Source organism: Artemia franciscana, chromosome 3 (assembly GCF_032884065.1).
Source record: "Artemia franciscana chromosome 3, ASM3288406v1, whole genome shotgun sequence".
Lineage (NCBI taxonomy): Eukaryota > Metazoa > Arthropoda > Branchiopoda > Anostraca > Artemiidae > Artemia > Artemia franciscana.
This window is the reverse complement of record NC_088865.1, coordinates 51,861,724-51,967,015: the sequence shown is the minus strand read 5'-3', so window position 1 is coordinate 51,967,015 and position 105,292 is coordinate 51,861,724. Positions and strand designations below refer to the sequence as shown.

Below are 105,292 nucleotides of genomic sequence, written 5' to 3'. Positions count from 1 at the left end.
AAATCAATGTAGAAACTATCTTACATCCCTTGTGCATACTATGTTGAACGTCATAGGTTGTCGTCAATCTTTCAGGACAGGATCATGAGTGCTATTTTGGGTGACTTACCAGATGAAGAAATTAGCTTTCACTTACTAAATCTTTTTTGCTCTTCCTTCAGTCAGAGCATGCAATTAAACTAAAGGAGAAAGCAGTATTACTTTTTATCTCGATAACTATAAAATCCCTATAAAAAACTACATAAATTGAATAAAATTCCCTATAAAAATAAAATATAAAAATAAACTATAAAAATAAACAAAAAAATAATACATAAATAAAAGTAAACTATAAAATCCTATAAAAATAAACTATATAATACTAAAAACTACATAAAACTATATAATATATAAAACTATATCTATATATATAAAAATAAGTTGTCTGTGTGTGGATCTGTGGATGTATCAGGTGACGTCATGTTTGTCCGCATATGACGTCTGAATTATTTCACACTAATACAAAAGAAGAAAAAAACTAAAAAAGGTAAAAACTACAAAAAAAACTAAAAAGAAAAAAACACTAAAAAAGCTAAAAAACTAAAAAAAAACTAAAAAAAGGTAAAAATCTAATAACTAAAAAAAAACTGAAAAAAATAAAAAAAGGCAAAAACTACAAAAAAATAAAAACTAATAAAAAAACTAAAAAAGCTAAAAAACTAAAAAAACTAAAAAAAAATTAAAAAAAGGTAAAAAACTAAAAAAAAACTAAAAACTAAAAAAGAAAAAACTAAAAAAAAGGAAAAAACTGAAAAATAAAAGAGAAAAAGAAAACTAAAAAAATATGAATAAATATATATAAAAATAAGTTGTTTGTGGGTTATGTCTGTCTGTCTGTCTGTCGAGTGACGTCGTGTTTGTCCGCATATGACGTCTGAATTATTAAAAAACTAAAAAAAACTAAAAAAAAGGTAAAAAACTAAAAAAAACTAAAAACTAAAAAAGAAAAAAACTAAAAAAAAGGAAAAAACTGAAAAATAAAAGAGAAAAAGAAAACTAAAAAAATATGAATAAATATATATAAAAATAAGTTGTTTGTGGGTTATGTCTGTCTGTCTGTCTGTCGAGTGACGTCGTGTTTGTCCGCATGTGACGTCTGAATTATTTCATACTAATACAAAAGAAGAAAAAAACTAAAAAAGGTAAAAACTACAAAAAAACTAAAAAGAAAAAAAAACTAAAAAAGCTAAAAAACTAAAAAAAACTAAAAAAAGGTAAAAATCTAATAACTAAAAAAAAACTGAAAAAAAAAAGGCAAAAACTACAAAAAAAATAAAAACTAATAAAAAAACTAAAAAAGCTAAAAAACTAAAAAAACTAAAAAAAAAAACTAAAAAAAGGTAAAAAACTAAAAAAACTAAAAACTAAAAAAGAAAAAAACTAAAAAAAAGGAAGAAACTGAAAAATAAAAGAGAAAAAGAAAACTAAAAAAATATGAATAAATATATATAAAAATAAGTTGTTTGTGGGTTATGTCTGTCTGTCTGTCTGTCGAGTGACGTCGTGTTTGTCCGCATATGACGTCTGAATTATTTCACACTAATACAAAAGAAGAAAAAAAACTAAAAAAGGTAAAAACTACAAAAAAAAACTAAAAAGAAAAAAAACTAAAAAAGCTAAAAAACTAAAAAAAACTAAAAAAAAGGTAAAAAACTAAAAACTAAAAAAAACTGAAAAAACTAAAAAAAAGGCAAAAACTAAAAAAAAAACTAAAAACTAATAAAAAAACTAAAAAAGCTAAAAAACTAAAAAAACTAAAAAAACTAAAAAAAGGTAAAAAACAAAAAAAAAACTAAAAACTAAAAAAGAAAAAACTAAAAAAAGGAAAAAACTGAAAAATAAGAGAAAAAGAAAACTAAAAAAATATTAATAAATATAAAAAATATAAATATAAATATAATATAAAATAGCAATCAACAAAGCACCGAGACACAAATGACAACCGGGACACAGGGAGTATAAATGACGACCAGGACATAAGTAAAAAAAAAAAAAAATAAAAAAACTAAAAAAATGGTAAAAACTACAAAAAAACTAAAAACTAATAAAAAAACTAAAAAATCTAAAAATCTAAATAAACTAAAAAAGAAAAAAAAGAAAAAAGGAAAAAAATAAAGGAGAAAAACAAAACTAAAAAACGAATGTATATACAGACCGGGACACCGGGATACAAATGACGACCGGGACACAGGGAATATAAATGACGACCGGGACACAGGGACACAACTACAATGGGGACGCCGGGGGGCACAGGGGGATATAAATGACGACCGGGACACCGGGACACAAGGAATATAAATGACGCCCGGGACACTCAAAGAGAAATCACAGACTGGAACACCGGGACACAAATGACGACCGGGACACAGGGAATATAAATGACGACCGGGACACAGGGACATAACTACAAAGGGGACGCCGGGGTGCACAGGGGGATATATAAATGACGATGGCGACTCAGGGAATGGTCGATTAGCAATCACCATCAACAAAGCTCAAGGGCAATCATTAGAATCATGAGGTATAGATCTGAATACGGATTGTTTTCCCATGGACCATTATATGTTGCATGTTCAAGAGTCGGTAAACCTGAAAATCTATTCATATGCACAGACAATGGGACAGCAAAGAATGTTGTATATTCGCAAGTTTTACGTAGTTAAAAACATATATATATATATATATATATATATATATATATATATATATATATATATATATATATATATATATATATATATATATATATATCTATATTCACAGGTGGGACATAGGGACACAACTACAATGGCGCGTAACTAATATGGCGCGTAACGACTTACGCGCGCGGGGGGGCTTGGGGGGGCGCGAAGCGCCCCCACCAACTAGGTGTTGGGGTGGCGCGAAGCGCCACCCCAACAGCTAGTAAATATATAAAACTATATAAAACTATATAAACTATATAAAACTATATAATACTAAATCCTATAAAAATAAACTATAAAATCCTATAAAAATAAACTATAAAATCCCCTATAAAAAAAACTACATAAATTGAATAAAATTGAAAAACACAAAAGAAACAGCGCTGAAATAAAATGCAACTGCACATAGAAATACCATAGTCATATACCAGATACCATAGTAGAGATACCATAGAGATACCATTGTCAGTGAATCAATCAGTTTATTCATTAAATAAAAAAAACAAGTTTTTTTAAATGAAAGTAAGGAGCGACATTAAAACTTAAAACGAACAGAATTTACTCCGTATATGAAAGGGGCTTTTCCTCCTCGACACCCGCGCTCCTTACGCTAAAGTTTTTTATTGTTTTAAAAAGTAGAGTTGCGAGAAAGAATCAAACTTTAGCGCAAGGAGCGGGGTGTCGAGGAGGAAAAGCCCCTTTCATATACGGAATAATTTCTGTTCGTTTTAAGTTTTAATGTCGCTCCTTACTTTCATTTAAAAAAACTTGTTTTTTTTTATTTAATTTCTGAAAGTTTTTTAATTAATGCATGTCTGATTTTGGCTCTCCGTACATAAATTATATAAAATGAAATTTGCATATTAATTATTTTTTTGGCTAAATGGCTTTCTCTTAGTTTTGATCAGACGATTTTGAGAAATAAGGGTTGGGGAAGGAGGTCTTGTTGCCCTCCAATTTTTCGGTTACTTAAAAAGGCACCTAGATCTTTTATTCTTAACGAACGTTTTTATTAGTAAAAAAAAAATACGTAACTTAAGAATTAACTTGCGTAACAAACTTTTATATTCTTATATTTTTGATTATATATATGAGGGGGCTGGTCCCCTCGTTAATACCTCGCTCTTCACACTAAATCTTGTTTTATCCCAATTGTTTAAGAATGACCCCTGAATCAGAAAGGCCGTAGAATAAATAGTTGAAATTATTAAAAAAAATTTTAGCATAAAGAGTGAAGTGTTTATCTCCTCCTGAATACCTCGCTCTTTATGCTAAAGTATTTTTAGAACCCCTCATATGCGTAATAATCTCTGTTCCTTTTTAAGTTTTAATGCTTCTCCTTACTTTCGATTGAAAAAACTTTTTCATGTTTATATTTTCATTGTTTTTTTTTATAGTAATGCTAGAAAGTCCTGCGCCCTCTTCATTGAATTTCTCTTCCCCCATGAAATATTCCTCCAAGGAAAGATCCTCCCATACAGCCCCCTCCCCTGAACCCCACACCCCAACCAAAAAAATCCCCCTGATAACGTCGGTACACTTCCCAGTAACCATTACTGTATGTAAACATTGGTCAAAGTTTGTAACTTGCAGCCCCTCCCCCAGGGACTCTGGGGGGTAAGTCATCCCCAAAGACATAGTTATTATGGTTTTCGACTATGAAGAACAAAATGGCTATCTCAAAATTTTGATCCGTTGACTTTGGGAAAAAAATGAGCGTGGGAGGGGGCCTAGGTGCCCTCCAATTTTTTTGGTCACTTAAAAAGGGCACTAGAACTTTTCATTTCCGTAAGAATGAGCCCTCTTGCAACATTCTAGGACTACTTGGTCGATACGATGACCCCTGGGAAAAAAAAAAAAAAAAAACAAATAAACGCGCACCCGTGATTTGTCTTCTGGCAAAAAATACGAAATTCCACATTTTTGTAGATTGGACCTTGAAATTTTTTCTATAGGGTTCTCTGATACGCTGAATGCGATGTTGTAATTTTCGTTAAGATCCTATGACTTTTAGGGGGTGTTACCCCCTATTTTCCAAAATAGGGCAAATTTTCTCAGGCTCGTAACTTTTGATGACAAAGACTAAATTTGATGAAACTTATATATTTGATTTCAGCATAAAAATCCGATTCTTTTGATATATCTTTTAGCATCGAAATTCCGTTTTTTAGAGTTTCGTTTACTATTGAGCCGGGTCGCTCCTTACTACAGTTCGTTACCACGAACTGTTTGATACTAAAATATTTTCTTTTAAGCGGTATTAAGCGGTTATTTGGCCCAAGAAACTTAGGGAATAGGTATAAATAATATTGTAAAATACTGATACTGTAAGATGGTTTAAAAAAAAAAGAAATTATAAATAGACAAAAGCATAAAAAACAGAGAAGACCTGCTCATACACTGGACCATGAAAAAATACCTTATAAAATAAATACTTATAAGGGTTTAAAGAGAAAGAATATTCTTGAAGATAGTTTTATAAGCAGAAGAGAGGGAGATTTAAATTGTCCCCTCCCCCTAATATTATGAAAAATACATTTTCCAGGAGTGTTTTTATTTAAAAAGTTAAAAACATTAGAAATTCCCACCCAACCCTAGATTTAAAAAATATATCTTAAGGGATCATCACAAAAGCATTCAACTATGTTTGGTGAAGCTGAACTTTCGCAAACAGGAGGAGAAGAGGGTGTACGTCTAGGAATAGTCATTTAAATTTCAAACTTCTATTATTTGTTTATTCTTTGAATTTATTCCTCTTAAGAACATTCGATATCTTAAAAATCATTTTGCGAGCTTAAACCTAGGCTGACCGTGTTAAAGACAAGATTTCATAGCAAATTTTTGCAACGACTTAAAGAGACTTATTAAGGGGGCTGGGAGGGGGATTATATGGGAGGGGTTCTTGTAAGCTTCCATTTAAAGATTTTGAATTATAATTATTATAATTGTACCGTTTTATGCTTCCAAGCCTTTCCACTTAAGAAGTGGCACCATAAGTGCCATTTTTGTGCTATGTGGCACTTAAGAATGGTAGAATTGATAAAATGTACGTATGAAATGGCTTTCAAATGAACCATTAAAAATCTCTCTAAGTAGTTCTGGTAGCCCACTGGCCCCAGCTTTTCCACTTAAAAAATGGTACCAAAAGGGTCATTTTTAGACAAAGGGTCAGTTAGTGAATTCTCCCACGGGACTAGTTACCATTGAAAAGGAGAATTTGTGGTGACTATGAAATGTGATTGAAAAACCAGTGAAATTGTGTCGGCGATGTTTTCAGTCAAAGCAAGTTGCACCGCAGGGAACTCTCAAAGCTGTCAAATTGATCAAATGAGATATCTTTTGAGCTGATTTTGTTGTTTCTCTAGCAGCTTTGCTAGAACATTTCTTGGGATTCCCCTATCCTAAACATGTTGGACAAACAGTTCATGGGGGGGGGGGTCAACGCCCTTCCCCTGAATGCGGCCTTGAAATCACCCAATCAATTCTGAACGGTTTGATCGCCTAGACTATAAAAAAAAAAATTTATAATGGGCGAAATAGGGTGATTTCTTAAGTATTGAATTCCCTTAGTGCCTTCAACAGCGGTTCTGGTCCTGTCTTGAGTATATACAAAGTAAGTTGTGGTCTGAAGAGCATTCGAGTACCGCCCCTTCTCCTGAAATCTTGCGAATTTTGTATTCCAAATAATTTCATCTTTTTTTGCCCACCCACTTCTTTTCCCCCTTAACATAAACTATTAATAATGACCCAATGATGTAAAAAAAAAGAAAAGAAAAAAACTGGAAGTTGCACTGGAACACCTCATAAAGAAATCAGTAAGACATTGAATCCGAATAGGAAATAAATTAAGACGAAAATTATTCTCTTTCCGTAAACTAGTTTGTGAAATGTGATTTAAATTATGCAACAAATAGCGTGTTTTCTTTAATCATCCACGTTTATTTGTAGTTTCGAAAGTTTGCTATTGCGAAAGGACTTCCATTACGAAATAATGCGACAGTATGCCAAAAAAATATAGCAGGAATAAATGATTAGTCACAGGAGAGTCAGTGTATATTATTAATTTGTTACTGTTTTGTTTCCCCCATTGTTTTTATGTTAGTGCCTCTTTGTGCTTCCTTGTCATACATAAGAGTACTGTCACCTACAAGTAGCCTACAGTGGACTTTTTTTAGTTCGAAAATACATTTTTACCAATTTATTATTTTCACAAGTCATGTAAAAGCCTAGTTTTTACTTTTGAATACATTTTTGTATTGTGCAGAAATTTTGGGAAAGAAAATCCCCCTGAAAACTGTGAGGGATTTATCAAGTTCACTTTGTTCCTTCGTGTAAATGGACTTTTTTTATTGAAAGATAAGAATATATTGAAAGTTAGTATCTTAAATATAAAGAATTACTAAATGGATATTATTTTAATTAAAAAATAAATAAATAAATAATGTGTTTACGTAAGGAAAAACATAAAATACAAACCATAGTCATAACATTGTACATCATAAATGCAGACAAACAGCACACGCAAAATTGAAAATATTGAGAGGATGCGTGCAAAATTTAGCCTACGCAAAACTCTACATGGAAAATTCGACGCGATAGAACTCGACCCCGGAAAGTTCAACTCAAGGCATTCAGCCTAGTGGAAATAAAATTGCTGCAACTCAACATAAGCAAAAGAGAACCTATGATGATTTCCACATAAGCGATGTTCATCAAAAACTCAATTGGTATAAAGTTCCAATCACGCGACAATCAATCCAAGGGAAATCCTACTCCCAAAAATTTCAACCGGCACAAAACTCAACCTCAGCAGTCTTCGGTTTAGATAAAATTTATTTGAAGAAAATCACTAAATCAACCAATAAATCACTAAAATCTAGTGTTTTTCTCTTACCGGATGGCAACTATGTCAGAGAGAGGTGTCCCATGACGAGTTGTCCTGTTTAACAAGCAACTGTGAAAACGGGAAATGTTGTAGCTGTAAAGTTTCAGTTATTTCCATTATTTTTTCCTTTCTTGGTTTCTAACGTCAAGTATAGCCAGTAGGGTCTCAGAACGTATCTACGTCTTTCACTTTTCACGAAAACTGGGAGAAGGGGAGGGATGCATTGGAGGGATGTATCCAAAAGTTAGAATTATTTTGAAAGATCGTGAACGATATTTGATTGAAATTACCTTTAGATCTTAATAGAAGAGGTATTTAGGTTGTGACCAAATTTTTAGAAGGACTTGAGCTAGAGTCACAAGAAATAGCTCTGCCCTACGATTAAAAGGAAGCATATCTGTATCCAAGAGGGAGTTAGGGAGTTTGAACCCCCAACCTGAAATCTTTGTCAGACTCGTAAAAACGTAACAAAACTGAATATAAACAAATTTTTATGGGTAAGTTTTTGTAATCCCCCCCCCAAAAAAAAATATCCTTTTGTAAAAATAAAGCAACAAATAGCCTTTCATTAAAGACGAATTTTTTCCCAGACAATGTTAAAATTAGATTTTACTTTGTAATGCTTAAAGTGTCTTCGAATTAACATTAAAAGTAACTATTTTCCGAGGGATTTTGGCGTTTTATTCCTACAGACCCTTAATGGAGGCAAATGAATCAAAATAATGAATAACTTTTAGTTCACATCAAAATTCAGCTTTCAAACTTATAAGGAAATAAATAGAAAATACGACTCTGAAGTTACCAAATCAAGGCTCTTATTTTCAGAACAGGATACGGAGCAGGATTTGCAGGCCTTCACCGATTTTCACACAAGTTCATAACACAAAATCTTTGTGGCTGCTTATTACAAGTTAATTTAAAAAATAAAGATTTTCTGGGGGAAGTAAAGAGCGAAGTTGAAACTTCAAACGAATAAAAATTATTACTTCACAGCCTATCTTATATATATCGAAAAAACTAGTGCAAATAAACCAACTGGCTGGATTTCTCTATGTTTGCAGGATTATAGAAAATTAACACTTTACTGAAAACACAAAAAAAATAGGAGCTTTGATACAGTAAAAGTAAACCATTTAAGGATACTTTTAACAGTATTAAAAATAAAGCATTTTAAGCTTGTTGCTTAATTTTTTTCGTTCAATTGGGCATCGCTTCTACACAATGAGCTCAGTCCAATGATTGACTGTCGTTTTGGATCTCAAAAGGACATTTTATTATTATTTTGTAGACAAGTCCCAAGTGAACCAATCTTGATAGTATTTGGACTACAAACTTGCTTTAGAACACGTTTCGCGGATGAAGGATGACAGAATGTCCAAGATTGTCATTTTTAGTCAAACATCTAGGTCTAAGCGGAAAGCAGGTCGTCCTCGTTTGGGGTGGGAAAATGGGAGAAAGAAAGGTTTAATGGAAATAGGAAATTCCTGGGAGGGTGTAAAGAGAGAGGCTTTAAACGGATTGGGATGGAGAAGGAGCGTTCGTAGCTGTGTTGGCCTGAGGCGGCTTGGTGCTGCGGTAAGTTGTTACAAGTACTAGTAGTTTTGTGTTTTCAGTAAAGCACTAGTTTTCTAAAATCCAGCAAACGTAGAGAAATATCACCAGTTAGTTTATTTGCACTAGTTTTTCGATATATATTAGATGAACTCCTTCGATACAAAGTGCCCTGGTCCAAAAGAAAGAAATAATAATACATTGCGCCCACATCGCTCTTTACTTAGGCAGCGCTATTCCATTGCCTATGATTTAATTGGATCATTTGCTAACGTAGCACTCCAGAAGACTGAAAAATTTTAAATATGAACTGACACCAATACTTACTTCGCTTTTTGAAGAATCGTCTATGAGAAAAGGAAAAACTATTTTTTCTGAATTCAGTTGTCACCAGTTCGATCATTCGCTGTCACCATTCTGAAAAAGAGATTTCGTAGCTAAGGTTAGGTCAACGCGATCGACCTAAAAAAGACCATGGGAACAAAAGAATTATATCATTATCGTATTTTATAATCAAATAGTTCGTGGTAACGAACTGTAGTAAGGAGCGACCCGGCTCAATACTAACCGAAACTCTAAGAAATTGAAATTTTTGATACCAATAGTTATATCAAAAGAATCGTATTTTTATGCTGATTTTAACTATTTAGGTTTCTTCAAGTTTAGTCTTACCCATCAAAAGTTATAAGCCTGAGAAAATTTGCCTTATTTTAGAAAATAGGGGGAAGCATTCCTTAAAAGTCACACAATCCTAACAAAAATCACACCATCAGATTCAGCGTATCAGAGAACCCTACTGTAGAAGTTTCAAGCTCCTATCTACAAAAATGTGCAATTTTGTAGTTTTAGCCAGATAACACGTCACGGATGCGTGTTTATTTGTTGTTTTTTTCCTAGGGGTGATCGTATCGACCCAGTGGTCCTGGAATATCACGAGAGGGCTCATTCTAACGGAAATTAAAAGTTTTATTGCCCTTTTTAAGTGACCAAAAAATTGAAGGGCACCTAGCCCCCCTTCCACGCTCATTTTTCTCCCAAAGTCACCGGATCAAAATTTTGATATAGCTATTTTGTTCAGCATAGTCGAAAAAACCTAATAATTATATCTTTTGGGACGACTTAATTTCCCACCGTCCTCGGGGGATGGGCCGCAAGTTACAAACTTTGACCATTGTTTACATAAGTAATGGTTATTAGGAAGTGTACAGACGTTTTCAAGGGGACTTTCTCGCGTTGAAGGGGGGAAGGGGTGGGTCACAGGAAGGGGGATACGCGGGAGTATCTTTCCATGGAGGAATATATCATGAGGGAAGAGACTTTCCATGAAGAGGGTGTAGGATTTTCTAACATTTCTTGAAAAAAAACATTGAGAAAATAAATTAATAAAAAAAATTCAACTGGAAGTAAGGAGAAGCATTGAAACTCAAAGCGAACAGAAATTATTGCGGATACAAAGGAGTCCGTCTCCCCCAGAATACCTTGCTCTTTACACTACAGTATTTTTAGTAATTTCAACTATTTATTCTACGGCCTTTGTGAGTCAGGACAAAATTCAAGCTTTAGTGTAAAGAGCGGAATATTGACGAAGGGGTGAATCCCCTCGTATATTTAATAAAAATATACAAATATAGAAGTTCGTTACGTAAGTTAATTCGTAAGTTACGTGTATCTATTACTGATAAAAACATTCGTAAAGAAAAATTCTAAGTTCTAATTGCCTTTTTAAGTAACCAAAAATTGGAGGGCAACTAGGTCTCCTCCCCCGTTCCTTTTTTTTATCAAGATCGTCCTATCAAAACTTTGAGAAAGCCATTTAGCCAACAAAAATAATACGCAAAGTTTGTAGTTTTTAATTTTTTACTAACAGGCATTAATTCAGAAACGTTCAGATACTAGATTAAAAAAACAAGTTTTTTAACTGCAAGTAAGGAGCAACATTAAAAATTAAAACGAACAGAAATAATTCCGTATATGAAAGGGGCTGTCCCCGCTCAACGCCTCTCTCTTTATGCTAAAGTTTTTTACTGTTTTAAAAGTAGAGTTGCGAGAAAGAGTCAAACTTTAGCGTAAAGAGCAGGGCATTGAGGAGGGGAAAACCGTTTTCATCTACGGAATAATTTCTGTTCGGTTTTAAGTTTTAATGTCGTTCCTTGCTTGCAATTAAAAAAAACTTATTTTATTTAATCTAAAAGTAAAAAGGCTCTCTTCGCCTTGTTCTCCAGCTATCTAGTTTCAAATGGATAAAAAACACATCAAGCAACAGATGATGCTGATGTACTGATCACTAAAGTGGCTACCCAACGTGCAACCGTTACTGAGAAAGTATTTGTTGTTGCTCAGGATCAAAGTATATAAACAATATACAGCAGAATCACGACTCAGTAATATTTGGCTACTATAGTCATGGCTCGTATAAAGGCTCCACCTATATATTCGTACGTCCTCGTCCATTAGAACGTTCATGGCATATCAAATGAGAGCGCTGGAAAACGCAATTTCGCAGAAACTTTTTAAAATTCCTTTGAAACCGTCTCAAGACTTCGAAACCTACTTATAATTTCTATAAACATCAAAAAACAGCATTGCACTACTAATTACATTTTGTATATATGTATTGGAATAAATTAATTTAAAATTAATTCTTTAAAGTTTAGTGTTACAAAGGTGTAGCCAAGTTTCGCGTTCAAGAGAAAGCGTGGTGAATTCAAATTTTGAATTCACCGCGCTACCATCAACATCAGCTGCTCCTTTACAACACAACCTCTGTGTATACCACCAAGACTTAGATTGAGAAATGATTTAAATTGGTGTCACTAAAGATGGGGTTTGGCTGACGATTCATTGCAACCTATACCATCCACTTTTCCACCAGCACCCCAGAGAATCTTCCACGTTATTTCTTGCAACTGTAAAGAGTGTTCTGACTAATGTGTGCAAACGAACAGGCCTGCTGCTTTCAGCAACGTGTGGTAAATGTTCGAGAATTTCGTGATTGAACTCGCCAAAGATGGATGTGGATGAATTTGAGATAGTAGAACAAGATGAATAATCAAAATGTTTTAAGTATTAATAACTGTTCTATTTTTTGCCCAAAAGTAATCATAAAAAAATAGAAAATAAGAAATATTTTGTATTTGAGTAATACCTATGCCTTAATGCCAAATCTTAAAGATTGATGTGCGTGTTGAATTAAATTTCTCACTTCAAGTGCCGAAATTCGAACAAAATTCAAGTTTTTTATTAGTAAATTTGAATTTTTTCAGTAATCGTTAGAGATAGAACAAAAGTTATTAATACTTGAAAGATACATTTTTTCTGTGTTTTCAACTTTTTTTAAAGGTTTTTGTATTTCCAAAAAGACTTATGATCAAAAAGTAAAAGATCGATCGCCATTTTCCAAGAGGGAAGCCGTAGCACAGCATGCACGAATGTTGATTTGTAATCTATTGTTACTGGGTGCTAGTACTATACATTTACAATGCTCCCCTTTTAGGGGATTATTTCCAGGTAAAGTGGTATATTTACCAGAACCGACTGGACTACTATAGTAATTGCAAGGATTTTATAATACATAGCTCTTACTTTACATGTAAGAATTGTTTTCTTTTTAGTGTTTTAATTTATTTTTAAATGTGTTCCAAATAAAACTTCCGGGAAGAATAAAAAGCAAAATTAGAATTTAAGCCATGCGTAAATATAGCTATTTAATATGTCAAACTTTCAACTAACAGATATTACTAGGGACTAATACATGACACATGAAAGGAACGAAAATGGTCAAACAGCAGTAGTTTTGTGCGGAAGTTTTTTGTAACATTTTGAATTTAAGATTTAGGATAGACAGGGAGGAGACTCCCAATCATAAGGCTTGAAAATCTGTATGAATTCTGGCATTCTGTTGAGTTTTTCGTAATCTTCATTTATTGTAAGAATCTTTTCATTTTTTTAATGTAGCTGTTAGTAAATTTAAATGAAAGACATGTGTAGGTCAGTTATAATCAGGGCTCTTGCCTGTTGTCTTAAAAGAAAAAATAGGACATATCAAAATAAAAGCAACTCAATTTTTTCTTAAATTGTCTCTTCAAGCCCCCTCTGCCCTGTCTTTATCTCCATTAAGATTTGAGCTGATCTTCAAGGGAAACAAAATCCAATTTCTTATGCCAAAATTTTTTATCAAATTTCATTGTTTTCGTTAAGATTCCTTTGCTCCAGTCTACATAGACCAAAAGCTTCAAGCAATCAGAAAATAAGAATTTTTGGCTCATTTGGGGAGTCAAAACTTGAAGGGGAGTGTAAACTTAATTTTTAGAAAATATTTTCTTCACTTATGTCCGTTTTGCTGAATCCACAGGTCGATTAAGTTGCAATTCAATTGGAGACAAAGCAAATTTTGGCCTACTTTCCAGCATCACGAATCAATATAGCCAAATTTATTCTTTTGTCTTCATAGAAATCCCTACATTCTTATTTTTATGTTTTGTAAGTTTCATGTCAATGACGAAAACAAAAATGAAAAAATCAGATATTCTTGCATCATATATTGACAAAACTTATTCGTCATCAATCAATAATTTAACATAATACGACAAGGCACCATTCTGAAGCTCCCATCCCCAACCCTCTACTTGCCCTGATAGCGTAACTGTTAGCAAACTGCTAATTTGTATTCAGTCATGTGAAATTAAATAGAATTGTGTCAATTGACAAACCTGGAATTACGTGGAAATCTGAAATTATTTTAGAATTTTGAGCTTTTTTTATCAACTTTATAGTTGACCAGTCATGCCATTAGGGATCTCCTTCGTAAGCGTTAGAAAACAACCAAATACATTAAGGCAGGACGGGCTCTCAAGGAATCTTCCTGTACCTCCCAGTATTTGGAGTTTGCCAGACTTTCTAAATTAGTGATTTCGGCGTTTTCTATTTTAAAAGATAGAAGAAAAATCTGGTGAATATTTTGATCTAATAAAATTTTTAAGCCGACAATGATTTTTTTTTTTTTATAATTCCAAAATAATTGTAAACCTGTTTCGGGTTTGGATTCTATATTGCTACACTTTACACTGTTGTTCTGGGGTATAAGAAATAGGGCAAAAAATATTCCATTCAACAATCAGAAACTTATTACTTTAATATATACTTGCTGTCTGCAGTCCCTTGAAATACTTTACAAATTTGTGTTCCTAAGTCAAAAATCCCCGGAAAAGACTAGGTGCAGCTGTAATCGGAGCACCTGAAAGTGCATAAATTAGACCAAGGGACTAACCACTCGGATTGTTCAGGAGCGATTCCTGGTTTATCTTGTGTAAGAGTTAACCCCCTCCCCCCAAAAAATTCCTCGAATAATAACTTCTCTAATTTTCTACTCGAATAATAGTTCTTTTGCAAATAAATCTTCCTATTTACTTGCCAAATTACGAAGAATAACAATGCAATAATCATAATTTTGAGTGAGAAACCCCTTAAGTTCTACCTTCTCATGTTTGTTTAGGAGAAGCGACGAACAAAACTGACAACTTTGTCTTTGACCGAGTTGCCGCCTCAGAAAAAAAATTGACTAGGGATTAAAATGCTTGGAATTCGTCTAGGCCTTAAAAACTTCAAAAATATGGCCAATAGAATGTTACCAGTTTAATTACTGGTTAGCTTATTGGCCAAAAATATGGCCAATAAGCTAACCAGTTTATAATAAGACTTTATTTTGGGTTTACTTTATTTTTCTTAGGTAGCACTTTCAAATTTGTACTATTTCGTCACAATTTGTAAACAAATAAATTAATCAAAAATGTCAAATTTTGTAAATCTTTTGCCGAGTTAAGTCAAATTTCATAGGAACAGATTCTAGTCAGTACTTAATGTTATCTGGACACGCGGGTCCAAGTCTTTCAAGCAACAAAAAGGAATTAATATTTAAGAAAATCTTATGCACAATCGTGAAATTTTGGAGAAAGAGTGCTGAGCTTGGAGGCCCCTTCCAACATTAATTCCTGTTAAAGGTTAAGAAGGCTTCGTAACTGGGTTTAAGGAAGGGACCAGATAATTCTACTTTCGGGCCGATCAATCTTTCTCTTCAGAAAATTTCTACCCAAAGCGGAAAACAATTTGGATAAAATCTTTGTCGTTTTTTAATACGAGCCGTATCAATATACGGCGCCGAAAAGTGAGAGACGACAGACTTTCCGCAATTGAATCCCACGTCATATAATTAATCTGAGTGAATGCTACCTGTTGGTATTTGGTTTTAAAGGGGCCTAGCAGGTAGCATTTTCCTAAATTAATTATCTGACATGTGTCGCAAGTATGTAGTCTCCAGTTCCTCCCTTTTTTGGCGCCTTGGAATAGTTCAGCTTCGAGAAAATAGTGTATTTGAGAGGACTCCAAAAACGAATTGCGCACAAGATATCAGCAGATTTGTTGCTGATCCCATTGTACCAGCTACATCGCGCGCTACGAGTTTTTTGTCGGTTAAAAAGAAAAATAGAGCCAATTTGATGGGGTTGTTAAGCCTTTCTTTCTTGACATTTGATTTTCGGTAAAAAATCATTTGTAAGTGTAAATTGAACCAAAGACACTTGTAACTTACTGTGCCAGAATTCTCAAGCTGGAAAATTTTGTTTTTGTGAAAATATACTAAACTATATTAGTTAAACTATATTAGATATTAGATATATTAGATACTTAAATATATTAGATACTTAGTTAGTTAGATAGTTAGATTAATTATTACTAAAGATATTTACTAAAGATAGTTAGATAGTAAAGATAAATATTTACTAAAGATAGTTAAATAGTTAGTTAGTTGATTAATTAGATAGATAGGTATATTAGATACTTAGTAAAACTATATTAAATACTAAAACTAAAACTATATTAATACTGAAACTAATACTAAAAAAATATGCTTTACTGCGATGTTTCAGAATGTGCTTAAAACCGATAATGATTTAGTCTCATTGTTTTGACAGTTTTTGAATAAATGGCGGGTCAAAATAATATACGCTAGTTTTTTATTATTTTGCTTTTCTATACTTCTAGCATTATATATTTTTTTTAACATGATTTATCTTGTGGAGCAGAAAATCATTCACGTCGGGCTATATTCAGCGTACAGGCTGGCCGTTCCTGCTCTATGCCCTTTTGTTGATGGTGCCAGAGTTCATGCAGCGATCAATGATTATGCCGATCCTATTCAAGCTTCTTTGTCCCTATAATTACGTCTCCAGAGGACATAAAATAATCTGATGCCTGGATGGTCAACTACAATATATTAAAGACTCATGAGCTGCTGAGTAAATCAGAGGTCTGAAGACATCTTCCTCAAGGACGAAGTTATCAAGAGAAAAGACAGATTTGTTTTTTAAAAAAATATTTTTTCCTCAGACCTCTTTTAATGCGTAAATATAATCTGGAGAGGGGAAGATAGCCCTTACTTTTGCCCGATGTGTGGAAATATGTATGAGAGTGTGGAGTCCATACAGATGAACTGTATGGAAAGTGTGAGTTTGATGAGAGCTGGCTGGTGAACGTAATGGGGGATGAATGTTTTGCAAGAATTAAAAACTTGGGACGTTTTTTCACGTTGGCAATGGAGTGAAGGAGTAGATTTTGCGAGTCGTGTTTCTCTTTGTGTTATTTCTATGTAATGAAAATTATTTAAATGTGAGCTTTCCTACTTGTTTTGTATTGTGATGGCCTTAGGGCTATTAGTGCATTAAAACTTACTTACTTACTTATACCATTTCAGATGATCCAAAATAGGTTCTCGATGGCGATTCGTTGCACCAAAGGAGTTCCTTTACATGCCCCAAGAGAGAGATTTGATGTGGCGTCAACGCCTGTTTTCTACTAGCATATCTACCACCCTCTCTCTGATGAGGTGTCTCAAGTTGTATTACATAAAAAAAAACCAGTTTTTTTAACTGAAAGTAAGGAGCGACATTAGAACTTAAAACGAACAGAAATTACTCCGTATATGAAATGGGTTGTCCCCTCCGCAATCCCTCGCTCTTTACGCTAAAGCTTTTAATTGTTTTAAAAAGCAGAATTGTGGCAAAGAGTCAAACTTGGAGAATCGAGCAAATATCTCCAATTCTCGGAACAACTCCATTGTATAATTCAAATTTTCTTATAAAATGCTCTACCATTTTTTCTTGTTCAAAATTAGCTTGTTCATTGAACACTCTGAGACTGGATAATCAATTCATTGTTTTTTTATAGTAATTTTAGAAAATCCTGTGCCCTTTTCATTGAATTTCTGTTCCCCCATGACGTATTTCTCTAAAGAAAGATCCTCCCACATAGCCCCCTCCCCTCAACCCCACCCCCAATACCAAAAAAAATCCCCTGAAAACGACTGTACACTTCCCAATAACCATTATTATATGTAAACACTGGTCGAAGTTTGTAACTTTCAGCCCCTCCCCCAGGGACTTTGGGGGAGTAAGTCATTCCCAAAGACATAGTTATTATGGTTTTTGACTATGCGGGACAAAATGGCTATCTCAAAATTTGATCTGTTGACTTTGGAGAAAAAATGAGCGTGGGAGGGGGCCTATGTGCCCTAAAATTTTTTTGGTAACTTAAAAAGGGCACTAGAACTCTTCATTTCCGTTAGAATGAGCCCTCTTGCGACATTCTAGGACCACTTGGTCGATACGATGACCCCTGGAAAAAAAACAAATAAACACGCACCCGTGATTCGTCTTCTGGCAAAAAATACGTAATTCCACATTTTTGTAGATAAGAGCTTGAAAATTTTGCAATAGGGTTCTCTGATACGCCGAATGCGATGGTGTGATTTTCGATACGATTCTGTGACTTTTAGGGGGTGTTTTCCCCTATTTTCTAAAATAAGGCAAATATTTCAGGCTCGTAACTTTTGATGACAAAGACTAAATTTGATGAAACTTATATATTTAAAATCAGCATGAAAATCTGATTCTTTTGATGTATTTTAGCATCAAAGTTCCGTTTTTTAGAGTTTCGTTTACTATTGAGCCGGGTCGCTCCTTACTACAGTTCGTTACCACGAACTGTTTGATATTGTACAGTCAGTTGCTAAGCCAGTGCGGCAAACCGGCAAAAACACGGGTCGGATTCCCTGCAATCAGACACTGAATAGCTTTGTAAGACGCTATACCTCCATTTGGAATGACCTCCCGAGGAAGGCTGTCCGTGAAAACCCGACTGTTGATTCTTTCAAAAGGCTAGTGATAAAACTTAGGCAGCCTAAATGGTTGATTAGAGGTATATCAGGTCCAATTTTTAAAGGTTCTAAGCAGGATAAATTGCTGTAAAAAACAAGCAGTTACATACAATGAAACAAAACATTATTATCAAATTTTTTTAGTAGAATAATGGAAGAAAGTACGTATATATCCAAGAGTAAGCGTAGGATGAGGTTCGAGATCGCTTCAGCTCTACAGAAGACAAAAATATTATACAGATTTTCAATTTGTTTCACTTAAAATCCTCAGTTATCACCCGTTTTTAGTTAAAACATAGTCTAAATAATTACAAACGAAACCACAGATGGTCGAAAATTTAAATTTAACATTCAAGTTTTGCCTTAAAATTCCAACTGCAGCCCAAAATCTCAGATCTTAATGAGAAAACTGAAAAAACCATAGAAATTTTCCAACAATTATCACGATAAAACTAGAACAATTACAAACTGGAAGAAAGTCACCCTAAAGAAACTATCGAAAAAGGTTTCCACAGAAAGATAAAGGGTTTCCGTTATAAGGAGAAACTCCAGTTGATTTTGGACATTTCAGGCCTAGTACTTTACATAGGGAAGGCCTTGGGTAAAATGTATAAGGAACTTGCAGCAGGAACATGCATTTTTCACCTCAGTTAGCATCTAAAACTCGGATGACAAGTGAAGTTGGATATAAGAGAGGCATTGAGAAAGATAAAATCAATCTTATGAGTTATGTTACACATCAAACGGTAAGCCAAATTTTTATATATGTTTTATATATATATGTATATATATATATATATATATATATATATATATATATATATATATATATATATATATATATATATATATATATATATATATATATTATATATATATATATATATATATATATATATATATATATATATATATATATATATATGTATGTATAATATTTTTGTTGTGTGATGTATTTTAGACTGGTGTAAACTCTTAGATCGTAGGGTGATGTAAAAGAAGAAGCAATTTTAGTTAAATAATTAAGATAATAAGAGATTATTGCGTAATATCGCCAATGCAACCATCTCGTTAAACCGGACGATCAGGGTTCTCATACCACTTTTCAAAAATGCTCCAGACGAGTGACCAATATGCATAAAATGAACAGATGACATAAAGGAAACTTTCACATGTGTTGACCAAAGAAAAGACCAACTCAGGATGGGTCAATTAATTTAAATGTCTGTGTTTACTCAGTTTCTGTCCTTCAGAATGCCTATGCAGCCACAATACTTAGTCTTAATGAAAGGGATTTTGCTGTAAATTATTAAATTGAATTTACAAATTGCTGGGAATTTACAATTCTTATTGTAATTTATAATTACAATAATTTACAATTTACAAATTATGTTTACAATTTACAATATAAATTTACAAAATAAATAGCTAAATAAATACAAAATACTTGAAATACTTAATATATTTATGCATACTTAATTTTAATGTTAATATTTAATTTTTTAATACTTAATAATAATATCTTAATAATTGTTTAATACTTAATATACTTAATATACTTATATATTAATAATTATTTTAATATACTTAAAATATACTGAAAATACTAAATAAATACAAAATACTTAAATTTACAAAAAATTACAAAATAGTTTTGAATTTACAATTTACAAATCCTGGGTTCACACAGAGTCAAATGAGGTCAACTACAAAATATTTTGCGCATCGCAAAACCCGAAAATTTGTAGTAAATGATTTAATAAGTATGAAAATTGCTGTGTATTTTACAACCCAGAGCGAAAGTTTGGTACAGCATGAATTACAAAACAGGTTTCTGGCCAACCGGTCGGATCGTTTGCAGTTTTGATTCCCCTCAGAATCGTCTTTATGCGGACTATTTCGTGACATTCTTTAATTACGGAAAAGTTCATTCTCATTACCCTGTAAAATGGTATGAGACCCTATGACCCTCATCAAAATTTCAAAATGTGTTTCTTAATTCTATTTTTCAAATAACTGGTTCATTTTTTTAGTTCTGAATTTGGAACTTCCGTTGGAATGAAATTTACCCCCCCCCCCACTAAAATAAAGTTCATTGGAAGATGTTGATTTTTGAGGTACTTCTCAAAGATTTAGGGGAGATCATAGATCTTCCCGGAGCTTCCCTCATTTACGTAAAAGTTCATTCTTAGAAAAGGTACGAAAGCCCATGACCCCCTCCCCTCAAAATTTCAAGATGTGTTTCATAGTTTCTTCTATTTTTCAAATAGCTGGTTCCTCTTTTTAGTTTTGAATTTGAAACTTCCATCGAAATGAGATTTGCCCCCCCCCCCACACTAAAATAAAGTGTTGTGTCATTTTTGATTGCAAAGAGGAGATCACAAATCTTCCTGGTTTAAGTTTTAAAGGTTCATTCACATTACCCTGAGAATAGGTATAAGACCCTATGACCCCCCTCAAAATTTCAAGATGTGTTTCATAGTTGCTTCTATTTTTCAAATAGCTGGTTCATTTTTTATTTTTTTGTTATGAATGTGAAATTTATTTTTTAAGGTTTAAAATAAAGCTGGAAACCTCATTAAGGAAACTAACCGTTCAAGAGTTATCCCGTTACTTGATCTTAAGTCACTGTATATTCTTTCATGTGAATGTTTTACTTTTTCTCAGCTTCATGGTGACCTCCCCCGTCCCCTAAGTGTTCTACCATCTTTCACCTCTGATCAGAATAATTATAATCTTCACAACACCAAAAATCATATTCAAGTTCCTTTTACTCCTTGTGTGAGCTCAGATTTTAATCCTTTAATAGCGAATCATATTGTATTGAATAAGTTGCCCGAATCAGCTCGAAGGTGCCACTCATTCGGTTTGGTAAAAAAAATTATTAAAAATGTGAAATTCACTTTTTAAGGTTTAAAATAAAGCTGGAAACCTCATTAAGGAAACCAACCGTTCAAGAGTTATCCCATTACTTGATCTCAAGTCACTGTATATTCTTTCGTGTGCATGTTTTACTTTTTTCTCGGCTTCATGATGACCTCTTCCATCCCCTATGTGTTCCGCCATCTTTCACCTCTGATCAGAATAGTTATATTCTTCACAACACCAACAATCATATTCAAGTTCCTTTTACTTCTTGTGTAAGGTCAGATTTTAATCCTTTAATTGCGAGTTATATTGTATGGAATAAGTTGCCCGAATCAGCTCGAAGGTGCCACTCATTCGGTTTGTTCAAAGAAAAAATCATTAATAATTCTTTGGCTTCTTAGAAGTTATTTTATCCATTTTTATATGTATATATATATACATATACATATATATATATATATATATATATATATATATATATATATATATATATATATATATATATATATATATATATATATGAATATGTATATATGTATATGTATATATATTTATTATTATTTCATTGAAGTTTATTTTATCTACTGATCTACTTAATTAATTTAGTCTGTTCAGTCTATTAGTCTATTTAGTTTTGTTTTCTATAGTTTTTATTTTATTAATTTTTTCTTTTCTTCTCCTTTTTGCTCTTCTCTCTGTGAGTAAGTGATTATTTTTTTTTCTTTTCTTTTCTGAGTAAGTGACTCGTTTATTTCCCCCCTTCTTTACAGGCCAAAGAGCCTTTTGAGGAAATAGCAAAATGTAATATTGTCTGCGTGTTTCGTGATGAATAAATCTTATCTTATACCCTATTCAGAAGTCTGGATAAGTTTTACTAACCGTTTTACTGAGTCCGACTTCCATTTAACTATGCCCCAAGGGGGTTACTCGATATACATATCTAAGAGACCAGGTGTGCCTATTTTGCGTAAATGTTCAATATTGAACTGTAAAGTTCAATACAGTTTGTAAAAGAGTAGGCGTGACGATTGTCATGACTTATTAAAAAAAAAAAAAAAAAACTCAAACATGCATAAAGTTTCATGCTATCCAGTTTTTGATTGAATCTAGTTCATAGACTATTCAAACTTATTTCAGCGGATTTCGCAGTTTGATGTATGATTATACTAAACGGTAAGTCAAGGCCTGATGCAAACAGCGGATATTGTGAATTTTTACGAATGTTTGGTGAAAAAGGCAGTAGCATAAATTTAGTCTGAAATCCTATCACAAGATGTCAAACAAAATAAGTTTTAAGTGTTTATCTGAACCGAGGAGTCTCCCAGTCTCCACCACCTGGTGTGTGTTTTGAACTACCACTAGTTCCATTACATGCGGTAGACTTCTGCCGCTCCCTACAGAAAATTTCCTTGAAAAATGTCTGTTAATTTCCCAATAACAAATACTATCTATAAGCAATGGACAAATTACAAAACTTAAAACTGAACTTAAATTCTACAATGGGGTTCTCTTGTTTTGTAGTTTGGGAGGGAGAGAAATACCTCAAAGTGCGCATTTTAAAGTCAAAGCATCCCATATCGGGGGGGGGGGGGGTATGTGGTGGTGGTGTGTGTGTGTTTACAAAAGAAGCTTTAAAAAACTCATCAAAAATGTGAAATTGGTATCTACTCCCTTATGATTTCTGGGTATATTTCGAGTCTACGCAGTTATTATGAAAGTAAAGGGTAAAATTAAACCCCAAAATGAGCGGAATTAATTCCGTATACGAGGGGGCTGCCTCATCCACATCTCCCCCTCATGTTCGCAGAAACTACGTAAGATGCTCAATAGATCAGAAATTGAGAGCTCTAGTCCTTTTCTTATAGGGGGGGGGGGGGGTACGCCGACCACCACTTCTGACATGACTTTTCGCACCACGCGTGGCATACTTTCATTCTACATGGTACATGCATGCGAATCTTGAAATTGCACAAAAACCGAAGGGTCACTCACTCTCAGAAATTATGTACACCATATGGTGCGTGCCAAGAGTGGGGGAACTCTGCCAAGTGTAGCGGAACTATGCGGCACACTTAGCGTTCTTAGACGAGCACCAAGTGATGAGAAGTCAGTGGGTAAGCTCTTAAGCCCCTCCCACTTTTAGTTGCCTTGGTAGTCTTAGAACTGGTTAAGGAAATTTCCACTAAATTTAGAGACTTCAAACTTTATTCTTTTTGCTGAGGATTAGGTAAATAACTAACAATGTGAACGGATTAATCTTATTAAAAAAAAATTGCATTTGAGAAACGCAAACTTGATGCGTAGCTTCTTGAAAAAAAAATGTATTTTCCCTTTCTTCATTTTTATTTGGATGCCAGGGAGTCTAAAAATATATTTTTTCGTCTTTTCTTAGAAAAAAATTATTTGTTTTGTTCTTTGACATTGATAGACATTCAAAGGAAAAAAAAAACACTTCCTCTTCAACCTGCTATGCAACAAAATTAAATTTCAGGCTATTTGGTCTTTGATTTATTCGAATTTTTTGACAATTAGAGATAATTTCTCAGGAAATTTTGCAGTTGGATGCATGATTGTGTCACGTACCAGATCAGAGAAAACTGCAAATACCGGAAATCGTAATTGGTTGCAATGGAAGATGAAATAAGGCACGCACACAAAAAATCTTTTATAAATCCTATCACTATAAGTTAAATAAAAATGTTAAGTAAAATCAGTTTGCAAGTATATGTCTTGACGAAAGGGTCACTCACTCGCCGCTCCCTAGTGTACCTACTAGAGCATCAAGCATGGATGTATAATAATTTTGCAATATTATGTCATTACAAATTAGGTATGTAAGCAGAGCCTTTTCTGGAGAGTGGGGAGAAATTTTGGAAACAATAAATATGTGCGGAAAATATAGGAAATTATAGAAGTAATCCTAAAAATTGTCGCATTTAGGGGAAATATCATGGGGTATGACCTAAAGAGCCCGTTATTCCCTCCGTCTTTACCTGTTCTGATGACAAATGCTAAGAATATAAATTGTTGTATCTTGTCAGTAATTACTCCAAAATTGTTATAATTTACAACCCTCTCTGTTCCATAATATCTTTCAGGTTCTTCAACCTAGGACCCAACGCCCTTTGTCTAAAAGTTTCGAAAGAGTTTGTACACATACAGTGGCTAAACAATTTTTGATATTCTAAATAATAGACAATTTTTGGTGGGTAAGGTTTGTATTAACGGAAAACTTCGACTATAGAGGTAAGTTTATTTCTTAGCTGCCTGAATAGTTCGTAAATACAAACCTTACCAGGGACGAATCTCCAGGATTTTTATTGGAGGGGGGGGGTCAAGAGGAGTTCATATCCGGAAGGTGAAGGGAAATGGGAAATATAATAATTTTTCTCCACGTTATTGGTGGGGATTGCTCCCCCCAAACGACGCCCCCGAACCCTACCTTTTTTAGCAGCCTGAAGCAGATTCAGGGTCGCAAGAGCCATATCTGTGCACCGGCGAAACAAAGATGGGTGACACGTACAAGGGAGACATTTCTCCTTCAATCACATTTTTGGACCTTGTATAATAGACAAAATCACTCCAACACTTTGACTGCAGATATCTTTTGCCTTAAATTTAACAGTTTTTTTTAACCGTTTGCTCCCTTCTCATGAAGAATGTTATGATGGTTTGCAGCCTCTGTGAATGAATTAAATAAAAGAAAAAAGTTTTTTAACTGACAGTAAGGAGCGAAACTAAAACTTAAAACGAACAGAAACTACTCCGTGTATGAAAGGGGCTGTTCCCTCCTCAACGTCCCGCTCTATACGCTAAAGTTTGACTCTTTCTCTCAATTCTACTTTATAAAACAGTAAATAACTTTAGCGTAAAGAGCGGGACATAGAGGAGGGAACAGCCCCTTTCATTCACGGAGTAATTTCTGTTCGTTTTAAGTTTTAATGTCGCTCCTTACTTTCAGTTAAAAAAATTGTTTTTTCATTCAATTTCTGAACGTTTTTGAATTAATGCATGTTTGATTTTGGCTCTCCGCGAGTGAATAGATAAAACGAAATATGCGTATTAATTTTTGCTAAATGGCTTTCTCTTCGTTTTGATCAGACGATTTTGAGAAAAAGTGTGGGGGAGGATGCCTAGTTGTCCTCTAATGTTTCGGTTACTTAAAAAGGCAACTAAAATTTTTAATTTTTAACGAACGTTTTTATTAGTAAAAAATATTCGTAAATTACAAATTAACTTACGTAACGAACTTCTATATTCGTAGATTTGTATTATGTATATGAGGGGATTTGCCCCCTCGTTAATACCTTGCTCTTTACACTAAATCTTTAATTTTGTCCCAATTCTTTAAGATTGACCCCTGAATCACAACGGCTATAAAATAAATAGTTAAAATTACTAAAAATACTTTAGCGTAAAGAGCGAGGTATTTAGGAAGAGATGAGTCCCCCCCCCATATACGTAATAGTCTATGTTCGTTTTAAGTTTTAATGCTGGTCCTTTCTTTCAGTTGAAAAAACTTTTTCATATTTATTTTTTCAATTTTTTTCTAGAAAATCCTGCGCCCCCTTCATGGAATTTCTCTTCTCTCATGACAAATTCCCCCCAGAGAAGATCCTCCTACGTAGCCCCCTCCCCTCGAACCCCCCTCCCAAACCAAAGAATCCCCCTGAAAAGGTCTGCACACTTCCAAATAACCATTACTATATGTAAACGCTGGTCAAAGTTTATAAATTGCAGCCCCTCCCCCGGGGACTGTGGGGGAGTAAGTCAGCCCCAAAGACATACCTATTATTTTTTCGACTATGCTGAACAAAATGGCTATCTCAAAATTTTGATCCGTTGACTTTGGGGAAAAAATGAGCGTGGGAGGGGGCCTAGGTGCCCTCCAATTTTTGGTCACTTAAAAGGGGCACTATAACTTTTCATTTCCCTTGGAATGAGCCCTCTTGCGACATTCTAGGACCACTTGGTTAATATGATGATCCCTGGGAAAAAACAACAACAAAAAAACAAATAAACACGCACCCGTGATCTGTCTTCTGGCAAAAACTACGAAATTCTACATTTTTGTAGCTAGGAGCTTGAAATTTTCACTCCAGGGTTCTCTGATACACTGAATGCGATGGTGTGAAAAGTCGTTCTATGACTTTTAGGGGATGTTTACCCCTATTTTCTAAAATTTTCAGAAACCCTTTTCAGACACAAGCCCTCACACGTCATAACCTGGAGATCCAGAGATGGAAGGACATCTTCCCAGCTGGACTACCTACTCGTGTCGTCACGTTGGAGAAGCTCGATCCAGAACTGCAGAGCCTACAGAGGACCTGACACAGGTTCCAAGGGCGGGTCGGATCATACCTTGGTCAAAATGTCTGTGAAGATCAGGCTAGTGGCTCGTAAACGGAAGGAACCCCCAAAAAGATTTGACGTTGCCCGTCTTAAGGACCCGACAGTAGTAGAACAATTCCGTGTTCAACTTTCAAATCGTTTCACCGCCCTCGAGCCTGAACACTCAAATGAGTCTCCTGAGGACGGGAACTCGAGCGGGTCGTCGGTTAACGAAGATTGGCAGAAGTTCCGAAATACACTACAGGAGGTAGCTCTCGAAACTCTTGGAAGAGTGAAGCGAAAGCGAAGACGGTGGATGTCCGAAGAGACCATCCGACTTGCAACGAAGAAAAGTCTGTTACCATCACGCCACTCAGCTGAATTCAAACAGCTACGCAAGCTATGTCACCAGTCGGGCAGAAAAGACAGAAGGAAGTACTGGGAGAATATGGCGGTGGAGATGCAAAAAGCAGCTAGCCTGTCTGATACTAGGAAACTGTATCAGCTGCTTAAAGAGTCCACTGGGAAGAGGTCGAAGAACTCGGCCTCTGTAAGAGACGAACACGGTAACATCCTAACGAGTCGTGACGAAGTCGTTGACCGTTGGAAGCGCCATTTCCAGAAACTCCTAAATCCCCAAGTTGACCCTTCATCACCTGCTCCAAATCTTCAAGTGACCCAACCTCCCCCACCTCCTTCATCAACGCTCATTAACCAATACGCAGGAGTCAAAATAGAGCCCCCTGACGAAGAGGAAATCCTGGCAGCAATAAAGAAGCTGAAGAATCATAAAGCGCCGGGAATTGACGCCATACCAGCAGAAATCTACAAGGCAAGCCCCAGGCTTCTTGCACAGAACCTAGAAAAACTGCTCAAGAAAATTTGGGTACAGGAGGTTCTCCCAGACGATTGGAAAGTTTCAATTATCATCCCCCTGTATAAAAAAGGGGATAAAGCTGAATGCAAGAATTACCGGGGGATATCGCTCATAAGCATCGCTGCCAAAATATTTGCCATGATTTTACTCAACCGCTTCAGCTCAATCAGAAACACGACCACACGCCCAAACCAGGCGGGCTTTCGGCCAGGAATGGGCTGCATTGATCAGCTCTTTACAATCCGGCAAATTCTCGAACACCGCATGAAACACAATCAGATTACTATAGCCGTCTTCATAGATTTTATAACGGCCTTTGACTCGATCGTTAGAGATGGCATATGGGCTGCGATGCAAGAGGACGGCGTCCCTGATAAGCTGATACGCCTTATTCAGGCATACTACCAACACGTTCGTGCCTGTATACAAGCTGATGGAGAGCTGTCCTCCCTCTTCGACATCGATTTCGGGGTGAGACAGGGCTGCATCCTGTCCCCCATCCTCTTCAACTTTGTTATCGATTGGATCATGAAGCGCGCCATGCAATCTGCCAGAGGCGTTGAAGTAAGCCCTGACTTCTCCATCAAAGACCTTGACTACGCGGATGACATTGCCTTGCTAGAAAACGATATAGATCATGCGCAAGCCATGCTGTGTAATGTTGCTGCTACTGCAGATTTGGTTGGGCTGAAGATCAGTAAGGATAAAACCAAAATTCTGACAAATTCTGAGGATGTACTCACAAGGGGCATCTCTATCGACAACTCCCGTTTAGAGGTCGTTGACCAGTTCAAGTACCTGGGATCCCTCATCGACATTTCCGGCGGCTGCAGTACGGAAGTCCAGAGCAGAATATCATCAGCATCGATAGTCTTTGCTCAACTTAGGAAGAACCTGTGGAGACAAAGAGACGTCCTACTAAAAACAAAAATCCAGATCTTTGAAGCAACCGTCCGCTCCGTACTCCTTTACGGATGCGAGACGTGGCCCCTGAAAGCAGCGGATGTTCATGGTCTCAAAGTATTCGACCACTCCTGCCTGAGACAAATCCTCGGTGTCTCCCTCCGAGACAGAATTAGCAACGTCGAAATTCGTAGACGATGCCACCAGAAACATGACATTGAAGCCCTAATAAAAAAACGCCGCCTAACTTGGTTTGGCCATGTTTGTTGGAGGTCAGATGACACCCTCACTAAAAAGGCGCTATACTGCAAACCCCTCGCACACTGGAAGAAGAAGCGAGGTGGACAAGTCAAGACCTGGCTTAACACACTCAAGGCGGACCTAGAGCCGATTGGTGGTTTCCGACGACACGGCCGAAGATGGGACAAGCAGTGGCTTGAAATATGTGCACCACACACACACGACCGAGCGGCTTGGCACTCAACCGTCTGCCAGATCATAGCGCCAGGGAGAGCTGAAGAGCTTGTGTCCTGAAACAAGTACAAGTAAGTAAGTAAGTACATTTTCTAAAATGAGGCAAATTTTCTCAGGCTCGTAACTTTTGATGGGTATAATTGATCTTGATGGAATGTATATATTTAAAACCAGCATAAAAATCCTACAGTTCGTGGGATAAAAACTTACTACAGTTCGTTACCACGGCCTAAATTTTTGAAAATGCCTTTTCTGGAATTTGTACTGAAAAATTAGAAGAAAAAAAAACAATTGCCTCCACGTATATCTTGAAAAAATGCTTGCTTTTAGTATTTTCGATGAAAATACCATAGCCTCCTTGTCCAAAGCCTCCTCCATTATTTTCATGAATTTGTGCCCCTGCTTCCCCTTCAAAAAATACTTGTTGGCATTCTCTGTTAGAAATTATTTTAAGTTAGTCAGCATGAACTCGAGCAACCTTTAATCATTGAAACTGTCAAATGATATGACAGTTCAAATGTGAAGTGGTGTTTGAATTGTCTTATTTTTCACACAGCAACAGAATTGAACAAAAAATAAATATATATGAAAGAAATTGGAACCGACCGAGAGTACCCGAGTAACCATCAGGGTAAAATATGATTTCTCCGTGTTTTACAAATTTAGGAGGGAGGAGGATGATCCAGCCCTCGACTTTTAAATATGGACATACTAATTTAATGAATATGAACAATACAGTATCGAACGATGTATTCAATTGACAATTTATTGTTACGGTCTTCAAATGAAAAACAATAAAACAACGCATTGTTGCTAAGTAATGAAAAACTGAAGTCACGCTTATTATCATGATTATTCAAATTTCCCTCTTTTTCTAAAATTATAGCATCAAGATATAGAGCGGGAGAGTCCCGCATTAGGGAACCGGATTTCCATTGTGAATGACATTTTATTGCATCCACGCGTCGCTCGGATGATCGACTCGGTGGCCTTTTCGATTAGCAACTGCACTATTTTTTGGCTGTCCGTAAAAAGGCATGCTACTTTGTTTTCACGGCAATTTCATCACGCAATCTCTGCATGTTAAACTGGTTAGAAAATAAAGACGAGTTGGTCGCTTATCTCAGTCTTGTAAATTCTTCATCATCTCTACAAAATATTTAAGTAGGGTTTAAAATACTGTAGAATGTAATGGAAGGAATGTATTTATACGTAATATACTCCAAGGATCCGATCTTTAATCTTTACTACATCTCCTCGTGTCTTCAAATTTTGAATATTTGAATCGGAAAGTTTTGAATATCTGATTCTTGGAAATTCAAATATTTTATGTCACAAAGTACGATTTTCCTCAACACTTATGTATTATACCGCCAACACTCAAGTTTTCATCTATTGCCGTATTATGGAACCGGGATCTTCTGTTAGTTTCTTTCAGCTTAACATGAGATAAGGCAAAGAGAAATTATAGAATAAATGGGAAATTTGGCCCAAAATAATTTGGGCTATATATTTGCACATTAAGGGTTGGGGTCAGGGTGAAGTGTTTGGACATTGTGTAGTTAGAAAACAATTCTTGCTTCATAATATGGTAAATAATTGTACCTAACGCATTAAGCGTGCAGAATCGCTGTACTTTGACCCCCCCCCTAATTTACAAGTATATAGCCCAAATTTGTTTCCCAAGTATTATATTATCATCACATTTTGTGATATTTTATTAAGATTGAGCGTCAGAGAATAAGGTACAACTTAAACGAAGCCTTTGGGTGTTGGTGGTATAATGCACAAGTGCCTTTTCCTCGACTGAGTGAATTCAATTTTTATATATATATATATATATATATATATAAGATTGTGTTTAATTTCGCCTCGATTCCAGGTTCAGTATGAAAGAACTCCCCTTGTAGAAGATCTGAGCATCCATGTCTCAGGAAAAAAAAATGTTGGAATTTACAAAAGATTGGTCCTAATTTTCTCTGATGTCCTGGACATCAGAGAAACCAAGCTGGGTAACACAAGGGACATTTTCCGTCAATAACATTGAAAAATTGTTAGATTCGGCAAATTTGACAGAATAAATTTACAGCACAAATTATATTACTCTTACGCCTGACAAGTTAATGAAAAATACGTATACAAAATAGTATTTCACAAAAAAAAAACATACGGATTGCGGACGGAAAATGTAGTTCTATACTGCAGCTTTATATCATCCCACTTCTTTTCTAAAGTAGCGCTCTTTCAAAGTTACTAGGAGACGTATTAAAAATTCAGAAAAAAAGTAAAAGTTGTACATAAGACATAAAAGCATCCACAAAAACATATTAGACTCTAGAAATTACAATTTAAAATAACGTAAATTTAAATTAAAATTTAAATCACATCTGATTTCACGAGGTTTGATAGGGGCCTGGTTCTCTACACCCCTGTGTACTTGACTAAATAACTCACTTCTACAACAATGCTAACATTTGGAAATACGCTTTACTCCAAGGCAAAGAGAGAGGAGTTGGAAACCGAGGTCATGTTATTTAGACCCAAAAATTAATTTGTATTGAAAGCAAACAGGGTACTAGTATGATATACCCCCTGCAGCTCAAGTTGTTCATACATTGACGCAGTATAAACTGGTTTCTTTCGAATAGATGGGAAATATTTAATTTGAGTTATATATTTTCACATTAGGGAGGGGGGCTAAAAGTATTTTGAGAGTGTGAAGTCAGAAAACACTCTTTAGTTCATACAATTGTAGCTAACACATATTGCATGCAGACCCGGTGTACTTTAGCCCCTCGCCTAATGTTCAAATATATAGCTCCAATTTGTTTCCAGAGTATTATATTTTTATCATATTTAGGTATATTTTATTAGGATTAACCTAACTTCACTTTTTGAGCTTCAGGGGGTAAATCATACAAGAACCTAAAACATAGTTGGACAAATCAAATGAACAACGATTAAGACAAAACAAAAGAAACTGAATTTCATAGCCGAATTTTTTCGTGTGAAAGTAAAAGACGCTGCTCAAGCTCCAATATACCAAGTGACGTACCATCCTTGAACTTCTCAATCAAAGGATTCCCGAAAAAAAAAATTCTAGAGAAGAGGGTTGAACAGAAGGTTTGCTGCTAGCAATGCGCCTTACCTTTTCTGGATTCGGAAAATTCTGCACTTTCTATACATTTTAGTATCACGACTTACGCATCACGAGATGATAAACAACAATGAAATATATTATTTAGGACTATATCTGGGATCATCAGGAAAGGTAGAGGGGGGCTGTAATGTGAAAAAAGTGACTACGATATCTGGAAACAGCATAAAGTAGTGAATTTATTTGTACCACTTTAATTTTTCCTTTAGAAGTGGTCAGCCGCCAAATTAGTACCAAGCTATTTGTTCTCATGTAAAAATACTTATCAAACAGTTCGTGGTAACGAACTGTAGTAAGGAGCGACCCGGCTCAATAGTAACCAAAACTCTAAAAAATGGAATTTTGATACCAATAGCTATATCAAAAGAATCGCATTTTAATGCTGGTTTTAAATATATAAGTTTCATCAAGTTTAGTCTTACCCATCAAAAGTTACGAGCCTGAGAAAATTTGCGTTATTTTAGAAAATAGGGGGAAACACCCCCTAAAAGTCATAGAATCTTAACGAAAATCACACCATCAGATTCAGCGTATCAGAGAACCCTATTGTAGAAGTTTCGAGCTCCTATCTACAAAAATGTGGAATTTTGCATTTTTTGCCAGAAGGCAGATCACGGATGCGTGTTTATTTGTTTTTTTGTTTTTTGTTTTTTTTTTTGTTTTTTTTTTTCCCAGGGGTGATCGTATCGACCCAGTTGTCCTAGAATGTTGCAAGAGGGCTCATTCTAACGGAAATGAAAAGTTCTAGTGCCCTTTTTAAGTGACCAAAAAAAATGGAGGGCACCTAGGCCCCCTCCCACGCTAATTATTTTCCCAAAGTCAACGGATCAAAATTCTGAGATAGCCATTTTATTCAGCGTAGTCGAAAAACCTTATAAGTATGTCTTTGGGGACGACTTACTCCCCCACAGTCCCCGTGGGAGGGGCAACAAGTTACAAACTTTGACCTGTGCTTACATATAGTATTGGTTATTGGGAAGTATACAGGCGTTTTCAGGAGGATTTTTTTGGTTGGGGGGAGGGGTTGAGAAGAGGGGGATATGCTGGGGGAACTTTCCTTCGAGAATTTGTAATGGGAGAAGAAAATTTCCATGAAGGGAGAGCAGGATTTACTAGCATTATTTAAAAAAAAACAATTAAAAAATAAAAGTGAAAAAGTTTTTTCAGCTGGAAGTAAGGAACAGCAATAAAACTTAAAACAAACAGAAATTATTACCCATATGAGGGGCTCACCTCCTTCTAATACCTCGCTCTTTACGCTAAAGTATTTTCGGTAATTTCAGCTACTTATTCTACGGCTTTTGTGATTCAGGGGGTCATTCTTAATAAATTGGGATAAAATTTAAGCTTTAGTGTAAAGAGCGAGGTACTGACGATGGGGCGAATCCCCTCATATATGTAATAAAAACATGAGAATACAAAAGTTCTTTACGTATGCTAATTTATAAGTTACGTAAATCTTTTACCAATAAAAAGATTCGTAAAAAATTAAAAGTTCTAGTTGCCTTTTTAATTAACCAAAAAATCGGGGGGCAACTAGGCTTCGTCCCCCGCTCTGTTTTTCTCAAAATCATTCGATCAAAATTATGAGAAAGCCATTGAGCCAAAAAAAAAATATGCAAATTTCGTTTTGATTATTCCTCTGCGGAGAGCCAAAATAAAAACATGCATTGATTCAAAAACGTTCAGAAATTAAATAAAAAAAACAAGTTTTTTCAACTGAAAGTAAGGAGTGACATTAAAACTTAAAACGCACAGAAATTACTTCGTATATGAAAGAGGCTGCTTCCTCATCAACGCCCCGCTCTTTACGCTAAAGTTTTTTACTGTTTTAGAAAGAAGAATTGAGAGAAAGAGTCAAACTTTAGCGTAAAGAGCGGGGCGTTGATGAGGAAGCAGCCTCTTTCATATACGAAGTAATTTCTGTGCGTTTTAAGTTTTGATGTCACTCCTTACTTTCAGTTGAAAAAACTTGTTTTTTTTATTTAAATAAAATCACATATAAAAACCCACTCTTTCTTCAGGTAATCAAATATGTCGCTCTATACATAGGGTTAATTTTCTCTGTTCACAGATCTTCCCTCTTTGTCCTAAAAAAACAAACGCGATATTCAGCGTGGCTGAATCTTATATAATTTATATATTTTATTGATATATATATATATATATATATATATATATATATATATATATATATATATATATATATATATATATATATATATATATATATATATATATATATATATATATATATATATATATATATATATATATGTATATATATATATATATATATATATATATATATATATATATATATATATATATATATATATATATATATATATATCTATATATATATATATATATGTATGTATATATATATATATATATATATATATATATATATATATATATATATTACATATATTTATATTTATATATATATTATATATATTTATATTTATATATATATATATATATTAATATTTATATCTAATTTATATTTATATTACACTATATTTATATTTATATTATATATTATATATATATATATATATATATATATATATATATATATATATATATATATATATATATATATATATATATATATATATATATATATATATATATATATATATATATTTTATATATATTTTATATATTATATATATATTTTTTATATATTTTTATATATTATATATATTTTATATTTTTAATGTTATATATTGTCTTGCGTTTGACCTAATTTGCGAGACTCTAAGAGAATTGGCAACTTTTACCAAGATGTTGGTTGTCTTCCTTTGCCCTTTTCAAAATGGTAGGAGTAGGCTATTTCTATATGAGTCTCGTGGCTGATAGATTCTATGGAATGGCAAATGATACCTAAATCATTTACTTCTGTATTTCTTGATTTAGTGACTAAACTTAATTTTCCTAATAGAGTGAAGGCAGTTACAGTTGACAATATGCATGGCCAATTATTTTCTACTGCCAAAGTCATTTTTGCGGTCACAAAAACGGACTGAACGATAAGGTGTCTTAGAGATGTATACTAGTTTAAAATTTTATAATTTTGCCTAAATTACATAATTCTGTTATAATTTAGTTCTTTTGGTAATATAACGCTTAAGTAGGCAGTCCGTAAGAAAATCTTTTGTAACCAGACTTTCAAATACGTTGAATAACTGTGAAATACTGATCTAAGAAACCTTCGAAAATCTTGATAAAGAACCTTCAACAAGGTCGTCACAAAATCAGCTTGGAATAGCATCCCTCTATAGTATAAAAGACGAAATTAACTTAGAGCATTCATTTCTCTTTTGCAAGGGTTTATTTCAGTAATTATCTCAGCAAGAGATATAAACCTTTGTCAGTTTCTTCTCTAATAATTAACAAAACTTTTTAAAAAAGTAGAGAGCTATTTTAAAACATAAAACGAAAAGAAATCACAATAAATAATCACATCAAACTAAAAACTAATAAATAAAAATTTTTCGTCTGAAAATTCAAATTCTGTCAAAAGTTTAAATTACAATCCAATTTTTTAGTTCTTAGCCAAAAAGCTTTAAAAACTTTAAAACATTCCCAAGAAATATCATAAACAATGTGAATTAAAAAATGAACAGAAACTGATTTTGAAAAACGTTTTCAAATTTTTCTTGGAAGAAACTGTAGAGTTGCCGGTCTTTCCAAAGGAAAAATAAAAAATAGCAGAAGTATGGGCAGACCCGCTAGCAGGGCATTCTGTCCTGTACCCCCTCTTCCCAACAAAAAGCCAAGATCTTCCAAAGTAATTCTATTTTTCTCATGATTACTATAAATGTGTATTTTTGTTTGTTAGTTTTAACTAGCTCATCCCCCTGCATTTGAAATGGACTCCTACACATTTTCCCACGTACAGTAGACAAGAATGTCGTAATTGTCAAGCTTTTATTTTCGTCTTCACAGCTAAGTATTTAAAATGGCTGTTTTGACGTTTCCTTTTTTTCAGTTTTCTGAAAATACAACTAAGCTAAAAAACCTTATGGTTAAAACTACGGATATCTATTGCATTTGACCCTGAGAAAAAGCTATATTCTTTGAGTGAATGCGAGTATAAGTTAAGATTCTTTAGAATAACAATCCCAGGCTACTTCTTTTATTTCATTTCCACAAAAGAGCCATCTATTATATATATATGTAAACCGCGTTATCTGTAGTGAAACTAGAGTTGGTGCTTCAGTACCTTCGCCTAGCCTCTATGGATCTAAAGTGGGGCAGAAACTAGCTAATTTTGGTACCCAAGAAATATAAAGGTATCTAAAAGAAGACAAGCTAACTGTTAATATTGACGCTCCGAAAGTCAATAAAATTATATAAATAGCATGATAATGCATCTGACGAGCCCCTGCGGGATCACTACGTAAAAGTCGTTTTGCTAGGACAATTTAAATTAGTAGATTTCATGTTAATAATATAGATTGACGAAAATAACAAAATTATTCGTTTATGTAATAATTCTAACCTATCTCCCCCTAAAAGCAAGAAATGTAACGCCATAAGAATAAAACATGTATGCCAGTTACAAAGTGTCCATGGTTGTCCTAACCAAGAAAAATACAGAAAAATCTTTTCACCTCACTCCTAAGAGCCGAAAAAACAAATCTTAACTTATTTCCTATTTAGTGAGTTTCCTCAGGGTACCATATCTAGTAAGCTGCTATCCCAGGTTTAGATACTTCAAGGTTCTGAATTTAGTAAACTGCTACCCTAATTATAGATCCCAAAGAACATCGGCCCGGGTACTAAATACCCAATTTTAGTGAGAATCCGCTATCTACTCTAAGAAAATAAGAAGAAGGTATATCCCGTGTAATGCAGCAAGATGTTAAAATAATCTTAGTTATTATTACAAAATACGATGTTCATGAAACAATGATGTTAAATAATAAGCAAGCTGAATGAATCAGATGTACAGAAATGTCGCAATAAGGCTCCGACTTTTGATTAAAAAAAGAACCATAGCCGAAATGAGAAACGATGACCGTAAGCCGGGGTAAACTAGTGATATTGATCCGGTTTTTTTTTACTTAACTGCTGAGTTTAACCGTGACTATCAGCTTTACCATTTAATGACATAGTTCGGAAGATTTCTATTCTAGAAATTAGTTAAGCTCCAAGTAAATCAAAAGCCCTTAATGCTCTTAGATTTAGTTATGTGAAAAGATACCACTTAAACGAAATACCGAGCGTTTTTTTTATCACAGAGCTTTTTATCTCAGATATTGGTTTTTGTCAACGTTGGAAGTTTTTCTTCTGGAAGTTGGAAGTCGTTCTCTGTTGGAAGTTTTACTTGGTAACATAGAAGTAAAGGTAGATTATACACAAATAGCAGCGTGCATTTTTGGTTATAATGCATGACAGCATTCTTGAACATTTGAAAATGAAAACGCATGTGTTAGGGAATTGTTCAGGGCCATGATCAAGGCATTTGTTAGTCTCAACCTTCGTGTAGCAGCAGAAGAAGCTAAGAATATGGGTAATCGTCTATTTGTTGTACGCATACTCGCTAGTTTCCTTTCCCATATTCATCAGAACGTCCAAATTTCTAGATTAGGACCGTCGGAATATTTGGATACTTCCTGTAGCTTACAGCTAGGGACAATTATCAGGTCTATTTTTATTTCTTACAGTTGCTACACATATTTAATAGCAAATATTTAATATTTCAAGCCTGATGATGACTGATTACTCAACCCTTGGCACTGAGACTAAATCCTTCGACTGTAGAATAGTAGCACATTTAGTACAGTTACTAATTGTTACTAGCAGTTACTAACTTCGAGTGTGGTGCAGTTACTGCAACACTTCAAGATGACTTGGTACAAGAGGCTTAGTCCTTGCTACCTTTCGAAGTCTTGTTTAGTCTTTTAATACAAAATATGCACATTTATTCATTGTAGGATCCAACTTTGCAAGAGTTAGTTACTTTGTTGAATATCTCAAAACCACGTTTGACGGTAATTCTTTTGTTATTGGTCTTTTGTTATTGATAAGAAAATCATTAACTATGAGGAACAGAAAACAAAAGAATATTTATGAGCAGCAGTTTAAATGGTTTTAGACCATTTTTTGTTGTCCAGCGGCAAACACAGCAAAGTGACAAATAAATAAATAAAAAAAAAGGTGGTCCATAATTCCTATCAAATCCATGATAAACGATCATCTTATCCTGCGTCCCCTCCAATCAGTTTTGTATAGTCTTTGATTCAATTCTTAGCTAAAATTAAAAATTTTATTTGCTTATAGGTGACTGAATTTTTCTTATTTATTGAACAAGTTTATGTGCGTTGATGTTTCGAAAACGTCTGACAAAATATGAAAATGATTAAGAAACAGATTAAATGTTTAAAATAAAGAGCTTTTAGCTACTGGTTCATCCAATTTTTAGCATCACTAAATTTACTCGTTTCAATAAAGATACTTTGAAGGAAAATAATTTATTCTCTGTTGACCCTCAAAAACTGGAAAAGGTGACTTGAATATAATACAATAATAGAGTTTCTATCACCTACAGTTTTTCCATCCATTTTGTGTGTGTGTGAAATTTGGCTGCACAGAACTAAAAGAAAATCAAATTTTTTATGATTACTTAATATTAATTTTGGATATTAAGCACGAATATGTAGGAATAGTTTTTTGGACTCAATATTTTCCAGAAAGGATTTGTCTGTAAGACGAACAATTCGACTAAAAATTTCCAAATAATGATTCAGTTCGTGGTAACGAACTGTAAGTAAGGAGTGACCTGGCTCAATCATAAGCGATACTTTAAAAAACAGAATTTTAATATTAATAGATGCATCAAAAGAATTGGATTTTTATGCTTGAATTAAACATATATGTCATATCAAGTTTAGTCCTACCCATCAAAACTTATGAGCCTAAGAAAATTTGACTTATTTTCGAAAAAAGGGAGAAATACCCCCTAAAAGTCATATAACCTTAATGAAAATCATACAAACAGACTCAGCGTATCAGAGAACCACGTTGAAGAGGTTTTAAGCTCCTATCTGAAAAAATATGGAATTTCGTATTTCTTTTTCCAGAAGAAAGATCACAGATACGCGTACATGAAAATTGGAACTTGGAATGTTACGATGTTAAAAAATAACATATGTCGTATCGTATTAAAAGTGTGTCGTATCGACATTTTGACCAACGAATTCAGACGATTCAAACTGGACTTATTAGCAGTTTCAAAAACTCATATCATAGGGGTAGGAAGCATGAAATTAGGCGATATAGAATTTGTTTACTCAGGCAGGAAGGATGGGGTACATAGACAAGAAATAGGATTCATGATGAATAAGGAAACTGTTACGTTAAGCAGGGTTGTGTTCTATCCCCCTTAATATGGATCATTTTGATGAATTGTGTCTAAAAGAGCATGGGAAAGGCAATGAGAGATCACGGAATCAAATGAGGAGGAAAAACTCTCCTGGACTTAGATCATGCTAATGATTTGAGCATCCTAGATTAAACAGTAAAGAAAATGAATGAGCTTTTTAAGGTTTTGCGAGTTCAGGTTGCTAGAATAGGTCTGAAAATAAATGTTAAGAAGGCTCAGTCACTAAGACAAAGTCAGTAACTGAAGATGAAAAGGCGACGTTGGGTAACCAAAAGATTGATCAGGTGGTCAGCTTCACTTATCTTGGTAGTATTATTAGTAAAGATGGTGGGAGCAGTAAAGATGTTAAAAAGCAGGCCATGGCTGTCATTAGATATATCGCTTTCTGCAATAATAAATACACACCTCCCACAATGTCTTTTTTACTGCTAATCAGCTAAACCTATTATGGTCCACTGCAAAAGTTATTCCTATTTGCTGTGTGTGAGGCATAAGTGTGGCGTAACAAGTTACTGTTGAGAAAACAAAGCGAAAACCTGTAACTTCTTTATTACTTATAACATGGTTCTAATAAGAACTACAAGTTACTTGCGCCACGAGTAGGGAGCGTATACCAGAAAAAAAATCAATACCGTATTAATGTCACGATATTATTCAACACACCAATTTGGTAACTGAGTCCAAGAAGAGAGTTTGACTGGCCCTTGCTAAAATTGAGTGGTGTCATTTGGGGGGGAGGGCAGTTGATCACCAATAACTTGGAGAAAGAAAGTTATTATATATCCCAAGCCCCTAGACTCTCCGGAGTGGACCCCTCTTGCCCCCAACCCATCCCCGAAATAAAAAAAATCTTGAGCTATGCCACTGAGAAAGTAGCTGGGTAAGACTTGATACTGCTTTCAAGTTTCTGCATTATTTGCTATTGTTTGTTACAACAGCTGTTTTGTAAAATATTTACCGCCAAACACTCAATTTGACAAACATCACTTTTTAACTCGTTTCTTCAACTCACCGATTTTTACATCCCTTTCTTTGTTTGTTCATCAAATAAATTGCTTCAATTTGTGATCTGTTTTTGACCATTTCCGAATGCTCAATGCCAATCAAAATTTATCAATAAATGATGATGTAAAATGGAACATCAAAATTCCCCACAAAACTTCCCTCTTATATACTCCCTTTTGTATGAATAAAATAATATAAATGGGTGATTGAGTGCAATAAAAAGTGTAAAACAAGCACTATTAAACAAAACTTGTTAGCGGAGCGGTAACCACACTTGCCGTAGTACATATCCACGTGTTTTCCAAAGATTTCCCCCTCCAGCTCCCCCTAATGTCAACAGATCTGATCGGGATTTGAAATAAGAGCTCTGAGACATTGATTCCTTCTAAATATCAAATTTCATTAAGATCCGGTAACCCGTTCTTAAGTTAAAAATACCTCAATTTTTCTAATTTTTCCAAATTAACACCCCCCAGCTCCTCCAAAGAGAACGGATCCGTTCCAATTATGTTAATCACGTGTCTAGAACTTGTGCTTTTTCTTCCCATCAAGTTTCATTCTGATCTCTCCACTCAAAACGTTTTCCAAGATTCCTGTTTCCCTCCTCCAGCCCCCTATGTCCCCGGATACAATTTGAGTCGAAAAGGGAGCATCTGAGACATAAGATCCTTCTATATATATCAAGTTTCATTAAGATCCGATCACCTATTCCTAAAATAAAAATACCCCAATTTCCACTTTCTCCAAGAATTCCAGTTTCCCCCTCCAACTCCCCCCAATGTCACAAGATCTGGTCGGAATTTAAAATTAGAGCTTTAAAGCAGAAGATCCTTCTAAATATCAAATTTCATTAAGATCGGGTCACCCGTTCGTAAGTTACAAATACCTTATTTTTCCGAATTACCCCCCCCCCCAGCTCCACCAAAGAGAGCAGATCCGGTCCGGTTATCTCAGTCACGTATCTTAGATAGGGTTTTATTCTTCCCATCCAGTTTCATCCTGATCTCTCCGCTTTAAGTATTTTCTAAGATTTCCGGTCCCCCAACTACCCCCCCCAATGATGCTGGATCCGGTTGAGATTTAAACTGAGAGATCTGAATTAAGAGGTCCTTCTAAATATGAAGTTTCATGAAGATCCGATTACTCCTTCGTAAGTTAAAAATACGTCATTTTTTCTAATTTTTCAGACCCCCCCCCCCAAATAGAGCGTATCGGTTCCAATTATGTCAATCACTTATCTAAGACTTCTTCTTATTTTTACCACCAAGTTTTATCCTGATCCCTCCAATCTAAGCGTTTTCCATGATTTTAGGTTCCCCCCCCCCCCAAAAAAAAGAAAAACTCCCCCAATGTCACCAGATCCTGTTGAGATTTAAAATAAGAGCTTTGAGACACGATATCCTTCTAAATATCAAATTTCATTGAGATCCGATCAAAGCAAGTTATATAGTGCTCATTTCCTTTTTGTGTGAAGACGGGATTTCAATAAATAATAATAATAATACCTATATCGCAACGGTGAAATTTCTTAGCGTCATCGGTTTCAAGTCCTCCGTACTTTCTATCAACGGTGAAAGAACTCTTTTTATAAACGAAGTCTTTTGGTAGAGGACCACGTTTGATTCCAGTCTTTCGAGTCATCTGAGAAGTGGTGACAGCCTCTAAGGTCCTTTCTATGCCTCTATTTTTTTCGCTTTCAAATTTGTCAGCAGTGTCAGCTTCATCAATGAAAACCTTTTAAAAGCAAAAAGAAGTAGGAATAAATTAAAGCAATATAATTAATTAGATTACAGTATACGTGTCATCGTGCCTCAAACAAAGGGTGATCAAATAAATCCCCCCAAAAACTCAATCCACTGAGCATAATAATGGAGAGAATTTGAATAATAAAAAATAGGACTAACTGATAATGATTAGGACGAGAAAAAACAAATTTCAATAATATTATCTAAAAAATTAGGCAACGCAACTTTATTTTCAATGTCAAGTTGAAGCCACTTATTCAACTATACGCCATAGTTGTCAGACCTGTCTCAAAACCTTAAAAAATTTAAGAAAAAGAAAGCATCGAAATCTCATTTTTGCTCTTCTGTAAATTAATGGAAAAAAACAAATAAATCCTTTGGTTATGTGTTCAACTGTTACTGTAGCACTGTGGATAAGAAGCGAACTAAATTTTACACCCAAAAACAGAGGAGAGGGGAGGGGATCCGATCAACTTGGCTTACTCTTAGTTATGCTTGCCCAAATTTGGTTTCTAAATCTCATAAAAAAATAACCAAGTACATCAATCAGATTAAAAATTCATAATAAATAAATACAGTATAGGGGTATAAGTCACACGGCTTTTTTATATTTCATTCAAGTCTTCTACTATTGAAGGCTCTATGACCAGGGCACGTTCTGATAATACAGGAACACAGATTGCCAAAGACTGTCCTTCTCAGCCAACCGTCAAGGACTAAACGGAAAGCAGGTCGTCCGTGGTTGGGTTGGAAGGATGTCATAAAGAAAGATTTAAAGGAAATGTTAAATTCATGGGAGGGTGTAAAAAGGGAGGCCTTCGGATGGAGGAGCAGCGTGCATAGCTGTATTAGCTTCAGGCGGTTTGGTGCTGCGGTGAGTTGTTAGTAGCAGTATACTTTTATTTATATGAAATCCAATTGCCTAGCTTTTTTCTTATCACTTCTGTCTTTTTATTTCAACAATACTATAAAATAAAAAGTACTTCTTAGTTTATGGTTTGAAGTAGAATTATGGGTGATATTACAATTTAAATCATTGGAAGACCAAAAAAGGGTCTTAGTCTCTTCAGCACTGCCATCTACTTTTTTAGCAGAAATATATGTAAATAAATTATTTTTCATCCAGAATAATAAAATGACTCTCAGTTTGTATGATTAGTGGCACTTAGTGTGCTTGTACTCCTCCAATATAACACACCCTCACCAAAACTTCAGTAAAAATAATGACAGATTCCCCCCCCCCCCGATCGGTTTAAAACTTACGAAGCAAGATCTTTGGACCAATGGGAAAGGAGAACCATGAATTTCAGAGACGCTCACTTCTTCCTGAACTTTATGTAAAACCAATCGGATTTGCTTATCCCTGAAGATCCAGGCATAAGTAGGCTGCAAAGGTTAAACACCGGTGATGACCCTAACTGTAAAACTTCAAAGCCTGCTAGTGCTAAGATTAAAAAGGTCAGTAGTTTAGAATTCCTAATGGAAAATCTCCTTGACCGTAGTTCCCTCAAATATTTAAGAAAACCACATTTAATTTTTAGCCACTCCTCCGGCAGGCTACCGTGGAATTCCACGGTTGTCAATTTAAGACAAACCTATCAAGAACTTTTATCAATCAAGAACACTTTTGCTGTCTCTCACCACAGCTAAGACCTAGCCTAGATAACCTGTATTTCTCCTAATAATGGGGTCTATTCATGATTGTGCCGGATGACTAGTAGCATAAAGGTGGCTCACAAATTACCCACCCCCTTATCAACCATTAGCTTAGTAACTTTCACCGATAAACCACCATTAAATTTACTTAATTATGAATGATTATTAAATTTTTTTTATGAAGGGGCTTGCCCCACCAAAGTGGGGGAGAGGGGCCAGACAAGTTTGAGAGCTTTGTCTTATTTCATACCCCAGCAATACTTGTATTTTGTATCTCTTTTTGTAAGTTTACTTGGCTGAAGAAAGAAGTAACAATTTAATTCGGTTCATGCAATAAAACAAAGGCAAGTCCTATCTACAGCCAAAAATAATTTTTACAGTTAAGATACCTTTAAAGACTTTATTCAGGGCAAGCGAAAACAAAGGGATTCAGCATGGCTTTACCCCCCAACCGATCAATTAATTATACAAGTGATTTCAATCAGAACGGTTGAAAATTCTCCTTCCCATCTACGACAAATTCTTTAGCATAGAAACTATTAGAGACTAATAGCACAAAATTAAGGCTAATCAGAAATCACGACTTTATATTCAAATACTACTTAAACTTTAATAAGCAATCCAAAATATTAGATCTTAATCGGAACCCTTTTATTCTCTATTGTAAGGAAAAGAAATTTTACAATATCTTTGAAATGAAAAATACATTTTTTTTATGCACGGAAAATCAGTCAGAAACGTCTCGGGAAAATCAAGACTCAAATCGTTACACGACGACAAAGTACGAGATAGTTACTATTGTCATTCAAAATACAAATCTTGATGGACATAACGAAGTTTCCAGACGGCAAAATTGAAGTTGGTTCTTCGGCATCAAGGTTGAACTTTTTCGGATTTAAGGCTTACGCAGCAATTTCGGTGGCCAATAAACATAAATTATCAAAAACCGAGATTCCTAATTTCATTGATCAAGAAAATAGACTAAGTAATGTACATGACATGACAGTGCCTCCAGTCTATCAGCTTATTGCCTTATCGTAAACGTAATGTAGTTTTTTCACAGCTTTAACTTTTTCACTACTGTATAAAAAAACTGCTCAAACTCCCATGAATTCTGTTTTTTGAAATCAGTAGGTTTGAAACAATCAATGTCTAATATCCAACAAATATTTATAACTGTTTTCTTCCTCGTAAATTCAATCCTTTCAAACATGTAGTTAATAAATTATAACATGATTAGTTGATTCAAAAATTTAAAAGTTGCAGAGGCAAACTAAATAGATTGCTTCAAAAGCTAAAAATCGATATTCCAACAAATTTTAGTTGGACATCACTTTTCTATAGTTTTAGATAAAATGGACTCAAAAAAAAAATGCCTGTGTATCTACAAAAATACGTTAACAACAGGCAGGGCCGTATCCAGGATTTTTTTTTTCTGGGGAGAGGGGTCAAATGGATTTTTTCTTCGGGGAAGGGGGGTACGAAAAGACTTCAAAAAACGCACAAAAAATTTGTTTATGTTCAATTTTATTACGTTTTTACGAGTTGGTCAAACTTTTTTTTGGGAGGGGAGGGGTTAAACCCCCTATCCCCCAGGATAGGGCCTTGCCAGTAGGTGCTACCTGCAGGTGAGACGGGGAAAATACACCTTAAATAGAAGTTGGATCCAAAAACGAAAACAAATAAATCAAAGCTTTATAAAATTCTTATGGAAGACAAAAAAAAAGAAATTCGTAAAACGTTTTATCGTCTGTCAGCACTTACGATTACAATGTTTAGCAAAGAAAAAAAATATGAAACCAGAGATAGTTAGACTGTCGAGGAACTAATAAACCATCATGCCTACTACGTATTTTATATTTTTCCATAAGGGTTGATAAGGTTTCATCAGCTCATGTCTTCTCCTGGAGCATTCTAAGAACCTTCTACAGATTCGCTACTGAGAAAATCCACTTCTATTGTATTAAAAATACAAGTAGCATATCAGTCCTTACTCAGACTAAAGATCATAGCCAGAATTACAGCTATTTACAGCCAAACTAGGCTTACTAAGTGGGTTTTCTGATTCTTCTTTGAGGGAGCAGCCAGAGCTTCAAATCAAAGACAGACTTACATTTAGCATATAATCATGGGGGATAAGATATAATAGATGACTTTAAAGTCAAGATCCTTTTTAAAGTTGGCAAAACAGCATTAAAAATAGTTTTATTTTAGATATTATAGATAGAGCCCTGTAAATTCTAGGCCATCAAACCCTGACATATTTATCTCTAGCTGTTTAAATTTATTGCTGCTGCTGAATATATATATCTATCAATTATTCACAAGATTTGTTAATGACCCAGTTATAACAAGAAGAACAAATTTCAAAGTGTTGACCTGAGGTACTTACCTTGGTCTTAAAAGGGTTCGCGAAACTGTAATATTGTTTTGTTCTCGGCTCAATCTCTCTTAAAGGGGGAGGTAGCTTCTTTAGATATTCTTGGTAATTTCCCATTTTATTTATAGGCAAATTACAAGATGAGTCTGTAAAAAAAAACATATATGTATATAAATCTGGATTAGACCTTTTAATTCGAAAACAGGATTAATATCTTAATAAATACAAAACCTAAGGTGCAGTACACAAACATGGCAAAGCGATCACTACCCTCCAACAAAGAACCACGGCAAGGTCATGCGTGAAAGCAAAAGGTTCTCAAAAATTAAATTTCAAAAAAACTGTGTATTGTACAGCGTTATGTTGGTACAATTTATCTACGGAAAACTGGTTCATGTATAGTAAAGGTTTATGTCGGCAGAGTTCATCTATTTGTCATTGTGAATGACCGAAATCTCGTTAATGTCAATATTCACCGGTGAACGTCCAAATTTCCTTTTTCACTGCTTGAGTTTAATCAGCTTTGCCAGCTAGCTTTCTCAGTCTTATGCAAGGTTTGATGTTAAAAGTTAAAGTTAGGTTATAAATCTCAGAAATGGGTTAAAAACGAAATCTAACCTGTCACCATCAAACCTTGCATAAAACTAGCAAGGCTGACTGGTAAAGCTAACTAAATATACGGAGTAAAAAAAGGAATCTTGGACAATCACCGGTGAATATCGACATTTTCCTATTTTGGACATTCACAGTAACATATACAAAAAGCTGCGCAATTTGCAGAAACTGCAGCAAAACCTACGACACCAATGATTGTTACGCAGCTTGAGAAGCTTTGGGTTTCTCACTGAAAAATTAAAATCTGCAGCACGGTTAACACCCAAAAGCCAATTTAGTTGCATTCTTGACAAATCAGGCTGAGATTTAGAGTCATTCAAATTTATAATTTCACAATTTATGCATGGCATTTGTTTATTTGTTTTATGACTTTTACAGAGATACTTGGATTTAGTAGACGAAGCTGTGAAAAAAACCCCAAGGGGTGTCCTGCTTGCGTGGCTTCATATTGGCATCGGGGTGGGTATTTCACAAGTTTCCCTAACAGGAACTATGACTGTAAACAGCACAGCAGGGTGACCTTGACAAGTTGTGCCCCTCGAGAAAATCATAGCCTGGTAAAAGAAACAGTATTTGCAGATGATTCTGAATAATAGATAATTCAACTTCTGTTTTTTATTTTTGTTTTGTTCAGCTTTTTTGGGCGGACAAAACCTCTTCTTAGCTAAGTTTCCATTATGAGCTGTCTTCCCTTAGTAGCATAATATCTACAGACATGTATATGTAATGAGTAGAAGGTATTAGGCTTGAGATTTCTTGGGCAGGATTTCGAATCTTGTTGACAGAAGAGTATCGCCAAGCGTATAAAATCCTGTCGTGACGAAGATGCACCCAGGATTGCACAAAAACTCCTTTCATACTCGAGGTCCCAGGGACCTATTGCTACCCGGTTCAAAGCCGGGTTAAGCGTTTTGTGTAAACCTGAGAGGGTGTGGTACTCCCCAACCTGCACTGATTTTGGAAATATTGCTTTTCCTGAGGCCCAATAATTCCGATTATTTTATGAGACAAAAATTATAACTTAGAGGACGTTAAGATTCAACTATCGTATTGATATTTTGCCTGACGACAAACTGGGAGTTTCAGAATCTCATATCCCAGGGGCATGAAACATGAAATCAGGTGATATGGAATTTATTTACTCAGACAAAAGGGATTGGGTGCATAGGCAGGCATCAGGGCCCATGATGAATAAGAAAGCTGCAGGGTCTTGTTCAGGTTGGGAAGGTATTAATACTAAAATTTTAGTTACTCATTTTACGACTAAAAAGTACAGGGTATCAGTTATAGTAGTACATTCCCATGTAGAGCCGACTAATGGACATAGTAGAGACTCAAAGGACTTTTAGTTACAGCTACAGGAACAAATAGACAGGTTTCCAGGTGGAAATATGGTATTTAAATTATGAGATCTTAATGCCCAGGTGGAGGCCTAAGATTGCTAAAGATCTGAAGGACGCAGCTAGATGACAAAATAGTAAACTGTTGTGCTTGCATGTCAAGCATGAGAGGGAACAGCCAATCGCGACTTTGTCCCAATTAAATATAGGAACGGGGTCGCAATTAATGACCAGGGAAGAGTTTAAGAGAGACGGACAAAACATTTTGAAAACACGCTAAACCATGATAAAGTTATATAAAATATATTGAAAAAAATGAAAAAAATTGTGACACTTTACGGATTCACTTGGTTTCTGTATGGAGCAAATTAATTAGTATTTTGACACGTTTTAGTTGTAGAGATGCTGTAGATCAAGTTTTCAGAGAAGAACAGTGTGGTTTTTGAAAGGGGAGAGGATGCGTTGACAAAATCTACAATCTTAGGTTGATAATTGAGAAGTGCGTAAGTCATCAAACTCCTTTAGTCGTCAGTCTTATAAAATACGAGCAAGCATTCAATTGGGTTGACATACAAGCTTCAGCGAAGGTCCTATCCTTGAATTCTATTAAATAAAGCAAGAAAGCAAAAAACAAAAATCTTGCTCAGCATCATAGAGATCTTACTGATAGCTATTCTGCCCGTGGAAAACAAGACCAAAATATGGTATTTAAATTCGTCTCCTCCCCAGCATCCCCTCCTTCATCACCCTCCTCAGCTGATATTCCAGAAGCTGAATGGTATACATATTACGAATCTGAGTTTTCTTCCCCTGATCCTATCATAGAGCAATCTTATGATATAGGTCTGGATCAGTTTCTGGATGCTCAACCCGATGAAGATTTTGTGGTCAGTACCCGTTCTGTTGAATAGGCCATCCAAAAATTAAAATGGAAACGTTCATCTGGTATTGACCATGTTAGTGTGTTTCATTTGAAATACGGGGGAAAACTTCTTACGTCTCATTTGTCCCTGCTTATGCAGATGATTTTCACTCAGGCTATCGTTCCTTCTTCTTTTTGCACCGGAGATCTGACTCCTATCTTTAAATAAGGGAAATCTGAAGTCCACTGTACATCATTCCACCCTATTACTGTAGCTACATCCCTTTGCAAGCTCTTTGAGCTACTATTTATTAGGGAACTGGAAAAATTTGCTATACCCTTTCACACCAGTTCGGATTTAAGCGAGGTACTGGGTGTGCCGACGCTTTAACCGCTATTGCAAATGCCCTGATTGATGCAAAGTCGTCCGGAAAAAGCCTTGTTTTGGGGGGATATGATGTCAGAAGCGCATTCGACTCTCTAATCCATGCAGCGCATGCTTCTGAAAGCTGGTAAACGAGGATTGAATCTGGCCGTTATTCGATGTCTTCGGGATTTATATTCAAGACCAAGTATCCGCCTGAAACTACCCACAGATAAAGGCATGTCTACGATTTCACGTAGACAACTTATCCCAGTCAAGAAAGGGGCCAGTCAAGGAGCTATCACCTCTCCCAACCTTTTAAATAACTATGTGCTGGAAGCACAAGATCTGTGCCCACTGTCACTGATTCTGTCTTTTGTAAACCTTTCCTTGATAAAATATGCTGATGATATCCTAAGCCTTAGTCGAACTCTTCAACGCACCACTGAAATTTTTGGAATCCTCGAAGTGGAATATCAGAAAATTGGGCGTGAATTTAACTCCTTCAAATCTGATATCGTCCTCTTTAATTGGAAAAGAAATTCTCCTGCTCCTTCCGTCACGCTTGGATCTAGCTCTTCAGCCTATAGATCACCTTATATATTTAGGTCAGCCCATTGCTTCTTCTATCCGACACACCCAAAAACTTCTTCTTGAACAAATCAGACGTAGAATCTCAAAAGCTTACGCTTCCATTGTATATTGTAAACTTCAATTCAACCGACCTCTTCTAGCGGCTCTATATAATGCTGTCGCCCTTCCCCATATTCTCTACACCGCACCCTTCTGGAAACTCCTAACTAAAACTGACAAAAGTAAAATCCGATCCATGTTCTTTTGCTTGGCCAAGTATCGGCTTCATCTGCCCCCCTGGTATAGAAATTCATTTGCTATTGCGTAATTCAAGGTTGTTGACCCAGAGGTTGCCGTTGCCACATGGATTGCGAAGCATAATAGAAAACCAGATAGGAATTTAAATTATTGGTCCCACATAATTATTGGCCACTCGGCCGTCCTGGCCGAGTGGGTTGGTGCGCTGGATTCGGGATCCCTTGTCTGAGAGGACGCGGGTTCAAATCCCGGCGTACCCAATTCTTCAGTTTGGGACGGGGGTCAGTGGCGTGACTCTGTAAGCTTAGCCAGAGTCGACCCAGCTCTAAATGGGTACCTGGAGAAATCTGGGGAAGGTAAACAGGAAGGGTTTGCGAATGCACAGGATGGCTGGCCCCCAACCCCCCATTGCACTTCCTGGCTGAAGGGCCAAGAAACGGAGATCAGCACCGCCGGTACGGACTGTAAAGTCTAATGCCGTATCCTTTACCTTTACCTTTTTTTACCATTCTTAGGCAAAGATGACTGTGTTTTTCTTTTTCCTATGTTCCGTATTGTGTTTAAGGCTACGTGTATGAAGGTGAAAATTTCACTGAATATTGAAGGGAATTTGAACTAAATCCAAACACCCTATTTGTATGTAGATCGTCGAAAGGACACAACTCAAGAATGGATTTGGGTGTTAAGTTGGAGCTTTCAGAGAACGCTGATGGCGAAAATGAATTGACAAAATGCAATGTGTACATGCCACAACCCATATTACTACCAGTCCTGTTTTTACTAATGCTACTACAACTACTTGTAAGGCTATGAGCATTAAGATGAAAAGTCCAAGGGGTATATGAAGATACAGGTTATCAAAAGGACATATCGAGAATACCATAGCAATGGCTAATTGTGTTAAGTTGAAACTTCTGGGATTTGATGAAAGGGACGTAGACCAAAAGGCAATATTTTCACATTTCTAATGCTACTAGCACTAGTGCTATTACTATAAATACTACTGCTAGTACAACTAACACTAACAATGCTACTGTGACTACTATTCCAACTTTGCCTAAGGGTATGAAGGTGAAATTTTCAGGAAAACTATATACCAACATACCAACTGTGTGAAGGATGTTTTTTTTTTGTTTTTTTTAGAGAGAGAGAGAAGTTTACCAATATTAAATAGAAGACAATACAAAATACAATTCAAAATTGAATTACAATACACACAATTCCCCTCGAAAGGCTCCATGGCCAGGGATACAAGGGGGATAAGAAAAAAATATTTTATTATACAAGCAATAAATTCAATATAGGCAATCACATATAGCAGTTCACAGACAATATATTTATGGGGGATACAATATAAGCAACAACTAGAAGGAGAAAAAAAGAAAAAAAAAACAAAAACATAGAGAACATACCTGAGGCCAGGGAGCAAAGTGCAGAGAGGAAAACCACGCACCACTAACAAAACACAGGGGCCATCAACTCCTCAGAAGAAAAAAAATTAATCTATTTGATTCTTTATTAAATGATCCTTAAGAATCCTTTTAAAAGTCCCAAACAAGTGGCATTTCTGCACTGAAGAAGGTAGTGAATTCCAGAGCTGCTTACAAGGAATGTGGGGATTTAAATCTGATCGAATAGTAGGGGTAGGCGGAATGTAGATATTAGATGTGGAAAGGGCATATCAGCAATATCTTGTGAAGTTGAAACTTTAGGGCTTGTTGGGGGGGATGCTGAACTAACCAAAAGACAATGTTTGCATCCTAACGCTACTGCTTACAGTCATACTACTATTCCTACTACTGCTGGTACTATTATTACTACATCTACTAAGGCCAAGCGTATTTAGGTGAGAATTTTGGGCAATACTAAAACTGTATTGGACTAAATCGAAACACACTAAGCCTGCTTAGGTTGTTAAGAAGACACATCAGTAACGCTTCAGGAACGGTTGATGGCATTAAGCTTTATTTTGAAGCTTAATCAATTAAGATGAAGCTTTCATGGAACTCTTAGACAGATCTTAAACTAAATATTAACGAACAATGAGCATGTACATTGTCAAAAGGGTGAAAAAGCAATATTTTAGGAGCAGGATATATTACGAAATTAGAACGAAACTAGATTTTGAACCAGCCAAAAGACACTATGTGTATAGTTTTAATACTACTTCTATAGTTACTGTAACTACTGGCACTTAGGGTATTAATGTGAAACTTTTAGGGAAAGTTTAGGAGGAGTTTCAACTAAACAAAAAGACTATATGCTAGCAGGTTTTCAAAAGGGCATATAAGCAACATTATAGGCAGCGCTGCTCCATCGCAGCTAGTAATATCTATAAGCTTTTAAAACAGCTAATTTGATCGGACATTAAAAGTTATAGTGCCCTCTTTAAGAGTCAAAAGTGACTGGAGGGCAGGCAGCCCTTCTCCTTAGCCCATAATTTTCCAGATACTTCCAATCAAAATCTTGAAACAGCGATTTTGTTCAGCATAGTTGAACGGTGCAGTAACTATGTCTTTAGGGATATTAGGTATGTCAATGTTATGCAATTTGGCCATTATGCTTTAAAATTTTCTCTTAAAACTAAATCAAAAGGCACAATATGTATGCTGGTTGCCAATAAGACATCTTAGGAATATTCCAAGAACGACTGAAGGTGTTAAGTTGACAATTTAACTAAATCAAAAGAGTACAAGAGTATCCAGGATAACAAAAAGTATAGATATATTTTTTTGGGTATGATATTAAATTTTTTCAGGTCAACTAGAGAAGATAGAAAACTAAATTGAACAACACTATTTGTGTCAATATTTTCAAAAGCGTGAAAGTTGTTAAAAATTGTTGAAAAAGTTTCTCCAACATACAAATAGCAAGCTAAACTTTGATTTCTTACCGAAAAAGCCAAAAAGACAAAATATATTTTTTTTTTCCATGAAAAAGACCATGGCAATAAAAAATGAAAAGAGATTCATTTTAAGAAGTTTTTCCTCAAAATATTCAAAGTAAAGAACTCCATTAACCCAAAAATGAGCAGAAGCGAAATGGTGTAATCTACTAAAACTACCACAAATCACCATAAATAGATAAATGAAACCCAAAAAGGAGTAGAAATTAAAAAAACAATTGAAACATTTAAAATGCATTTCTTTTTTCAATAAATGGCAAATCATGTTCTGGTCTTGAGATGGCACAGTGGTTGTCAACTCTAATCTTGTTAATTTCTGCTCGTTTTGAGTTCTCGGTTATTTATTGTATTGCTCGTTTTGGGTTTCATTTGCTTGTTGCAGGTGACCTGCTTGGTAGACTATTCGATTTTGTTTTTGCTCATTGTTGATCTAATGGAGCTCTTTTGGCTATTTATCTTTGAAAAACTTATTTGTGGAAAAAGTTTTATAAACTAATTATTAGGAAAGATGATGGGTGCAGTCAAGATGTTAAAAGTAGAATAACCAACGCCCAAAGTGTATTTTCAAAGTTGATTTTTTTAGAAGACAACGGGAATAAGCCTGTGAACCATTATTAGAATATTGGAAGCTACAGTGATGACAGTGATCATGTATGGTTCTTAGGCTTGGGCGCTCCGAAAGACGAAGAGAATTTTTTAGACGTTTTCCAGAGAAATGTGAACGGATTGTTTTGAGTAGCCGTCTAATTAACCACATTTTCAACAGTTAGATGTTTGAAACATATGGTTCAAGGCCACTTTTTAGGGCTATAACAAGAGAAAGGTTAAGATGGATAAGACCCGTTCTGTGGATAAAGAATGACGGATTGCTAGAGATCGTCCTTGTCGGTTAACCATTTAGAATAAAACAAAAAGCAGATCGTACCGGAATGAGACGATACAAGGTCGTAAGAATAGAATTAATGGTAAATTTGAGCTTCTTGGGAGTGTGTTAAGAGGGGGCTTTGAATATCTTGGGATGGAGGATGATTGTGCGTAGCTGTGTAGGGCTCAGGTGGCTTCATGCTGCAGTGAGTAGTAAGTAGGAGTTGTGGTAGTTTTCGGTTTCGTTCATTCGTTTATAGTAATCCCTTCCATTATAAGTTTGGCTATGATTTTATTTCTAGTCGTGTAAGGTTTTAATTTCGCTGCTTACTTTTCTTTGGAAAACTTTTTTTGGGAAATATTTTAAAGAATTACATTTTATTTATTTTTTAGCTCACTCATTATATTTTGTATTAATCTGTAGGAAAATTTGGAAGGTTTTGAAGCATTTCTAGCAAAGGACTAAAAATTGAATCTCGATTTAAATGCTTGACAGAACTTGAATGGTCAGCCTTAGCTTTGTGCTTTATCTTTTAATAGACGTTTTACTAAACATTTGCGGTTAGCTCGAGAGGGAGATTTTCAATAAGACAGACTGTAAATGATTTTTGGTCCTCTATGGAGCTCAAGGCATCCTGACCCCAAGTCTGTAAACATCCTTGAATATAGATGTATTTTTTTTCATAAAAAAATTTTTGCCTTCTGTTTTGTTGTTACTAATGGAGTTTCTATATAACTATATGTTTATTGCATATTTCAATAGACCAAGGTTGTCTGCCTTTGAATAAGATTAAATTAAAAAAAAACGAATTTTTTTAGCTGAAAGTAAGGAGCGACATTAAAACTTAAAACGAACAGAAATTACTCCGCATATGAAATGAGTTGTCCCCTCCGCAATCCCTCGCTCTTTACGCTAAAGCTTTAAATTGTTTTAAAAAGCAGAATTGTGGCAAAGAGTCAAACTTTAGCGTAAAGAGCGAGGGATTGCGGAGGGGACAACTCATTTCATATACGGAGTAATTTCTGTTCGTTTTAAGTTTTAATGTCGCTCCTTACTTTCAGCTAAAAAAATTCGTCTTTTTTTTAATTTAATTTCTGAACATTTTTGAATTAATTCATGTTTGGTTTTGGCTCTCCGCACATAAATTATTAAAATGAAATTTGTATATTAATTCTTTTTTTGGCTAAATGGCTTTCTATTAGTTATGATCAGACGATTTTGAGAAATAAGGGGTGGAGAAGGAGGCCTAGTTGCCCTCCAATTTTTCGGTTACTTAAACAGGCAACTAGAACTTTTAATTTTTAACGAACGTTTTTATTAGTAAAAAATATACGTAACTTAAGAATTAACTTACGTAACAAACTTTCATAACCTTATATTTTTATTATGTATACGAGGGGATTTGTACCCTCGTTAATACCTCGCTCTTTACACTAAATCGTAAGTTTTGTCCCAATTCTTTAATAATGACCCCTGAATCAGAAAGGCCGTAGAATAAATAGTTGAAATTACTAAAAATACTTTAGCATAAAGAGCAAGGTATTTATCTCCTCGTAAACACCTCGCTCTTTATGCTAAAGTATTTTTAGAACCCCTCATATGCGTAATAATCTCTGTTCGTTTTAAGTTTCAATGCTACTTCTTCTTTCATTTGAAAAAACGTTTTCATGTTTATTTTTCATTGTTTTCTTATAGTAATGCCAGAGAATACTGCGCCCTTGTCATTGAATTTTTCTTCCCCCATGACAGATTCCTCCAAGGAAAGATCCTCCAACATAGCCCCCCTCTCCTCAGCCCCACCCCCAAACAAAATAAAATCCCCCTGAAAACGTCTGTACACTTCCCAATAACCATTACTATATGTAAACACTGGTCAAAGTTTGTAACTTGCAGCCCCTCCCCCAGGGATTGTGGGGGAGTAAATCATCCCCAAAGACATAGTTATTATGGTTTTCGACTATGCTGAACATAATGGCTATCTCAAAATTTTGATCCGTTGACTTTGGGAAAAAATGAGCGTGGGAGGGGGCCTAGATGCCCTCCAATTTTTTCGGTCACTTAAAAAGGGCACTAGAACTTTTCATTTCCGTTAGAATGAGCCATCTTGCGACATTCTAGGACCACTTGGTCGATACGATGACCCCTGGGGAAAAGAAAAAAAAAAAAACAAAAAAAAAAAAACAAACAAATAAACACGCACCCGTGATTTGTCTTCTGGCAAAAAATACAAAATTCCACATTTTTGTAGATTGGAGCTTGAAACTTCTACAGTATGGTTCTTTGATACGCTGAATCTGATGGTGTCATTTTCGTTAAGATCCTACGACTTTTAGGGGGTTTTCCCCCTATTTTCCTAAATAAGGCAAATTTTCTCAGGCTCGTAACTTTTGATGGGTAAGATCAAACTTGATGAAACTTATATATTTAAAATCAGCATTAAAATGCGATTCTTTTGATGTAGCTATTGATATCAAAATTCAATTTTTTAGGGTTTTGGTTACTATTGAGCCGGGTCACTCCTTACTACAGTTCGTTACCACGACCTGTTTGATCAAGTTTATGTCCTTTTAGAAAATGATTTTTTTTTCTTAAGGCTAGGGGAGAGGGGATTTCTATATAACTATATGTTTATTGTATTTTTAAATAGACCAAGTTTGTCTGCTTTTGAATAAGATTAAGTTTATGTCCTTTTAGAAAATAATTTTTTTTCTTAAGGATATGCAATCCTCATTGCTTTCTTGGAATGCAATCCTCAAGAGTATCATAACAATAAAAATCTTAACAAACGAAATCATGAAGTTTTTGATCAATATATGATCTACAATTATTGTATTTCAAGATGCTTATTAAAACCGAACCATTTCTTCAGCACAAACAAGTTTCACCTTCAGGATAATAATCAAATTATTGCAGAAGCACCAAGAAACATACATTATTTTTGGCGTTGAGGGTAGGGCGGAGCAGTTTGGAGTGGTTTTTGTCTCCAATTATCAGTGCAATCCTTAAGGAGAACCAACTATAGGGGGACACACTAAGCAACTAAACTACAGCTCTTTATCGGAGCATATGGTGCAAAACTGCACATGGTGCAAAAGATAGCAAGGAACTGTTCTTGATTGATTTACCCGAAACTGTTGACTTCCGAGGTAGCTGACCGGGGAAGTGACCGAGAAGCCGAACATACCGCGTTTCACTTGAAACTTAGCAGGCAGTACTTACAGCCTAAAAAAACTTTCGTTAATGCATTTTAGATAACTGATTTTTACAGCCCAAACATTTGCAGCTTTCAAAGTTTCATTATTGGAAGACCCTGAATCTAAACATGTGAAGTCTGCTATCGCTTCGACCATGAGAGACAAGCAGATCTGAGGTTTGAGAACCAGTTTATGCTTCTGCAATTCGGTTTATGCCTCATGTCCTATTCACCCAAGGTACTTGCCCAATAAGTGCCATGTGAATGATGAAAAAAACAAATCATTTCTGCTAAAATATTGGCGATAAGGCGTGGAAATAAAGGGTCCATGGGCCCTTTTGCACCCACAATAAAAAGATTAAGAATCCTTGTGGGCTTTTGATTAAAAAGGTGACAGATATGGCGTTTGAAAGGCTACAGCCCACTTTGACCATTCAGCAGCTAAAATCTCTTCTTTTAAACTTACTTTTTAGGTGTTTTAACCGTTGCACTTATTATTTTTCAGGTTACGTAAAAGTAGGAACTGTAAAATCCTGATAACTTTTCAGGACTCCTGGACAGGGAAATTAAATCCGAGCATCTGTCCAGCATTTTCTTGGAGCCCCAGTGGCCATATTTATATTGTATTTCTTAAAATCAAACGGTCCATTCAAACGAGGCGTCAGTTTCTTTATTGGGCAAAAGCGCAAAACACGTATAAAAATTTGAAAGAACAAAAATACAGCCCATTCTGCTCCCCCCGTACAATTAATCGAATAAGCTAAACCAGAGCAATCATAATTTGTCATTGGACAAGAATTTGACCTTGAGTCGCCAAATCACTTAATAAGTAGATACTGATATGCCAATAAACATTATAATAAAAAAATTACCTCCACTAAATGTCCTCAAAACTCCAGGTGGAGGGCAAAAATGAACTTTTTGCTGCCTCATAATACTGTCAAGAATGTTTTCTCTAGCGACCATAAACGGGTTGAATTTTGAATCCATTGATACTGAAAGAGCTGCTGAAACTGGCTTATAATTTGTAGGAACTGAAAAATCTGCCCACTCAAGAATTACCTGATGAAGTGCGTGAAATCGTGCTAAAAGCAAAGAAAAACATTTTATAGAAATATACAATATTTTTGAAGATGCTAGTGATGATTAATAATACCTCATCTGTGATCTTCTTTTGGACCTTCAATATACATCTGAGGTTCGTTGCCTGACTTTTCAAACAGTCATATCTCCTAGTAGTTTGGAAAAAAAATGACTTGGTTCGGCTATTCGCTAAAATTTTTAGGTTAGACTTTACCACCACAACTACAAACAACTCATCGCGGAACCACACCGTCTGAGGCCAACACAGCTACGCACACTCCTCCTCCATCCCAATCTATTCAGTCTCCCTCTTTACACCCTCCCAAGAAGTTCCCCTTTCCTTTAAATCTTTCTTTATGACATTCTCCCACCCTAGACGATGACAACCTGCTTTCCGTTTAGGTTGGCCGAAAAGGAAAATCTTCGGCAATCTTTCTTTTTTTGAAAAATATGATTTTTCAAACAGTCATATCTCCTAACAGTTTGGAAAAAATGACCTGGTTCAGCTATTCGGCTAAATATTTTAGGTCAGTTTTTACCACTACTACAACTAACAACTCAGCGCAACACCAAGCCGCCTGAGGCCAACTGAGCTACGCACGCTCCTCCTCTATCCCAATCTATTCAAAGTCTCCCTCTTTACACCCTCCCAAGAAATGCTGATTTCCTTTAAATCTTTCTTTATGACATTCTCCCACCTCAGACGAGGACTACCTGCTTTTCATTTAGCCCTAGACGTTTAGTCGAAAATGACAATCTTCGGCAATCTGTCATCCTTTATCCGCAGAACCTGCCCTAGCCATCTTGACCTTCCTTTCATTATAGCCCTAAAAAAAGGACTGAACCAAACTTTTCGTACAGCCTACTGTTTGAAATACGATCAGTCAGCCCGGTACCTTGAACAATCCGTAGGCAATTTCTCCGCAAAACATCGTAGTAAATCTTCGTCCACTTTTTGGAGCACGCATGCTTCAGAGCCATATTTGACCACTGTCATCACTGTACCTTCCAATATTCCAATCTTGGTTTGCAGACTTATCTTACAATTCTTCCAAACTTTTTTTAATTGTGAGAAAACACCCTGAGCCTTGGCTATTCTACTTTTAACATCTTCACTGCTCCCACCGTCTTTACTAATAATACTACCAAGGTAAGTGAAGCTGCCCACCTGATCAATCTTTTCGTTACCCAACATCACTTTTTCATCATCTCTTATTCTTAGCCTTAGTAACTTGGTCTTTTTAACATTAATTTTCAAACCTATTCTAGCACCCTAAACTTGCAAAACCTCTAAAAGTTCATTCCTTTTGCTCAAACTTTCCTTGCATTATTTATTTAATCTTTTTGTTTTTTTTATTTTCCATTATAGCTACTTTTACGCTTTCGTAGGTTCTGCTATCCATATATTCCATCAAGACCTATATACCCCCAACTTTAGTCTTGGTAATTGGACCTAAGTTTGAACTAAATCATTTAGCCATTTCGTGGGTATATCAATGCTTTGATGACTCATTAAAAGCAGATCCTTCGACACTTCTATGAAATATCCCCTACCGCTCAAGTTGTTCATTCGTTCACGCACTGCAGAGCCGGTTTCTTGTTAGTTTCTTTCACTTTAGCGTGAGACAACAGAATAAATGGAAAATATATAATTTGGCCTATATATTTACATACTAGGGGGAGAGGGGGCGGGTTTAAGGTATTTGGACAGTGTGATGTTAGAAAATAATTCTCACTACATAAAATACGGAATAACTGTACCAAAAACATTAGGCATGCAGAACCGTCATGCTTTACCCCCCCGTAAGGTGCCAATATATAACAGAAAATTTGTTTCTAAAGTATTATATTTTATCTTACTTATCATATATATTTCATCGGATTGAACGTCAGAAAAATTATTAGAAGAATATTAGGTAGGGGTATTTCATACAAGTACCGATCCTTCTTGAGACTTCTTCTCTTCATATATCAAAATAAATATGAGCCATCATTTTCGGCAAATCAACTCTTCATTTTATTGAAGAGGAAGACAGATTATTAAATCTGATACTGATACTGTTGAAAAAAAACTTTGAATGTTTTATTTCAGATTAATTAAAAAGAAATTCCGAAAAAAAGTTTTTCAAAGAAAAGCAAAGATCTTATTAAAATTAAGATCAACAGAAACAAAAATCTATAATAATTTAAACTCAAACAACAAGATATTACTATCAAAGAATAATTTAAGCTTAAAATGAAAAGAACATTTTACTTTTAAAGCATACATACAACCCAAAACGAAAAGAAATTAATGAAACAATCATATTAGACAAACATCCAAAAGGTACTAGGATAAATGAATAAATAAACCATAAAGGGAGAAAAACTTGAATTGAATATGTAAATCAAGCTTAAAACGAACAAAATCACTACAAACAAGAGTTTGGCTACTGCCTGCCCCCTTCCTTAACTTAAAAAATTTAAAGTCTTCTGCATCAATGGTGCTTTAATGAAAACTATCTGTGTCTTGAGCAGTCTTAGAAAGAACTAATAAAATGAGAAAGAATATTTGATTTATAATGATCTTATTTGCTGAAAGTTCATCAGTTCAAGATTTTATTTCCTTGTAATTTTTACTTTATTTTCAATGTTGTAATAAGTACAAAGAAAATATTTGTAATATTATTCTTTTTCAGTAAAGCGCCAATGACGCGGAAGGCCTTATACTTTTACATTTAGGAAAGGGGGCAGCAGGGAAAACCTTGCCTCTAGTGATTTTCGTTCGTTTTAAGCTTGAGCTACCCATTCAATTTAAATTTTACTCGTCTTAATATTTATTTATTCACTTATATTAGTACCTTTAATATGTTGGTTTGCTATGAATGTCTATTTAATTTCTGCTTTTTTTGCGTTTTATTTATTCTTTAGAGTCTTTAGTTTAAAGCTTTTTTGCATATTCAATTCAAGTTTTAACCGTTTTACAATTTATTTATTCATTTATATGGTACCTGTTGTATGTTTGTTTGCTAAACTATAAATTTAATTTATGTTGGTTTTAGGTTTCACTTATTGTATAATATTCTGGTTGTGTTGAGTTTGAATTATTATAAATTTTTAGTTCTACTAGTCTTAAGTTTATTATGGCTTTTAACTTTTCTTTGAAAAACTTCTTTTTCGGAATTTTTTTTTTAAATTAATTTCTGTTCGTTTTTAATTGCCAAGTTTCAAGTTTTTCAAAAACTCCTATTTCCAAACCAATTTTTTTATCATCAAAGTTTCATCAAAATATGAAAACTAGAACCGAAGCAACAAAGCATCAAAGTAAAGAAAGTATCACAGTAAACGAAATTACTGTCTAAAAATTTTGATTGGATTTATTTAATGAAAAGAGAACGTGTAGGGGGGGGGGTCTAGCTGCTCTAGTGGGGGAGGAGGGGTCTAGTGATCACTTCTGACTCTTAAAAAGGGAAATAAAACTTTCAACTTCCAATCAAATAAGCAGCCTCCAAAGTTTATACGACCAACCCTTCCAAGAACGCCTTATATACCCCGGGGCATAATTTCAATACGTGCCCCCAGCCTCTGGGGAGAGGGATTGTCAAACACAGATTTTTATTGTCTGATTCTTTGAGCTATTTTGAACAAAATAGTTATCTGAAAATTTTGATTGGATGCATTTGGGGAACAAGGGGCACGAGGAAGGGAGCAGACTTGTTCCCCTCCGATCACCTTTTCAATCTTAAATTGTGCACTAGAATTTCCAATTTCTAATCAAAAGAGCCCCCTTCGAAGTTCATATGATCATCACTTTCATACATGCCTCTGGAAAAAGGAAATATCAAATAGAAATAATAAAACATTGAAGCCTTATGGCATTTACTGTAGGTAATGTTAGAACATTGCCTAGGATTGCTAGATGTCATATAATTTGTAGTAATTCCTGGAACTGGATCTCATACTTTATCCTGAATCTTAAAATTTTTGTAAAATAGAAAAAAAAGCTAATATAACAAATTTAATTCTAATTAAGTTTAGTTGTCCCAACACCAATTACTGCCTGGTAAGAACAATCTATATTTTCTTTAAAGTTTATTTGAATTCTACTAACTTCGTCGATTTTTTTCCAAAAGCAAAAGTTTTGACAACAAGATCTAATAGTTTTAACTTAGTACAGAACAATGTATCCCACGTGTACCCCCTCTTGCCAGTCTTATATTGAACAAATCGACATAGGAAGTTGGAAGAGAACTCATTCTCTTTAAATTTAAATTCTAGTGTCCTTATAAGGGCCGAAAGAGATCATAGGACAATTAACAATATTTTCAAGGGCTTTGAAGACCCCAGCCCATCAAAATCAGCCATTACAGTAAGAATGGAGAGTCCAAATCGAGAGCTCACAATCCTCTCAAAAAACGGAAAGCTCATATTTCACAAACATTATTTTATTTTATCCAGAATCGTCGTTTAAGGGTATTTGAAGTCAATAATTTGACAGGTAATGAACCTACAAAGTAGATGACCATATACAGAACATATTAAGAATATACCTACCGTTCAACTCTTCTGAGAATAAAAGTTTTGCATTCCGAGATGACTTAACGGTGAACGATTTTGTTCGGGGAGTAGATTCTACAGTCAGTTTATCTACAGACACAATATTTTCAAGTGCTTCTGCTCCGGATCTTTTCACGTGTTTCAGATAACTCAAAACAAGAGGGCAGTGTTTCCACTTTTTTTTTGAAAATCCCTAAATAGAGACTGAAAAATCCCTAGAAATCCCCATCTTCAGTTCCGAAATCCCTAAAAATCTCCCATTTTCCAATTACTCTCTAAACTGCTTCTCCCTATCTCATTTTACCAGTACCAGTGAAAGGTAGCATATTTTGGCTTCTTAGATTGAAGACTAGCTATCAGTACCATAATAGAATGGCTTGTCATGTCGTTTAAAATGCTTTTTAATCATCAGCTAAATAGCCTCAAATATACTTCAGAACACTGTTCACTCGTAATTTGCAAAACGAAATCAGACCTCATCTTCGTCTGATGTGTCTTCACCATTTTTTTGTATGGTTGCTGAAGCTTTCACCCTTCTCATGTGGTGAAGTAACTGAAAATCTCCACATTTCGCACTTTCTTGAGCCCTTTTCATTCCATATTTTGTTGTTAGAATCCCCCGCAAGGTTTCTGTTTTCAGTTTATTCCGACGGTCAATTTTTATTACTTTTACAGCACTGAAAAACCTCTCGACAATGACGTTTGAAAATGGAAGGGTGAAAATAAATAATACTGCCAGTTTCAGGTTAGGGTGCAATTCTATTCCGGCAGCATTTTTTTTCGCCAATACCAAACGCCAGTAGGTCACCGCATCCATTTTTTGACGTTTTCAATATCGATGAGGCTCTGCCCCCTCCATTCCTGCTCAATTTTGGTTCCATCCCATGGGACCTTTCCATACTTCCTAACAAAATGTAGCAGAGAGGCAGGCTGAAGTGACTGGGCTGACACTGGGTCAACCATTTCAGCATATTTGTAAATTTCGTCTTCGAAACGGAACCTTTTCTGTATCTGCTGTACTGCTTCGATATAGAACGCCTGTGCAGCTTCGAGAATTTTTTCGATTGAATCAGGAGGAACAGCGGTATCTGACCTTAACGTCGAGAGAGAGTCGTGTCCGTTTGGACCCAAGTAAACGCTTTCGAGAGGAAGGTAAAATTTCCGATTGTTCACATTGATTTCAAAAGCACTAGTTGATTTCACATAGTCCTTCTGCATGAAGTTCAGAGACAACTCTTTGATCAGAGACTCAGTCTCCTGTTTGAGGCGATAAAACAGTGGCTTGTCAGCCTGAAAAGCTACATTGAAGTCCGTCAACAAGCCCAATGCAAATGCAACAAACTCAAAAAGACATTTCATGACCGGGTTCAGATTTGTGTAGACAAGCTCGTTTAGCTTAGTTGGATCCTCAACTAGTAGAACTCTGTAGTAGGCACTTAGAGCATCCCACTGCTCCAGTATCCTGTCAACAGCAGCTTTGACTGAAAGCCACCCGTTCTGTCCAGCCTGGAGAATCCTGTGCATGTCAACTTGATCGAATTTTTGGAACTCAATGAAAGCATGCTGCCTCTTAGCACTATGCGTAAAGTGGCTATAGATGGACCGACAGATGTCTTCCATGGATTTCGGCAATTTCTTACATGCGTAAGAAGCAACTAGATGAACCATATGGCAAGAGCACTTCACAATCACTACCCATGGGAATTCTTGTCTGATCATGGATGAAACACTTTCATGAGCTCCCATCATGGAGTTAGTGGTATCAGAACAGAACCCTATGAAATTAGCAGGAGGAAGCTTGTGTGTTTCAATTATGCACTTCTTCAGCTCCTCAAATATAGACTTGGCTGAAGAGTAAGGACACTCAATTAAATCAAGTATGTCAATTTCAACTGAAAGGTCTGCAAAATATAACTCCTACTGCCAGAAGTTTTTTGGTTGATACATCAGTTGATTCGTCAATAATAACAGAGAAGCAGCGATTCTGCAGGGTTTCAGTCAAACGTTCTTCATAGAAGCCACTTAGTCCTGTTCGTATAACATTGGTAGCTTTTTGTTTCTTGAGGTGGACATTGTCAACTACCTGCTTTGAAGGTAATGATTTCAAAAAATCTACCAGAGGCTCAACCTTTGAAATAGCTAGGTCATTTTCCACCAAAAAACTGCAGATCCGGGCCTCTAGAAGCTTTGTCTGATCAGTGAATCCACCTTGCAAAAACTGATCAAGAGGATTTTTTGAAGCTGATGCATCAGCATCAGACTTTGATAGGTGCTTCTTTGTCTTTGCATGTTTTACTAGTTCTGACTTGCCACTCTTTCCCAACTTGAGGTCAGTATTACAAACTGCACAGTATCCAAGGTATGAACTCTTTTTTTTCAACCACCCCTTCAGTTGTGGGTCAGTCAGCCAAGAATCAACAAATTTTTGACAGTACTGTGTACTAGCATCTTGTACAGGTTCACCCTTTTTCTGTTTCTTTTTAGGTGAAGTTTTATAGATCGAGGTCGGTAATGAACAAACATCAGATTCATCATCAGCACTGTTTTCCATGTTCAGCTAAAAAAATATCAGCCTTTAGGGACTGTAAAGTTTCTAGGATAAACATCTTATACCTCGAGACAATCAACATTTTATCATTTTACCATTTTTATCATTAAGAAAAAAACTTTACATTGTAGACAACTCGGCACTAGTATAGTATGGTATACCTCAGGAAACATTCTGTGAATGTGGGTGAATAACTGTCTGCTCTTGACGAAAAATTTTTAATCTGTGTAGTTGTATGGCGGTTGTAAGAAAGTTGCATGCATGTAGTATTACCAAGAACATTTACTTAACATGCCTCAGAGTTGGCTCATTTTAAGCAGTAGTATGCAGTGGCAACAATCACTACTATAGGCTACACTGCTAACACTCAAAACTTCATACAACTAATTCTCAAGAACTTTTCATCAAGATGAAGCAGTCTTAAATAGCTGTGCAAATATTACTGTTGCAATTTAATTTTTTAAAAAGTTTAGCATTTTTACTGTCATTTAACCACTTTTGAAACAAAAGTATTCTAGTATAATACAGGAGGGCAAAAGCATCAGACTAGCCAGAGCATGCCTGAGTGTCAATTGTTACATGACTAGTGCAGCACATGGTGTCAGGAGAGTAGAGGTACATTGCTTTATGCTAATGTCACCTAACAGTGAATGGTAGCCAAAGAAATAACTAGAACCTATACAACTTTTACAAGGCAAATTCTGCTACAAAATACTTGCCAGAAACACATAAACCATTTATTTCTACATGTGCCATTGTTTTTAAAACATGGCTGTCAGTTTGTTTGTCAGTTAAAAACTAGGGTAATGAAATGGTAAGAGAGGTGTTCGAATAGGTAGGCTATATACCTCTATTGTTCACGTCAGTACTTACAAAGCTGGCTATACAAGCACTGTGGAGAAAAAAAAATCGTACATGAAGTGCTTGTCAAAAAAATTTACTATAGTAAGAATTTATTATTTATCTGACCTGTAAAAAAAATGACAAACCATATGACTTCATTAATCGAGAACAGTCCAAGCTTAAATTATGGTTTGAACACACATCAACATGGAACTGTTTCAAACAGTTCTTTGTTGCCAGTTTGTTGCTTAGGACTCCTGCACATCTCAAAATCTTTGTGCTGTTAAAAATGTTTAAGTAACTGAAGAAGTACTTCTCTGTGATTCCAAGTTCAATTCCTGATCCAGGAAATCCTGATTCGAATTATCCCGCTTCTCTGATTATACATCAAGATGGTGATGATGATGAACGAATTAAAGAAAAATCCCTAAAAATCCATGGGAGAGGAAAAATCCCCAGATCCCTAAAAAAAGAGAACGAATTAAAGAAAAATCACCTAAAAATCCATGAGAGAGGAAAAATCCCTAGAAAATCCCCAGATCCCTAAAAAAAATCTCGCCCCTAAAAGATCCAAAAAATCCCCATTTTAGGGGGGAAATCCCCATAGTGGAAATACTGCTAGAGGGCCTAATCTGACATCTAAGTTATCCGGTAAAAGGTGATTTATAAGCTCGTGGGTGGCACCCATTTTTCGCATTGCTTTTCTAAGTGGCTAAAAATAATAATAATACATTGAAAAATAAACAACTTCCTCTATTGAAATCACAAATTTCTGAATAATCAATTCTGAATAATGAAGATGAAAATTACTGAAAAAACTGACTGGGCAGAAACATCATTGGGACAAAAAAAAAATAAAAAAATAAAATAAAAGGAATATTATACTTTAATCATCATCTTGTACTATATTGTTAATTAAATGAGGTTTAAATAAAAAAAAAAAAAAAACAAAAAAAAAAACGCTTATTCTTCATAGAGCCATTTCCCACAGCGCTGAAAACAATACCCTACAATTTCCCTCTGAATTATTCGACCAATTAAAACCTTATTTTGACAATGATTCAATACTTGTCTGTTACAGCGTCTATGAATATAGAAGCTAAGTAGAAAGTAAAGTCTATTTCTCTGACGCTCCTTCCCAATGAAATGTCACAAGATATAATGAAAATGTAATGCTCTATTAACAAATTCGGGCTATATATTTACATATTAGGAATGGGGGGATAAAGATTAGCGGGTCTGCATGCAAAATGTGTTAAAATTACTCTGCATGTTATGAAGTAATAAACTTATGTTTCCTATCTATTCTGTCGCTTGTCTTTGTTTGTCTCACGCTAAGCTAAAAGAAACTATCGAAGAAACCGGCTCTACTTGGCTTCTATACACATATGCGATATAACAGACAAGTACCAATGAGTCTACTCCAGACTAAAAAAAGTTTCTTCAGTTTCATGTAAGAGCAGTGGACAATGAGATAGCGAAAATCAACCTGTACTGGGTTTTGAATAAGGCGAATACAGCCAAAACTTCAGAAAAGATCAAAAGATTTGTACTAGGGTGGGGGTGTATACTTGACAATGAGGTTTCAAAAATAAATCAGACCATGCGCTCACCTAAATTTCTTAAAGAGTCCTCGAGATCTCAGAAACCTGACGAATATATCCGTCAATGTATGGGTAGAAGTCCAACAAAAACGTCAATAAGTTCATTTAGTCCAGTACACTAATGGCTAACTTGAAGAAAAGGATTTCAAAATTTTGAATACGTTCCTTCTACATAATCGCAGAATAAAAAAGAAAACGAAAACAAAGAGCAATATATTTATTGCTAACGAGAAAAAGCCAACGTTTGTAAACTAATTTTGACACAAAAGATTGACATTAAAGGTTTTAGAAAAGTAGTAAAGGTATTTGATTCATGTTTTGAACAGATATCAGTTTTTTGCCCGTTGGAAGAAAACAAAACGGAAAGAAAACATTGTTGATGGAAACATTTAATCTTTAAAATGATAAAACTAAACTGATCACCTCAAATTCTTTTTTAATCTAAAACATTTTTTCCTGAGCACTTAATTGTTCATTAAATTTTCTTACCATAAGAAATTACCGTGCAACATATACGTTGGTTATAGTAAAGCACAAATGAAGCTCTATGCTTTAGAGGGAGCATGGGGGGGGGTTTAGAAGTGAGACAGAAGTCACACTTTTATTTCTTCTAATTTCTTTTAGCAACAAAAATTTTGTTTATAATTGTTTAAAGTTATTTATTTATTTACATCAATGTTATACTCATTTTAAGTTCGAATTATTATGTGACATGGTTTTTACTCGTATTTGGTTTAAATACCTCTTTTTTTAAATACATTTTCCAGCACTTTTGAAATTTGGCAAATTATTAATCCAGTTACCCCCCCCCACACCATTGCAGATTACTACCCTGCTTTGGCCCTAGGTCGGTGGTCGAAAAGAAAGGTCTTTGACAATCTGTCCTCCTTCATCCGTAAAATGTATCCTCGCCATCTCAACCTTTTTCTCATTAGAGATCGAGAAAGCGCAATACAACCTTATTTTATAAAATTCTTTCCTAAAAATTCACTCAGCGAGAGAAGGAACAGAGATGATTCTACCAGGAAACTAAAATTTCACAGAAAATACATCTTTTTGTGTATTTGACCCAGGCGATTTTCTGATTTTGAAGGAGTACAGAATAAAAAAAATTGTTGGTCGCTTTCCTTTGATTTCTCCAAATTCATTAAAAAAAAAAAACAGAGCAAAGGCAATAGTTTTACTTCTCTGATGGTCGGAATGTTCATAGAGTGTGACAAACGGAATAATTACCAGGATTGAAACTCTTTCATTTGTACTATTTGAAAAAACCTCCTCATCCTAAGGACAGGAAGTTCCCCGGAAATACTCCTGCCTCTTATGTAAAACCCTAGCCATAGCCATTTTTAAAAAGTCCAGCAAACCATTTTTCTTTTCAGTTTTATACCTGGTAAGTGACAAAGTTATATTTTTACCCCATGGTGTACATTTTTAGGGCAAATTAGTAACAGAATACTTACATCTTTCATCTGTATCCTTAGGTAAAGAACTCACCGTAGCATAATAAGGAGGCATGGTTGACACATAAGCAGCAAAGGCTTTCCTAAATTCAAATGGAGGCTTTCCCCTGTGAATCTTGAAAAGTTCATCCAAAAGCGGCAAGAGAACTGGGTAGTTATAAGGCATAATGTACAAATTTACAATCTTTAAATTCGTACTCGCTTTTAAATAATGGAAATCCCATGCCGGACTTCACTGGGCTGTTTTGGACTTCACTGGGCTAAATTTAATTTGTATTTATAGTTTCTAAAATTTTCTAACATACATTTTTTTGTGATCAAAGCCTTAACGAAAATAAGAGATAAGCAAAAATTAGTAAAAAAAAAAAAGACTGGTCAAACCCTGGAACTAAATAACATGAAAAAATTACTAGTTCAATAATATTCAGTCAATAAAAACAGATAATACAATTTAGAAAAGACTGGCATGGAGGGGGGGCAAAGGGAATGGGCTTTTCTCCAATAGCATACTGATAGAACATTTACAGTACCTTTTTCCTAGAAATTTTTCAAATGTAAGAGTTTTAAAATATTTTCCAACTTTTTTTTTAGCATCCTAGAATTTACGGCAGTTCAAATTAAATATTGAGATTTACTTTCCCTTTTTTTCATATACAGACACACAGAAATTAGTTAGAAGGATGAGAATCGGAAGTAATGTTAATAATACCAATCATTATATAGATAAATATCACATAATAACATAAAACCAACATATTAAAACATACAGAACGTTTAAAACATATAAAAAAGACTAAGAATATATCCTAGTCAGAGTCGGTGAGATTCTTTTCCACTTTCTAAGCCTAAGATGAAAGAAAAAAGTTTTGACAACAAAGACACCCTTCACGGAGAAAAGATGACAACATTTCAAAAATTGTTCTTATTAGCCATCCATATGGGGCCAAACAAAAAGCAGGTCGTCGAGAAACAGAGTGAGAAAAGGAAGGATTTAAAGGATATTGCAACCTCATGGGACTGGATGGAGAGTGAAGCTGTGAAAAGATTGGAGTAGACAGGAAGCATGCGAAGGCGCGTTGGAAATCAGGTGGCTTCATACAGTGAGCTGTTACTAGTAGCAGTATAAATCGAACTATACAGCCTCCCAGTTGTAGAAGCAATGCTGCCAAGTGATGGCACATTCATAGCTAAGCGTTTAGAATAGCCTTGAATGTTGAACACAAAATTTATGTTATTTTTTTGTTAAAGAGTTTTTTCAAATACCTCAAGAATAAATGCTCGATCTCGAGTGAAATCTGATAAAACATTATCTTTTGTATTACAATGCTGTAAGAATAAAGAGTTCAGTTGCATAGTTGTATTTGCTTAATAAAACTGTCAGATGTTTTGAAAGGCAACATGAAAAAACAAAATAGCACCCATTGGTTATATCTGTTTTCTTTTCAAATGCTACCGCAGAAGTACTAATCGAAAGTTATTGTGCACGGGACGGGTGGTACTCCCTTCCCCTTCATATACAGGATAAACTCTGTTTCTTTGAAGATTTAACGTCGGCCTTAATTTCATTTGAAAATACTGCTTTATATTTTCTTATTCAATTTATTAGAAGGCCAGTTATAGTTTCTAGTTTTATAAGTTTCCTACATTTTCCTACATAATTTCTTTAAATCAGACATAAGCCTGGAGAAAAAAATCCAAACAAAAAGAATTCTTTAAATAAAACATATGCCCTGAGGGAAAAAGTACTTTCACTGACTGAAACATAATAAAGAATGCAGACAAGAGAAGATAAATCAAAACAAAAGAGGAAAAAGCACAGCCGTGTTATTAGAGATAGACATAAATCCACCCAGCTTTTCTAAAATCCATACGAAAATTATGCCCAGAAGACTGCATGGTTGTCTTTGGTAACTGGGCCTACTCTGTGGAAGTCACTTTGGATTCATAAAAGATCACATGACAACTTATGCTTAGCACCACATAGTCGACAATATTAATTATGTCTTAAAAAATTGGAACGTCCCAAGGACAACTTTTGCTGAGTTTAAAAAGGAGCTGGACACGGTAGATTTTGAATTACTGTTCTGCAGACTTATTGATTTGGCTTTTTGGAGAATTATAAATTATCTTCAGTGGCTTAAATCGTATTTACAACGAAGGTCAATACGGATTATGATTATCAACTACATAATTTTTTTTTATGATCTACGATTCTAGATTTTATCTTCCTGGCGTATGAATTATGACCAGACGAAACAGCAATTAAAATGTGGAGCCAAGCCTACCTGGTCTCATAACTCATGCGAGTGATGCTCTACTGAATTTGAACTAAATCTACGTTGGAGGGGCAGCCTGAGGTTTTACGGCAACCTTTGTCTGGCTTCGCCGAGTAAAGTGTTGTGAGACCAACACTTTGATTTTGTTTCCTCGCTTCGATTAAACGCTGAACTAGGTACATCAACTCGCGAAAGTTGCTAACCCCTCACTGCAACTCGCAAAAGTTACAAAAACCCATCATTGCTGCTAGCAAAATCTGCGAGCCCCTCATTGCCGAAGATGATTATGAGCTAACAGCGGACTGTTGCTAAAAACTCCCCTATATGTCTCACAATTTGGTATTGGCATATTTTTGGTTTCAGTGTGTATCTTACTACTGAAGTTGTAAGCCCATTTAAACTCTCAAACGTATATCTCATTAAGAAATTTTTCTACCAAAAAATGGATGAAATATACTTTGATTAGCTCATCAAGAGCTATCAACTGCCGTCACAAAGAAATATATCTGTCTTAGTTGAAAAGGTGACTTTTTTGCCACAGGCCAAGCTTCTAACGTCATCACTTAGAAATAAGCAAGTATAAACTCTAATTTCTTCAGCGATAAGAGAACTTAAGGTTTAAGAGGCAAATCTGATACCATTTCTCTAGCGTAATCTCAAGTGCATAAAACAGAATGATAAACTCAGCTGAAATCACGAACAGAAATGACAAGAAACAATAGATTTTCGGCCCCAGGCAAGAGTTCTACGAAGCTTTCCAAAATGCAAAATCACATTCATTAATCCAGCCTAAGGTCCATACTTTCCGTAAAAACCGCAAAAGTTAGACCCTTACCACTTTCAAGGAATAGGATGAAATCGGGGTGCTAGGAAAAAAAAAGAAAAAAGAAAGAAGAACACGACAAAACCAAAGTGTTCCTCTCGCAACACAATAAATTTACTAATCTCACTTTCTCTGGTGTTGATTTTAGTAAATGACAATAAAATTTTGGTTATAATAGTGTTATTATTAATCTTTAAAAAAAATTCGTGAATTTTATGATTAATCCAGTTTTTGAAACGAGATATCTGGGATTTTTGGTTTAATGTAATTGAATTTAAAAAAAAAACATTGTAAAGTTATGCCCTCTAAGACTGCTAGAGGCCTAAGTTAACCTCGACAAATAACTAGTTTGTTTTTCGTGTCTGTGTTAAACATCATTTATAGTCCGACTGACTATAATTTCACATGATATTCATCAATATTCACATGATATGAATATTGGGAAAGTAATTTTTATACTAATTATAAAATTAGTTACATATTTCAGAAAAAAGTGGTTCACATCTCAGGAAAATGTGCTAATTTTAGTGATTTAGTAACTTCTTACAAACATTCTGGTATTTTAAATGAGAAATGAAATAAAGTGAGGTCCGACCATATTTTTCACTACATGGATCCAACCTTATGAAAATGCTTTTTGGAGAGATTTCGTGGTCTCGGGACGTTTTACCCAGATAAATCAAAACGTTAATATCAATTCTTGATCGTGACATACAACTCAATTCATCCATGACATAAAAATTCAAAATGGATTTTGGTGAGTATCATGGTTTGATCATTTATTTTCTGTATCTCCTGTTCTTATGAATTTACCTTCTTGTAAGTCTTCTTTTACGTTGCTGGTTTTAAAGTTTACTTTTTATTGAAATTTTGTGCACAGATCAGTTGACCAACTAGCGATGCTAGTTTCTTTACTTTTATTTATTAAATAAAAAAAACGAGTTTTTTTTAACTGAAAGTAAGGAGCGACATTAAAACTTAAAACGCACAGAAATTACTTCGTATATGAAAGAGGCTGCTTCCTCATCAACGCCCCGCTCTTTACGCTAAAGTTTGACTCTTTCTCTGAATTCTTCTTTTAAAACAGTAAAAAACTTTAGCGTAAAGAGCGGGGCGTTGATGAGGAAGCAGCCTCTTTCATATATGAAGTAATTTCTGTGCGTTTTAAGTTTTAATGTCGCTCCTTACTTTCAGTTAAAAAAACTCGTTTTTTTTATTTAATTTCTGAACGTTTTTGAATCAATGCATGTTTTGATTTTGGCTATCCGCAGAGGAATAATCAAAACGAAATTTGCACATTTTTTTTTTTGGGGGGGGGGGGCTAAATGGCTTTCTCATAATTTTGATCGAATGATTTTGAAAAAAAAAGAGCGGGGGCGAAGCCTAGTTACCCTCCGATTTTTTGGTTAATTAAAAAGGCAACTAGAACTTTTAATTTTTTACGAATCTTTTTATTGGTAAAAGATTTACGTAACTTATAAATTAGCTTACGTAAAGAACTTTTGTATTCTCATGTTATTATTACATATATGAGGGGATTCGCCCCATCGTCAGTACCTCGCTCTATACACTAAAGCTTAAATTTTATCCCAATTCGTTAAGAATGACCCCTGAATCACAAAAGCCGTAGAATAAATAGTTGAAATTACTAAAAATACTTTAGCGTAAAGAGCTAGGTATCATAAGGAGGTGAGCCCCTTATATGGGTAATAATTTCTGTTTGTTTTAAGTTTTATTGCTGTTCCTTACTTCCAGCTGAAAAAGCTTTTTCACATTTATTTTTTATTTTTTTTTTTAAAAATGCTAGTAAATCCTGCTCTCCCTTCATGGAAGTTTTCTTTTCCCATGAAAAATTCTCGATGGAAAGTTCCCCCAGCATATCCCCCTCTTCTCAACCCCTCCCCCCAACCAAAAAAATCTTCCTGAAAACGCCTGTATACTTCCCAATAACCATTACTGTATGTAAGCACAGGTCAAAGTTTGTAACTTGTTGCCCCTCCCACGGGACTGTGGGGGAGTAAGTCGTCCCCAAAGACATAGTTATAAGGTTTTTCGACTACGCTGAATAAAATGGCTATCTCAGAATTTTGATCCGTTGACTTTGGGAAAATAATTAGCGAGGGAGGGGGCCTAGGTGCCCTCCAATTTTTTTGGTCACTTAAAAAGGGCACTAGAACTTTTCATTTCCGTTAGAATGAGCCCTCTTGCAACATTCTAGGACAACTGGGTCGATACGATCACCCCTGGAAAAAAAAAAAAAACAACAAAAAAACAAATAAACACGCATCCGTGATCTGCCTTCTGGCAAAAAATGCAAAATTCCACATTTTTGTAGATAGGAGCTCGAAACTTCTACAATAGGGTTCTCTGATACGCTGAATCTGATGGTGTGATTTTCGTTAAGATTCTATGACTTTTAGGGGGTGTTTCCCCCTATTTTCTAAAATAACGCAAATTTTCTCAGGCTCGTAACTTTTGATGGGTAAGACTAAACTTGATGAAACTTATATATTTAAAACCAGCATTAAAATGCGATTCTTTTGATATAGCTATTGGTATCAAAATTCCATTTTTTCGAGTTTTGGTTACTATTGAGCCGGGTCGCTCCTTACTACAGTTCGTTACCACGAACTGTTTGGTTTCAAACAGTACGTGGTAACGAACTGTAGTAAGGAGCGATTCGTCTCAATAGTAACCAAAACTCTAAAAAATTGAATTTTGATATCAATAGCTACATCAAAAGAATTGCATTTTAATGCTGATTTTAAATATATAAGTTTCAGCAAGTTTAGTCTTAGCCATCAAAAGTTACGAGCCTGAGAAAATTTGCCTTATTTAAGAAAATAGGGGGAAACACCCCCTAAAAGTCGTAGAATCTTAACGAAAATGACACCATCAGATTCAGCGTATCAGAGAACCCTACTGTAGAGGTTTCAAGCTCCTATCTACAAAAATGTGGAATTTTGCATTTTTTGCCAGAAGACAAATCACGGGTGCGTGTTTATTTTTTTTTTTTTTGTTTTTTTTTTCCCAGGGGTCAACGTTTCAACCAAGTGGTCCTAGAATGTCGCAAGAGGGCTCATTCTAACGGAAATGAAAAGTTCTAGTGCCCTTTTTAAGTGACCAAAAAAATTGGAGGGCATCTAGGCCCCCTCCCACGCTCATTTTTTTCCCAAAGTCAACGGATCAAAATTTTGATATAGCCATTTTGTTCAGCATAGTCGACAATGATTAAAAATATGTATTTGGGGATGACTTACTCCCCCACAGTCCCTGGGGGAGGGGCTGCAAGTTACAAACTTCAACCAGTGTTTACATACAATAATGGTTATTGGGAAGTGTACAGGCGTTTTCAGGGGGATTTTTTTTGGGTTTTGGGGGTAGGGTTGAGGGAGGGGGCTATGTGGGAGGATCTTTCCTTGGAGAAATATGCCATGGGGGAAAAAAATTCAATGAAAAGGGCGCAGGACGAATCTGGTCACGTTAGAAAAAAACGTCAAATTCAGAGCTTAATATACAATGCTGGGTGTTCGGAGCCTCTCTATTATGGAGTATAATTTGAAAATAACACAACTATATGAGCGATAAAACATATATACCACAACCATAACTCAACTAACGAAAGAACTGCTAAGAGATAACACAACTATAAAGCGAAAACAGGTGAAAACTAACGGGAAAATAAACGAACTAAGAGGTGGAAGTATGACACAGAGAAAAATATAAAGTAGGGCACAGAGAAAAAATATAATCCTTTTTCAATTTTGAGCCTAACTTCCGCAAAGGAGTAATAATGTCAGAAGCCCCGAAATACCGAATTATTTTCTTTTCAAACAGTACGTGGTAAAGAACTGTAGTAAGGGGCGACCCAGCTCAATGGAACTCTAATTCAGTAAACGGAACTCTAAAAAACGGAATTCTGATGCTAAAAGATACATCAAAAGAATCGAATTTTCATGCTGATTCTAAATATATAAGTTTCAATTAATTTAGTCTTTGTCATCAAAAGTTACGAGCCTGAGAAAATTTGCCCTATTTTGGAAAAAAAGGGGGAAATATCCCCTAAAAGTCATAGAATCTTATCGAAAATCACACTATCGCATTCGGCATATCAGAAAACTCTATAGCGAAAATTTCAAGCTCCTATCTAAAAAAATGTGGAATTTCATATTTTTTGCCAGAAGACAAATCACGGGTGCGTGTTTATTTGTTTGTTTGTTGTTCTTTTTTCTTTTCCTCAGGGGTCATCGTATCGACCAGGTGGTCTTAGAGTGTCGCAAGAGGGCTCATTCTTACGGAACTGAAAAGTTCTAGTGCCCTTTTTAAGTGATAAGAAATTGGAGGGCAAAAAGGCCCCCTCCCACGCTAATTTTTTCCAAAAGTCAACAGATTAAAATTTTAAGATATTCATTTTGTTCCGCATAGTCGAAAACCATAATTACTATGTCTTTGGGAATGACTTACTCCCCCACAATCCCTGGGGGAGGGGCTGCAAGTTACAAACTTTGACCAGTGTTTACATACAGTAATGGTTATTGGGAAGTGTACAGACGTTTTCATGGGGATTTTTTGGCTTGGGGGTGGGGTTGATGGGAGAGGGCTTTGTGGGAGGATCTTTCCTTCGAGGAATCTGTCATGAGGGAAGAAAAATTCAATGAAAAGGGCACAGGATTTTCTAGCATTACTATAAAAAAACAATGAAAAAATAAACATGAAAACTTTTTTCAAATAAAAGTAAGGAATAGCATTGAAATTTAAAACGAACAGAGATTATTACGCATATGAGGGGTTCTAAAAATACTTTAGCATAAAGAGCGAGGTATTTAGGAGGAGATAAATACCTCGTTCTTTATGCTAAAATATTTTTAGTAATTTCAACTATTTATTCTACAGCCTTTTTGATTCAGGGGTCATTCTTAAAGAATTGGCACAAAACTTACGATTTAGTGTAAAGAGCGAGGTATTAACGAGGGTACAAACCCCCTTGTACACATAATAAAAATATAAGAATATAAAAGTTTGTTACGTAAGTTAATTCTTAAGTTACGTATATTTTTTACTAATAAAAACGTTCGTTGAAAATTAAAAGTTCTAGTAGCCTTTTTAAGTAACCGAAAAATTGGAGGGCAGCTAGGCCTCCTTCCCCGCCCCTTATTTGTCAAAATCGTCTGATCAAAACTAAGAGAAAGCCATTTAGCCAAAAAAATTAATATACTAATTTCATTTCAATAATTTATGTGCGGAGAGCCAAAATCAAACATGCATTAATTCAAAAACGTTCAGAAATTAAATACAAAAAAAACTAGTTTTTTTTAACTGAAAGTAAGGAGCGACATTAAAACTTAAAACGAACAGAAATTACTCCGTATATGAAATGGGTTGTCCCCTCCGCAGTCCCTCGCTCTTTACGCTAAAGTTTGACTCTTTGCCACAATTCTACTTTTTAAAACAATTAAAAACTTTAGCGTAAAGAGCGAGGGACTGCGGAGGGGAGAACCCATTTTATATACGGAGTAATTTCTGTTCGTTTTAAGTTTTAATGTCGCTCCTTACTTTCAGTTAAAAAAAACTAGTTTTTCTTTGTATTTAATCCTTACATGGACAGATGAAAAAAAGGTATTATATATATATATATATATATATATATATATATATATATATATATATATATATATATATATATATATATATATATATATATATTTAATATCTATCTACAAAAGTTCGGTAGTACCTGTTTAAAGATTTTGAAATGGAAAACTGAGAAAATATTATTGGCTAACTAATGTATTTTTAAACTTGACAAGATATATTCCAGATATTAACCATTCGCATGAAAAATATCCACAACCTGAAGATTATCGACCAAGGGAAAAAGGAGCAGGGATAGAAATGGATACCCAGCATAAATACAAAGGTTTGACAGGGAAAATTCTTTACACTCTCCCAAGAATTTCCCATTTCCCTTAAATCTTTCCTTACGATATCTTCCCACTCCATTCAGGAGCGACCTGCTTCTTGTTTGGCACTTTTGTGGTTGACCAACAAGGACTTCCTTTGGCAAATGTCATCCTTCATCCACAGGATTGCCCAAGCTATCTCAACCTTTATCTCATTGTAGCCCTAAAAGGCGGGATTGATCCACATTTTTCATAGAGCTTATTGAGATACGGCTAGAAGGTTAGTACGGTCAGTCACTAATGGATTACCCACACAATCCTTAGGCAATTTTTCTGAAAAAAAATCTAGCGAATCCTCCTTGGTCTTTCAGAGCACCCACATCTCAAAAGCATAACTTTACTACTGTCATCACTATGTACTACTGTCATGCCAATATTCTAATTTAGATTCGAAGACTCTATTTCCCAATTCTTCTTCAATTTTTTCGACTGTGGAAAAACCCTTTTGGCCTTGGCTATTCTATTTTTAACACCTTCAATGCGCCTACCTTTTTATTCTAAGACTAAGTCTAAGAGACTTAGTTTTCTTAACATTAGTTGTCAAACATATTCCTGCACTCTTAACTCTCAAAACCTTTAAAATTTTCACTCATTTTGCTAACATTTCATTTGGGATTCTTAAATAATCAGCATTAATCCAATTCTAGAAGAGCTTTAATTTCCCAAATTATCCCATCTTCTCTCATTGTCTATCCTGTGCTCCTTAGCAAAAATTCCATCAAAATGATCCATACAAATGGGGATAAGACACAAAGATGGTTAACTTTTGATTTAATAAGAAACCAGCTACTATCCCCATGTCCTAATTAACTACACCAATGTTATTTTCGTACATATAACTAATCACCTTACTGTTTTCAATAGGTATACCAAAGTCGGATAGGACCTCCATTAGAGCTCTACGATGAGGTGAATCAAACGCTTGCTCAAAATATATCGGGGATTTTTTTTTGAAACTTATAAATGTCAAAGATCATAGAAGGCCATGGTGTTTAAGCCCTGATTGATTCACTTTTAGTTTTGGATTACCCTAAACATTCTTAAGTAGCCAATATACAGCTAAGTAGCTATTTCCCCACAGTAATAGGGGCGTTGCTCCTGGGTCCGAATAGAGAAATTACCTATTTTTGCGTTCATTTTGTGAACATAAATCAATTTAATTACATTGATATTATTTCCAAAGGTTAACTTATCATAGCGATATTATATTTAGTATCTTTTGCTAGGAGCACCACTAAACGAGAGCAAAGAACTTATTTGCACATATTTATATATATATATATATTATATATATATATATATATACATATATATATACATATTATATATATATATATATATATATATATATATATATATATATATATATATATATATATATATATATATATATATATATATATTCATGAAAAGAGAAATCACCAATGCAACAGCACAAACACACACAAAAGAGAAAAAAAAGAGAGAGACAGAAGGAGAAAAGAAAGACTGTTACTTTAACCCACCCCTGGTTTCATTTGTTTTTAAAGTAACAAAGAATCTAATGAAGAAACCTGTTTGTTCTCGAGTTTTACACACCGTAAACTGAGCTGGATTTCCCGGTATCATATAAAAACAATCAGAAATTAAATTACAAATACCTTTTTTTCGACTAACAAAATGGAGCAAAACCAAAACCTAAGACGAACAGAAATTAATACATATTTGAAAGGAGTAGCCCCTTCCACAAGACCTTTCCCTTTACACTTTGAGTTGAAACTTTTCGTCCGTATTCTTTACGAACGATTCCTGAAACATAATGGCCGTTTAATTAGAACTAAAGGCTTTGATTTAAAATTCCGTAAAAAAATTTTTTAGCGTAAAGAGCGAAGCCCTTCCATGAGACCTTGCTCTTTACACCAAAGTTTAGAATTTTTTCTCAATTCTCTAAGAATGATTCCTGAAACACAATGGCCGGCTAATAGAATATTAAGCTTTGTTTTAAAATTCTATAAAACAACGTAAGCATAAACAGCCAGGTCTTGAGGAGGAGGCAACCTCTTTCATATAAGTGATAATTTCTGTTCGTCAAACTTTAGCACAAAGAGCGAGGTCCTTCCATGAGACCTTGCTATTTACGCAACAGTTTGGACTTTAACAAACAAATACAGAGTAGAAACTATTGGAAAAATCTTTTCAAGACAGTGGAAATCAGTTCTGTGGATATTTCGGCCCTATATCCAAGGGCCGTCTTCAGTACAATACAACAAAAAGAGAGTAACTATATATATATATATATATATATATATATTATATATATATATATATATATATATATATATATATATATATATATATATATATATATACATATATATATATATATATATATATATATATATATATATATATATATATATATATATATATATATATATACATATATATATATATATATATATATATATATATATATACATATATATATATATATATATATATATATATATATATATATATATATATATATATATATATATATATATATACATTCATACAGAAAATATATTCACATACATGCGAAAAGAATGAAATGAGAATACAAAATCATTCAAACTAAAAAGAACAAATTGATTACATGCAATCTCTTAGAGCCAGCCTTGTTTGTTTAGCAGCCTGTCTCAAAGGCGTTTTCGTAGCTGGTTCAGTAATATTATAAATCGGTTTAGTAAAATATTTTGTGAAAATATTACATTATACTCAATTAAATTTGAGTATAAAGAATTTAGTGAGTATTCCCTTAAGTCCGTGTTCAAAGAAATATTATTATTTATTTTGAGATTAATTTCGATTGATAAAACATGTGTGATAAAACAAGTGGTTCGAGACTCAACCGAAATTAATCTCAAAATAAATAATAATATTTCTTTCAACGGAGACACACATTTCTTTGAACTCACAAAACCTTTATAATCTCATGTTTTTATTATGTGTACGAGGGGGTTTGTACCCTCGTTAATACCTCGCTCTTTACACTAAATCGTAAGTTTTGTCTTAATTCTTTAAGAATGACCCCTGAATCAAAAAGGCCGTAGAATAAATAGTTGAAATTACTAAAAATACTTTAGCATGAAGAGCGAGGTATTTATCTCCTCCTAAATACCTTGCTCTTTATGCTAAAGTATTTTTAGAATCCCTCATATGCGTAATAATCTCTGTTCGTTTTAAATTTCAACGCTTTTCCTTACTTTCAATTGAAAAAACGTTTTCATGTTTATTTTGTTATTGTTTTTTTTTATAGTAATGCTAGAAAATCCTGAGCCCTTTTCATTGAAATTTTCTTCCCCCATGACATATTCCTCCAAGGAAATATTCTCCCACATAGCCCCTCCCATCAACCCCAGCCCCCAAACCAAAAAATCCCCCTGTAAACGTCTGTACACTTCCCAATAACCATTACTATATGTAAACACTGGTCAAAGTTTGTAACTTGCAGCCCCTCCCCCAGGGATTATGGGGGAGTAAGTCATTCCCAAAGACATAGTTATTATGGTCTCTGACTATGTGGAACAAAATGGCTATCTTAAAATTTTAATCCGTTGACTTTTGGAAAAAATGAGCGCGGGAGGGGGCCTAGGTGCCCTCCAATATTTTTGATCACTTAAAAAGGGAACTAGAACTTTTCATTTCCGTAAAAATGAGCCCTCTTGTGACACTCTAGGACCACTTGGTCAATACCATGACCCCTGGGAACAAGAAAAAAAAACAAAAAAAACAACAAAAAAAACAACAAATAAACACACACCCGTGATTTGTCTTCTGGCAAAAAATACAAAATTACACATTTCTTTAGATAGGAGCTTGAAATTTTTGCTATAGGGTTCTCTGATACGCCGAATGCGATGGTGTGATTTTAGTTAAGATTCTATGACTTTTAGCGGATGTTTCCCCCTATTATCCAAAATAAGGCAAATTTTTTCAGGCTCCTAACTTTTGATGAAAAAGACTAAATTAATTAAAACTTATATATTTAGAATCAAAGTGAAAATTCGATTCTTTTTATGTATCTTTTAGCATCAGAATTCCGTTTTTTAGAGCTTCGTTTACTATTGAGCTGGGTCGCTCCTTACTACAGTTCGTTACCACGAACTTTTAGATTAGAAAATTGCACGTGTAGGCTTTTTTGAAAAATAAATATTTTCCAATGATCAAACCAGAGAACATTGATAGAAAAGGAAAATTGGTGCTTTAACATGAATGTAAAAGGAGTTAATAAAAATGCAACCACCAAAAACTGCATGGCATAAAATTACTCAGTAGCATAAAAAAAATCCGCACCAGCTTAATTTTAACGCTCTGGTCTTTAAATGGTTTAGGGGGTCTTGGCCCTATTTCTGTTGATGGTAACAAACAAACACAGCATATAAACAATAGGGATTTTTTTTCAAGACAGTGGAATTCAATTCAATGGATATTTTGGCCCTATGTCCAATGGATACTTCGGCCCAATGTCAAAGGGGCCGTCTTCAGGAGAAAATTTCCGTGAGCCCAGGGCCGAAACACCCACTGTATTGAATTCCAGTGTCTTGGAAAAAATTTCCTATTGTTTCTACAATTTCAAAAACAATTTCAATATTGTTTTCAAAAGTTACGAGCCTGAAAAAATTTGCCTTATTTTGGATAATAGGGGGAAACATCCGCTAAAAGTCATAGAATCTTAACTAAAATCACACCATCGCATTCGGCGTATCAGAGAACCCTATATCAAAAATTTCAAGCTCCTATCTAAAGAAATGTGGAATTTTGTATTTTTTGCCAGAAGACAAATCACGGGTGCGTGTTTATTTGTTTTTTTGTTGTTGTTTTTTTTGTTTTTTATTTCTTGTTCCCAGGGGTCATGGTATTGACCAAGTGGTCCTAGAGTGTCGCAAGAGGGCTCATTTTTACGGAAATGAAAAGTTCTAGTTCCCTTTTTAAGTGATCAAAAATATTGGAGGGCACCTAGGCCCCCTCCCACGCTCATTTTTTCCAAAAGTCAACGGATTAAAATTTTAAGATAGCCATTTTGTTCCACATAGTCAGAGACCATAATAACTATGTCTTTGGGAATGACTTACTCCCCCACAATCCCTGGGGGAGGGGCTGCAAGTTACAAACTTTGACCAGTGTTTACATATAGAAATGGTTATTGGAAAGTGAACAGACGTTTACAGGGGGATTTTTTGGTTTGGGGGCTGGGGTTGATGGGAGGGGCTATGTGGGAGAATATTTCCTTGGAGGAATATGTCATGGGGGAAGAAAATTTCAATGAAAAGGGCTCAGGATTTTCTAGCATTACTATAAAAAAAAAAACAACAATAACAAAATAAACATGAAAACGTTTTTTCAATTGAAAGTAAGGAATAGCATTGAAATTTAAAACGAACAGAGATTATTACGCATATGAGGGATTCTAAAAATACTTTAGCATAAAGAGCAAGGTATTTAGGAGGAGATAAATACCTCGCTCTTCATGCTAAAGTATTTTTAGTAATTTCAACTATTTATTCTACGGCCTTTTTGATTCAGGGGTCATTCTTAAAGAATTGAGACAAAACTTACGATTTAGTGTAAAGAGCGAGGTATTAACGAGGGTACAAACCCCCTCGTACACATAATAAAAACGTAAGATTATAAAGGTTTTGTGAGTTCAAAGATTGTGTGTCTCCGTTGAAAGAAATATTATTTTTTATTTTGAGATTAATTTCGGTTGATTCTCGAACCACTTGTTTTATCCCACATGTTTTATCAATCGAAATTAATCTCAAAATAAATAATAATATTTCTTTGAACACGGACTTAAGGGAATACTCACTAAATTCTTTATACTCAAATTTAATTGAGTATAATGTAATATTTTCACAAATATGTTACTAAACCGATTTATAATATTACTCAACCGGCTACGAAAAGGCCTTTGAGACAGGCTGCTAAACAAACAAGGCTGGCTCTAAGAGATTGCATGTAATCAATTTGTTCTGTTAGTTTGAATGATTTTATATTCTCATTTCATTCTTTTCGCATGTATGTGAGTATATTTTCTGTATGAATGTATATATATATATATATATATATATATATATATATATATATATATATATATATATATATATATATATATATAGTTTCTCTCTTTTTCTTGTATTGTACTGAAGACGGCCCTTGGATATAGGGCCGAAATATCCACAGAACTGATTTCCACTGTCTTGAAAAGTTTTTTCCAATTGTTTCTACTCTGTATTTGTTTGTTAAAGTCCAAGCTGTTGCGTAATAGCAAGGTCTCATGGAAGGACCTCGCTCTTTGTGCTAAAGTTTGACGAACAGAAATTATCACTTATATGAAAGAGGTTGCCTCCTCCTCAAGACCTGGCTGTTTATGCTTACGTTGTTTTATAGAATTTTAAAACAAAGCTTAATATTCCATCAGCCGGCCATTGTGTTTCAGGAATCATTCTTAGAGAATTGAGAAAAAATTCTAAACTTTGGTGTAAAGAGCAAGGTCTCATGGAAGGGCTTCGCTCTTTACGCTAAAAATTTTTTTTACGGAATTTTAAATCAAAGCCTTTAGTTCTAATTAAACGGCCATTGTGTTTCAGGAATCGTTCGTAAGGAATTCGGACGAAAAGTTTCAACTCATAGTGTAAAGGGAAAGGTCTTGTGGAAGGGCAACTCCTTTCAAATATGTATTAATTTCTGTTCGTCTTAGGTTTTGGTTTTGCTCCATTTTGTTAGTCGAAAAAAAGGTATTTGTAATTTAATTTCTGATTGTTTTTATATGACACCGGGAAACCCAGCTCAGTTACGGTGTGTAAAACTCGAGAACAAACAGGTTTCTTCATTAGATTCTTTGTTACTTTAAAAACAAATGAAACCAGGGGTGGGTTAAAGTAACAATCTTTCTTTTCTCCTTCTGTCACTCTCTTTTTTTTTGTGTGGGTTTGTGCTGTTGCATTGGTGATTTCTCTTTTCATGATATATATATATATATTATATATATATATATATATATATATATATATATATATATATATATATATATATATATATATATATATATATATATTATATATATATATATATGTATATATATATAATATTATATATATATACATATCTGCAAATAAGTTCTTTGCTCTCGTTTAGTGGTGCTCCTAGCAAAAGATACTAAATATAATATCACTATGATAAGTGAACCTTTGGAAATAATATCAATGTAATTAAATTGATTTATGTTCACAAAATGAACGCAAAAATAGGTAATTTCTCTATTCGGACCCAGGAGCAACGCCCTTATTACTGTGGGGAAATAGCTACTTAGCTGTATATTGGCTACTTAAGAATGTTTAGGGTAATCCAAAACTAAAAGTGAATCAATCAGGGCTTAAACACCATGGCCTTCTATGATCTTTGACATTTATAAGTTTCAAAAAAAAAAAATCCCAGATATATTATGAGCAAGCGTTTGATTCACCTCATCGTAGAGCTCTAATGGAGGTCCTATCCGACTTTGGTATACCTATTGAAAACAGTAAGGTGATTAGTTATATGTACGAAAATAACATTGGTGTAGTTAATTAGGACATGGGGATAGTAGCTGGTTTCTTATTAAATCAAAAGTTAACCATCTTTGTGTCTTATCCCCATTTGTATGGATCATTTTGATGGAATTTTTGCTAAGGAGCACAGGATAGACAATGAGAGAAGATGGGATAATTTGGGAAATTAAAGCTTTCCTAGAATTAGATTAATGCTGATTATTTAAGAATCCCAAATAAAATGTTAGCAAAATGAGTGAAAATTTTAAAGGTTTTGAGAGTTAAGAGTGCATGAATATGTTTGACAACTAATGTTAAGAAAACTAAGTCTCTTAGACTTAGTCTTAGAATAAAAAGGTGGGTGCATTGAAAATGTTAAAAATAGAATAGCCAAGGCCAAAAGGGTTTTTCCATAGTCGAAAAAATTGAAGAAGAATTGGGGAATAGAGTCTTCGAATCTAAATTAGAATATTGGCATGACAGTAGTACATAGTGATGACAGTAGTAAAGTTATGCTTTTGAGATGTGGGTGCTCTGAAAAACCAAGGAGGATTCGCTAGATTTTTTTTCAGAAAAATTGCCGCAGGATTGTGTGGGTAATCCATTAGTGACTGACCGTACTGACCTTCTAGCCGTATCTCAATAAGCTCTATGAAAAATGTGGATCAATCCCGCCTTTTAGGGCTACAATGAGATAAAGGTTGAGATAGCTTGGGTAATCCTGTGGATGAAGGATGACATTTGCCAAAGGAAGTCCTTGTTGGTCAACCACAAAAGTGCCAAACAAGAAGCAGGTCGCTCCTGAATGGAGTGGGAAGATATCGTAAGGAAAGATTTAAGGGAAATGGGAATTTCTTGGGAGAGTGTAAAGAATTTTCCCTGTCAAACCTTTGTATTTATGCTGGGTATCCATTTCTATCCCTGCTCCTTTTTTCCTTGGTCGATAATCTTCAGGTTGTGGATATTTTTCATGCGAATGGTTAATCTCTGGAATATATCTTGTCAAGTTTAAAAATACATTAGTTAGCCAATAATATTTTCTCAGTTTTCCATTTCAAAATCTTTAAACAGGTACTACCGAACTTTTGTAGATAGATATTAAATATATATATATATATATATATATATATATATATATATATATATATATATATATATATATATATATATATATATATATATATATATATATATATATATATATATATATATATATATATATATAATATATATATAATATATATATATATATATATTTATATATATAAATATATATATATATATATATATATATATATATATATATATATATATATATATATATATATATAATACCTTTTTTTCATCAGTCCATGTAAGGAAATAAATAAAAGTAAAGAAACTAGCATCGCTAGTTGGTCAACTGATCTGTGCACAAAAGTTCAATAAAAAGTAAACTGTAAAACCAGCAACGTAAAAGAAGACTTACAAGAAGGTAAATTCATAAGAACAGGAGATACAGAAAATAAATGATAAAACCATGATACTCACCAAAATCCATTTTGAATTTTTATTTCTTGGATGAATTGAGTTGTATGTCACGATCAAGAATTAATATTAACGTCTTGATTTATCTGGGTAAAACGTCCCAAGACCACGAAATCTCTCCAAAAAGCATTTTCATAAGGTTGTATCCATGTAGTGAAAAATATGGTCGGACCTCACTTTATTTCATTTCTCATTTAAAATACTGGAATATTTGTAAGAAGTTACTAAATCACTAAAATTAGCACATTTTCCTGAGATGTGAACCACTTTTTTCTGAAATATGTAACTAATTTTATAATTAGTATAAAAATTACTTTCCCAATATTCATATCATGTGCAATATAAGGTTGAAAAGTCGGACTATAAATGATGTTTAACACAGACACGAAAAACAAACTAGTTATTTGTCGAGGTTAACTTAGGCCTCTAGCAGTCTTAGAGGGCATAACTTTACAATGTTTTTTTTTTTAAATTCAATTACATTAAACCAAAAATCCCAGATATCTCGTTTCAAAAACTGGACTAATCATAAAATTCACGAATTTTTTTTAAAGATTAATAATAACACTATTATAACCAAAATTTTATTGTCATTTACTAAAATCAACACCAGAGAAAGTGAGATTAGTAAATTTATTGTGTTGCGAGAGGAACACTTTGGTTTTGTCGTGTTCTTCTTTCTTTTTTCTTTTTTTTCCTAGCACCCCGATTTCATCCTATTCCTTGAAAGTGGTAAGGGTCTAACTTTTGCGGTTTTTACGGAAAGTATGGACCTTAGGCTGGATTAATGAATATGATTTTGCATTTTGGAAAGCTTCGTAGAACTCTTGCCTGGGGCCGAAAATCTATTGTTTCTTGTCATTTCTGTTCGTGATTTCAGCTGAGTTTATCATTCGTTTTTATGCACTTGAGATTACGCTAGAGAAATGGTATCAGATTTGCCTCTTAAACCTTAAGTTCTCTTATCGCTAAAGAAATTAGAGTTTATACTTTGCTTATTTCTAAGTGATGACGTTAGAAGCTTGGCCTGTGGCAAAAAAGTCACCTTTTCAACTAAGACAGATATATTTCTTTGTGACGGCAGTTGATAGCTCTTGATGAGCAAATCAAAGTATATTTCATCCATTTTTTGGTAGAAAAATTCCTTAATGAGATATACATTTGAGAGTTTAAATGGGCTTACAACTTCAGTAGTAAGATATACACTTAGACCAAAAATATGCCAATACCAAATTGTGAGACATATAGGGGAGTTTTTAGCAACAGTCCGCTGTTAGCTCATAATCATCTTCGGCAATGAGGGGCTCGCAGATTTTGCTAGCAGCAATGATGGGTATTGTAACTTTTGCGAGTTTCAGTGAGGGGTTAGCAACTTTTGCGAGTTGATGTACCTAGTTCAGCGTTTAATCGAAGCGAGGAAACAAAATCAAAGTGTTGGTCTCACAACACTTTACTCGGCGAAGCCAGACAAAGGTTGCCGTAACACCTCAGGCTGCCCCTCCAACGTAGATTTAGTTCAAATTCAGTAGAGCATCACTCGCATGAGTTATGAGACCATGTAGGCTTGGCTCCACATTTTAATTGCTGTTTCGGCTGGTCATACGCCAGGAAGATAAAATCTAGAATCGTAGATCATAAAACAAATTATGTAGTTGATAATCATAATCCGTATTGACCTTCGTTGTAAATACGATTTAATTCACTGAAGATAATTTATAATTCTCCAAAAAGCCAAATCAATAAGTCTGCAGTACAGTAATTCAAAATCTACCGTGTCCAGCTCCTTTTTAAACTCAGCAAAAGTTGTCCTTGGGACGTTCCAATTTTTTAAGACATAATTAATATTGTCGACTATGTGGTGCTAAGCATAAGTTGTCATGTGATCTTTTATGAATCCAAAGTGACTTCCACAGAGTAGGCCCAGTTACCAAAGGCAACCATGCAGTCTTCTGGGCATAATTTTCTTATGGATTTTAGAAAAGCTGGGTGGATTTATGTCTATCTCTAATAACACGGCTGTGCTTTTTCCTCTTTTGTTTTGATTTATCTTCTCTTGTCTGCATTCTTTATTATGTTTCAGTCAGTGAAAGTACTTTTTCCCTCCGGGCATATGTTTGATTTAAAGAATTCTTTTTGTTTGGATTTTTTCCTCCAGGCTTATGTCTGATTTAAAGAAATTATGTAGGAAAATGTAGGAAACTTATAAAACTAGAAACTAGAACTGGCCTTCTAATAAATTGAATAAGAAAATATAAAGCAGTATTTTCAAATGAAATTAAGGCCGACGTTAAATCTTCAAAGAAACAGAGTTTATCCTGTATATGAAGGGGAAGGGAGTACCACCCGTCCCGTGTACAATAACTTTCGATTAGTACTTCTGCGGTAGCATTTGAAAAGAAAACAGATATAACCAATGGGTGTTATTTTGTTTTTTCATGTTGCCTTTCAAAACATCTGACAGTCTTATTAAGAAAATACAACTATGCAACTGAACTCTTTATTCTTACAGCATTGTAATAAAAAAGATAATGTTTTATCAGATTTCACTCGAGATCGAGCATTTATTCTTGAGGTATTTGAAAAAACTCTTTAACAAAAAAATAACATAAATTTTGTGTTTTATTATCACATTCAGGGCTATTCTAAACGCTTAGCTATGAATGTGCCATCACTTGGCAGCATTGCTTCTACAACTGGGAGGCTGTATAGTTCGATTTATACTGCAACTAGTAACAGCTCACTGTATGAAGCCACCTGATTTCCAATGCACCTTCGCACGCTTCCTGTCTACTCCAATCTTTTCACAGCTTCACTCTCCATCCAGTCCCATGAGGTTGCAATATCCTTTAAATCCTTCCTTTTCTCACTCTGTTTCTCGACGACCTGCTTTTTATTTTTTCAAACAGTCGTAGGGAAACCATTCCGTGGTTCCAGATTCTCCGCGGATTACTGCAAATGAATTTTTCTTATCATCTCCCAGTTTGTGCTTCTTGAAGGGTACTGGATATTAAGCAAAGAAATCGTACCATGCAGTACCTTTCGGATGAGAAAAAAAGCTAGTTTATCAATTACTTCGCAACCTAATGACAATTCTGATGCTTTAAATCTGTTAAAAGGAATATTACAAATCCCACTGTGAAAATGCTCGCTTGACCGTCAAATTAAGAACAACGACAAAATTTGTCTAAAATGAATTCTTGAACAAAAGATGCATTTTTCATCCTATATCCAGGGTTTTCACTCAGTCACTTTGTCACAGTTCAATTGGAGATTGACCAAGCTTTTAACCTCTCCAAGAGTTTCGCTTTTTGAGGACTGCATGAAAATCATATTTTTGTTGTGAAACCCATACATTTTATATATATCCTTTGGTTTGAACTGAATTTCTGAGCCATTGAAGGTAACCAAGAATATTTTCCAGGAATGAAGAAAATGAAACTGCGAGACATGTTAAAATCTTTCTTTTTTCTGTGAAAGAGTAATACTGCAAAAAAGTGAAATAAGAGTTTGACACAATATTGATCAAGCATGACTTCTGATTTTTGCCAGCAAAATTTGTTTTCATTGGTCCTCGACCCTTTTATTCTCCCAAATTGAGCCCCTTAAAGGATAATTTCTTATTCCTAAAAGGATTAAAAATCACAATCAAAGAATAAGATTCTAGGATGCTAAAAATGCTTGAACGCCTGCAATGGACTAAATGGAGCTTAATTAAGTACTCTATTGCCAGAACTGCTATGAACAATACAAAAATCGCCTGCATTGCATAAATGCCAAAAAAAACAACAACGGTAAGACTTCTCTAAAATGGAGGCTTAAGCAAAATATGTATTTTCATCCTATAGCCAGGGTTGTCATTCAGTCACCTTGTCACATTTCAATTGGAGATTTGACTTGTCATTTTAATTTTTTCCCTTTGATGTTCGTCTTTTTGTCGTGTTTGCTGGGCTTCATTCCTATTTTTGTTACACGGAAGGCAGCTCAGCGATGGTTTTGGTCGGGAATTTGATTATCTTTGTCACAAGATAAAATTTTTACTCGTTTTTTTATTACCTTTCTTACTTCTGAAGGCGTAAAACCTGAGCCATTCCAACTATTACTAACGTAAAGCCTTGGTATAATTGCTTGTGAAACGTAGCTCAAGGGGTCTGGGGAGTGATTGGTTCAGCAAACTAACGAGAAAAATCTTAGAAATGAATTAACAGTAAGATGACCACTACCACTACCAGCTACCAGCATAATAGCCACCTTAGATTAGATATAGAGACAGTATTCATTTTCACAGAATCTGCCTATCGTCTTTACATGTTGCCAATCTGTGAGATACAAAAACACGTTTTCTACAGGGGAACCTTTGGTATATCTGTCGAAAAGATAAGGTTTTAATAAAAGTCAAGTTGGCCCTCTTATGACCCTGGCTAACTGAATAAAAATAGACAGATAGTCTTATGGGGGAGATGAATATTCTTTTGGCATTCTTTCGGAGCCGATGACATCTATATAAATAGGTTCTGAGATCATGCTCGCTATGAATGATCTACGAAAAAACGAAGAACAAAAAAAAAATGAAGAAATAAAAAGACAAAACAATAGTGAGGAAATTGTTCAGTCCTCGAATAACAGAACCAAATCAGAAATTTTGGCAAAAACTTCTGCTAGTTATCCTCAATGTTCAAAAACTAAATCATGTGCCACCACAAAATGAAACTAACCCTTCTAAGCAACCTTTAAAGGTTATATTCGGTGTTTTTTGTTTGTTTTTCTTCCGCTTTTTTGTTCTTTCTTGTTGTTTTTTATGGATATTTGCATGGAAAAAATTCTGCAAATCATTATTATGAAACTGAAGATGTAAATCTTCTGTTGTTTTTTCGATATCGAAGAAATAATTTCCCTTTATTTTGAAATAACCGCAATTTTGAAATAGTTCATTTCTTTATATTAGAAAAAACAACAAGTTTTTTCAGTTGAAACTAAGGAGCAGCATTAAAACTTAAAATAAAAAAAAATAATCCTGTAAGTTTGGGGGGGGGGGGGCTCACTTTCCTCTGTCCCCTGCTCTATATTCTAAAATTGGTTAGTATTAAAAAAAAACATTTTATTCGAATTAAAAGGCTCTTATTTTTCGAAGTCGTTCTTGAAGAATTAAGAAAATAAATAAAACTTTAATGTAAAGAGTTATATATTTAGCAGGGGGCAGTCCCCTCATACAACGAATAATTTTTGTTCATTTTAAGTTTCGAAGAAGCTCCTTATTTTCAGTTGAATAAACTTGTTGTTTTCTAATTTTATTTTTCGAATATTTTGGGGAAATCTGCCTCCTCCTCCATCCCGATTGTTTCTCAAATCATGCCAGTTATCCCCCTCCGAGGAGAAGTGTTCACTAAAGACCTCACTCCTTGTCATTGGAAACTTTTCCCCGTGAAAAAGTCCCCCATGAACAATCGCAAAAAATTTCTTCCCACGCAGAAAAATTTCTTGGCAATCTCAACTGGTCTGAAAATTGTCCTTGTATCATTCCCACGAAACATCTCCACATGGAAAATGAGTCGCAAAAAGAAAGTAAGACAAATAAAATGAATTTCAAAGAGGAATTCTGGAAAACTCAACCATGCAAAATTTCACGTAGAAATTTCTTCCCCAGAAACTTCCCTCCCGACAAAAGATTCTCCCCGTGGAAGACCTCTAGAAAATTCTGTATACACCCCAATAATATAAAACTATATGTAAACAATGGCCAAATTCATATCTCATAGCTCTTTTTCCAGAGACTCTAGGGGGTCATCTGATCCTCAGAGGCATTTCTATTTGACCTTTCAACTATGTTGAACAAAATGGCTATCTCAGAATTTTGATCAGATGACTTTGGGGAAAAATGGGGAGTGAAAAGAGGGATAGCTGCTCACTAATCTTTTTGGTCACTTAAAAGGGACAATATAACTGTTAATTTTTGTTTGCAAAAGCTCTCTCCCAATCTTCTAGTATCTAATCTTCAATCTTCCATTATAGAAAAAAGACACACATCTGTGTCTTTTTTTTCTTACAAAAAAAAATGAAGGTCCACATTTTTGCAGACAAAACTTGAAATCTCTACCGTGGAGTTCTTTGATACGCTGAATTTAATGATGTGATTTTCTTTAAAAAATTTTGACCCTTTTAGGGGTAAACCCCCTTTTTTCCAAAATCACAGAGATTTTTCAGGCTAGTAGCTGTTGATGAGCAGCATTAAACTTAATGAAGTTTACATGAGTTCATTACATTACATTCATTACATAATGAATTTCTACATGTATCTCTCGCTATTAAAACTCTGTTTTTACAGTTTTGGCTACTATTGGACCGACTCGCACCTTACTTACAGTTTGTTAACATGGATTGTTTTATGGCTTCATTCACTAATTACACTATTTAATGAATAATAAGTTTTTCTGTATAAAAACTTACATTTATATTGGTACCATCACTACTGATTTTGTACTCTTAAAGTAATTAATACAAATTGGAACTAACTTGTTTTCACAGAATGAAAGATAAGAATAGGAAAAAAAAAAAAAAAAAAAAAATAATACGCTTCTCCAGTTTATCATGATACCTTATCGTATTGAATAAACTAGCGCTATTATAGAACTAATTTCTGCAAATATCAACCTGAAAATATGTCAAACAGTTCTTTGTAACGAGCTGTAAGTAAGGGGCGATGCTGTTCAATAGTAAGTAAAACTTTGAAAGAACTGAATTTTGGTCATTATTCAAAATATATAAATTTCACCAAGTTCAATACCACACATCAAAAGTTACAAGTCTGAGTACTTAATTGTTGAAAAAAAGGTGGGACCCTTAAAACCAAGTGACCTTAGCGAAAATTGCACCCTTAGATTCATCATATCTGAAAACCCTACAGTAGAGGTGTTAAGCTCCTATATAGAACTAGATAAAAAGAAACAAGTTTTTTAACTAAAATTAAGGAGTTACATTAAAACTTCTCATATTTTGTATAAACGTAAAATAATTCGTGTTGAACAAACCAAGCGCTATTATTAAAATAATATTTGCAAATATCAATCTAAATGTATATCAAACAGTTCGTGGTAACGAACTGTAAGTAAGTGTCAACGTACGTAAACAAACAGTTCAGTGTAAGTAAGCAAACAGTTCGCGGTAACGAACTGTAAGTAAGGAGCGATGCGTTACAGTAGCAAGCGAAACCTTCAAAAAAATTGAATTTTTGTCCTTACTCAAAATATATAAATTTCACCAAGTTTAATAGCACCCATCAAAATTTACGAGCCTGACAAAACTTGCTTAATTGTTGAAAAATGGGGGTAACCTTGAAAATTAAGTGACATGAATGAAAATAGCACCCTTAGATTCAGCATATCCGAGAAGCCCACTGTAGAGGTGATAAGCTCTTATACAAAAATATGGAACTTAGTTAGTTTTTTTCCAGAAGCCAGATCACAGATGCGTGTTTATTTGTTTGTTTGCTTGTTTGTTCTTCCCATGGGTAATTGTATCGAGCAGTAATCCTAGAAGATCGAAAGAGGATTCCAAAAGAGGAGTGCCTTTTTTAAGTCACCAACAATATTTGAAGGCAGCTATCCTCCTCCCAAGTCCCATTTTCTCCAATGTCATCTTATCAAAATTGAGACTGCCATTTTGTTCAGCATAGCCAAGACGTTTAACAAATATTACTTTTAGGATGACTTAACCCCCCACAGCCTCCAGGGGAAGGGCTCCAAGTTATGAACTTTGCCCAGTTTTACATATAGTATTGGCTATTGGGGTGTATACACATATTTTACAGGGAGATTTTCTGGCTGAGGCGTTATGTAGGAGGATCTTTCCGTGGAGGAGTATTGCATAGGGGAAGGGAATTTTCCATTGAGGGGGAGCTGAATTGGCCTGCATTAATATAAAAAATGATAAGAAAGCGAATAAAAAAGTACAAAAGTTTTCAACTGAAATTAAAGAGCAACATTTAAACTTGAAAAAAAGCAGCTCTTCACTTCGGTCTTTATAATAAAGCTTTCTTTTCGAACTTTTAATTAAGATTATAATTTTAATTAAACGGCCCTTGTGTTTTATTAGTAATTTCTAAATAATTGGAACAAAGAGTCAAACTCTAACGAAAACCCCCTTATATATGTAATAATTTCTGTTTACTACAATTACTAATTCAAATAATTCAAATAATGTTTGCAAATATCAATCAGAATGTATAGCAAACAGTTCTTAGCAACAAACCCTAAGTAAGGATCGATGCGGTTCAATAGTAATCGAAACTTTCAAAAGAATTGAATTTTGGTCATTCCTTCAACTCCCCTATGTTTTCTGTGTGTTTACTGTTTGATGTAACAAACAGTTTTTAAGTACATAGATATAATGTGTAATCTATAATATAAATATGATATATGCATATGAAAATATATTTTATATATTATTTTAAATTTATATTTTATACATATATATATATATGCATAAACATATATATATATATATATATATATATATATATATATATATATATATATATATATATATATATATATATATATATATATATATATATATATATATATACATATATATATATATATATATATATATATATATATATATATATAAATATATATAGATATATAGGCTATATATATATATACATATATATATATATACATATATATATATATATATATATATATATATATATATATATATATATATATATATATATATATATATATATATATATATATATATATATATGTATAAGTAAAAACACACACACAAGGGGGAGGTGCTTATTCCAGAGGCGACCTACGAATTTTGTGTTGTACTATTTCTCATTCTTACATATGCACTAAATAAATGGGTACTAACGAAAGTTATACCTTATACTGGGGATCTACATTCAACTATCATTTATATGGGCATATGAATATATATATATATATATATATATATATATATATATATATATATATATATATATATATATATATATATTACATACATATTATATGTATAAGTAAAAACAAAAACACAAGGGGGAGGGGAAACACAATTTCTCATTCTTACATATGCACTAAATAAATGGTTACTAACGAAAGTTATACCTTATACCGGGGATCTACATTCAACTTTCATTTGTAGGGGCATATGAATATATATATATATTTATATATATATATATATATATATATATATATATATATATATATATATATATATATATATATATATATATATATATATATATACATACATATTATATGTATAAGTAAAAACAAAAACACAAGAGGGAGGGGCTTATTGCAGAGGCAACCTACGTATTTTGTGTTGTACTATTTCTCATTCTTACATATGCACTAAATAAATGGTTACTAACGAGAGTTATACCTTATACCGGGGATTTAAATTCAACTATCATTTATATGGGCATTCGAGGCTGCTTCACCGGAGAAGGTAATTAATTCGATATTACGGTAAGATATCACGGTATAAGATAAATATCAGTAGAGAAAACAAAGGAGACATCTTTTTATATTACCAAACTGTGACTTTCTAAGATCTTGGATGACGCCAAAAGAATAAGAGCGAAGGAACAATTTATGTTAATTCTTTGTCTTTGATTTTGTATAAATAACATCCTATAATCGCATAAATAAGATAAGTAATTTTCATAGAAAAGGGAGGGGGTACGAAAATTTGGTATTTTCCGTGGTGGTAACCATCGGCTACCATAACTATTTTAATCCGTTTTAAAATTATTCCTCACTAAGTTAGATTGAAATTCGATATCTACCTTTGTGTGTCAAATCAAATAAACATCCGATTAAGTCTATTCATGTCACTAAAGATGATGATTCAAGAACAACGTCAACTAAAGAGGCAGGCGAAGAACTTTTCTAGAGATGGTTTGGAAAAGATGATGTAAGTAGTGATACCCAATATCACAAAAAATTAAAAAGTGTAGTTATAGACGTCTTGACAATGGAAGACAATGATGAAATTAAAATCACAGAAGAAGAATTAAAAGAAGTGATTAATAGCATGCATCCTTTACAAGCCCCCGGTTCAGATTGTATTGTTAGTCTATTTTAAACAAATAATATAAATGTTACAACACCATCACTATTAAAAATATTAAACGCATGCATAACACTCCAGTATTTCCCGTCAGCCTGGAAAATGGCAATTGTGATATTAATTCTATGGAGCGGTAAAATAATAATCTTATTCCCCAGTCTTGCCGCGCAATTAGCATGTTTTCAAATGTAGGGAAAGTCTTTGAACGTTAAATCATGTATCAACTTCATGACTTGGGCTTCAAGAACTGGATCTCGAGGAACCAGTTTGGGTTCATGAAAGGCCGTAAGACTTTGGGTGTTATCTATAATCCAGTTATAAATATTGAAAAAAAAGAAACATAAACTTCTCACGCTGTGCCTGTTTTTTGACATTCGATGTGCATCTGACATCGCTTGGCACCCTGACATTGTCAATGAATTAAAAGATTCCAGATGCCCAATTTGGATGGTTAAGTTGTTGTATAGCTATCTATTAGACAGACTGGTATCGTATAATAATGAGTTTTTGTTCAAAAATTGAGAAATCCTATCCACAAGGTGGAATATTATCGCCTTTTTTATGGAATAGTAATATTATTGACCTATTAGATTTAAATTTGCCCAAAAATTCTCACATTCAAGCTTATGCTTGCAACACTAAAAGTGATTTAGATTTTAAAACATCTAAGGTTTTTCGAATTTTTGATCGTTGGGTGAGTAATAATAAATTAGTTTTCAATTCAAAGAAAGCAAAAGCAGTTATTTACACTAGTATAAGAATATTTCCTGAGCCTGACCTTGTTTTTGATGGTAATGTAATTGAAATAAAAGAAAAAGCTAAATATTTGGGAGTTATCTTAGACAGGAAGGTATTCTGAAAGGAACATATACAAAATTGTTGTGTGCAACTAAATGTACTTGGGGTCTAAAACATCGTACTCTTAAAAATTTGTATCTGTTTGTTATAGAGAGCCTCATTCTATATGCAGTCCCTGCATATAGGGACCAGCCCCCGTCCCCGCTAATTTGCAAATATATAACCCAAGTTAGGAGTCCAATGCATATTTTCACCCGTCACTTGTCTATGTGGCTATGAAACTGGTCTTTACACATCTACAGATCACAATTCTTGATTTTTTTTCTGAATAATTAACAAGTATCAATGGCATTACTCACGTCGAATAAATTTTCACCCAAAGTTTAATAGCTTTGCTATTTTTCAGTTACCAAATCTTAAAAAATTTAAAAAATAATTTAATGCGAGATCAGATGAAATTCTATTGTAATGAGAACCAAGATGAATTCAGTTGAACTATAATTCACTGATATTCCACGTTCTAGAAAATTAGGTTATAGTTTTTAATAGGTTATCAGTGAAGTGACGTTTAATCTCCATCAGAATGAGCATGGGGACCAAACAGGCTGGAAACCAGCACCGTTCCTAGGGTTGGTGGTGCCTGGGATAAAATTAATTTCATTGTCCCCTCCTGTATCGAATGAGAGCAAGGAAAAACAAACAAAGTTAAAAACATGATCAAAGTGGGCAGCTCCTCAGTCAAAGTACTCGGAGCAACTTGCCCCGGTCGCTACTCCTGAGTGACTTTGTTGTCCCTCCGAACGGCTGTGCTGGCAGCCCCTTCACAAAAAGGATAATATTTGTTCATTTTCAATTCTGAAGTTACTTTTTTTGATATCATATTTGCCCAGTTTGAGGATAATCAAATGCAAGTAAAGAAAAGGAAATCAATTGGGAAGTCAATTTGGTTGTAAGGCTGTGAGGTGGTAAGGCAGGGAGGATCACCATTTCAATAAGAAAATTTCCAGATAGGCACTTAATCTTTTATTTGGATATTTCTTATAGTCAATCACGGATTTTCCGTGAAAATTCTAAAATAAATTCCTAGAGGATGGCAAATGTTTTTTCTTAACACTGTTTTCTTAATCCGTGCAATCTTTTATATTACAAGTTTTTTTTGTGGGGATATCAGCCAACTAATTTTATATTTCTTTCATTTAGGGTGTTTATTTGGTTTTTCGCTAAAAGAATTTATCTTGGTGGAAGACTATGTTTTGGACTTTTTTTTTGTGGATTGAATGCTTTAATTTGATGCTAATTGTTGTTGATTGTGAATTGTGATGCAGTCAAGAATAAGGATAACATTTTAAGATGGTCAGAGGTGTCAGTTTAGAAAAAGGTCTTTATATAATCGCTGTATGATAAATGAAATGCATTAATAATTTCTTTTTTGTATTCATTTGCAGCCATATAAATTTATTCTATTAGATGGACAATATTTTTACAAACCGTTAATTTTTGTTGAAAAACTAAATTTTTTAATGTATTTGCTTTAGCATCAATTATTTACATGGGACCCAGGTCCCATGTTAAGCCCTAGTTGAAAATGAAAGGTAATTGATAGATAACAATTCTATCTTTTCTTTGGTTTTGGTGGACTTTTTTGGTTTGAATAGCCTCCTTCTAGCTAAGTTATCTATTAAGGGGTGCACACCATTTAAAGTATACTATTTGTACCCATGAATAAAAATGAGAGGGAGTTGATAGTATTGAGAGCGCTTTTACAGGACATCGATTCTTGTTGGTAGATGAGCATTGGTAAGTGTCGAAAACCATGTAGTGACAAAGATATGCCCAGGATTGTACAAAGCCTCCATTCAGCTATAGGTTGCACATAATTTTTGCTGTCCGGATTGCAATCAGCTTCGTGTAGACTTGACAAAACGTATTAGTTCCTGACCGGAACTAGTCTGAAAGCAAAAACATTGCTTTTTCTGGGGAAATAACTATTCTAACAACTTAAAATAATATGAAAGTTGCGACTTGGGACCTTTCAAATCTTAACATGACTATCGTGTTAAACTTTAAACTGGACAAATTCAAACGTTTCGGACTAGACTTGTTTGGAGTTTCAAAGCCCTATTTCCTAGGAGTAGAAAAATTGAATTAAGTAATTTGAATTTATTTACTCAGGCAGGAAGGATGGGGTACATAGGCAAAGAGAAGGGCTTATGATGAATTAGAAATCTTCTAAGTCTTGGTTTGGTTGGGAAGGTATTAATAGTAGAATTCCAGTTTTTCATTTTACGACTAAAATTTGCTATGTATCAGTCATAGTAGTATATACCCCAGAAAATTTGGTACGGGAAAATAAAACTGGCAACGAATAAAGACTGCTACAATTTTGAAGGTATAACAATCTATTACTACTACTACCATTACTATAAATACTACTAAAACTACTTTTATTACTACTAACAACTCACCACGGTACCAAGCCACCTGATGTCAACACAGATAATCACGCTCATCTTCCATCCCAATCTACTCAAAGCCTAACTCTTAACATCCTCCAAAGAAGTTTCCATTTCCTTTAAATCTTCCTTATACGATGTCTTCCCACCTCATTCGGGGATGACCTGCCTTTCGCTCGGAATGAAGTTGTGAGAAAAAACTTAAATGAAATTGAAAGTACTTGGGTGAGTGTAAAGAGGGAAGCTTAAAATAAGTTGTGAGGGAGGAGGAGTGAGTGAAGCTGTTTCGGTTTCAGGTAGCTCAGCGCTTCAGTAAATTGCTAGTAGTTGTAGCAGTAGTATCAAAAACTCTACGATTAATGACTTCCTGTTTTTACACCCTAGTGCCTACCTCCACCAGATCCACCATTCTCCATGCATTACCAATCTTTACCAAGCCGATTTACGTTCTACCATAGCAAGTCGAGCTCTGCCATGCTCTACTATTTATTACCACGGTCTACGAAATTATGGAGCTGAATCAAATGTCGCAATGTTTGAGAACAAATGGCTTTTCATAGGCAGCGCAATGGCACTACCTAAGTAAAAAGTGATGTGGGCACTATGTATTATTTATTAATTTATTTATCCATTTTTGTTGTTGTTTTTTTCTGACCAAGGCACTTCGTACAGAAGGAGATGTTGTAAAAACTTTGAAAGAAGCTCATTTGGTTGGAAATTTAAAATTCTTGGCCCTTTTAAAGAGTCAAAAATAATTAGAGGGCGACAGCCCCCCCCGAACCCAATTTTTTTAGATAGTAATTACGTCAGCATGGTTGAAAGGTCAGGACAAGAGCTTTAAGTTATACTATTTGCCCATTATCAACATATACATGACATACACAAATATATGATCAGAATTTCTAATGTCCCTTTTAAGAGCACATAATAAATATGACACATGCACACAAGAACAGAAACAACATGTTGTACATAATCAGAATTTCTAGTGCCCTTTTTAAGAGTCAAAAGTGATCGGGGAGAAATTAGCCCCCCTCGAAGAAAAAGCTTTAGCATAAAGATCGAAGTGAAGAGCTGTTTTTTTTTAAGTTTAAATGTTGTTCTTTAATTTCAGTTAAAAACTTTTTTACATTTTTATTCACTTTCTTATCGTTTTTTTATATTAATACAGGCCAATCCAGCTCCCTCTCCTAGGAAAATTCCCTTCCCCCACGCAAAACAAATCCTCCAGAAAATCTCCCTGTAAAATATATGTTTATACCCCAATAGCCAATACTATATGTAAAAATGGGCAAAGTTCATAACTTGGAGCCCTTCCCCTGGAGGCTGTGGGGGGTCATGTCATCCTAAAAGACATATTTGTTGAGCCTCTTGGCTATGCTGAACAAAATGGCAGTCTCAATTTTGATAAGATGACATTTGGAGAAAATGGGACGTGGGAGGGGGAATAGCAGACAGACAAGACCTACATACAGACAGACCAGACAGACCAGAAAGACCGACCAGACAGACCAGTATAAAGAGACAAAACAGATCAATCAGACAGACAGACTAGAAAGACAGACAGACAAGTCAGAGAGACAACCAGACTAGACAGACAAACAGACCAGACAGATCAGACAGACTGACAGAAAAGACAGACAGAAAGACATACAGACCAGACGCACAAACAAGACAGACAGACAGACAGACAGACAGACGGACAGAACGACAGACCAGATCAGACAAACAGACAAACAGAAAGACAGACAGACCAGACACACAGAACAGAGAGGAAAAAAAACAGACATACAGAAAGACAGACAGAATGACAGACATACAGACCAGACAGACCAGAAAGACCGACCAGACAGACCAGTATAAAGAGACAAAACAGATCAATCAGACAGACAGACTAGAAAGACAGACAGACAAGTCAGAGAGACAACCAGACTAGACAGACAAACAGACCAGACAGATCAGACAGACTGACAGAAAAGACAGACAGAAAGACATACAGACCAGACGCACAAACAAGACAGACAGACAGACAGACAGACAGACGGACAGAACGACAGACCAGATCAGACAAACAGACAAACAGAAAGACAGACAGACCAGACACACAGAACAGAGAGGAAAAAAAACAGACATACAGAAAGACAGACAGAAAGACATACAGACCAGACGCACAAACAAGACAGACAGACAGACAGATAGACAGACGGACAGAACGACAGACCAGATCAGACAAACAGACAAACAGACTGACAGACAGTCACGTAAACTGTCTGTCTGTCGTAAACCCCTTCCCTCAACCCCACCCCAAACCAAAAAAATCCCCCTGAAAAAATCTGCACACTTCCCAATAACTCTTAGTGTATGTAAACACTGGTCAAAGTTGGTGACTTACAGCCCTTTCCCAAGGGATTTTGGGGGAGTAAATCATTACCAAAGACATAGTTATTGTGGTTTTCGACTATGCAGAACAAAATGGCCATCTAAAAATTTTGATTCGTTGACTTTAGGAAAAAAATTAGCTTGGAAGGAGGCCTAGGTGCCCTCCAATTTTTTCGGTCACTTAATAAGGGCACTAGAACTTTTCATTTCCGTTAGAATGAGCCCTCCTGCTAGGTTGTAGGACCACTTGGTCGATACGATGACCCTTGGGAAAAAAAACTAATAAACACGCACCCGTGATTTGTCTTCTGGCAAAAAATACCAAATTCCACATTTTTGTAGATATGAACTTGAACTTTTTGCTGTAGGGTTCTTTGATACGTGGAATACGATGGTGTGATTTTCGATTCTATGTCTTATAGGTGGTGTTTTCCCCTATTTTCGAAAAAAGGCAAATTTTCTCAGGCTCTTAACTTTTAATGACAAAGATTAAATTTGATCAAACTTATATATTTAGAATCTGCATAAAAATCCCAATCTTTTGATGTATATTTAAGCATCAAAATTTCGTCTTTTAAGAATTTCGTTTACTATTGAGCCGGGTCGCTCCTTACTACAGTTTGTTACCGCGAACTGTTTGAAATTCCAAAATAATATTTAGATGTAAAGCCAATTCCCAACTAATGATTTTTGCTGTTTCAGGATTCTTAGTTATTTTTTTTCTCATACTTTTAGTTTTTTTTTGTCAAAATTCAATTTTAATCACCTATTTTAGTACTTTTCTTTCAATTTCTTTTGAATTCTAAGCACCATATTAAAAATTTAGCTTGAAGTTCCAGGTGATTTAACTTGCTTGTTATAAATATATCGTATGCTAAAGTTTACATGCCTATTTTATTTTAATATACACCAATAAATTTGCTAACATATGATGCATATTAGAATGAAAGTGATAAAACTGCTTAAGGAGAAACAAAAAAGTCCTGGTGAACTTCATAGCAAAGAAATAGTGACTTGGATGTCAAGCAAATTAATTACGATTAAGGTTCAATGTAGGCAGAACGGATGTCGAAGCAGCTGACAAGTTTCTATTTGAATTAATTGGAGATTTTGTTTACATCCACCAGTATTGCGAAGTCTGTTAAAGATAAAAAATAACAAAATGAATTAATAGTGGAAGAATACCACAGCCTCAACCTAGGAATTGACACCAAAAAACGACATAGGAATAGAATGCAAAACTGAAACTATGAAGTTTTGCCGGAGGGACTTTTCTATTTGGGAATTGAACAACTGCAACTGACCAATGAAGCTAAACAGTGTTCAGAAAAACGATTGAACAGCTTGGAAAAGGTCAAGTATCGCCTGACGCTAGATGGCGTTGATAGTGTATTTTTGTGTATTGTAGGGCCAGTTCCTAGTCTTATACGTTACAAATACTCTTTGGCTCAGACTTCAGTAGTGGCATCGAAGATTTTGGGCGACGGGTTGACGGGGAAAGAGGAATTTTTAAGTAGAATGAACAAAGGCAATGAAATATGATTGTTTAAAGTGGCTGAGTGGAAACTTATCTCTATATGATTTTTGTTAAGATTCTATGACTCTCAGGGGGTTTTACCCCCTATTTTCTAACTTTTGATTACAAAGACTAAATTTGACAAAACTTGTATATTTTAAATCAGCATGAAAATTCGATTCTTTTTATGTATCCTTTAGCATAAAAATTCGTTTTTTTAGAGTTTGGTTTACTATTGAGCCGGGTCGCTCCTTAATACAGTTCATTATCACGAACTGTTTAATAGGGTTATACAATCGTGAATTGGATAAATATATAGCAAACTATGTAACTGGCTTTTGTATAAAGTGAATATACCACTCAATGCCTTTTTTATGCTCTTTAGGAATATAATAATCGCGTCTATTATAAATTTAGAAAAAGGTAAAATTCTAGTTAATTGACTTCTTGCTATCTTGGAAAGGGTTTAGGTTAGGGCAAATGAAACTTTCAGGGATTGGTCTACAGGCTAATGTATGTCCCGGTAAGGTATTTTCAAGTGCCTACCTCCACTTCTTCTCCCTCTAGACCTATCACACCTTGTCCACAGAAAGTCGACTTACTGAAGCTCCTAAATGTACAAATTGTGATGATAGACATCAATCAACAGGTAATAATTCATATCCTAAATATGTTCAACGATCTAAAGTTTTAAGGATTGCTGTTCAAGAAAA

At 34.6% G+C, this 105,292-nt stretch overlaps 1 protein-coding gene across 3 annotated transcripts; it reads right to left on the bottom strand.

The window, feature by feature from the left end:
• Positions 1-9,470: 9,470 nt before the first annotated feature.
• On the bottom strand, positions 9,471-93,839 carry LOC136025393 (integrator complex subunit 6-like). 3 transcript variants are annotated; one of them, XM_065701387.1, is made up of 6 exons: positions 93,789-93,834; positions 66,458-66,607; positions 58,007-58,219; positions 46,172-46,305; positions 41,884-42,112; positions 9,471-9,576 (listed from the first exon to the last, which is right to left on the bottom strand). In XM_065701387.1, exons 3-6 carry the CDS (start codon positions 58,122-58,124, stop codon positions 9,569-9,571), a joined length of 489 nt encoding a protein of 162 aa, XP_065557459.1. In that variant the 5' UTR covers positions 58,125-58,219; positions 66,458-66,607; positions 93,789-93,834; the 3' UTR covers positions 9,471-9,568. The 3 variants fall into 3 exon arrangements, with proteins under 3 accessions (XP_065557459.1, XP_065557457.1, XP_065557458.1); XM_065701385.1 differs by lacking the exon at positions 9,471-9,576 and adding an exon at positions 38,446-38,584 and having other exon boundaries at positions 93,789-93,839; XM_065701386.1 differs by lacking the exons at positions 9,471-9,576; positions 66,458-66,607; positions 93,789-93,834 and adding exons at positions 38,446-38,584; positions 69,243-69,435.
• Positions 93,840-105,292: the final 11,453 nt, after the last annotated feature.

Coding starts and splice junctions, on each gene's coding strand:
- LOC136025393 (XM_065701385.1), bottom strand. CDS start 58,124: ATGGATTCAAAATTCAACCCGTTTATGGTCGCTAGAGAAAACATTCTT. Junction 42,113..46,171: donor CGAACCCTTTTAAGACCAAG/GTAAGTACCTCA, acceptor TGCTTTTAAAAG/GTTTTCATTGATGAAGCTGA. Junction 38,585..41,883: donor ATTTCACCGTTGCGATATAG/GTATTATTATTA, acceptor ATTTTCTTTTAG/TTCTGTGCAGCCAAATTTCA.